General features: G+C 42.8%; 2 protein-coding genes across 2 annotated transcripts; one reads left to right on the forward strand and one right to left on the reverse strand.

The window, feature by feature from the left end:
* The first annotated feature begins 19,890 nt into the window (after window positions 1-19,890).
* LOC120054135 (neuron navigator 2-like) lies at window positions 19,891-112,814 on the forward strand. The gene is made up of 30 exons (XM_039001548.1): window positions 19,891-20,909; window positions 21,196-21,314; window positions 28,376-28,484; window positions 32,177-32,557; window positions 41,495-41,620; window positions 61,405-61,534; window positions 74,671-74,971; window positions 75,349-76,018; window positions 76,965-77,405; window positions 78,461-78,621; window positions 80,009-80,182; window positions 85,413-85,465; window positions 85,869-85,892; window positions 86,060-86,134; window positions 90,791-90,874; window positions 90,983-91,106; window positions 91,255-91,412; window positions 92,648-92,823; window positions 99,077-99,230; window positions 99,466-99,616; window positions 99,767-99,864; window positions 99,989-100,084; window positions 100,236-100,404; window positions 100,598-100,833; window positions 107,459-107,613; window positions 107,781-107,852; window positions 108,095-108,291; window positions 108,537-108,655; window positions 110,405-110,608; window positions 110,898-112,814. Exons 1-30 carry the CDS (start codon window positions 19,894-19,896, stop codon window positions 111,030-111,032), a joined length of 6,108 nt encoding a protein of 2,035 aa, XP_038857476.1. The 5' UTR covers window positions 19,891-19,893; the 3' UTR covers window positions 111,033-112,814.
* An 862-nt stretch (window positions 112,815-113,676) lies between these two features.
* On the reverse strand, window positions 113,677-117,196 carry LOC120053517 (homeobox protein DBX1-B-like). The gene is made up of 4 exons (XM_039000650.1): window positions 116,830-117,196; window positions 116,548-116,652; window positions 114,153-114,355; window positions 113,677-113,985 (listed from the first exon to the last, which is right to left on the reverse strand). Exons 1-4 carry the CDS (start codon window positions 117,194-117,196, stop codon window positions 113,677-113,679), a joined length of 984 nt encoding a protein of 327 aa, XP_038856578.1.
* Between the last annotated feature and the right edge of the window lie 26,983 nt (window positions 117,197-144,179).

The following is a 144,179-nucleotide window of genomic DNA, read 5'->3' on the forward strand; positions in this document are numbered from 1 at the left end:
CAGCAAACTTCCTGACAGGAAGTGGAAAATCTGAAATCGATGCACTCTTCTAGGGGCTGCCTATTAAAGTCCTTGTTATTTATTAGTTTAGATGCACTTCATACGTCTTCCACTAGATGTCGACAAGCAGTGAGAGAAGAAATTGAGTGTGTAACTTGATCTGGACTCGAATCATAGCTCTTGGCATGACGTGTCACCAGTTTCCTGTTTTCTGGAGAGCGAGAGCAGGGACCTGGATTTGCCTTCTGATAAGCTGCCGTTATGGACGACTAATATCTCCGGCTTTGATTTTATTTGATACATGTGACAATATCATCGTAAAGTATGTTTTTTCAATATAGTTTAATCAGATTATTGAAATTTTTTCGGGAGTTTTGCCGTGTTCCGTTCTCTTCCGTTTGTTGACATGGAGAGATTCGCGCCACTTGGCAAGTGTGCTTGCTAAATCGAGAGGGAAAAAGGCCGTTCTAAATCCAAACAACGATTGTTCCCGACAAAGGACCCCTTGTACAACATTCTGATGAAAGATCAGCAAAAGTAGGACCCATTTTATGATGCTATTTCATATATCTGTCGAACATGTTGTGCTAGTCGTTTGCGCCCAGCTTTTGGGTACTCTCTCGCTATAACTAAGCTGGATGTCGTAATGAAGTTATTTTTAGAATTCTAACACGGCGATTGCATTAAGAACTAGTGTATCTATCATTTCCTATACAACATGTATTTTTTAGTTATGTTTATGAATAGTCATTTGGTCAGAATATGTGTGTCAGAAAAAGTGTCAGAAAAATATCCGGACGTTGTGGGAAAAAGATGCTACCTTAGCACAATGTATAACCACTGATTTCAGCTCTAAATATGCAAATTTTTGAACAAAACATAAGTGTATGTATAACCTGATGTTATAGGACTGTCATCTGATGAAGCTTATCAAGGTTAGTCAAAAATTATATATCTTTTGCTGGTTTGTCACGATCGCTAACTTTTACTACTGGGGAATGGCTTGTGTTTCTGGCTATTGTGGTAAGCTAATATAACGCTATATTGTGTTTTCGCTGTAAAACACTTAAGAAATCGGAAATATTGGCTGGAATCACAAGATGCCTGTCTTTCATTTGCTGTACACCATGTATTTTTCAGAAATGTTTTATGATGAGTATTTAGGTATTTGACGTTGGTGTCTGTAATTATTATGGCTGCTTTCGGTGCAATTTCTGATTGTAGCTGCAATGTAAACTATGATTTATACCTGAAATATGCACATTTTTCGAACAAAACATAGATTTATTGAATAACATGTTATAAAACTGTCATCTGATGAAGTTGTTTGTTGGTTAGTTTGGTTGGTTCTTGGTTAGTTAGGTTGGCTTTGTGCATGCTACCTGTGCTGTGAAAAATGTCTGTCCTTTTTTGTATTTGGTGGTGAGCTAACATAAATATACGTGCTGTTTTCGCTGTAAAACATTTTAAAAATCGGACATGTTGGCTGGATTCACAAGATGTGTACCTTTCATTTGCTGTATTGGACTTGTTAATGTGTGAAAGTTAAATATTTCTAAAAAATATATTTTGAATTTCGCGCTCTGCCTTTTCAGTGGAATGTGGGAGGAGTTCCGCTAGCGGAACGCCAGAGTCAGACAGGTTAATGAGGAAATGGTAAAGACGGTAGCCTACGTTTACTGCTGGTGATACTTCTGATACTTGGTGAGGAATTCATAAACATTGACAAACAATTCACGCCGTGAAAACAATGAAGGTGTGCCTTAGTGGAGAAAGACGTGCCTAGCGCGTCTTCGCCGCACAGTATTAAAAAATAAAATAAAAGACCTCTCCATGACCCTATCAGAGAAGTCACAACACAGCGGGGTCACCGTGCCACCCGGGTGATCAGTGAGGTGGACGTTTTAGTCGGCACGAACACAAACACATACACAGAATGGGGATCAGGCTCATCAACACTGTAGAAACAGGCACACGTAGACCTCTGAAGCACATAGATTTCTATTCATTTCTATAATACACGTGAACTATTCAATCAATTCCGCAGGTGTGTAGGATAGAAACAAAGGCAAACTAGCTAGCTCTGTACAGAAAACAGATGACAGTGAATGAGAGTGGAGGGTTGGTTGACTGCGACCGACTCTTTTCACGCCACCTCGATGCAAAGTGATTGTCGTGGCAGGTTAGGACGGCGTTTTTGCTAACCCTAACCTTAACCTCAGACTCCTAACCTGCTATGTTATTCATCCTCACCTGCTGCGTAAGTTCTCCTAACCTGCGATGAAAAGGTCATTTTGATTATCAAAGTGGTGTGAAAAGAGTGTTTCTGGGTAACCAGATTGTCCAGTGGATTATCGATTAGCCTGTGGTTTCTCCAGATTGTATGACCTTTGATTTGCTTTCACAGGCAAGGGGGATAGACGGTCCTTTGAGAGGAGAATGAAAAACTTTAGCCTATGGATGGTTTGTTTTGAAACACAGAGTTAGAGAGAGTTCTGTTTGACTTAGACCCATAGGGATTACAGGGTTCAATCCACCGGCTGGAGGAACTGCTGGCTGCAGCACTATTTGAAACCTCACAAAGCTTCTGCCGGGGCTGGCTCTGAATAATAACACATCCCCCAGTCTGTCTGCTGACTGAAAGTTTACATGACACTGAGAATCAACCGTACAGAATTACAAAGAACATAAGAAAGCACTTGATAACGTCATATTCATCGCTATGCACAACCAAATTGTTCTGGCACTGTGGAGTTTACAGTTGAGTTCAAAGCTGTGGGGAGCATAATATAAAACCCAGGGAGAGGGCATCAGAACTGGAGCCCCTCCCCTCCTGCAGAGATCAGCAGAACCCAGAAACCCTACTCTCCTTTTATACAGCAACACTGGGCCAATTAGAATCGGGCTCCTCTCCCACTTCACAGTATCAGTGTAGAGAGTGTAGAGAGTGTAGAGAGTGTAGAGAGTGTAGAGAGTGTAGAGAGAGAGAGAGAGAGAGAGAGAGAGAGAGAGAGAGAGAGAGAGAGAGAGAGAGAGAGAGAGAGAGAGAGAGAGAGAGAGAGAGAGAGAGAGAGAGAGAGAGAGAGAGAGAGAGAGAGAGAGAGAGAGAGAGAGAGAGAGAGAGAGAGAGAGAGAGAGAGAGAGAGAGAGAGAGAGAGAGAGACTACTTGACAAGCTGAGGAAGGAGGAGGAGGATACTACTGTACGTCCCTCCAGGCTGCCACCCAACGGTGTTTAGTCATTAGAGTCTCTAAGACACTTCTGCTGCCTGCCTGGACAAACAGAGCTCTGATCTTTCCGAGCGTCGCATCCAGAGCCGTTTCCAAAGGTTTACTTTTGGACTGTCTGTGTGTGTGTGAGTTTGTGTGTACCACAAAGATCCTCCTGCTGTACATGTCTATATGTAGGCTGAGCTACCCCAGCTGTGGAGCTTCTGTGTGAGAGTACGGCTGCTTTTGGCCAACCTTCTTAGAAAGCAGCGGAGCGAGAGAGATGGAGAGTCACAGAGTGCTTGTATGTGTGTGAGTGTGCGGAGAGGTTTCTGAGACGAGTGGAAGATGCCGGGCATTCTGGTCGCCTCTAAGATGAAGTCAGGACTACCCAAACCGGTGCACAGCGCCCTGCCCATCCCTCAGAAACAGAACCCTGCCAGGTCCAGGACCTCCAGCCCTCACAGGGCCAGCCACCTCAGACACAGCCCCCTGAAAGCCCTTCACCGGCAGGGAGAGGGCCAGGGAAAGGTGGAGACGACCCCCACCCCCAACAGAAGCCTCTCCACCACAGAGACTGAAGACCGAGAGGACCCTCAGGTCAGAGCACTGTTCTTCTCAATCTCATATATGTTACGTACTGAAAAGACTAAAGGACAAAACCTGGAGTGAACTGGGATAAAATATAGGCTCTCTGCACCTGTTCGGCATGCGTAGTTGGACAGCGAACACTATCGGCGTTTGCCGCTGCTGTGTGTATAGGAGAGATGCAGGCTAATGTGTCTAGGGCACGTAATGATGAATGGCGTGTGTGTGTGGTAAGTAATGTAAACATATGTCACAGGTTAAAGCATTAGTCGCATGTTGTTTAAGGCAGTGAAGAGGAGGAGTTAATACTCTATTCAGTGGTGCACATAGAGAACAACGACTCCTCCCTTGTCTTCACTATGTGGAGTTTGTATTGTATTTAACTAGGCAAGTCAGTTTAGAATAAATTCTTATTTACATTGACTGCCGAACCCGGCCGACGCTGGGCCAATTGCGCGCCGCCCAAACTGGACTCCCAATCCCGAGCCAGATATGATACAGCCTGGATTCGAACCAGGGACTGTAGTGGGAACTCTTGCACTGAGATGCAGTGCCTGACACTGCTGCGCCACTCAGGAGCCCCATGAAAGGAAGTGTTTGTTTGAAATCTTCTGTATTGTAAGCATTCATTTCAATAGATATCTAATTCTCTTCGACATACCTTAGTTACTTTCTCACAGGGACATTTGAAAAGACTAAGGTTTGCAGTGAGAACAGAATACAACAGCAGGGTTTGGCCTCATGGCAGTTGTTGGTGTGAGAATTGTACCCCCTTATGTTGGCCTGTGTGGCAGGCAGATGGGCTTTATGAGCTCTACACACCTGGTCTGGCTGATGTCTGCATATGCCTTTATATTCATATATTTGCAGAACTGTACAAAGATTATAGTTCAACTGAAAGTGACTATAGATTATAGTCCAGGAGTGCCGGTCTTGTGTCTATATTGCTGGCCTGGCCATGTATAGCCTATATGTAGCCTATGTGAATTTGGCCTATCCTGTAGCCTACTGTCCCAGGCAGGCAGCAGGAGCTGATGTTCTGCTTCATGTGGTGCGGAGGATGAAAGATTACTGCATAGCCTATCATTACGCAGTGAGAGTGAACAGCGGTCAGGGGGGTTTCTCCAGCGCTCTATTTGGAGTGGCAGTACTGTGCTGTGGCTCAGTGTGCTCCACACTGCAGCCCGGCTACAGAGTTCATGGAGCTGGGGGGGCCAGGGGGCCCACTGGAGAGGAAACGGGAACACACAAGCATAGAATAATATTGTCGTATTTCATATTTCCTTTTTATTTTGTTGGCGTACCCTAATGGGGGACATATGGTGAAAGATTAGAAAGAAAATACCTCTTTCTGGGATTGGTACATTATGGAATCATGAAGAGTTAGCCAGTGTGGTACAGACGTCAATTCAACGTTGGTTCCACGTCATTGATTCAACCAGTGTGTGCCCAGTGGGATTGGGGTGTGTTTGTTTTACATAATGTGAACGTTTGGAGAAGCGACTACCAGATCTCCGTCTTGAGATCCCCGATATTTTGTGAATGGAAGCACAATATGTTCACAATGAACACTGTATGCTCAGTGAACCAGACAAGATGAGTGATTCCTTGATACAGTCTCAGCGCGTTAGTGAAGAAGATCACAGTGAATCTTACTGCTCTCTCTCTACCAAATGAGAATATACACAGCTTCTCTTCCATCTAAAACGTGATTTATCAGCTACATTGATACAGTACATGACAATAGTGAAGAGAGCTGGTAGTTATTTGCTACTCGGCAACACCTGCTGCTGGCGGCATGAGTTTCATGAGATTAGCAGGCCTACTGTGCGTGGGGGGGGGGTAGGGTTTCTGCAACATCTCGTTTGGTCCTACCAGGAAGAGAGAATCCCTTTAAGACACCACCACAGCCTTCTTCTGCAGTAAACACACATCCAGCTGGCCTGCACTGACTTCCAGCCGAACACCACCACAGGCAGGGTTCCATTCCACCAGGATGGTTACGTGTTTATTTATGTGAGGATTACATGAACACCACCAATGGTCTGAAGTGGTGCGTAATGCATAAGGTTTGGTTGGGTGGAGTAGTGCTCGGTTGCTCTCTGCAATACTACAAGCAAAAAAAGCAGGATCAAATGCAGCCTAATTCTGAATGAGTTATTTGTGTGTGAGTGCGTGTGCATGCATTCGTGTGTGTGTGTGTGTGTAGGACATTAATAATGAAATACAGTGGCTTTGAGGGAGGAAGAGGAGGAGGGGGGAACAGTAACATGATGTGTTAGAATAGATTACCTCTGGTCCACTGACACACATGGGATGCACTGGCCACACACACACACACACACACACTGCCCCCTAGTGTTGGCTTTTCCCACCTGGACAGGACAGGATATAGACGAGGGAGCTGGTGGACCATAGTTTAGACAGGTTTATTTTATTTTAATTGGCATAAATAGAGAGACAGTTTGTAACAGTTAAAAAAACTAAAACGCTACATGCAGGAGGGGAAAAGCACAAAAGGGCTTGTCGAGTAGCCTCCACCTAATGACCATAAATCACACACATTCAGCAGAGTGGACAAACAAACAAACCATCAAAAACTAGACGCAAAAGAGATCAAATAAAATAAAATCTAAACAGAAAGTCAAGCCACTGGGGATGTAGAACTGTGATGGACAGTAGGTGCCTATTTTTTTAAACAATGACGGTGTTAGACATGACTAATGCTTACTAATGGACACCCCGGCTGGATGGTGGACAAACATATATGATATATGACTGTAGTTCACTGGCTTTCTGTCAGACCTACTAGCGTATGTCCAGGTATGGCTTCAAACAGTGTCCAGTTCTGGTCTATGTCCACTCTGTCTTTAGAAACCATCATTTTGAAAAGCAAGTGAAAGCGGTGCTCGCCTCATTCAATCTTATATCAAGAATATTCTCACTGTCTGTCGCACTTTGTGGTTGGTGTTTCTTGGCTCACACAGCGTCCGTATGCTGTGAGATGTAAGAAAGAGGATCTACACCATAGCGATAGATGGAGGACTCTAGTGCCCAAAAGCTAGTTTCAGTATGGGCAGCGCCATTGAGGACTTTCAGCATTCTGAAGTAGTTCACTGGGTGGGACTTCCTGTGGGTTAAGAAAGATCATATAATTCCATCCAGGTCATCGGGAGGGATCAGTCAATGAATTATACTCGCGAGCAAACATTTCGTAACTGCAGGTGGCAGTAAATCGCCCACCTTGGCTTTATACCTGTTCAAACAACACACTCCCAGTGGCAGTATTCGCCTTTTCAGTTTGTTTGCCAACTCATGGAAGTAGTAGATTAATAAAATGTACTACTCACAGACACCATAATGGGACAGATACAATGATGTATTCTAAGTCTATGATCTACACACCCCTTCTCTGTCTGGTTGGAGAGGTAACTTAAGCCCTGAGCCTTTTGTTTTCAGTGGTAGCTAGCTATGGGATATAAATGGCTGTTCAAATCAAATTGTATTAGTCACATGCGCCGCATACAACAGGTGTAGACCTTACAGTGAAATGCTTACTTACGAGCCCCCAACCAACAATGCAGTTTACAAAAATACGGACAAGAATAAGAGATAAAAGTAACAAGTAATTAAAGAGCAGCAGTAAAACCACAATAGCGAGACTATATATAGGTGGGTACCGGTACAGAGTCAATGTGCGGAGGCATCGGTTAGTTGAGGTAGTATGTACATGTAGTTTGAGTTATTGAAGTGACTATGCATAGATGACAACAACAGAGAGTAGCAGCAGTGTAAAGAAGGGGGGTGGAGCAATGCAAATAGTCAGGGTAGCCATTTGATTAGATGTTCAGGAGTCTTATGGCTTGGGGGTAGAAGCTGTTTAGAAGCCTCTTGGACCTAGACTTGGCACTCCGGTACCGCTTGCCGTGCCGTAGCAGAGAGAACAGTCTATGGCTAGGGTGGCTGGAGTCTTTGACAATTTTTAGCACCTTCCTCAGACACCGCCTGGTATAGAGGTCCTGGATGGCAGGAAGCTTGGCCCCAGCGATAAACTGGGCCGTTCACACTACCTTTAGTGCCTTGCGGTCAGAGGCCGAGCAGTTGAAATACCAGGCAGTGATGCAATCGGTCAGGATGCCCTCGATGGTGCAGCTGTATAACCTTTTGAGGATATGAGGACCCATGCCAAATCTTTTCAGTCTGCTGAGGGGGAATAGGTTTTGTCGGGCCCTCTTCATGACTGTCTTGGTGTGCTTAGACCATGTTAGTTTGTTGGTGATGTGGACACCAAGGAACTTGAAGCTCTCAACCTGCTCCACTGCAGCCCCATCGCTGAGAATGGGGGCATGGTCGGCCCTCTTTTTCCTGTAGTCCACAATCATCTCCTTTGTCTTGATCACGTTGAGGGAGAGGTTGTTGTCCTGGCACCACACGGCCAGGTCTCTGACCTCCTCCCTATAGGCTGTCTCGTCGTTGTTAGTGATCAGGCCTACCACTGTTGTGTCATCTGCAAATTGAATGATGGTGTTGGAGTCGAGCCTGGCCATGCAGTCATGAGTGAACAGGGAGTACAGGAGGGGACTGAGAACGCGCCCCTGAGGGGCCCCTGTGTTGAGGAGCAGCGTGGCGGATGTGTTGTTCCCTACCCTTACCACCTGGGGGTGGCCCGTCAGGAAGTCCAGGATCCAGTTGCAGAGGGAGATGTTTAGTCCCAGGGTCCGTAGCTTAGTGATGAGCTTTGAGGGCACTATGGTGTTGAACGCTGAGCTGTAGTCAATGAATAGCATTCTCACTTAGGTGTTCCTTTTGTGCAGGTGGGAAAGGGCAGTGTGGAGTGCAATATAAATTGCGTCATCTGTGGATCTGTTGGGGCGGTATGCAAAATGGAGTGTGTCTAAGGTTTCTGGGATAATGGTGTTGATGTGAGCCATGACCAGCCTTTCAAAGCACTTCATGGCTACAGACGTGAGTGCTATGGGTCGGTAGTCATTTAGGCAGGTTACCTTAATGTTCTTGGGCACAGGCACTATTGTGGTCTGCTTAAAACATATTGGTATTACAGACTCGGACAGGGAGAGGTTGAAAATGTCAGTGAAGACACTTGCCAGTTGGTCCGCGCATGCTCGCAGTACACGTTCTGGTAATCCGTCTGGCCCTGCGGCCTTGTGAATGTTGACCTGTTTAAAGGTCTTACTCACATCGGCTGCGGAGAGCGTGATCAGACAGTCTTTCGGAACAGCTGGTGCTCTCATGCATGTTTCAGTGTTATTTGCCTCGAAGCGAGCATAGAAGTAGTTTAGCTCGTCTGCTAGGCTCGTGTCACTGGGCAGCTCTCGGATGTGCTTCCCTTTGTGGTCTGTAATGGTTTGCGAGCCCTGCCACATCCGACGAGCGTTAGAGCCGGTGTAGTATGATTCGATCTTAGTCCTGTATTGACGCTTTGCCTGTTTGATAGTTCATTGGAGGGTATAGCGGGATTTCTTATAAGCTTCCGGTTTTGTTCCATAGTGAAAGTCATAGCTTTATCTATAGGAGACAGCCTGAGGTTTTAGTGTCAAACTCAACACTCTTTTTTTTCATGCAATTCCACCAGAAACAGATGAGCGAAACACCATAGCAGAAACAGAATAGCAAGCTGTGTTGTCCTCTTAGCCTTTTGTAATGTCTTTATAGTACCTTGAAAGGTGTACATTTCTTAAAACCATCTTTCTCTGCCAGGCTACTTTCTGTTGTACACATTAAGCACTCTACCTACCCTAGATCACCTGTTCAGTTTTGTCATTCAAACCCACAGATTTTCTGGTCTGGTGCCTCCCTCTTACCCCCTGGTAACTCCTCTTAACCCCATGGTGAAGTACTTATCCCCCTGGTTCTCATAGAGTGTATACTCTGGGTGGATCTGTATTATCTAGCTACAGTATAAGCATAATAATCTCATAAACAGTTTGGGGCAAAAAGTGTAGACTATTTTCCGTCAGATCAGACAGACTTAAAAAATGACTGAGATGTTAAAATGCAGCAGCAGTAAACATCCAATTATGAGCAAAGCTCCTCAGATTACAGACACCACACACCGGGGCTCTCAGCCAGTGAGTTTCTGTCTTAATACGTGATGTCACACTTCCTACTCTTTGAAAGACATGATTTCTCACTCCCAGAGCAGAACTTACATTGTGCTCAGTGGCCTGATTTCTGGAGGAATGTGAGTATCAAAGCCTTGAAAAGCGAGTGTGTTCTGAAAGGGGGTTGAAAGGTGTTATCCACAGGCTATTGCTTTGCCTGTATTAACCAGTAATGGTCTGGTATTAAGTGAATTGATTGTATTTCTAATATGTCAATTGTGTTTCTATGTGTTTTGTTGTTGGGCAGATTTACACAGACTGGGCCAACCATTACCTGGTGAAGTCGGGCCGTAAGCGACTGATAAAGGACTTGCAGCAGGATGTTACAGATGGAGTGCTATTGGCTGAAATCATACAGGTTGTCGGTAAGGACTTGCCTGGCATTCTATTGGTAACTTTGAATTTATCAGCAGATCAATTGGAATGCTTCCACGTAATCACTATGCGTTTCGTATTGGCTTTCCATTGCAATGCAATGACAAGAACAAACTTTTTGCATGCTTATCATATTATATCGCCTAATATTAGTGTGATGTGATGAGTATGATATGTCACAGTGCTTCTCTCTTCTCTGGTCTCCAACTCAGTGGCCTCTTGCCTCTCTCTTCTCTGGCCTTCTTCAGTGGCCTCTACGGTCTTTATTGTGGAGAGGTTAGGTGGGATCTTTAGGCCAGGAGGGTCTTTAAAATCAGTCTTTCCTGCTCTGAAATTCAGCAATTTGAGATTCCAACTCTGCTTTTAGCCTCCAAGGGTGGATGAGAGGTTGAGCAGCCAAGCCTGTCATTATTTCCTGTGTGTCTGCACTGTACATTCTATTTAAGTGGGGTGAATAGAGGCAGTGTGGTTAGCGGAGGCTAAATGAGGATCATAGCGGTGGTATTTGACTGAGGATGGCATCAGGTGCAAAACCCGGCTCCCTTCCCACGGTTAGCGTAAGTTATTACTGCTTTTGGATAGATACCGTACAGGCGTCTTCAATTGACTTGTCGTTGCGCAGGGAAAGTCCCAAGAAGGATGTGTTACTTCATCGTTCAATATCCTCTTTCTTTTCTTGCTCTCTCTCTCTTTTCATCCATTATTTTCTAGCGAATGAGAAGATAGAAGACATCAATGGCTACCCGAAGAGCCGGACTCAGATGGTGAGTGTTGTGTTTATTCTGTAACATAAGGGAACCAATCCTCCGGCCCCTAAAACAGTGATAACAGGGAGGCGTAAGCATAACAGTACTTCATAGTACGGATAATGAGTTATCGCATGTGTGATTATTGTGCGAACACAACCGGATTGATCCGTCCCAAATCTGAAATCCTGACGCTGAGTGAAGACCCTTGGTGGCATGTGCTTCTTTCCTCACTGTTTCCTGTAAGAGAACGGCCTTTCTAGTGATGCCCTACTAACACGTTAGGGAGGCTGTGGGGAGGCATTAAATAGACTGGTGTCCCGCTGACACCCCAAACAACCTCCCTTGCCTATTTTGGGATTGAACCAGTCTTGTCTGTGCCCACATAGTTATCCATGGATCCATGGGTTAAACATCCGTTCACTTCGTTATTGTTGTTATCGCGCTCGACATACTCTAGTAGCCTCTATTTTGGTTGTACGATAATCCAAGATAATTAGTTTAAAGGCCCAGTGCAGTCAAAAACCTGATTCTCCTGTGTTTTATATATATTTCTACACTTTGAAGTTAAAATAATACTGTGAAATTGTGAACGTTTTGATAATGCCCTTTTAGTGTAAGAGTTGTTTGAAAAGACAGGCTGAAATTTCGGTGGGATGGAGATTTAGCCTGCCGGGAGACATCACAAGGTGGTAAATGAGTTAATAGACCAATAAGAAAGAGACCAAACATCTCTTCCAATAAAAGCTCGTTTTCAGATTTCCCGCCCTTACTCAGACCAGGCAGACCTAGCAAAATCTTGCTTGAGTAATTGCTCTTTGCTTAAAAGCTACTTTTGTTTATTTTTTGACCATTTGAATTAAAAACTATGATAGTAAGGTACTTAATTGTTACCCAGAAATGACTTGATGTTCAGATAAAAACTGCTGTATTGGACCTTCAATATTATTAGATATCTCCCTTGCTTTCAATTTTGCAGCTCATTCTCTTTCTCTGACCTTATTTCACTCCTACAAGCTTGGACCACCTCCCTCAGTCTAATATATCTCGCTCTCCTCTCACGCTAGCTGACTCACCCTGGCTCACCCACCAGCACCAGCTCCCCTACACATTAAATGACAGATTCCATTGTTATACAAAAAAAATTCTCTTGTGGCGGGCCAGAAATTGGGAAAATATTATTAAAATAAGGAGTAGCTCTATGAATGGAAGTCTTTCAGTAATCTGCGCTCCCTCAAAGTGAACTTCCTGGAGTTTAGTGTAATGGTTGGGAACACATTTAGATTTCCATCAGAAACACGTTGCTTTAGTTGTTGGGAAACTTCCCTGCTCTTACTAATGGGGGATTGTGAATTGCATGAAAAGATCTGTGGTAAAGTCTGAATTAAGAGAGGTTAATCATTTCATTGTGGCCTGTATGCTAGTCTAGTTCTACTCCTTTACTACTATGTTTGAACTGCCTGAAGGATGATTTCTGCTTGTGGATTATACAGAATTATTTTACCTTGCATCATTAGTGGTTGGTTATAATCCACAGAGGACCATATGGTTCTCGATTTGACTGAGGTTTTCCTACATCGCAGACAAACATTAAGCCTAATATTACCTTATGGGGGAAATATTTGTGTCACGTTCGTCGTATGGAGGAAGAGAGAAGGACCAAGGCGCAGCGTGATACGAATACATTCTTCTATTTATTTAACACGAAACGAAGAACACTTAAACAAACTAATCAAAACAACAAAACGAACGTGAAGCTATATATATAAAGGGCAGACACAAGCAACCAATACATAGACAATAACCCACGAAATCCCTAAAGAATATGGCTGCCTAAATATGGTTCCCAATCAGAGACAATGATAAACAGCTGCCTCTAATTGAGAACCAATCTAGGCAACCATAGACATACAAACACCTAGACTAGAAAACACCCCATAAACATACAAAACCCCTAGACTAGACAAAACACATAAATCCCCCATGTCACACCCTGACCTAACCAAAATAATAAAGAAAACAAAGATAACTAAGGCCAGGGCGTGACAATTTGTTAATTGATGACTCTGCTTTATCTGTACTGACAAAGTACCATGCCCTCCTCTCTCCTCTCCCCTCTCCCCCAGATTGAGAACATCAATACCTGCCTAGGATTCCTGGCAGCTAAAGGGGTGAACATCCAGGGACTCTGTGCAGAAGGTACGTCAAACTGCCGCTATCTACCAGACACTCTCCCTCATATCGACTTCTCATCTAGAGCATCTAATGAATAACTCCACGTTAGATCCGACTGTGAAGAGGAAATGATACCAAAGATACCAACCTCTCTGTCTCTCCTCCTATTGCAGAGATCCTTAATGGGAACCTGAAGACCATCCTGGGCCTGTTCTTCAGCTTGTCCCGCTACAAGCAGCAGCAGCAGAAGGTCTTGAAGCAGCAGGCCTCTCATCACCCAGAGCACAGCAACCAGCCTGGACATACTCCCCATGGGTCACCAGCCCCCGCTCAGACCCACACACCTCATACCCACAGCTCCACTGCACCAGCACACAAAGCAGCATCAGATATGCTGTCTAGGTAACAGTACCTTGTAACAACCCAACCTCCAGCTTCCACACATGGCAAGAGATCCATGGTTTGGAGAAGCTCAGATATAGTATGTGAGGTTATTTATGAGTGATCCCCAGTCATTCCCCATCAAATGTGACGTTGATTCCTCATGTTTCCTCATGACACTGGTTCCTCAGGGTTGTTTATGTCATCCATTCGAATTGCGTGTAGTCTCGTCCTCTGCGGTTTCCATGTTCAAGTCTCTGTGATCCTCTTGATCTCACCCAATCGGTTTTCAGATCTCTGTCTACTCTTAACATTGGTTCTTACCCGTCTCTCTCTTTCTCCTCCATGCAGTCTGTCATCCAAGGCTTCTTCCACTCAGAGTAAAGGGCTAAAGCTCTCTGTGGCTCAGAGGAAGTCTTCTAGGTCAGCTGTCATCTATCTCACTCCCATCGACACTGCATGCCGCAATCCACTCACACTGGAGATACACCACGTATTGTGTTTGAGAAGCTGCCCCCTCCCCATTCTCCCACCTCATTTCAGGTTGTCTTGTAGTATGTCAGACTAGTTTTGGTGTATTAACACTTGCTTCCTGGTAGGTTTGCTGTGTGCATGGTTTCAGTAGACAGGAAGTGCTTTTCAACTTGTCCTTAAGAAATTAAGGAAAAAGTATTCTGTTTTACTGTGTGTGAGTGTGTGAGTAGGTGCAGTAGATTTTGTTGAGGAGATGCCCAGCACGAGGTTATGCAATAGCACCACCTAATGGAATAACTGTGCAACCACATGCATCTTTCTTGAGCTCTTGTCCACAGATCGTCTGTTCAAGTACTCACGAAATGCTGAATGCACTCCTTAAAGGGAGTTATTTAGACTGATTTGAGGAATATTATTTAATCCTCTTTAGGAGATGATCATTTATGGTTTTCAAAATTACGCCCCGTTAAGATGAGTTTTCATACTGTTTTAATTGAACCTGCAACTGTGGCCCACAGACTGCCAGCTCCCACCATGCGGGTCTCAGCTCCAGGCAGTGAGGGGAAGCCCCGCGCGGCCTCCAACGGCAACCGTCGCAGCCAGAGCTTCAACCACTACGACAAGCCCAAGCCCTCCAGCAGCGACAGGGGTGAGTTACAGTGCATGAGGATGTAGGTCTGTGCTTTTAGAGGGAAACCACTTTGGGGACACCCACCCGTTTTAGAAATCAATATGTGGTCGTCCAGGGCAACAACAACAGAAAAATATCTAAACACAACTGGATTGGGAGCAATCTTGTCTATCGTACAGTCATTAGTTGTGTGCTGTTAGCTGGTTGTAGCTAGAGTCGTGCTGCGCGTTAAAGTCTTCTTCCTTAGAAGAATGGTGTGGGAAACAGCTGTCTGCTGGGAGAGAACCATTTATCCACTACCGTGTGACTGAACTGTCAACAGTCACAACATTAGAGGTACATTAACAGACTGGACCACAGGGAGGTGAGAAGGCATGGTTTCCCAGAGCCGGAACACACACACACACACACACACACACACACACACACACACACACACACACACACACACACACACACACACACACACACACACACACACACACACATAAATAGCAAACCACATAGACAGTTATCCTGAACACACACACACACACACACACACATAAATAGCAAACCAGATAGACAGTTATCCTAAACACACACACAGACAGACACATCGATAGATGACCTATGTAAACGTGGTTTCTGTCTTTACATTTCCTCTGCTGTTAGAGGAGCAGGTAATGATTTAACAACACGGGTGCCACTCAAGCTGACCCTGCGGCGTACAGGCTCCTCTGTGGATCGTTCGAGGTAAAACGTTACACGAAGTTAAAGATATGAATTATTTAGGTGTCTTTTTACATTCGGTCTTAGGTTTAGGGTTTAGGTTTTATTTGTAATGCTTCACAGATAACCTTTAAGCCGTTGCCATTTCTGTTAGTGAAGTCAAGAGCTACTTCCGCAGTCAGACACCTATCATTTCAGCTGGCTTGCTACCTCTTATCCGCTATTTGAGTATTGCAAAGTGCAACATTTGACATAACAAATGTGTTACTTCCTCTCCTTTCTGAAGCCTATATTTACTGTTGATTCCTGCCTGTGTGTTGGATTACAGTGTGGCGGACATGACATCACACCATGGCTTTACAATCGTAGTGGTGTAAATAAATCTGTATGAAAAGATGGCCTTGTTTGACGTAAAATTATACACCTCATAATGTATACTCACTGTAAGACCAAGTCCTAGATTGACAGATTGAGTCCTCGGTGGTATGAAGCCAGTCAGGCGGTACTCGCCAGGTACTGTGATGTATGTTAGTGAGAGCAGAGCCGAGCAGAGCAGCGTGACAGTGGGAGTTAGCTCTGGCTGGGCCGGGGCCTGGATAACCCAGTCTACGGTCTACTGAAGCCAGCCTGTGGTAAACTGCTGCTGCTGTGTTGATGAGGCATTCACTGTGCATTGATTGAGCCCTAATTAGTGTACTTGTGGTAAGGAGAGGGAGGGATGGAGGGAACGACAGAGAGGGAGCGAGAGCGACAGGGAGGGTGGGACAGCGAGTGAACGAGAGACCAACCGATAGGAAAGGGTAGAGAGGGGAAAAGATAGGCAGTGAGGGAGAGAGTGGGACAGGGAGTCTCGTTATAGTGAGACTGGCGAAGAGAAATAGAGATATGGCAGAGAGAGAGAGAGAGAGAGAGAGCCTTGTTAAGTGTAGATCTCTGGTAGAAAGGACATAGTGAGAGTTACGGAAATCAGAAATGGTTAGTGTTCACTTCTTGGGAGAGGATAGAAGCATGATTGGAACTATACAATGACCACTGTCATTCCTGACCTGTCAATCAAGGATCATCTGAGAGGGTGAGTGGGGGGGGTAAATAGATTTGTTTTGTTGCCAAATTTAGACTGGGGGATATAGGATTATGCTTGTGAAACAGTAAACGCTAGAGCTTGGCTGTAGGTTGTTTATGTGTCTGTCTGTCCTTATGCTTTACAAAATGTGTATTGTACTGGAGTCAATAGGAGATTTGATGAAGTAAAGTTACTGTCGTTCCTCTCTGCTAGAACAGGATGATTAGCCCAGATGGTGTTCTATTTGTGTTTATTCATGTGAAGGAACTTTCACTTTGTACATCGTTTAGCAGACACTCTTATCCAGAGCGACTTAGAGTGGTGAGTGCATCCATTTTCATACAAGTGCCCCATGGGAATCGAACCCACAACTCTGGCGTTGCAAGCGCCACGATCTACCAACTACCGTGTCTAAAGAACCAGAGCATACTGTCTAACTCACTTAAACACAGATGCATTTCTTTAGGCAGTGAACGGAGACATGAAGACTACAATGAATTCGCCATATTTTTTGTAAACAAAAAAATCTTGTTCACCTCAATTCTGTCATACTATATGATGTGAAAGATCCAATGTGTTTCTAGTTACACCAGGTAGAACAGAACACTTGTATGTAGCCGCGAGTGACTGAGGTGAAATGAAATTCTCATGATCGTTAAAGGGTTCCACATAAACAGAATTACTGTCTAGTAATTGAGAATGTTAACAGTTTCCCGCTGCGCTTGACCGTTAGACCCTGGAGCAGCTGCCGGGCTGGGAATGCTGTAAGCACACCGTTACACGGCACAGGGAAGTACAGGGAAGTATACAGTATGGAGCGTCTGAAGCTACTGAGTATATAGTGTAACTAACGGGGTGTTGAGTGCTTTTGGCCAAGTGTCTCTGGTGATTTGACCTGTAAACCAGAGCACTAGTGGTGGACACAGAGAGGCCAGGACACCTGCTGGGTATCCCAGCGATATGTCAGGATCAAGAGTAAGTGTCAGTGGATGAGGCGGATCACATTTGTTGGGGAAGAATAAACCCTGTTCGGGGTGGGTAAAATGTTTGGTGTTGAGTTGTACATTTTGTTGGAGACTGGTGCGCAACACTGCTGATAAATGCTGTACTTGAAACACGCTACACTCTAGCCAGGGTTGTGGATATATACAGATATGTGGTGAATTATTGCAGAGCTTAACAAGTGAGCCTGATAACATATCACGTCATTGATGCCTCTGAGGTCTAAAAACAACATACACTGAGTGTACAAAACATTAAGAACACCTTGCTAATATTGAGTTGCATTCCCCTTTTTGCCCTCATAACAGCCTCAATTTGTCGGGGCATGGACTCTACAAGGTGTCGAAAGCGTTCCACAGGGTTGCTGGCCCATGTTGACTCCAACGCTTCCCACAGTTGTGTCAGGTTGGATGGATGTCCTTTGGGTGGTGGACCATTCTTGATACACAAAGGAAACTGTTGAGCATGAAAAAACCAAGCAGCATTGCAGTTCTTGACACAAACCGGTGTGCCTGGCAGCTACTGTCATACCCCTTTCAAAGGCACTTAAATCGTTTGTCATTCACCCTCTGAATGGCACACATGCACAATCCATGTCTCAATTGTCTCAAGACTTAAAAATCCTTCTTTATCCTTTCTCCTCCTTTTCATCTACACTGATTGAAGTGGATTTAACATCAATAAGGGACATCCATAAGGGATCACCATTTTCACCTGGTCAGTCTATGTCATGGAAAGAACAGCTGTTCTTAATGTTTTGTACACTCAGTGTTTAAACTAAGTGAATTATGCATGTGTGCGATTTACTGCATGTATGTGTTACAAAGCTCAACATTGTTAGAGCGTTATTTGTGAGCTGAGGTGTGTGCGTGTGCGTGTGTGTGCGTGTGCGTGTGTGTGTGACAGTTGTATATGGTCACTGGTGTTCAGTGTTGAGTCGGCAAGAACAGACAGGCTTTCATGATTGACTCTCTCTCCCAGGGACTCTGCATAGCGTGCACTCTAAACTGTACACAACCCGCCGCTGATGTTTGGGTTTGAAATTTAAACGTCTGCTAGCTGTGGCAGTACATTTTTGTTTACCTCCCCTCAGGCATGGTAAAAGACAGGTATGTGGCTGGGTTTACTCTGAAAGTGTGCTTACTGAGAGTGGATTCACTTCTGAAACGAGTTTCGCTGCTTGTTGTTGTTGCCCATGTAGACTACTGGACTTAGAGGTAGGTCAGATATGCTTAAATCATGTTAATAACAATAGATTTTCCTGCTAATTGATAATTAAATAGCTGCATGTTAAAGATTGCTGGGGTACTCTAAATTATACTGAGAAATATGTATTTTTTTGATCAGAACTGTTTGCAATTAATAATTCGAATTTTGGAGTGTATTTCATGACTCTTATACCAAATTGTAGATAGAGTATGTGTTTACTCAGCATGTAATTCACAGAGTAATAATTTTTGTATTGCATTAGATCAGTATTGTGTGAAGCCCAGTGTAGCCATGGAGACCAGTGGGAGTGAGTGAGTGAGTGAGTGAGTGAGTGAGTGAGTGAGTGAGTGAGTGAGTGAGTGAGTGAGTGAGTGAGTGAGTGAGTGAGTGAGTGAGTGAGTGAGTGAGTGAGTGAGTGAGTGAGTGAGTGAGTGAGTGAGTGAGTGAGTGAGTGAGTGAGTGAGTGAGTGAGTGAGTGAGTGAGTGAGTGAGTGAGTGGCTGGCTGGCTGGCTGGCTGGCTGGCTGGCTGACTGGCTGGCTGACTGACTGACTGACTGACTGACTGACTGACTGACTGACTGACTGACTGACTGACTGACTGACTGACTGACTGACTGACTGACTGACATCCCAGGGGAGAACGACTGCCGCCTCTCATTGAAGCCACAGAGGTTCAAGGCCGACCTTGGTACTGCATGCAGGCAGAAAACAGGATCCCCCATTATAGTGAATGGAAACATTACAATCTTGGTGGTCAATGTTTAGAAGACAATCATGGTACCAAATAATTGCTTCTAATACATCAGATCTATGTCCTTGAACCATCTTTTTTTTATTGCACACAGAAGAAGATAATTGTTGTTTCTAATGGCAGCTTGCAGTACTCCAGTCAGCCTTCAACTGGAGTTACTCAATGAGAGGGGGCAGCGCTGAGCTAGCCTGCAATGTCACTTCCTGGAGTAGCTCAAACAGCGCATGTTATGTCTCCATGAGACGCCATCTTAACCGACTTCATTTGGCTTCAATGCGCTACTGAGTCTTCACATTGGAATGAATGGTGTCACGTGATCGATGGATTTGCCAGGGATGGTTCATCCTTTATCCCAACTATAACTATTCAATGAGAGATCTCGATCTACAGCAGGCACTCTGTTCTCCCTCATCTCTCCCTACCTCTGTTTGTGTATCTCCACAGAGAGAAGCTCCATGGCCTCTCCCATCATGACTGAGCATGGTCTGTCTCCAGGGCCCGTCAACGGTTGCTCTTCTTCCTCCATCCCCCAGCCCAATGCAGGCAACAGCAGCAAGCCCTGGAGGAGTAAGTCCCTGAACGTCAAGCACAGCGCCACCTCCTCCATGCTGTCCGTCAAGCAGGACCCTCCCACCAGGCAGCCCGTGGCCCCGCCCCTAGAGGTCCCCCCTAAAGTCATTGCCCAGAAGTCCATGCTGGAGAAACTCAAGCTTTTCAACACCAAAGGAACCTCCAAGGCAGCTGGAGTCCTGACTGACAGTCCGACGGGGAAGGAGACGGAGGCGAAGGAGGTGCGCCCCACCGGCGTGGATCCCCTGGAAGAGGCGGATGGGAACTCCCGGCCCCCCAGCGCCATGGCAACCAGCCCCAAACTGGCCCTGAAGGGGATTGCCCAGCGCACTTTCAGCCGGGCCCTCACCCCCAGGAAGAGCTCTCTGAAGACTGGGGAGGAGAAAGACAAGGCCAGGCTCAAGAAGAGAGACAAGGCCCAGGAGGAAGGCTCCAAGTGGGGGTCAGTCACAGAGCAGGAGGTACCCAGGGACAACACCAGGCAGGAGGTAGAAGGTTCAGACGCAGCGGAGCCCAAGAGGAATGCCAAGATCACTAGCTTCATCCCAAAAGGAGGCAAGGCTGGCAGTGGCACAAAGGAGAGCTCAGCCTCAGCAGCACACAGTGGAATACCAAAGCCAGGTTCCAAGGCAGGGAAGACCTCTTCTGGTCGAGATGGAGAGAGGCCCCGCACTTTGAGGGCCTGTGGGGGAGGTGGTCTCTCGGTGCACAAGGGCCAGCTGGACAACAGAAGCTCCTGCTCCAGCCTCGCTGCCTCTGAAGGGAGGTCTCACTATCACCACACCAACGGAGTGCCCCCAGTCGCTACCACAGCCAGCAACACCATCAGTGTTCAGCTACCTCATCCTCAACAGCAATACAACCACCCCAACACTGCTACTGTTGCACCATTCATGTACAGGTACTATGCCCACTTTGATGTACAGAATTTGAGCTTTCATAGTTTGATAGTAGGAATATACCACAATGTCAAACATTTTATACATACCACATATCAAATCTTTTTACTGATTGTTGAGGATCTGTATAAGCTTAAATTATAGTCAATGACTAATTGGAGAGGACTGAACTACATATACTCACTGGCAACTGTTTACTCCTGATGGAGCGCAGAGGTAGAGAGGTAGACTGAGAGAGGGCTCTGTGACATCTCTCATTGTCTTTGTTGTTGCTGTCATGTCCTATAGGTCTCAGCCAGATGTGACCGGAACAGACATGATGATGGAGGCAGCAGGGTCACTGGAGTGTCACAGAGAGACTGCAGCCTACAGCAAATCAGCACACAACTCCCTGGAGGACCTCACAGGTAAGACTGGCTCACTATGATGTACAGTGTATGTGTAGCAGTTCACTGGTTAAATCTCACAGCTTTCCAAGCATACTAGACATCATTTGTGATTGCTAAGTAGTTATTCAAGTGATTCTCCCCACACTGTACATGCAGATTGAAACAGGGCATTTACATACTGTGCTTCGTGACTTCAATTTCCGTATCGGTTTTTCTTTGGCCTTTTACTGGAACAGCATTTCACTGTTCCGGTAAAAGACAGTAGTTAAGAAGATGAGAGTATTGTGAACGGCAAAAATCGAAATTCAAATCAAAATAACATTTTATTTGCTGAATACAATTGTGAAATGCTTACTTACGAGCCCTTAAACCTCTTAAGGATCTGCCCCTTTTTTCAATTTTCACCTAAAATGACATACCCAAATCTAACTCCCTGTATGCATATTCTTGGTACCATTTGAAAGGAAACACTTTGAAGTTTGTGGAAATGTGAAAGAAATGTAGGAGAATATAACACAATAGATCTGGTAAAAAATAATACAAAGAAAAAAACAACTGTTCTTTTGTATTTTTTTCTTTGAAATGCGAGAGAAAGGCCATAATGTATTATTCCAGCCCAGCTGCAATTTAGATTTCGGCCACTAGATGGCAGCAGTGTGTGTGCAAAGTTTTAGACTGAAAATGTTGTATCAAGACTGCCCAAATGTGCCTAATTTGCTTATTAATAACTTTTCATGTTCAAAACTGCACTCTCCTCAAACAATAGCATGGTATTCTTTCACTGTAATAGCTACTGTAAATAGGACAGTGCAGTTAGATTAACAAGAATTTAAGCTTTCTGCCAATATCAGATATGTCTATGTCCTGGGAAATGTTCTTGTTACTTACAACCTCATGCTTAATCACATTAGCCTACGTTAGCTCAACCGTCCCGTGGAAGAGACACCGATCCCGAATAAGTTTTTAACGAACAATGCAATTTTAAGAAAATAAAAAAAGTAACACAATAAAAAAACAATAACGAGGCTATCCTATATTCAAGGGGTACCAGTACCGAGTCAATGTGTGGGAGTACAGGTTAGTCGAGGTAATTGAGGTAATAGGTACATGTAGGTAGGGGGTAAAGTGTGTGTGTGTGGGGGGGGGGGGGGGGGGGTCAATGCAAATAGTCCGGGTAGCCATTTGGTTAATTGTTCAGCAGGCTTATGGCTTGGGGGTAGAAGCTGTTAAGGAGCCTTTTGGACCTAGACTTTGCGCTCTGGTACAGATTGCTGTGCGGTAGCAGAGAGAACAGTCTATAACTTGGGTGGCTCGAGTCTTTGATCATTTTTTGGGCCTTCCTCTGACACCGTCTAGTATAGAGGCCCTGGATGGCAGGAAGCTTGGGCCCAGTGATGAACTGAGCCGTTCGCACTACCCTCTGTAGTACCTTACGGTCGGAGGCCGAGCAGTTGCCATACCAGGCGGTGATGCAACCGGTCAGGATGCTCTCGATGGTGCAGCTGTAAAACCTTTTGAGTATCTGGGGATCCATGCCAAATCTTTTCAGTCTCCTAAAGGGGAATAGGCGTTGTCGTGCCATTTTTGCGACTGTCTTGGTGTGTTTGGACCATGAAAGTTTGTTGGTGATGTGGACACCAATGAACTTGAAACTCTCGACCTGCTCCACTACAGCACCGTCGATGAGATTGGGTGCGTATTCAGCCCTCCTTTTCCTGTAGTCCACGAACAGCTCCTTTGTCTTGATCACGTTGAGGGAAAGGTTGTTGTCCTGGCACCACATGGTCAGGTCTCTGACCTCCTCCCTATAGGCTGTTTCGTTGTTGTCGGTGATCAGGCCTACCACTGTTGCCTCATCGGCAAACTTAATTATGGTGTTGGAGTCGTGCTTGGCCACGCAGTCGTGGGTTAACAAGGAATACAGGAGGGGACTAAGCACGCCCCTCTGAGGGGCCCTCGTGTTGCGGAACAGCGTGGCAGATGTGTTGTTACCTACCCTTACCACCTGGGGGGCGGCCCTTCAGGAAGTCGAGGATCCAGTTGCAGAGGGAGGTGTTTAGTCCCAGGGTCCTTGGCTTAGTGATGAGCTTTGAGGGCACTATGGTGTTGAACGCTGAGCTGTAGTCAATGAACAGCATTCTCACATAGGTGTTCCTTTTGTCCAGGTGGGAAAGGGCAGCGTGGAGGGCAATTGTGATTGCGTCATCCGTGAATCTTTTGGAGCGGTATGCGTATTGTTGTGGGTCTAGTGTTTCCGAGATGATGGTGTTGATGTGAGCCATGACCAGCTTTGCAAAGCACTTCATGGCTAAAGACGTGAGTGCTATGGGTCGGTAGTCATTTAGGCAGGTTACCTTCGCTTCCTTGGGCACAGGGACTATGGTGGTCTGCTTGAATCATGTAGGTATTACAGACTCGGTCAGGGAGAGGTTGAAAATGTCAGTGAAGACCAGTGGCGGTCAGTGCCGTTTATGATGAGGGAGGACCATTTTTTTTTCATGAGCATGGCCTTATTTCTATTACAGCATGTTGGATGACTGTCATTCATATTCCATTCACCCAGCTCAATGTAACATAGATAGGTTTAGGCTACGACATGATACTTGCATTTTCCTTATACCCATCATGCTACAACCTAGCCTGTGAATGAAAGTTTACAACGTAGGTGCACACAGGTCGAGAGAAAATGTTGAGATGACAATAGTTAGTCCAGCAGTTACAAACGAGAGTTTCTATTGGACAAATTCAGGTATTTTTATCTCCGTTTCAATTGTTTCCGTTTAAGAAATGTTTTTCAACAGGATCGGCGGAATGAATTCACCCCTGATCATGCATAAACACAGTTCACTTTCATAGCAGCCACGTTGTATTCCTTCTCGCCTCTATGCACTCTCCTCCTCTCACCTTTACCCTTCGTTTGTGGACTTCAATGAACAACACATCAGCTGTATGTGACCAGGCAAAAAAAACTTTCCAAGCCAAACCATGTCATAACCGCTACACACAGCCTACATCGTTGTTCCCATATTAGCTAAAGTAACATAGCTAATAGAACAAATGCGTTAGTAAACCCGCTACAATCATGCAGTAACGTTACAGTGTATATCAGTAAGAAGTTATACCAGCAGGCCCTGGTGGCAAAAAATGAAAAAAGCTAAAAGCTTACCTTGACTTGGAAGAGTTCTAATGTTGTGTTGGATAGTCATAGCCAACTAGCTAACATTGCATCCCTCTGTTTGAGCCGGGTGTTTGAGTAACTAAACTAGCCAGCTGCATTTGTTGTCATAATTACTGTGGGGGTCCATGAAAGGGGGTGAGAACCAAGAGCAACCTAGGTTTTGTATTGAAGTCAATGTACCAAGAGGAGGACGTAAGCTAGCCTCAACAGAGTGCTGTTGAGGCTGCTGTAGACCTTCATTGCAAAACAGTGTGTTTTAATCAGTTATTTGGTGACATGTGAATATATTTAGTATAGTTCTATCTAAAAAGGATAACTTTTCAATGTTTTACCATTTTTATGAAATTCACTGAGGAGGATGGTCCTCCCCTTCCTCCTCTGAGGAGCCTCCACTGGTGAAGACACTTTTTACTTGGTCCAAGCATGCTCTGAGTACACATCCTGGTAATCCATCTGGCTCTGCGTCCTTGTGAGTGTTGACCTGTTTAAAGGTCTTACTCACATCGGCTACGGAGAGCGTGATCACACAGTTGTCCGGAACAGCTGATGCTCTCATGCATCCTTCAGTGTTGCTTGCCGAGCATAAAAGGCATTTAGCCTGTCTGGTAGGCTCACGTCACGGGCAGCTCGCGGCTGGGTTCCTCTTTGTAGTCCGTAATATTTTTCAAGCCCTGCCACATCCGACAAGCTTCAGAGCCGGTGTAGTAGGATTCAATCTTAGTCCTGTATTGATGCTTTGCCTGTTTGATGGTTTGTCTGAGGGCATAGCAGGATTTCTTATAAGCGTCCGGATTAGTGTCCCGCTCCTTGAAAGTGGCAGCTCTAGCGTTTCGCTCAGTTCATATGTTGCCTGTAATCCATGGCTTCTTGTTGGGGTATGTATGTACGGTCACTGTGGGGACGACATCATCGATGCACTTATTGATGAAGCCGGTGACTGAGGTGGTGTACTCCTCAATGCCATCGGAGGATTCCCAGAACATATTTCAGTCTGTGCTAGCAAAACAGTTCTGTAGCTTAGCATCCGCGTCATCTGACCACTTCAGTATAGAGTGAGTCACTAGTACTTCCTGCTTTAGTTTTGCTTGTAAGCAGGAATCAGGATAGAATTATGGTCAGATTTTCCAAATGGAGAGCTTTGTATACGTCTCTGTTTGTGGAATAATGGTGGTCCTGAGTATTTTGTGACATCCTGGTAGAAATCAGGTAAAACAGATTTAAGTTTTCCTGCATTAAAGGATTTTCTTGTTTGCTTATGGCCTTATACAGCTCAATGAGTGCAATCTTAGTGCCAGCATCGATTTCTGGTGATAAATAGACAGCTAACTCTCATTAGCATCAAAGGATCCTGTCCATGGAAACCATTTTTTCAGCCTCGTATTGTTCCCAGGCACAAATGAGGGTCTCTCTTCCCAGCTATACATGTCAGTACTCTATAGCGAGGACTGAATCAAAATGCCACCATGGAGGGCAAAAGCCTCAGTTCCCTGTGGATTCCTTTTAGCCTCTTCGTGATGGATCAGAGATATTGCCTCAAAGTTCACAATGATTTGGCAGGCCCACACAAAGTCTGTCTGAATGCAATTAACAGCACTGTGGAAAAAACGTTCTTGGAAACTCTTAGTTTCTCAGCCAGGATGTAAGTGAGTTTATGTTGGTTGGTACTGTTCATTTGGAGAGCTGCTCTGCTGCCACACAGGAAACAGAAAAATATTGAGATGGAAAAATAAAGAAAAGTGAAACACTGGATTCGTATTGAGCTTTGTATGAATTGCAAGACTTGTTGAGAGAGTGTGGAGAGAGAGGCTTGTTTTGACCCTGGAGTTGACTGGTGAAGTGATGGAGTTTTGTCCTGAGGCAGCCCCAGCCCGGAATCTGTGTCTCTGTGTCTAACATGGCAGCCAGGAGGGAGAGAAAAGGCCAGGGGCTGAATGGGACAGAAAAAGCTCATCTGCATGTTAAAGGCTGTGGATGTCATGGAGTTGCCAAGGCTCCTTACCACACACAAGTAGTGTGTGTGTGTGTGTGTGTGTGTGTGTGTGTGTGTGTGTGTGTGTGTGTGTGTGTGTGTGTGTGTGTGTGTGTGTGTGTGTGTGTGTGTGTGTGTGTGTGTGTGTGTGTGTGTGTGTGTGTGTGTGTGCGTGCGTGTGTGTGCGCGTGTGTGTGTGTGCGTTGTGGATGGCTGGAGAGGCCTTTCTCCAGAAAAACCAGTCGCCACAGGAGGAGTGGGCAACGCTGGAGCAGTTGTCTCAGCGACATCATTCTCTTTCTGTCAATTCGAGGCTGAAGGATTTTCAAGAAAACAAGCGTTTACTTACGTTCTGTTCCGATCCGAATCCTAACGTGTCATGGAGAGGATGTGTCAATACCGGACAGGACTTGTGTCAGAGACTTGGAGCACCTAGTAAGGACTACATGGAGAGAGAAGAAATGCTTCCTCACGGAAACAAGGAGGGTGTTGGTAAGAATGGCAGCAGCAATGACTCCTCACCCAGCAGAGCCAGTGGCAGAGAGGTAGGACACAGCAGAGACCGAACCAGGACCAGGCTGTCCCTGGGCAGTGTTACCCTGGGGGGCTCCAGCCAGCACAGCCACCCCGCCTGTCACATCCCCATCCCCACCAGACCAACCCCAGACAAAACTAGACAACCAGCCATTGAGCTAAACACCTCTGCGGAGACTCGGGAGAGTCCAGGAAGAGAGGGCGCCGAGAGCTGTGACCCTGTGACCCTGAGGCAGACAGCCAGGACGTCAGAGTTCAGAACCAAGCATGTGACCTGGGAGGAGAACTATGTGTCCAGTCGGAGGCAGAGCCGGTTGTACCAGGTGCACCTGCAGCAGACCTGTGTCTGGGACGGCATCGCTCAACTCAACGAGGAGATCCTCCTCACCATGCTGGAGATATATGAGAAACACGAGAGTAAGTGCTTGTGTATGTGTGCATGCGTGTGCCCCCCGCTGCCCTCTGCATGTGGTCTTCAGGGCTGCTTTCCTTTACCGTCCCAGACCTCTCGGACTTAGACGCGGCTTTTTTCATTCGCAGAGCAAAGTTTGTTCATGCTCTCAAAGCATTCAGAGCATGTGACCGTTATTCTGCCGGCAGAACATTCCGTCAGCCCTCACCGTTATGTTTCTCAGTGAAGCTGGCGTGAAACGGGACTTCGTCAAGGGAGGTCAGCTTTAAAACGGGAGAAAAGTTACACAATCCCTCCATCAAAGGGCTGCCTGTAAGGAGTTAGTGGTGTTGTAAAGGGCAGGTTTAGCCCTGTGAATGGCCTCGTTTGTGCTCCCTTCAAGCCCCCCCTGGAATGCCTTGACTGGTAGTGCTGCTCAGCTCTCCAGTCCACGTTTCCATGTCACGGCAGCGTGTGTATGTGTGTGTGTGGGGGGGGCTTCCCCCCCTGCCTCCCCCCTCATGATAGGCAAATACATTTCAATCTGCCCAGCAACACCCTCCACTCACCTACTGCTCATGTTTATTTGGAAAAAGGGTGAATGGGTGAATTAGTTGGCCAAGCTTTTCTTCCCAGCAACTGTTTTGACTGATCGTAAGAACTTTTTCAACGTTTTCTTTCCTCAAAAGCACAGAGAATTCATATGGCGTTTTTGTTGTTGTTGTATGTATATTTTTTCTGGTTTGGGATTTGATTGGCCCTGAAGGAGCTACAGGACGGTATGCAATTTTTAGGACCCTCTTGTTGTGAATGGTCTGTTTCAAGTGTTAATGGATACCTTTGAAGGAAAGATGCAAATTTCTGAGGATTTCTGAGGATGTCCTGAATTTCTGAGGATGTCCTGAATTTCTGAGGATGTCCTGACAAGCCTGTGCCATGTGTGTTGTTTGACGTAGCAGCTGTTTCAGGTAGGCTGTCTCTAACAGACCCACCCCCTCTACTTCTAGGTGAAGACCCTGAGGCCAGGCGCTTGCGGACGGTGAAGAACATTGCCGATCTGAGGCAGAACCTGGAAGAGACCATGTCCAGCCTGAGGGGAACACAGATCAGCCACAGGTAGATCACTGACCTTGCTTCAGCACCATCTGTGCGTGTCACTCATTACTCACCCATTTTATGCGAGTGCGTGTGTGTGTCATTTTTGATGCTCTTATGGATTGAGAGGTTTATTTGAGTGGTTTGGCGTCGCACTTCCCAAACATGATTGCATACTTACTTTGCAAAGTGCTCTCCACAGAGCATTTAATGTTAGGGTCTTCACAAGCTCAGTAATGCATCAGCGATCTATTACCGAGGGCAGAAGAACAGCAGGGTGAAACAAAAACATGACATTCATTTTGATTGATGTGGGAAGGAAGCGTTCAAAATGAGGACCATTATGTGCTGCATGTGAACCATTTGGATTCCATCTTGTCTACATGACAGAGTCTGCCTTAGGGTCTAAAGGCTTTAGCCTGATTGGCAGTTGGACTGGTAGAGCAGATGTTGATCTGGAGGCATCCTCTTTTGTCTCTGGTCTGATGAATCTGATGTGTTGCCCAGTCGCCTCGTCCTGAGCCCAGCCGTGAAATCGGCTCAGAGGGGTTGACTGGACCCCCGTGGTCAGCCAGCACTGGGTTAAAAGCTGCTTTTGTCTCCCAAGTTGATAAAAGGGGAGAATATACATGAAAGCACTCCTGGTGGGCTGATTTACAATGCCAAAAGCATTTCTACACTCTTTAGCATCATATGGGAGGGAAAAGTTCAGTTCAACTAGTAGGATTGTTCAGCCAGGACAAACAGTTTCATAGTATATACATTTGAATGGGGTTTTGATGGGGTTTTGATTGACATGCTCTCTGAACGGCATGTAAATGCAGCTTTTCATGTTGAAGTGGCTCATCTCATGTCTCTCTCGCTCTCTCTCTCTCTCTCTCCACCCCTTACATTTATTGTTTCGTATATTGAACATATTTTATTTTTGCCATTTTGACCAGTCTGATCTTTAGTTTGTCAGAGAGTGAGAGAGGTAACTCCCCAGCTGAAAAAAACAGCATAGACCAGCATTGGTTGGTCCAGCATAGGTGCTGGTGACTAGCCTCATCTGACTAGCCTCAGTGTTTTCGTTGTGTTTTTGTGGTGCCTTTGTTGTGTTTTCGTGGTGACCAGCCTTCGCAGTGTTTTTGCTGCTGAGCAACCTTCGCTGTGTTTTGGACACTTATGCTGGTCACAAGCAAAACCAGCATCAAGTCACATCATTCTGGCTTGCAAAGTGACGTTTAATTCCTATTGGAATCAAGCCAGAGTGGGGATATCCAACAATTTCAAATTTTCTTCACCCATAATATGTTTGCAGAATGACTGCCAGGGTTAGAAAGTATGATAAATGAGACAACCCAAACCATCTAAACTGGAACAACCATTTCAGTATCCGGTGCAATAAGTCGAACTAATAGTTTAGAAACATAAAAAAAAACATGTTATTAATCTTTGCTTACTATAAGATTAATTAATCAATGTACATGCAAAAATACAACAAACAAAAAAGATATTGAAACAAACAATTCTAAAAATCAACTGCAATAGAGAATGCTGGGAAATATGATAATGATGGGCATAGTCAGACCAGCTTGATCAGCTAGACCATGCTGGACCAGCATAGACCAGCATAGACCAGCATGGACCAGCTTTGTAACCAGCATACCACCATCACCAGCATAAGCTTGTATGTGTCCAAAACACAGTGAAGGCTGGTCATGAGTGTCCAAACTAGAGGAAGACCGATTATGATTTTTCAACGCCGATGCCGATACCGATTATTGGAGGACCAAAAAAAGCTGATACCGATTAATTTATATTATACCGATTTTTATATATATTTTTATATATATATTTGTAATAAACGACAATTGCAACAATACTGAATGAACAATGAACCCTTTTATTTTAACTTAATATAATACATAAATAAAATCTATTTAGTCTCAAATAAATAATGAAACATGTTCAATTTGGTTTAAATAATGCAAAAAACGAAGAAAGTAAAAGTGCAATATGTGCCATGTTGTAAAGGGTCGATGTGCAGCAGGTGGGACGGAGTCAGGCGCAGGACACAGAGGATGAGTAATAACGGACTTTTACTCAAGACGACAACAAAATAAATTCCACGCAAGGAAAACAATCCAGCTCACAAAATAGTAGCGACAGCTAAACACAGAACAAACACGCACAAAACCATGTGGGAACCAGAGGGTTAAATAGGGAATAAATCATAATGTAATGGAAACCAGGTGTGTACAATAAAGACAAAACAAATGGAAAATGAAACGTAGATCGGTGGCGGTTAGAAAACCGGTGACGTCGACCTCCGAACGCCCCCAGAACAAGGAGAGGCACCAACTTCGGCGGAAGTCGTGACACATGTAAAAAAGCTAACGTTTAAGTTCCTTGCTCAGAACATGAGAACATATGAAAGCTGGTGGTTCAATATTCCCAGTTCTTCAATATTCCCAGTTAAGACGTTTTAGGTTGTAGTTATAGGAATTATGATGCGTCGACTATTTATCTCTATACCATTTGTATTTCATATACCTTTAACTATTGGATGTTCTTATAGGCACTATAGTATTGCCAGTCTAATCTTGGGAGTTGATAGGCTTGAAGTCATAAACAGTGCTGTGTGTCAAGCATTGCTAAGAGCTGCTTGCAAACGCAGTAAAGTGCTGTTTGAATGAATGCTTACAAGCCTGCTGCTGCCTCCCACCGCTCAGTCAGACTGCTCTATCAAATATCAAATCATAGACTTAATTATAATAAACACACAGAAATACGAGCCTTTGGTCATTAATATAGTCAAATCCGGAAACTATCATTTTGAAAACAAAACGTTTATTTTTCTGTGAAATACGGAACCATTACGTATTTTGTCGAACAGATGGCAACCCTAAGTCTAAATATTGCTGTTACATTGCACAACCTTCAATATTATGTCATAATTATGTAAAATTCTGGCAAATTAATTACGGCCTTTGTTAGGAAGAAACACATTTCGCAATGAGCCAGGTGGCCCAAACTGCTGCATATATAAGTGACACATTTCCCTAGTTAATATTGTCTGCTAACATGCATTTATTTTAACTAAATATGCAGGTTTAAAAAAAATATACTTCTGTGTATTGATTTTAAGAAAGGCATTGATGTTTATGGTTAGGGACATTTGTGCAACGAATGTGCTTTTTTCACGAATGTGCTTTTGTTAAATCATCACCCGTTTGGCGAAGTTAAAGTAGGCTGTGATTCGATGATAAATTAACAGGCACCTCATTGATTATATGCAACGCAGGACAAGCTAGTTAACCTAGTAATATCATCAACCATTAATGATTAATCGGTCGACCTCTAGTTCAAACCCCAGGGAAGGCTGGTCACCAGTGTCCAAAACACAGCGAAGGCTGGTCACCAACAAAACCAGCTAGACAATGCTGGTTAGACCAGCTTGACCAGCTAGACGATGCTGGTCAGACCAGCTTGACCAGCATATTGAAATATATGCTGGGCTATGCTGTTGGTTTCAGCAGGCTCCTGTCCTGACCCACTCACCCCCTGAACAAACCTTTGATTTATTTGAGTGACAGCCCGTTGCCCTGGACAGGGACTTGTTCATGTCTGGCTCCTGACTCACTACAGCCTCTCGCAGCAGGGGTCTGTCTAATTTTGAATCTGGATCTTACCTCCCCCTCCACCATCCTCGCCTCCTTCTCTCTCCCCAGTACCCTGGAGACCACCTTTGACGGCAGCGTCACCACAGAGGTCAGCGGGAGAGGCATGCTCAACCTGTCCCCCCGCCCCAACCCAACGCTGCCCTGGCGACTGGGCCCCTCCAGCCCCCGTCTGCAGGCGGGCGATGCCCCCTCAGTGGGGAATGGGTATGAGGTGGCAACACGGGGCAGTGCCAGTCGCATGGTGAGCCCCGAGAGCGGGCTCTACCTCCGCGGCAGGCAGACACCAGGCCAGGAGAGGAACAGTGTGTGTGAGCTGGACCCGCCAGATAAGATGGAGGAGCTGGAGGGCATCGCCATGGAGACCACGGGGTACATGAGCGACGGTGACGTGCTGGGGAAGAATCTCCGCATGGACAAAGTCTCCAGTGGGTGAGTGCACACGACATCTGTACTTTTGTGTATTCAACTGACGAAAGCAACCTGGGGAAGAGCAATAACCCTGCTATGAATGGACCACCTCTGTGTTCTGCTTTCTTGCCACTAGATGGTAGTGTTTCTGTCTTCTGTCCTTGTGAGTGTGACTGTCCTCTCTGCTAATGTCTCTTAGTTGTCAGTGGTAGCTCAGAGAGAACCCCTGAGTCTGTGGCAGACGACAGATGAGAGATCACTTGAGACATCTTTCGTTTGGAAGATAGCTTGGTAACATGCTGTCTCTTTTGGAAAGCTCTCAAGGGGAAGAGGGTTATGATTTCAAAAAAGAATCTGCCCTTTGTGCGCTAGAGAGAAAGCAGCTCATGGGAAATATTCTTCTTAGCCTTGAGATGACGTGAGAAAGTGAGAGCTCTTATTCATATGCAACATGCACTCCTAGAGAAAGAATGCTGGTCCAACTTCGATTTGAATCCTCTCCTTTACTGGGCCTCAGAGGTACTGTGGTAACAATCTCACACAGTCAACCAGAGGTCTCCACAAAGAGGTAAGTCATGTGACACAGAGCCAAATGCAGGTCAGGATATGTCTGCAGATGATGTGATGACATATTATGCTGTGTGTTTCGTCTCAGTGGAATTGGACCAAATAAGCTGTTTACTTTACCATCATCTCCTTGTCAGGTTGAAACAGGCACAAGATGCTGGAGAACTTGGATGTTGTTCACCACAATCATCCTTATTATCTGATTTTCCTCTAGGACCCGGAGGCAATGGAGAATGTCAGTGGTGACATGGTCCTTGTTCTGCTCTGAAAAGGCTTTATACAAGTTCATTATGAAAGTCTTGGTGATGTGACAGCACTTTGTCAAAGGATAGAACGACCTATCAAAGGGTGCGAGTTCCCATACAAAAAAAATAAAAAATAATTCCATATATTTAACGTCACGTAAAATGTATTTAAAAATACATGTACAGTAGATATATTTGCATCTTTGCTCAAATGCATGTAATCGCTGACAATATTCCAGAAATGCATGTAATCCCTGACAATATTCCAGAAATGCATGTAATCCCTGACAATATTCCAGAAATGCATGTAATCCCTGACAATATTCCAGAAATGCATGGCTATGATGTCTGGTCCACAGGGTGGCCAAAGTGGTTCCTAATTCAGCTTCTTAAATTACTCTTTGGAAGTGATATAATTTGAATTGTGACATAATTTTAACATTCTGTCATAAATAGCACATGTTCAACTTCATAAAAAAACGAATTTCCCATCTCATGAGGTAAAAAAAAGACTATAGTAAGTGCCTCTCTCCAGGTGGCTGGTTAGCGGTGTTATGGTGCATTCGTAACCAAGTGGGAAGTGGGAACATCTGGTAAAAATCAACTTGAACGGCCCTCCAACTGGTAATGACTAGTTAAATCAGCCATGAATCCCCATGTGACAGGGGGAATATAAGCGTGTTGTGTGCAACAGGGAAGGGCAATTGAATGCAAGATTCACAATTTTTTTAAATTATTCACACATTTCTAGCCTGTCTAACTATGGTTAACAGGGTTAACGTGTTATGCTTAGTTTTCACCCCAAAACACCAGAAAATTGCCAAAAAGAGTACTTGCACTAGTAAGTCTTTATTCATATTGAAAATCAGATTTATTGAGCTCTCCATGTGGTGTATATTAAAGGGCAATATATATTTGGCTTTTAAAATTCTATATTGGGACGCAAAAAAAAGTACTCATTTCGTGGAACGACCCAGTACACGTTAAGTTCTGCCCGTTGGACGTTAGTTGCACTTCTCTCATCAAGTTCATTTGTTTATTTGTCATATGCACATGAAAGACATGGAGTCACTACATGACCGATAATGTATTATGTTTGTAGTCATTTTTGTAGTAATTTAAATGCATAAAAATGCATGTTATTACTTTTGGTATGCTTTTGGAATGTGTCTAGTGCAATAAAAACGCATTTTGACTAGGGTTGGGCGGTATGCAGATTTTCATATCATCATACCGTCCTTCTCTCACGGTATTACTGGCTTAGTACACAAGGGGGCGCCAAAAACGCAAAAAAGCCCATTGGGCATCTATTACCAGAATGCGAACAAAATTAGCACAAGTAATAGTGAATTTCCATGGAGGCTGCTACCTAAATATGCTAACTAGCACAAATGAAAATAAACAAATTGTAAAGACAGGCAATCCAACTCATAAAGTAATACATATATAGGTAAGAGCAAATGTTATTTTTGGTGAGTTTGGATAGTTACAAGCGAATGTGAACAAGAGACATTGTGCAAATTAACAAAGTTTTGACTTTGGGGGGGGGGGGGGGGGGGGGAGCAGCCGGCCCTGAACAGAGAGGAGGAAAAACGCAAGGAAATCAAGCTGCAGTGGCAGCTGTAGATAACTCATGCAAAGGGCTTTGACTTCTCAAACACGGCAGAAAGCTAACACACTATGATGCTCCGTGGTCTCATTAATTCAGCCACTTACTTAGATAACTAGCAAGTTAAACCTAGGGGTTGTCCTAACGCAGAATTCTTCATTTTTAACGCAGGAAAAAAAGATAAAACACCATTCTAAAATGCTTCTTATTGTAATTTCTGCTCAGCATCAAACTAATGTTGTGCTTCAGTTGCTCTTTTCCACTCGGATGAGAATTCACAAATGGGCTTTCTATCAAAAGACAGCGCTCTGACTGATGTGTAGCTACCTTTCTCCTGTACTTTTCTCGGTGTAGCCAGACTACTTTTCTCCGGTAAAATGCAAGATTAAATTTAAGCAAAACATGAGGAAATGTAGCTGGTTACATTCCTTCTTTGATAAACATTAGAAATATGTTTTTTTGCAAAAAAAACACCTTGCTTTTTCATTGTAAATGTATTTACTTGTGGGGCTGCCAGCCAAATAGTGTTGCACTTCTGTTGTCATCTGATTACAATGAAGCTATTTCCTGCCGAATGTGTTGCACTAATGTATTTTCTGTGAAGGAAAACTATAGTTGCACGTCTCTTATCACTCTATTGAAGCAAAAAAAACACTGTTGACTTTCAATATAAACCCAGACCCCTGTCAATAAACAGCTGGACTCATCTGCTCCTGCTTTCTCCCATTGTGCAATTTACAAACAAACACGTGACTGGCTCAACTGTTCTGGGGAACTACAGTATGGTAAGCTTCATAATGTAAAATAATGTGACAGATGAAATGAAGAATGCGATCTGCTTTATCTCCAAACATATTGCACAAGTTGACTGCAGGTATTTACTTAAAAAGTAGCTACAAATATAAAAATGTGTTGAAAAACTTCAAAATAATTGTTTCAATGGTACTGAGGGTTTTGAAAAACCAGCCCGAGGCTATTTCCAAATACCCTGGTATACGGTATATACGGTTCACAGCCCAAGCCAAATTTTGACAAAATATATTGTAGCAGGTGTAGCTTATTAGAAGACTTGGAGGCATGGTGTGTTGGGGGCGTGGCTTTGTCGTAGTGCTTTTTGGCCTCCCCATGTGACGGATTGTCATGCCAGTTAATGTGTTATGTTGTGTTCTCTGGTTGAAGGTTAAGTTTGTACACTGCCTGTTCTGCAGGAGCAATGAGACTGACATAAGTGCATGTGATACTGAAGAGGCACCTGAAGGTTCATTTTTAATACAGTCAACAGCTAGTGATGGGAACCTGAGGCTTTCCAAAGGCTTTCACTATAGTGTGCTGAAAAACAGTTCATTACTCTGAGCTTCTTAATCTGTTCACAATGCACATTAGTGACATCTGCTGGTCAGCATTAAATAGCAGCGTTTAATGATCGGATACAAGTCTTTTTTTCTCCACTGTTTTCATCAAAGCGCTGTGGTGCAGCGATAAGTCGTTGGCTTTAGTAGCCTGTAATCAGTTGGAATACACACTGAGTTCATATCATGCTTCCCGTTTTTGCCTTCAAGTTTACCATTTTTCAGAAACTGCATCTATGGCATTATTTAGGATGCTTAAGACAGAAGTTTATACTATACTAAATAAAACAAATTATTTAAACAACAGCGCAGAAACTGTGGTTTCACTTTCTTTCTTTTTTATCGAAATAGTGCGCCTTTAAACAGGATTTGACCTCATACCCTCAGGTCCTTGAATGTTCCATAGTTCCCTACTCTACCTGCTAAGATACCAGTCAGGTGACTCTTTTTGTACAAAATCCTAAATATATTTGTAAGTACGGTCAGTGGTGGAAAAAGTACCCAGTTGTCCTACAGTACTTGAGTAAAAGTAAAGATACTTTAATAGAAAATGACTCAAGTAAAAGTGAAAGTCACCCAGTATACTACTACTTGAGTAAAAGTCTTTAGCTTTAAATATACTTAAGTATCAAAAGTAAATGTAATTGCAAAAATATACTTAAGTAAAAGTATAAATCATTTCACATTCCATATATTAAGCAAACCAGACGGCACAATTATAAATGTTTACTTTTTTTACGTATTACCAGGGGCACACTCCAACACTCAGAAGTAATTTACAAACGAAGCATTTGTGTTTAGTGAGTCCGCCAGATCAGATGCAGTAGGGATGACAGGGGTGTTATTTTGATAAGAGTCTGAATTGGACCATTTTCCTGTCCTGCTAAGGATTCAAAATGTAACGAGTACTTTTGGGTGTCAGGAAAAATGTATGGAGTAAAAAGTACATTATTTTCTTTAGGAATGTAGTGGAGTAAAAGTAAAAGTTGTCAAAAATATAAATAGTAAAGTACAGATATCCCAAAAACTACTCAAGTAGTATTTAAAATAATTTGGACTTAAGAGTCAGTGGGATCTCGCATTTTGCAACACAAACGGTTTGAAAAAGCATGTGAAAATATATTCTAAAATACATTCTTTAATATATTTCAGAATGTATTTTTAAATACACTAAATACATTTTCTGATCCATTTAACATATATTGTGATATACTTTTGACCTATATTTATATATACATTTTAAATGAATGCTGTTATATATTTTGGAATGTATTTAAAATGTATAAATAAATACAATATTTTGCCAATTTTAAATCTATTTAAAAATGTCTTTTGTATTTTTTTTCTGGTTAGGTGAACACATGGGCCTAATACTAACGTGACCTGTAAACTCTACTGGGTTTCACTCTGTTTTGAACCCAGGCCTGACGTGGTCGAGAGTTCAGTGACTTAGTACAAATGAGTGACCTGCTGCAGGCTAACTGTCTCTGCTCAAACCATCCGGTGTTGTTCAGTAACCAGAGTTAATGGATGACCCACTGCAAGCAAGCAGCTCTAAAACCTAAACACTGGCAGATATTCAAGTTATTGATTTTATGCCCTTTGAAGAGGTAGGGACCAACATTAGACCACTTCTATAAACTTGCGCTTTGGCCAGGTGGGTTGTGGGTACCATATACCACTGACCTGCTTGGAAATATATTGCTGTGTACTTGGTTTGCTTGCATTGTATTACTTTTTTTTCTGTCTTAATAACAAAGTGAGCCAGTCAATGAGTCATCTGCTGTGGCGCGTCTCATTGCAAAAGGCGTTTAATTAAAAATCATAACTTATCTTTTGTTTCCCCATGTAGGTGCTGTTTTTTGTTTACAGGAAGGCATAAGGCATACACTCCACTCCCTCCTTTGACAAAGGTTAGGGCTTTTTACCTGTCTGGCTGGTTAGTCAACAACTGGTCTGACTCAGCTTTAATAGCTGCCTACAGTATAGCTCCAGTCACATCAGTCACTGTCAACCTCGAAACACTCAAAAGAGTTCATCCTAGGAAATGTGGCTGCTATTTAGGTCTTTTGCTTATCAGAGGAAATTCTGGCCTTTTGTTCATGCTTGTGCTGCCGGGGCTTGCATGTAATTGGTACTTCCTGATCTTTGAGATGAAAGGTGATATTTAATTTAGGTTGGTGTCTTTCTCTTTCATCACTCACTATGAAGTGTTATTACCTAAAGCCCATAATCAGGTTGGCTTAAACAGTAACTTTTTAGAGAGTAAGGATGCCTTCTATACAGTATGTCTTTTTGTACAAATGATTTTGAGAAGTAATCAAATCATAGTCTCTCTGTTTGCTCAGTTTGAGGGTAATTTCCTGATTCCTAAAATTCTAAAAGTTTGCCTAATTTCAGTTTATTTGACAAAAAAAGCAGTCATTGTGTAGAGAATAATTGTACCATCTACACCGCTTTTAAATATATTTTCCATAACCAAAAATATTGTATTTTCAGCTGTTTGAAGCTGGTGTATAAAACCGAAAGTAAAAGGAAACTTAGGAATGGGCAGCATAGAAATAGCACACATAGAACATATCTACTGCTTCTTAGACTTGCTTTCAATAAGAATGACAGATCTATAACTCACATTTCTATGTGAATTTGGTTGGGTCGCCCAAAAAGTTACCTATTGCAGCCTTAACGAATCATATCCCTCCTCCAGTTAATGGGGGAAGATGCTCAGAGGAAAATCATTCTAATCAGCTACTCCCTGACTCACAGCCCATACCCCCAAGACATTTACCCCGGCCCCTCCTCTTACCCCTACCCCTTCCGCAAACAACACCCCCTCCCCTCCTGTGCTGGGGCTCTCCTGTCCTGTACTGCCATGTCCTTCCCCTCTTCCTCTCACTCTGCCTCCGCCTGAAACACTGAGCTTGTAGCTCCCTGGTCCTTCATCTGCTCCTTTTGTTACCAATGACCCCATCATTCCTCCTGAAGAGCTCCTCCATCTGAACAGACTTGACAGGGATGAGAGTGGTAGAGAGAGAGAGAGAGAGAGAGAGAGAGAGAGAGAGAGAGAGAGAGAGAGAGAGAGAGAGAGAGAGAGAGAGAGAGAGGAGAGAGAGAGAGAGAGAGAGAGAGAGAGAGAGAGAGAGAGAGAGAGAGAGAGAGAGAGAGAGAGAGAGAGAGAGAGAGAGAGAGAGAGAGAGAGAGGCAGTTGTGTTAAGGAGAGAGAGTGACAGAGAAAGAGAAAGATAAAGAAAGAGAGGATAGTAGTAAAGGAGAACTGGCTGGGTGACTCGGATGACTTTGTGTTGGACCAGCCTTAGTTAACCATTCAGTAGTGAAATCTCTCCTCTGACCAACCTGCAGGATTGGCATTTTCTAGAAGCTCAATATTGACAGGTATGTTTCCAATCTCCTCAAATTTTTTAAAAAGCAGAAGAAAAAAAAGTTTTATTAAGTTTTAAAAAAGCCTAAACTGACTGAAGCACTTAGTTAAATGTCTAGCAGGTTTTCATGCACTACATATAGCATTTTAATATGTGTCATTCTTTGTCTTTGGGGTTCTAGTACCTTCAGTTTAGGGTCAGGCACCTTTTGCCGAGGTGGGTGTGCTAACCCAAATAATGACTCCCAAAATGTGTGAACAAAACGAGGACAAACCCCAAGTTAATCAGTAGTCACATTAAAATGTTGCTTTCATTATGACTCAAATTCACCTTTTCAACAATGATTTGGAAGCTGTCATGTCTGTACACACTAAAGCCATTAATAAACATGGTTATAAATGGCTCTGGGACACACAACATGACAATGGTAACATAAACTTCCTCACTTTTTGTTTCGATAACCAAGCCCTTAGGTTGGGTGTTGGTCAGCTCTCCTAACAGTTAGAGATAGAAAATGCTTTGCAGTAACAAACCCATAAATATTTTTACGAAAGTAGTACTACAGGCTTGGGAAGCAATTGTATGTGTTTAATGAGTGGTAGTTTAAACAGAGGCAGTTTCCCATGATTTCCTGTCACACTCCAAGACAAGCTGAGACTCCCTGTGTCACCTGGATTAGCGTGCAACCGTGCCTGGGATTATGTGAAGTTGCAGGGATGACAGTAAAGCTGTGTTTTTCAATGGGACTGCCTCAATGAATTTATCTAAACCTAAGCTGGTAAGCCTATGGCGTTGCTCTGGGCTAAAGGCATGACAATGGCCCTCTAAATGAGTAACTGGAAATGGGTAATTATGGAGGGTTAGTTGGTGTTGACTGAGAGCAAATGTGAATGTTTATCTAGCTGCGGCGGGTTAATCGTCTCGTATGCCCTCCGCATACAATACCGAGATGACTTTGGGCACGTTCTTTTGTTTTATATGTTGTCATTTCATCCGTCATGTCAAACCCCCACCTCTCCAACTGCAGCGATGGTGTGATCGTTCTGAATGCCCGTGCCGTATTCTGTAGCCGCGTTGACAGGAGATATCGTTGTTCTTCTTTTTTAGCGGTATTATTGGCACTGACATCACACACATACTATGCAGAATAACAGTGTTAGTATTACCAGATGATACGAACCAAATATGCGTCTCCAATTGAGCTGTCTCCAGTGCATTTTCGGGATGACATACGTCATGGTTGTTCTGTGTAGGGGTCTTCAGGTCAGACACAGTATAAACGTATATAACAGGATTGTAGTGTGTTTGAGGCTGTAATCCTGTCAGTGAAGAGGATCAGAACAGCCTGTCATGTAACACAGCAGAGACAGAGATGTGACATATACAGGGACAGAGACAGGGACCGAGACAGAGACCGGGACAGAGACAGGGACAGAGACAGAGAAAGATACCGGGACAGAGACAGGGACAGAGACAGGGACCGAGACAGAGACAGGGACCGAGACAGAGACCCGGGACAGAGACAGGGACAGAGTGGCACTGAGACAAGGACAAAGACTGAAACAGGGACAAAAACAGGGACCAAGACATATACAGGGACAGAGACTGAAACAGGGACATAGATATACACTGAGACAAGGACAGAGACAGGGACTGTGGCAGAGACAAGGACAGGGACAAATACAGAGACCAAGACTGACAGGGACTGAGACAGGGACTGAGACAAGGATAGAGACCAGGACAGACACCGATATTGAGACAGGTACAGAGACTGTGACTGACAGGCCTGTTGTGTTGTCTGTCTGCAGCTACATGACGGACGGCGGGCTGAGCCGGTACACCCACTGCCTCAACCGCCTGCCAGATGGCATGGCCGCCGTCCGAGAGACGCTCCATCGCAACACATTCAAGGGCCAAGGGGACGCCACTGACAGGTAGGTCAGCACCACCCATTCCGCTGTCCCCTCACCCCACCTGCAGTGTCTGGGTCAGGTGAGGCTTCTGTACAGTCACACGTTCCTATCGAGGAACCATGTACCAGACAGAGGTTTACTGTAAGTTTGGCCCGTTTTGGATTGGTTTGTGGATTAGGTCCCTGCTTCTGCCAAAGAATCCAGTAGAATGTTGAGTCATCCAATAGGATCAGTCTAGAAGCAACAGAGCTGCCATTGTTGGGAGGCTGACTGAGTCTGAGTGGAAACAGACTGCATTTTCCTCAGTGCTACAGGCTATGGATGGGTAATGGATGGGTTTGGAGTAGACAGTAGACACTCACAGCCCCCCCCCCCCCCATTGTCTTCAGCCAACCAACTCCTTTTTGGAGGTAATTGGTATTTTGGTATTTTATTAGGATCCCCATTAGCTGTTGTGAAAGCAGCAGCCACTCTTCCTGGGGTCCACACAAAACATGAAACATAATACAGAATGACATAACACAGAACATCATTCGACAAGAAGAGCTCAAGGACAGAACTACATACATTTGAAAATGGCACACGTAGCCTACACAACAGTGCATACACACAAAATATCAAGGTCAGATAGGGGAGAGGCGTTGTGCCGTGAGGTTTTTCATTATCTTTAAAAAACAAACCAAAAAAACTGTTCATTTGAGCAATATGAGAAGGGAGTTCTCTAATGACTCTATACGACGCTGAACTCTTTCTTGATTCCTCTCCCATGTGTCTGTGTTACAGATCTAGACAACATTGCAGGCTCATCTCTTTCCTGATTCCCTTGCGGTGCTTACAACCTAATGAATGGAGGTTAGAGAGGTACACAAAGACGATCCAGCTGTGTTCCTCCGCACAAACTGCCCTGTGTGCTTTCTGCCCAAACCGACAGGGGTGTCCTGATTTATTGATGAAGGTGTCTACAGTTGTGAACAAAGGTTTACACCAGAAAGCACACTACTATCTTAAATAGACATCACAGATGGTATGGACACACTGTCAACACTTGTTAACAGTAGCGTTTTGGCCTTTGTTGAGAGATCAAGAATTCCGTCGGGGTTAATTAATTAAGGTGGTTCCACGTATTAACAACATTAGCATCAAGCACAGACCCGATGCCAGCCCACCTCCCACAGAGTTAGAGCTAATGGGATACATTAGAGGGGTTCTAGTGGTTGTAACAATGGACCACCTACAGGAGAGCAGCTGAGCTCACGTACTGGCAGGACTAGCAACCATAACAACAAAAACAGTATCGATAGCATTGATAATTGCACGGACTTCTGTAATGCACGTTCGCAAAAAAAGGACTATTTTATTGCCGTACCTATGCCGTCTTTGGTGTACCTGTGAAGTAACTGTACATGTAGCCTAGACGCCTGAGGGTGCAGATTTATTACTCGTATATCCATCCTGCAGAATGTTAGATAGTCCCACCCACCCCACTGTGTCCAACCTGTCTGGACACAGCCCTCTTTACTCCAGGCATGGAAACTCAGTCCCCCTTCCTCTCTGGTTCATCCCCTGTTACCCTGGGCTCCTCCAGTGGAAAGTGCACAGGCCACGACTCGACACAGACACACTGAGCTTCTGCTTCCAACTGGAGACATAGAGGACCAGCAGACTCTGGCAACATGGCAAACCAGTTGTTTTGTCATAAAAAAATACATGTTAAAAAAAAACCGTTTTGTTTACCTCTGTTTCATCTGCTTTTTAATATACATCTTTAGAATTGTAAAAATTGCCTGGCATGGTGAGGTGAAGATTGAGACAAAACGAACAAGAGAGCATAACGCCTTAATGAAAACCTACTTTTGCGTCTTTTTGACCAACGGTTTAAATTAGGTGACGGAGAGGAAGTGTGCGGTAAAATCAGACTTGTGTTGTGGCTGACAGGACGGTGTAAGCTGTGTCCTAACCATGCATGTGTAAATGTATGCATGTGTATTCAGGAGGCTCAGAGCCAGGGGGGGGGGGGTGGTCTGGTGGACAGGACTCTGAAAAAGCAGTCCGCTGCCTCGAGGCAGTCTGAGGTAGACAGAACAGTGTAACCTGGCACCCTGCCTGATTACTTGTCCCCCAGACGTTGCGGTTGCTCGGCCTTATTGTCTTTGAGATGCTGACGGCGGTTCTAAAAAGCCGCTGTGTCTCTCGGACTCTGATCGGTGCGCCACTCTGTAATCTCAGCCTAAAGGGGCTTTTGGAAAGCGGTATTTCTGGAGGGAGGACTGTGTTGTTTTGGACAGAGATGTATCGGATGTTTGGTTTGATGTCTATACCTGGCCCATTCTTATAGTTCACACAGTAGTACTTATAGAGTACTTATATTCACCAAAAGCTCTTTCCCACCAGTCTGTTTGAGCATTTGCACTGCATTTAGCTCGCCCGCCCACGCATTTCAAGTGAGAATACATCCCCTCAAAGCTACACCTACAGTACACCGCAAGGGGGGAGGTCCTGGGATAAAATGCATTAGTATTCAGATGATGATCAGAGAGGCATACACACACACACAGACACACACACGCAATGACACATGCACATACACACACACACACACGCACTGACACATGCACACACACACACACACACACACACACATAGAGGAGTGGGGTACCAGTAATGTATGTGTGAGTAGCAGAGTGCGCTGGAGGGGGCTTGAATCTGGTGGAGAGAAAAAAAGAGAGAGGGGAGGATCTTCCGTGTCTCATTGCTCTAGCCCCAGGACTCTCGACTGTACACACACACACACACACACACCTCAGCCAGAGAGAGAACTAGCAGGGAGGGGCTCCACCCCAGTCTGTCGGGGAGCACAATGCTGATAGCTTAGAATCCTCCGGTTTTGTCTGTCTGGGCTGAGGGCTGATAGTGATCAGTGATAGCCCTGTGCTGTCTGGGTGGCTGGCAGAGGGCTGTCGTTGTGACCGTGCTGTCTGTCTGCTGGGCTGTTTACCTGTTGAGTGCAGCTCCTTGGTGTGCAGACTGGGCTCCGGCTCTGCTCTGTTATGCATGCAGTGGGAATGAGAGGCTGTCTGCAACGCAAAGGGACAAACTGGATACAGAGAACAATATAACAAAGTGGAGAATGTAAGCTGCGGAGTAAGTGTTTTTTTGTCTGTTTGTTAATGTGAATTGGCATGTGTTTTGTTTTAAATGTGATGTGGAGGAATGAGAACGTTCTCAGGGTCGGTGTGATCGGACGCGATGTCAGTCGGTCTGTTTGCTATTGAAGACTTCCTATCTCGTGTAATGTGATGAACGGTGAGCCATTCATTATGATCTCCGAGTGGCCCACTGGCTCTCTAACCCAATCACAAGCTAGAAGCCCAGCTGTGAAAACCAGAGGATCAGCCCACTACACAACAGATAAGTGAGCAGTGTCGTTGGGCTCTAACGGTACACGCAGAAAGTATGAGAACTTACGGAGAGAATGCTCATTGGAGAGAATGAGCATTCTTTATGTCCATGTGATTTGCGCGCTGGGAAGAAGTGAAGAACCTTCCTTGGTTCTCTAGGGAAGACACTATACCGCTGGAACACGGAGAACTGCTACGAAAGGTTGACGACCTCATATGGAGTTCACGTCAGTAGCTTCTGAGCAGATGCCACTTGTTGACACAGTTCAAGGCAGCCTATGTGATTTAGCTTAGGACACTGTATGATATTGGCTGAAATCTAGGCAAACACTACATGAACACAAACACCATATTGTTTTATTGTCTAGGAGTTAAACCAGAGAGATAGAGGAGTCCAGAGTGGTGTGAAAGTGATTTAGCGATGTGTTGCTGGCTGTGTTACATGCCCGTCCCCAGGAGCTGTGTCTGGTCTGGTGAGTCTTGGCTATGAGGGGGCTTAGCTAATACAGCAATGGGGTCCTTTCTGCAAACACAACGTCTGGCCGAGAGGAAGAGCGACGGGACAACGTATTATCTGTTCATCTGGTTAAGAAAGCCACCACTTCGCAGAGCAAGATCAACACAACTGATGCTTTGAACGTCGGCGATCAAAATGCTTTTTCGCTGACGGCTGAATGGATGGATGCCGATATATTTTCAAATGATTGGACTGTTGTTGAGAATCAGTTGGAAAGCCAAGCCTATACGGCAAAAAAAAAATGAATGAAATAGCTTTTTTTTGTTACATCTCAGCTCTTGACCACAAAACGTCATGTGGATAGGAAGAGAGGCCTCTTCAAACTCCTCGCCACGCTGATGTGAAACTACATTGTGTTTGGCCCTTCAATCAGAGTGTCTGAAATAGAGGTGTTTCACACCCTAAATTGTGGTAATTGAGTGCTCCAGACAATAGTCTTAATTATGCTTGAGAGGAATAACACCCTGCAGCCGATTGGCATGCAAATGAGCCGGGGAGAAAAGGAAGCAAGGAAGGAAGGGGTAAATCGTACTCTGTCACCTGGAGGGATGGATGATGGACGTGGATTTAATGTGGAAGTGAATGAAGTGCTCTGTCATTTCCCTGCGTTTTTCTCTGCAGAAGCAATAGAATGTTCAACACACAGAGAGCGATAACAAAAGAACACTCAATGCTAATGTGACTCTATCAGCGTTTGTTATTGTGGCATATCGTGTTGTGGATTTGAGCTGCATTTTGAGCTTTGATTGTGTGTGTGTGTGTTTGTGTTTGTATCTGTGTGTGCTCGCCCACACGTGTTTGTTCTGAAATGCAGTGTGCATGTATGTGTGCTTGAGTAACTTTGCTTGTGGTGTGTGTGTGTGTAGAGCACTACTCCGCCCTGTGACCTGCTATTCCACAGTCCGTCTCCAGCTCCCACCGTCTCAGCAGAGTAACACTGGAACAATGAGAGGGAACTTGGCTTGGGTTCACATCAGAGATGTGAAATCACAGCCGGACCAGGCCAGAGGAGCACATAACACATGATCACTCTGGGTCAAATGTTTTGCTGGTAGCAGCTAGCTGCCAATAGCTTGCGAAGAAACTGGACTACTTAAGGTACTGCACATGCTCAGAAAAGAAACAATTCTAATTATATTTAGGTCAGCTTGTCAACAATGTCTTTTTTCTTCATTTCTTTTTCATTCAGAACCGAATTTATTCAGAAGTGGAATATTTTTTTTTCAGGACAGCTGGAACTACAGAATACAGTGGAAATTGTGTCATTTCTCTGCTGCTTGATTACTCCACTCATTTGAGAGACAGACACTCGCGTGTCAGAAAGAGAGAGCGAGAGAAAGAGGGGGAGAGAGAGAGAGAGAGAGACTGAGTCCGTCGAGAGATTTGTTGTTCTGCTGAATTCCTGGCAGTCCCCCGGCTTTGAGGCAGCCATGCCATTACACACGACTGGCTTCAGAGGTTTGGGCTGCTAGCCTGCTAGCCTGGAATGTGCCAATCAAACTCCCTCTATACACTGAATCTGAAGCTAAATGTATAGCTGTCCCGTTTTATGATGCACTGTTAGAAAAAAAGGGTTATTAAAGGGTTATTTGGCTGTCCCCATAGGAGAACCCTTTTTGGTTCCAGGTATAACCCTTTTTGGTTCCAGGTAGAACCATTTTGGGTTTCATGTAGAACCCGCTGTGGAAAGAGTTCTACTGGAACCTAAAACTGTTCTACTTGGAACCAAAAGGGTTCTACCGGGGACCAAAAAGGGTTCTTCAAAGGGTTCTCCTATGGGCACAGACAAAGAACCGTTTTACTTTCTAGATGACAACTTTTTTCTAAGTGTGTGTAAAAAAAAAAAAACGCATATAAATGTAATACTACGTTTTATATTTTATGCCTGTTTGCTTTTAACAGCATTCTGGTTTGACATCAAGTGTGGTTCTGCTATATGTGTGTTGTTGGTTTCTGCTTATGAAGCGAATTTAAAATATGGGTCAGTCAGCTTGTTAGAGTTTGTTAACAGTCCTGGGCGACCACCTTACTTTCAGTCATTCTAAAGATCTTTATGAAATGCATGTCACTTGAATATCACTGGAAAGTGGAGAGATATTGGCATGACCAGGGGGCTGGTTTGCCTTTCTTGCTTAATGTTGATGTTTTCCTCTGAGTTAGTGAGTCAGCCATTTTTAAACTTGATCCCTGACCCGGGGACGTGACCCTGAACAATCCTTTTTAGGGAAAGCAGGGAAAGAAAATGAGCCTCATTGGAATGTACAATTTAGATTGGCTTAGGAAAACCCACCAACGTGTCCTCCTGGGCTTGTTGTCTTTACAAATACTCCCCAAGCATACGCACCATCCACCTGGCAAAATAAAAGCATTTGGTTTGGACAAATGTGGGTTTAAAGCGCTTCTTAGGTTAGCTGCTCTGAGATCATGTTAAAAGCTTATTATTGTTTGAACATCTCAGAGGTAAAGCTGTTCTGAGATCTGTTTTGAGATCTGAGGCTTACCTACCTATGTTTGAAGGACCTCACGGGTTCTGTTCTGTTTTATCAGCTCTGACTTGGCTGTCTGGATGGTGACTCAGAAGCTGAAGTGGTGTTTGAAGTACTTCCCAGGTTAACTCTGCTCCCAGATCAGATTACTCCCCTCTGTGGCAGTTCTGAGGGTGCGTGTGTGTTTGTGTGTGTGAGGCCGCTCCCCCCCCCCCCCAGAGTGTGTGTGTGTGGCTGCCTGTCTCGCTGCAGGGGGAGAGATCAGTCAGTAAGTCAGTCAGTGTGCTGTAGCGGAGGACTGAGTAGGACGGGGGAAGTGTAGTCAATCCAACTTCAGCTGCTTCCCTCAGCGAGCTCCTAGTAGCTCCTACTGCAGCCAGGGGATATCACCGTGGGCTGCTACTGCTGCTGGCTCTCTCAGGTATGGACAGACAGACAGGCAAGGAATTCTGCAGGACCACAGCCATGTGGGTCTGAGTTGGCTTTTGCTCACTATCATTGTCTTGTTTGTGTGAGAGTAGAATAGATCATCTTTATTTGTGGTGTTGTGGAGCTACACAATTGTGTGTTGGAGTTTAAAACGGGTACTTTTCTTATACATTTTTACAGGTGTGTTTGTTATTAATGGATTCTTTTTAGATGTAGTGAATATGTGACAAAACCTTTACAGGAGCTCCTGAAATGGCAGCTAAATGTAATTTATCCTTGAATGTAGTGCATCGCTTAATGTCAGGGCACGTGTTCCTATTCATGCATGCAAATTGTCCTTAAACAGTGTTGCTCCTTTTGGGCGATATGTTTTATTAATGTGAGCGGTTCATTGCTGAGTGCTGAAGGCCTACAGACAATGGTTACAGAGAGCTTCCCTCTGGGCACAAACTGGTTGAATCGACGTTGTTTTATCGTAATTTGTCAACGTATTGTGACGTAGAATCTATGTGGAAAATACATTGGATTTGCAAAAAGTCATTCACTGTTGTTTTGAGGGTGAAATTTCAGCAACAGAAATATGTCATAATGCTAACCACTTTTCAACATAGACAAACCTTGTATAAAATATGTTGAATTTGTACCTTTGAATCAACGTCAGATCTTCGATGTTATATCCACTATCAGAAAAAAACAATAGGCTGGGCAGCACCTCCTACTGAAGAGTTGATCTATCTACGCTATCCATTTGGTCTCCCATCCAGGGTTTTAACGTAGCCCAGCATTGATATTTGTCAATGACTACTACCAATGTGCTGTCGTGAGAATTACTATTGAGAGATCTCTTAATAACTAAATAGATTCACTGTTGTTATTGAAGTCATTCCAAAGAGAAGTTTTAACAGAGCAAGTTAAATGTAACCAAATGTAAGTCAAACACTTAGTGTACAAAACATTAAGAACACCTTCCTAATATTGAGTTTCCCCCCATTTTGCCCTCAAAACAGCCTTAATTCGACTATGCAAGATGACAAAAGTGTTCCACAGGGATGCTGACCCATGTTGGCTCCAATGCTTCCCACAGTTGTGTCAAGTTGGCTGGATGTCCTTGGGTGGTGGAACGTTATTGATACACACGGGAAACTGTTGATTATGAACAACCCAGCAGGGTTGCAGTTCTTGACACAAACTGGTGCGCCTGGTACCTACTACCAATGTTCCCTCTATTTCTTTTGGTACTGAGCAAATTTCTGGTCTGCCGAGCACAAACTTTAACGTTGTGAAAATTCTGTGCAACTTCCAGCGCGTGTTTACTGTGAACACTGAGGCTGAACCCGCTTTGAGTTACAGTTTCAGACGGTGGTCAAGTAGGCTACCGTATTTAAGTGATAATAACCGAGAAGCCGTTGTTTGGAGGATATATTGGCACGGGCGCTGTTAGGCCAGAGACGAAGTCGAGGGCCGGCAAATCGTGCCAATATATCCTCCAAACACCGCCTTCGATGGCATTATTACTGTTGTACAACGAGTTACCAACATATATAAATAATGATTTACATATTTTCGTTCAAATATTTATTATTATGACATTATTCATACTATTTAATCCTTCCACAAGATATAGTCCCGACACAAATCTAGGGTTGCTACCCAAGCCGGCTGGTCGTTCGATCTATCGGTTCGGTTGCCAGAGAGGACACCCAGTCGTTCAGTCATTTTGTTCGGTATCTATGGACGCAAGCCAGTCGTTTGTTCGAAATGTTCCATTGGCTGGCAACGTTCTTATCCCTTGCTTGCTAGTGTAACACTCTCACCAGGCTCGAATTTGACACCCGCGATAATACCTTACTTAGAATATCTCTACAGCATGGGATGTTAGGTGAGAAGTAAACTCACTAATGTGATGACAACTAGAGTATTAACTTCAGATAGAACAGACATAAGGTTCAAGGTCTATATTATCACATTTTCAATGTGCCACATCAAAAGAAATGAAAGGAATCAACCCCAACGGTTTGTCACAACCCATGCCCAAATTACTTGCAAGCTTGCTTAAACCTGTTGGCACGCGTTGGAGCTCAAAATAAATGAGGACACACATAAAGTCCCGAAGCACCCCACCTCACTACTCGTAGATATTCCCTCAGCGAAGTATGGCAGTTCCGTGCAGGTTTCCTCACAAGATCCACAGCAAGCACAGCTATCAATGCAGACAGTACTCCTTAGCAGCAACAGATATTCCATGGAAACATGAACTCGTTAATCTTCCACAAGCAATTCTCTCCAGAGAATTGTTGTTTGTTGCAAGAAACCACTTTACAAAATAAAATGCATTAATATTCCCATACCATTATTAAAGGGAATCAGACAAATTATGCTACCCTCTGCCTATTGGCTACTTAGCTTATTCAAGACCGTCTCAAAATACAACACTGCCCCTTTTAGACAAAAAAAAGCTCTTTACCTGACTTGCTTTTCAAAGGTGTCTAGAAATGTACATGGTTTGTGCCCTTGTAGTAAGCAATCACTCCCCCCTTACTGACTACAAATGATCTATAACTGGGCTAATAACTGACTAACTTTTATCTCAAAACAAGCGCATCAACTCATGACCACTCATACTGTAAACACAGTCTAGTTCAAAGTGAATGACACAGTTCCAAATATGGCAATGGTCTATTTGCATACAGGCCTACTGCAGCTCTGATTGGTTATACACACCGGTATGTGTAGAGTACTGGCTGAGTCCTGCTTGTCAACAACAGAATCCTACTCCGATGCCTTCTGCCTACAACAAAATCTCATGCATAGTTAATTTTGTTTCGTTGTGTTGCATTGAAACTGGCTAATATTGCGTTGATTCGATCACAATTCCCACAGTAAAGGGAAACATTGATAGTGTTAACTAAGGGGGAAAACTCTCAAATGTAATCTCGTGCTTCTCTGTGTGGGTTGATATTTCTTCTGTGCAGCAGAAGGCCTTAGACAATACATATAGGCCTTAGACAATACATATAGGCTTAGGTTTTCAAGCTTTAGTTGATGTCAAATGTAATCTTCAAGTTAATAATGAATATGTTGAATTCTCCATTTCAACCAAAAATCTAAGTTAAAGAATAGAACTAAATCAAATCCAACTTTATTTAAAGTGCATATGATCTGATTTAGTCCTATTCTTTAACTTAGATTTTTGGTTGAGAGGGAGACGTGAATCAAACATATCAATAATTATTTGTAGACAAACTGGAATTAAAGTCAGACTAAGTGAGTGGCACAAAATATACATCTCCTTCAAATGTTGATATTTGGTTGCAATGACAACCATACACAATTTAATATAATTTTTGCAATACAGTAAATAGCCTATTAACTTGTCGAAATAGTTAACAAATGATATGTTGGATAGTCGCCAACTAAACCAAAAATAAATGTTAAAGAATATGATTAAGCCAGGGGTTCAGAGGAAACTATCGAAGCATTAGATACGTCTCCTTTAAATGTTGATATTTGGTTGTGTTGTCAACCTAACACAATTCAATATGACTTTTGTAATACAGTAAATAACCTAAAGTTAAGGCTATCCAACCTGGTCTCAGAGCATTTCGTATGATTCTTTACGTAAATCCGAGACACTCCATTTATTATGATACGTTATGTTTCGTATGGTATATATTCATTTGTGCATGTCCATCATCCATTTCTTAGGATATGTTACGAATTACAATTCACATGATATGTTACGAATTTGCAAAAAGTACACTATGTTACGAATTCGCGAAACAATTTGTTGTGGCTAACGTTAGCTAGGTGGCTAATGCTAACTTTATCTAGCTGGCTAACATTAGCTAGGGTACGGGTTAGGGTTAAGGTTAGGAGTTAGGTTAAAGGATTAAGGTTAGTGTTAGGGGAAGGGTTAGCTAAAAGGGTTATGGTTAGGAGAAGGGTTAGCTAACATGCTAAAAAGTTGCACAGTAGCTAAAAAGTAGTAAGTAGTTGAAAGGTTGCTGATTAGCTAAAATGCAAAAGTTGTCCGTGATGAGATTCAAACACGCAACCTTTGGGTTGCTAGACGTTTGCGTTATACGCCCACCCATCCACCCACACCGACACACCACCCTCCTTTAGTTCTTGCATTAAGCAACCTTTCATCTTATGTAACCATACCAAATGTTACATATCATACTAATTGGATTTTCCCGGATTTACATCTACTATGTTACGCCTAGTCTATGAAACTAATGTAACAGTTTTAATTCAACATTAAAATGAGTAACTTGTCCATGGCCACATTTTGAGGTGACTGTAACTATAAAAATTGTATTATGCTATCATAGAAAGCCTGCATGTTCAAGATAGCACGCAAAGGTCGCAGGTCTGTGGAGATCTCCACAACATAAATATCTGTGCAGAATCTCGAACGGCATTGATCACTTGCACCATGTACTTTGAATGTAATCTCAACTGCAATCCAGGTCATTTAGTTGTGCTATTAGATGGAGCACAGTGATAACACATTAAGTTGTATAAATACAAAATGTCTGACATTGTATTCCAATTTGAATTTTGTTCTGCTTTTAAATGGTTGAAAGTGCAGTGATAACACATTTACATGACAGCTAAACCAAAAATCAGACATTGTTTTTCTATTGGAATTTGGTTGTGCTTTTAGATGGTTGAATGCATAATGATAATACGTTGGGAATTCAACAAACTTCTGCCTGTCTTTCTGATTGGGTGAATAAAGGTTGAAATTTCATTGATCAACGTCTCAACCGAAAATGACCCACATTTCCACGTTGAAATGACGTGGTGTGCCCAGTGGGTTTGTCTTTGCCTGGTTTGGTTTCTCTCTAATCTGTCTGCTTTAGTGTACTGACGGACTGGCTTTTTGTGTGTGAGCAACCAGCCATTCTAATATACACTCAGAGTAGTAATTTGTTATCAAATGATAGTTATGGTGTTGTTTTTATTCCAAGCAAATATAAAACGGTTATGTGGCACTTTTGTCTGTGTAATGACTTGAGCAGCTTGGAGTTAGGTGTTCATCGCTTGGCAACAGCTTTGAATATATTGCTGAGGGGGTGAGAAGTCTAGTAGAACTAATGGCTTCCCACCCTGACCAAACAGAGTGGACATGCAGGACAGCGTGGCGTGGGGGCCTCTGGATTGAGCTCAGCTCACTTCCCTCCACTGGCCTCTCAGACCAAAGTCACCCAATGTCCTGCCCCAGAGAGTGTCCACTGATCCCCTCACTCCTCTGGGGCCCTGTGTCTCTAATCCTGCATTCGCCACACAGAAACAGGAGGGGTATACAGTGTGTGCTGCCACACCACCCCCAACTCACTCTATAGAGACTCCAGTCTCTAATATCTAAACAGACACAACAATATCAACTCATTTGACCCCCAACTTCCCACCTTAGTCTTTCACATACTTTTCTGGTCATGGAATATATTGGTCATCTTTCTTTACAAGTACACATTTTTGATAAGTGACAATCTCCCAGTCAGGGTGAAACGAGGGGAGGGAGAGGGAGAGGGAGAGGGAGAGAGAGAGAGAGAGAGAGAGAGAGAGAGAGACTTAGAACAATATCCAACCAAAAGCACAGAGACCCAAATAATGGTGAATTACGCCTTCATTACTGTGAGACTTTAAAACTCTATAAACGTACACTCAGAACCAAAAAAGCACAGTACAACAGCAAGCAGCTGACACTAATTGAGGAGTCCATAAACACAAACAACTTCTGGCAAAATTGGAAAAAACTAAAAAAATCTAAACAAGAGGAATTAGCGATACAAAATGGTGACATATGGACAACCCATTTTAAAACACTCTACAACACCGTTCAAATTGACACAAACGCAGAACAACGCCAAATTCATGAGAAGTTGAATGGATTAGAAAAAGCTATAAAGGACAATCAAAATCCACTGGACTCCCCAATTACTGACCAGGAGCTCAATAAGAAACTTCAGGCTCCCAAATTTAAAAAGGCATGCGGACCTGATGGCATCCTAAATGAGATGCTCAAACTCACTAGTGCAAAATTTCAATTGGCTATATTAAAATTGTTTAATTTGATCCTGAGTGTAGGTTATTTCCCTGACATCTGGAATCAAGGACTCATAACCCCAATCTTTAAGAACGGAGACAAATTTGACCCTAACAATTACAGAGGCATTTGTGTGAACAATGCCCTGGGGAAGGTTTTCTGTAGTATTATCAATGTAAGAGTTCTAAACTTCCGTAATAAGCACAATGTCTTGAGTAAAAGCCAAATTGGATTTATACCAAAACATCACACAACTGATCATATTTACACCCTACACAGAGAGAGAGAGAGAGAGAGAGAGAGAGAGAGAGAGAGAGAGAGAGAGAGAGAGAGAGAGAGAGAGAGAGAGAGAGAGAGAGAGAGAGAGAGAGAGAGAGAGAGAGAGAGAGAGAGAGAGAGAGAGAGAGAGAGAGAGAGAGAGAGAGAGAGAGAGAGAGAGAGAGAGAGAGAGAGAGAGAGAGAGAGAGAGAGAGAGAGAGAGAGAGAGAGAGAGACTAATGGTGGCTTAGGGGCGATGTTGATTAGGGGCAAGGTGTACCCTGCCAGCTCCAGTCTCTGCTCATTATTCAGACTGGAGGAAACAGTGACAGCAGCACTGCAGCATCAGGAGCCGGGGAGGGGAGGGCCTAAGCTGTATCTCCCCCAGACCCTGGAGGAGCCACACTATCAGTCAGCCTACATGGGTTGAGAGCTCACTCTACCCCCAGTCAATCTCTGACTCACAGCCTAGAACACCCCCAGGAGACTCCCTCCTCCATTTAACAAATAGTCAGGGTTGATAGCATAGCAAAGGGTGAACCGTAACCTGTCTGAACCTCAGCCCACCAGTCATGATTAGTCCTGTGCTGGGTGGCTAGAAGCAGAATGGGTCCATCTGAAATATGTATTGTTTTGACCACTTCAGCTCTCACAAGTCCATAAAGTATACAGTAGAACTCTCCCAAGCTGAAACGGAGGAAGGGAGACATTCCGAATACTGAGTGACTGTGTCTCTGTGCTGGACCTCTTCCACCTTTGCCACCCCACTCCAGCCCCTGGCCTTGTCTTGCATTTCTCAGCCCTGGCTCAGTGAAAAGATGAATTGTTTTGGTGTAGCTGTGTGTGTGTGTGTGTGTGTGTGTGTGTGTGTGTGTGTGTGTGTGTGTGTGTGTGTGTGTGTGTGTGTGTGTGTGTGTGTGTGTGTGTGTGTGTGTGTGTGTGTGTGTGTGTGTGTGTGTGTGTGTGTGTGTGTGTGCGCGTGCGTGTGTGTGTGTGTACCATTTTATATTCCTCACAGTAAACGTGGTACTATACTGAAATGGTTGGACTTAGTTGCGACAGTGGACTGAGTGTGTGTGTGTGTGCGCGCGCGAAGACCAGTGCAGTGAAACAAGGGCTGGATTGGGCACTGCAGGACACCGGGCAGGCATTTGGCCAGCAGGACACACCTGGTGCTTTACCACTGACACTTACCTCCACACCAGTGGGCCGCCAGTGTTTTATGTTAATGCCAGCTCTAGTGTTATGGTGTTTCCATCAGGAGTGTGACACTAAAGACTTCTGGCGATCAGAATCAACAACCTCGGCATCATTCAAGACTGTTGCTTTGTGAGAAGGTGTTAAAGTTCACAGTTAGACATTGTTATGTAAATGCAAGCTGAAAAGTACCCAGGGCCTTGGCTCCAAGTTAGAGTAGGTCCGCCGGAGCCATGGCCTAGCGAGACACCCGTGCCGGCCCATGTAGATGGAAACAGAAAAGTCTGAGCCTTTTGGGTAAAACATTGTGGTTAATCCTCAATGGAAATGTAGCAACTGTGCCTGGCTTAGGGTTGCAGAGGGAGGGTATATTACTGGAAACGTTCAAAGTTTACCAGTAAACTACCAGAATGTGGGCATCTTTCAAGGATTTGATGTAATCTATCACAAGACATCTAGTGGCCCTTTTGGGTACTTCAGATTATCACAGGCGTCTGTAATTATCTCTGGCCCTCTGTCTGGCCTTATCACATGTAAAATATATGAAATATTTAAATAAGATGATTTTAAAATAAAAAAATAGAATGACAAAGCTGTAAAACATTATCCTAAATACAAACCATCAACTGAGTGAATACCATTGATGTTTAATATGAGGGTTTCAGTACGAACTATCCGTTATTTTTTACACACTTCATTTGACTATGTCAATATGTATTTGTTGTCACTGTTTTGGTGTCAAACTGGTGGCAGTTGGGAAAAAAGTCGATAGTTGGAAGAGTTGCAGAGTTAATTGAAAATATTGCCATTGTTGATTAAGATGCTTTTTTCATTAAATAGGCTATTTTCTCTTGAATCATATGGTCTATCTGTTACAAACTTATGGACAATACTATATATTAATAACAAATAAGTAAGTTATTCAAGTTTAAATGATCAAATATGATAGATTGCCATAGGTTTTGGTTAATTACCAAAATTACTGAAGATTCTGGTAACTTTGGTAAATTACCGGTAGCTTTGCAACCCAAGCCTGGCTTGTGTTAGATTAGAGCCAGACCTCTGCCCACATACCTGCTAGACTGGAACCTGTGGGTGATGTTTAGGACTACTGAGTCAGTTCATCATTCATTATTGTCATCTATGGACTCTGATTTCCCCCTGCTACCATTTTATATTCCTCACAGTAAACGTGGTACTATACTGAAATGGTTGGACTTCGTTGAGACAGTGGACTGAGTAGACCTGTGAATTGAGGGGTCTGTTGCTTCTGGCTGAGGTGTTGATGCTCTCACAGGGAACACTCAGCAGTGTCTGGCTGTGGCTGGCCAAGTTTGTTTTGGTTAGCTCAGCAACAATCACACTGGCATGGGAGACTGAGGACAGACAGACAGGCAGACTTGGAATGAGTGAGTGTCCTGATCCGTGTGAATTTAGAATCATAAAGAGAACCTTCCCACCCAACTCCCTCCACACTTCAACACCTCTGTGAGTACTGTGAAAGGAGTGGTTCTGTCACACAGACAGTGGATGATAAACTCCTCACACATCTACATGCACGCAGACACACACACACACACATACACACATCTTTAAGTCCGTTCACACACAGATAGAGCCTTTGGCCCTGAGAATAGCAACATTTTCAGTCAGACCTCCACTCCTGTAATTAAAGGTATCCTCAGTGTGAACCCACAGGGAAGCCCTGGCGTGGAGCTGTCTGTCATCACACAGAAGGCAGCTTGCATGAGACCCAGACATCCCAACTATTTCTTATCTCCTGGCCTCCACACAAACCTCCTTTAAAACGGTGTCTTGGTTAGGGCCCATCAGGGTTGGTGACAGGCAGGACGTGGTGTGGTGGGAAACTCTCTTACCCAGCAGCCCCCCCCCCCCCCCCCAGGTCCTGGGAGACACTCTGCTGAACGCTAATTAAAACTAGTTAGGAATTTGGAGGGAGACGTTCCTAACGTCACAGGCATGATGGGAATGCTGTCTCTGGCCAACAGACCTGGTAAAAGATGGAGAATAAGAAAGAGGGAGAATAATAGGAGTTTTTTTTTTCTTTCTACCCTGTCTAGTCTTATTAATGTATCTCTGTCTCTCTGCAGCGCGTGTTAAACTCAAGGCCCCGCGGGTGGTTTGAGTATTTGAATCGACGTTGAAATGGCCAAAACCAAATTGAAACCGTGAAGAAATGATAACGGGCCTACGCCTAAAGTCTTTTCACTCTGTCCAGCTTGCCGATGTCGTCGAAGCGAACAGTGACGTGCGGTAAGGTCCGAGGCCGGGTAGACACTTTCTATTGTCTACCACTCACTCCACACGCACACATCCATAAAGCGGACTTGTCGCTACGCTGTTTTTCAGTATGACGCGATCACAAAGATAACCATCAAACATCCACAACCAACCATCAAACAGCAACAGGTAGGCGGCGCAACCTTTAGGCACACATTCACAGGCCCTAATTACGCAACTGCCCTGCACGACCAGGCAACTTTCAGCACCACAGACAGCGACCCAAATGCCAGCGAGTAGGGCTACTTGTAGACAGCGCTACACACACTAAATGCCTAGTAGTCAGTGCTACTGCTTGAGATATATACTAACACAATAGACATGTGTCACGCCCTGGCCATAGAGATGCTTTTATTCTCTATTTTGGTTATGCCAGGGTGTGACTAGGGTGGGCATTCTAGTTTCTTTGTTTCTATGTTTTGTATTTCTATGTTTTGGCCGGGTATGGTTCTCAATCAGGGACAGCTGTCTATCGTTGTCTCTGATTGGGAATCATACTTAGGCAGCCTTTTTTCCTTTGGTGTTTGTGGGTAGTTGTCTTTGTTAGTGGCCTGTATAGCCCTAGTAAGCTTCACGTTCTTTTTTGTTGTTTCTTGTTTTGTTGGCGACATTTAAAATAAAGGAAAATGTACCCTCACCACGCTGCAACTTGGTCCGGTCAATTCCCTGACGACGTTCGTGACAACATGTAACGTAATAATAGTAGTCAGTGCTACTGCTTGAGATACAGTATATACTAACACAATAGACATGTAACGTAATAATAGTAGTCAGTGCTACTGCTTGAGATATATACTAACACAATAGACAATGTGATAATAGTAGAGGGCGCTAAACACTTGATGTCCATCCCTCTTTCCTTCTGGGTAAAGACATCAGTGACTGAACTGTAGAACTCCTCCCTGTTGGCCCTCCGTTTTAAAAGTCTCTCGGTCTCAATTCTCAACGGAGATGATGGCAAGGGATGAGAGTCGCCCTTTATCGGTCCGGTTTCGACTGTATGTCTTTATCCGTTTCAGTGCCGAAAATGACCTCTCAACGGATGCTGTTGTGGCTGGTATAGTGAGCACCAGCTGCAGTAACTCAGTCTGTGTCTGGTCATGCTGGAAGACAAAGCTGAGGAGCTGTCCATGTGATTTGTCCTGTACCATTTGTTAACTGTACAATCCGACAAGATCTTCCTTAAGTCTAACGAAATCGAAGTAATTGGCATAATTTGACAGGCTCTCGTTTGCTGGTGTCGAAATTTGTGACATTGTTTCGATTTTTTTGCAGTCCTCTAAGCCAAGGAAATTAAAGTCACCAAAGAGGTCAAACCTGGCTCTCATCTGAACATTAATATTGTCCAGCATGTAGTAGTATATTCACCCCCTCTCTACTGTTCAGCTGTTTACTACGAGTTTCGCTTTCTGCCAGGCCCAGGTCATTGCATTTCTGCTTGAATCGCTCATAGAAACTATCAAAGTCTTGTCGCTGCCGTTCCAGCGCTTTCATTGTGTCGCTGTTACGGGTACGGCAGAAACCGATATCCATCTTTTTGTTCTGCAGAACACAGAAGAGCGCGCCTGTTTCTTTGAAAATTCCATGGGCCGTGAGCAAAAAGCAAACACGGTGGCGTCTCTAGATGAGTTGCTAACTGTTCATCTTTCTCAGCTAAGTCTTAAGGCGTGTACTAGTTCCACATGGTTGCCCCTGGGCCTGTTTGATGAGCTGGCACTCTCATCGTTGCCACGAAATGCCATCTCCTGTTTAGGTAGCATGTAGCATTAATTAGCTTGGTCTTTCAAAATCTCACGGCTCTCTTTTACCTTTGCATTGTGCATGCTGATGTTCAATCTCCGGTGTTCATTCAATGGCAGATCTAGCGGCGAGCTACTGAATCTCTTCGGAGCTATCTGGCTCTGGATGTGAGACACAGATTTCTCATGATTGTTGAGTGCTGTAGGCTAGTTGTTCAAGTCGCAGTTACCGGCTCTTGTCCACACGCTGTTGCTGGTGGAGAACAGCAGGCAAGGGAAGCGGTAGAGTTGATTGCTAGCAGCGCAGCCACAGAGCCAGTTTTTCCGTTGATAACACTCAGTTTGAAATGATCGTGTTATATTCTGTCCCTTCTTTTGATGTATGTCCTTAAGCTCATTGATAAAAGGATTATTGATCAAATGTGTATTTATTTATTTTACATTAGTTATTTTTTCATTCATTTTCACAGGGTGGGTACCCAGACCGCATGTCGCTAGACAGCCAGGGAGGAGACCAATCTTTTGTACATTTTGATGACAAGGAAATATAATACATTTTAAGTGCCGCCCTCCGAACCTCTGTGATTTTATTTTTATTTATTTAACCTTTATTTAACCAGGAAAAGCCCATTGAGACTCAGAGTCTCTTTTTCAAGGGAGACTGGCCAAGAAGGCAGCAACAATCAATACATTACAGAATTAAAACATACAACAACATGATCCAGCCTTAAAAAAAGCATTTACACTCCTCTGTAACAGTCTTCCATCAATATTTTAAATTCATTCAGTGGCACCAACATATCTAGATGAAGCATGGATTGTAGATTATTCCATGCGTCTGGTGCACACGAAGAGAAGGCAGTCTTGCCTAATACTGTGAATGTCCTGGGGACTTTAGGTAGCAACCACTTAGCCGACCGGGTATGGTCACTGCTGGTGGTGAAGGAGACCAGACTACAGAGGTAAAGAGGGAGTTTACCCAAAAGGGCTTTGTAGATGAACACATACAAATGAATCTTTATGCGCATATAAAGTGAGATCCAACCTACCAATTTGGTTCAATGTGCAATGGTGGGTGAGTGACTTGACATTTGTAAAAAAGGACGCATGATAAACAGAGTCCGGTCTCTATAAGACGGAGGTGGCTGCATGCGTATACAGCAAGTCACCATAATCAATTACAGAGAGAGAAGTGGCCTGAACAAGCTTATTTTTTACGGTGTCAGCATTTTTGGCTTTGAAACATGGTGATGATTGAATGCGGCACGTGGGGGGGAAACTGGTCTGACACCCCTGCTCTACAGTGTCTCTTGCTTTCTCCCTGACATTCGGTCTATCATGTCTTCCCCCTTTCTCGCTACGAACTCCTACCATATAATATTCAAACTCATACTCTTTCTCTCTTCTGTGTTCCTCGCTCCCAAGTTGGGACGACAGCAGCTCGGTGAGCAGTGGGATCAGTGACACCGTCGACACAGATGACATCAACACCAGCTCCTCAATCAGCTCCTATGTCAACACTCCGTCCATCTCCTGCAAGGACCTAGAGGGACAGGTAGGTTCTGCCCCAATCACACTGTAGGAGGTGGCAACCATATTATTAGAATTACTAGAAGGGTGAATGAACATGCTATTTCTAGGATGGTAGCATCTTTGGCTTTGAAACATGTTGATTTTTTATTAAGTTAAAAAACACTTTTTTATTAAACTTGTATTTCCCTTTAAGAGACTATATTGATCACATGATGTCTACAGCCAGGCATTACCATAGTTTATATTCTCATTAGTCTAATGTATGAGCTCTTAGGTTCTCCCATGTAATATACCAGGGACTTACAGGGAATCTAGGTTTATATACTTTGATTCTCTTGGCCCCAATCATTTGAATGGGTATAGTAAGGTGAAAGTAACTGCATACACTAGGCTGCACTTCAACTTTCTCACTGCAGCTATAAGCAGAGGGAAATATACATCTGTGTCTGTTCTGCAGTATGTGCTGATGTGGTTGCTTCAAAGTGTTTATTGAAATCGCAGCCAGGCACACCACCACCCAGGTTCACGGTTCATTTTATCCCGACAATCCCATCAGTAGGTATTTATTCTTAAGTGCACATTTTCACCTTTTAGACCATCGATCTGAGGTGCAGACTTTGTTTGCCATACAGTAAAACTGTCTCAATCTTGGTTCTAGAGACCTATGATGCATTTCCTTTAGGTCATGGTTCTCCAACTGGTGGCCCGCGGCCGAATTTGGCCTGCGGGTGGTTTTATTTGGGCCCCCAAGTTTTATGAGCAAAACAAAACCCGGTAAAAACACAAGGAAACCAGCTCCAAGTTAGTTACATTTTTTAAATCTGGCCTTGAGAATAGCAACATTTTCAGTCAGACCTCCACTCCTGTAATTAAAGGTTTCCTCAGTGTGAACCCACAGGGAGGCCCTGGTGTGGAGCTGTCTGTCATTATACAGAAGGCAGCTTGCATGAGACGCAGACACCCCAACTATTTCTTATCTCCTGGCCTCCACACAAACCTCCTTTAGAACGGTGTCATGGTTAGGGTCCATCAGGGTTCGTGACTGGCAGGACGTGGTGTGGTGGGAAACTCTCTTACCCAGCAGCCCCCCAAGTCCTGGGAGACACGCTGCTGAACACTAATTAAAACTACCCTGAACAAAAATATAAACGCAACATGTAAAGTGTTGGTCCCATGTTTCATGAGCTGAAATAAAATATCCCAGAAATGTTCCATATGCACAAAAAGCTTATTTCTCTAAAATGTTGTGCACAAATTTGTTTACATCCCTGTTAGTAAGCATTTCTCCTTTGCCAAGATAATCCATCCACCTGACAGGTGTGGCATATCAAGAAGCTTGCATTTTATCGATGGCAATTTGAATGCACAGAGATACCGTGACGAGAACCTGAGGCACATTGTCGTAAGGATCTGTACATAATTCCTGGAAGCTGAAAATGTCCCAGTTCTTTCATGGCCTGCATACTCACCAGACATGTCACCCATTGAGCATGTGTGGGATGCTCTGGATCAACGAGTACGACAGCGTGTTCCAGTTCCCGCCAATATCCAGCAACTTTTCACAGCCATTGAAGGGGAGTGGGACAACATTCCACAGGCAAAAATCAACAGCCTGATCAACATTAGGATGTGTCGTGCTGCATGAGGCAAATGGTGGTCACACCAGATACTGACTGGTTTTCTGATCCACGCGCCTACCTTTTTTAAAATATATTTATTTTGTATATATAGGGGTTAGATCAGCTTTAAAATTGCAGATAGATTGTGGCTTCCATCAATGTAATTGTCGCGTTCATTTCCAATCCCCATATATATTTTTTGTGAATATATTTTCCTTTATTATGTCCCCCTAACCCTACCACCCCTCCCCTAATTGGAGTAAACAATTGGACAAAAAAACTTAGGCTTTTACTTCCAGCTTATACATACTATATACATTTCACAGACACAGTATATTTTACAATAGTTATCTTTTGTTTGTTTTTAGTCCCATCCTTCAGCTCCATAAGTTTTGATTTCTATTTGCCATAGATTTTTCAACTGTGCTGTGATGTTTCACAAAAGTTCTAAACCTTTCTATTTTCATAGATTCTACATATTGTAAAATAAAGATAAACATTTTTGCTAAGAGTATTAATATATTATTGATCAATTGACTATGACTTTTTTAATCACCCAGCAGTGCTATTTGCAGAGTTAGCTCCTAGTAACTGTTGCGATTCTTCAGTCATTCCTGAACCTGCGACCAAAAACAAGCTACATATGGACAGTACCAAAACAAATGATCTAATGAGTCTGTCTCTTCACAGCAAAATCTCCAGAGCTGGGATGGTTGTATCCCCCATATATATAATGTTCTATTGGTTGCAAGAATTTTGTATAATAATTTAAATAAAAAAACTCAACCCAGCGTCGTTTTCTGTATCAGTTTATTAACCACGTGCCATGGAATCGCCACATCGAAAATCTCTTCCCAACTATTTTGTAATCTATATGGTACAGCTGTCAAGTTTTTGGTCCTTAAATGAAACTGGCATACTTTTTTATTTATCACAATTTTATTGAACCAATTTTGGTCTTCAATGCAGGGCCAACAGACAAGTTCCTTACTTTATCCCCCTTCCACTTGCCTCTTCCATTTTTGCAGTAATTCTGCAATTAGTTGGTTGCAATTTTGAGTAGAGTAGACATTTCCATATATTTTTGTTAGCTGCATGTGTGACATAACTCCACTAGTCCTATTTGTGAAATAATTTATAGATTATACTGTTTATATAATTTAGTCTACTTGAGTTTAACCATAATATTTGTTCTTTAATTTCTTGTGGATTCAACTGAAATTGCAACCAACTTTCTATGGCTTGTTTTAAAAATAGCTATATTTTGGAGATGATTTCATTTTCAAGTGAGAGTTTGTAATCTGAATAAAGGGAAAAAGGCCATTCTTGAACATGGGGTGAGACATTCTTACTAATCTTCTAGAGAACCAGTTCAAATTTAAGTATAACTGTTGTATGACTGAAGCCTTTAGTGAGAGGTATAATGCTTTAATATTTAATCATTTCTGCCCACCGAATTCATATTCATTATATAAAATAGGCCTGTTTAATTTTGTCTGGCTTGCCGTATCAAATAAAATTGAATATTCTTTTGCTCATATAATTTAAAAAACTGTTCACTGGGTGTAGGCAAGGCCATAAGCAAAAAGGTCAACTGAGATATGACAAAAGAGTTAAGCAAGGGGATTTTTCCACAAATAGACAGGTATTTTCCTTTCCACTGTAGCGAGATCTTATCTATTTTTGCTAATGTTCTGTTAAAAGGTATTGTAGTGAGATCGTTTTTTTATTTCGGGATATGAATACCGAGTATGTCCACTTCACCGTTAGACCATTTCATTGGTAAACTACACGATAATGTAAAAGTTGTATTTTTTTGTGATCCAATACATAACATAGTACATTTATCATCATTTGGTTGTAATCCAGAGAGGTTGGAAAAAGTATCTAGATCTTCTGAGGCTGTGGAGGGATCCAAATTGTGGATTTAAAAGAACATGAATCATCAGCTTACAATGACACCTTTGTTTTTAAGCCCTGGATATCTAAGCCCTTGGATATTATTGTTGGATGTGATTTTTTTTTTTTTTTTTTATTATTATTATTATTATTTTTTTTTTCTTTTTTTTGGGGGGGGGTGGATCAGCTTAATATTGCGGAAAGAATGTTGCTTCCAATGTAATTGTCTGCATCATTTCCAATCCCCCATATTTTTTGGGGTAAATATATATATCCATTCACGTATGCATACATATACACATATATACATACACATACCTACATAGACATACATACTTTTTTAAAGAGTATACCTTTATTATTATTCTCCGCAAACCCTACCACCGATCCCCCAATTGGAGTAAACTGATAAACATTTCTGTTTTTACCTTCAATTTATACATCTTATACACATTTTACAGACACAGTCTACTTTATAATAGTTCTCTCTTGTTTGTTCTTAGTCCTTCCTCTATTTCTGTTGTCCATCCAGTTTGATTTCCACTTGTAACTGTGCTATTTCACAATAGCTCCGCACCTATACACATTTCACAGATCCCGTATGCCCTACATTGTTTATCTTGTTATTAGTCCCACCCTTCAGCTCCACTCAACCTTTCCCATCTATCTTCCAACATCATCCATTTTGGATTTTTATTTGCCATATATTTTTCAACTGTGCTGTGATGCTTCACAAAAGATTTGAATCTTCCTATTCTCATAGCTTCCACGGATTGTAAATTAAAAATAAACATTTTTGCTAAAATAATTATTATATTATTGATTGATTGACTATGGCTTTTCAAATCCCCCAGTATTGCTATCTGTAGCGTTAGTTCTACGCAAATGTTGCAATTCTTCAACCATTCCTGGACCTGTGACCAAAAACGAGCTACATGCGGACAATACCAAAATAAATGGTCTAATGACTCTGCCTCCTCACAGCAGAATCTACAGAGCTGGGAAGATTGTATCCCCCATATATATAACATTCTATTAGTTGCAAGAATTTTGTACAATAATTTAAATTGAAAAATTCGAAGTTTTGAATCCGGCGTTGTTTTGCGTATCAATTCATAAACCATGTGCCATGGAATGGGTACATCGAAAATCTCTTCCCAACTATTTTGCAATTTATATGGCACAGCTGTAAGTTTTTTGGTCCTTAAATGAAATTGGTATATGTTTTTATTTATCACACTTTTCTTTAACCATTTATGTTCTTTAATATAAGGCCGACATACAAGTTCCTTACTTTTATCCCCTTCCACCTGCCTCTTCCATTTTTGTGGTAATGCCGCAATTAATTGGTTGTAATTTTGGGTAGAGCAGACATTTCCATATGTCTGTGTTAGCTGCATGTGTGACATTACTCCACCAGTCCTATTTATGATATCATTCACAAAAATTATACCTTTTTTAAACATTTCTTCGATAAATACAGTTTTTTTATCAATTACTATATTTGAATTTAACCACAAGATTTGTTGTACTATTTGTTCCGTCCTTTCAGGTGGATTAAACTGAAATTGCAACCAACTTTCTAAGGCTTGTTTAAAAAATAAAGATATTTTGGAAATTATTTCCTTTTCAAGCAACCGAAAGTGAGCAGGTGTAATCTGAATAAAGGGAAAAAGGCCCTTCTTGAACATAGGATGAGACATTCGTACCAATCTACTAGAGAACCAGTTTGGATTTAAGTATAACTTTTGTATGACTGATGCCTTTAGTGAGAGGTCTAATGCTTTAATATTTAATAATTTCTGCCCTCCGAATTCATATTCGTTATATAAATAGGCCCTTTTAATTTTATCTGGCTTGCCGTTCCAAATAAAATTGAATATTTTTTGTTCATATAATTTAAAAAGCAGGTCACTAGGTGTAGGCAAAACCATAAGCAAATAGGTAAACTGTGATATGATTAAAGAGTTAATCAGGGTGATTTTCCCACAAATAGACAGGTATTTTCCTTTCCATGGTAGCAAGATCTTATCTATTTTTGCTAACTTTCTATAAAAATTTATTGGAGTGAGATCATTTCTTTCTTTTGGGATTTGTATACCGAGTATGTCCACATCACCGTCAGACCATTTAATTGGTAAACTACATGGCAATGTAAAATGTGTATTTTTTAGTGATCCAATACGTAATATGGTACATTTATCATAATTTGGTTTTAATCCAGAGAGGATAGCAAATGTATCTAGATCCTCTAAGAGGCCGTGGAGAGTTTCTAGTTGTGGTTTTAAAAGAAAACATGAATCATCAGCGTACAATGACACCTTAGTTTTTAGGCCCTGGATTTCTAATCCCTTAATATTAATGTTTGATCTAATTTTAACAGCTAACATTTCGATGGCAATAATAAATAGATATGCCGATAGTGGACAACCTTGTTTTACTCCTCTAGATAGTTTAAAACTTTCTGAGATGTAGCCATTATTTACTATTTTACACCTAGGGTTACTATACATAATTTTTACCCATTTTATAAGAGATTCCCCAAAATTGAAATATTCCAGGCATTTATATATAAATTCCAGTCGTACTTTATCAAAAGCCTTTTCAAAGTCAGCTATGAAAACCAGGCCTGGTTTCCCAGATTTCTCATAGTGTTCTATTGTTTCCAGTACTTGCCTTATATTATCTCCACATTTTTGTCCATGTAAAAAACCTGTCTGATTAAGATGAATAATATGCGACAATAGCTTTTTAATTCTGTGCTCTATGCATTTTACTAGAATTTTTCCATCACAATACTGAAGTGTATTGGGCCTCCAATTTTTAAAATGGACTGGATCTTTATATTTACCACTTGGGTCCTGTGTGCTGTTGAGTTTTGGCCGCATGAGAAAACATTTTTGACTATTCAGCTCTAGATAAGAAATGACTGAGGAGGTGTTTTTGGTGTAACATATTATACACCTACTACTACTGCACAGAACATGCTATTATATTCTGTTCTGTTATGTAAAATCATGATGTGATTTTGTGAGGCAATGATTCAGCTTGGATCTAACTTTACTAAACGAGCACCATTGTGAGAAGTGATAGTCTTTTTATTTGTAATAGCAATACTAATAATACTAATATGTGATGAGTAGGTGTAGGCAGCAGAACTTGATAAGGGTTCATTTAAGCAATTTGAGCACCCTTTAAAATGTGGTGCTGGACGACGCACTTGAACTCGCCCTACTGTCCGAGTGCTAAGCTTACAGAGAAAAACAAGTTGGTCAACTCCCTAACCGGGTTGGTCACATATCGTTTTGGGTCCCACTGCTTAAGAGGGGGACCGTGGAGTTTTATGAACATCAAGGCGGACACGCAGTGAATTTGGATGCTAGACCTCGTTGGTGGGATGATACGGTTCATGCGGTGAATCAGTTTGCCTGCATGCGCAATAGTGTTAGTACTTTTCTGTAAGCTTAACACTCGGACAGTAGGGCGAGCTCAAATGCGTCGTACATGAACCCCAAGTCCGTAACAAACTGTTTTGAGGACAGACGTTTTATCACCCCCCTGGTCGTGTTTTCAGTCTGTGGCTGTTCTTGGATTTGGCCCACTCGAAGAGGTCAACCCTCCCACTGACAGGCCTCTTTACACACATCTGCAGTTCTTCATCATTTGCGCCACCGCCAGAGAGAGAGAGAGAGAAGGTCAACGAATTGGCAAGGGGCACTAGAAAAGTCTGCAGCACCCGGCCTCACCCTACTAGAATCTGAAGTCAAATGTCTACTGTTTGCTGATGATCTGGTGCTTCTGTTACCAACCAGGGAGGGCCTACAGCAGCACCTAGATCTTCTGCACAGATTCTACCAGACCTGGGCCCTGATAGTAAATCTCAGTAAGACCAAATAATGGTGTTCCAAAAAAGGTCCAGTCGATCAGGACCACAAATACAAATTCCATCTAGACTCCCTAGAGCACACAAAAAACTATGCATACCTCGGCCTAAACATCAGCGCCACAGGTAACTTCCACAAAGCTGTGAACGATCTGAGAGACAAGGCAAGAAGGGCATTCTATGCCATCAAAAGGAACATAAAATTCTACATATCAATTAGGATCTGGCTAAAAATACTTGAATCAATTATAGAACCCATTGCCCTTTATGGTTGTGATGTCTGCAGTCTGCTCACCAACCAATAATTCACAAAATGGGACAAACACCAAATTGAGACTCTGCAAAAATATCCTCCGTGTAAAACGTAAAACACCAAATAATGCATGCAGAGCAGAATTAGGCCGATACCCGCTAATTATCAAAATCCAGAAAAGATCCGTTAAATTCTACAACCACCTAAAAGGAAGTGATTCCCAAACCTTCCATAACAAAGCCATCACCTACAGAGAGATGAACCTGGAGAAGAGTCCCCTAAGCAAGCTGGTCCTAGGGCTCTGTTCACAAACACAAACAGACCCCACAGAGCCCCAGGACAGCAACACAATTAGACCCAACCAAATCATGAGAAAACAAAAAGATAATTACTTGACACATTGGAAAGAATTAACAAAAAAACAGACAAACTAGATTTCTATTTGGCCCTAAACAGAGAGTACACAGTGGCAGAATACCTGACCACTGTGACTGACCTAAATTTAAGGAAAGCTTTGACTATGTACAGACTCAGTGAGCATAGCCTTACTATTGAGAAAGGCCGCCGTAGGCAGACCTGGCTCTCAAGATAAGACAGGCTATGTGCACACTGCCCACAAAATGAGGTGGAAACTGAGCTGCACTTCCTAACCTGCCAAATGTATGACCATATTAGAGACACATATTTCCCTCAGATTACACAGATCCACAAAGAATTCGAAAACTAACCCGATTTTGATAAACTCCCATACAGTATCTACTGGGTGAAATACCACAGTGTCCCATCACAGCAGCAAGATTTGTGACCTGCTGCCACAAGAAAAGGAAAACCAGTGAAGAACAAATACCATTGTAAATACAACCCATATTTATGTTTATTTATTTTCCCTTTTGTACTTTAACCATTTGCACATCGTTACAACACTGTATATACACATAATATGACATTTGTAATGTCTTTATTCTTTTGGAACTTCTGTGAGTGTAATGTTTACTGTTCATTTTTATTGTTTATTTCACTTTTGTATATTATCTACTTCACTTGTTTTGGCAATGTTAACATATGTTTCCCATGCTAATAAAGGCCATTGAATTGAATTGAATTGAATTGAATTGAGAGGTCGGGAAGAAAGCACCATTTACCTACCTATAGGCTGCTACAACCTACATATTTATTTAGTTTGTCATTCTATCGTTTTCATGGATTTTTGTAGCAATTAAATAATTTATTTAAAATGTATCAGAATTGATATTCCAGAAATATTTGTTTACTACGCCTCCGGCAGCACTACATCCCTGTTCAACTCGCTAGTGGCTGAAACTATCTCACTGGAGAAAGCATCCGAGTGAGCGAAACAGCGCCCCTCTGTCTCACTGTATGTGAACCATTTATCTGATGCTGTCTGGACAAAAAGAGTACGACATGCCATACTCTTGTTCAGACAGCATCAGATAAATGGGCTACACGTACTGAGACAGAGGGGCTCTTTTTCTCGCACGGATGCTTTATATGAGATTGATGTGTCGTTCTGCCTGTCGGTCAAATCAATTATTCATATTTCAATGTTTTATTTAGGACAGTCAAGGAGGAACGGTAGGGCGTGCCAGACCCCCTAGGGCCCGCCCATAATGCCTTCCCTGATTCGAAGTACATGGTGCAAGTGATCAATGCTATTTGAGATTCTGCAGAGATTATTACAGCTATTGTGAATATCTACACAGACCTGCGATGACCTATGCATGCTATCTTGAACATGCAGACTTTATATAATTATATAAGAATAAATGTATAGTTACAGTAACCTCAAAATGTGGCCATGGATCTGTTACTTATTTTAAGGTTGAATAAATACTGTTACATTAGTTTGTAAGATAGCCTTAACTTTAGGCTATTTACTGTGAAAGTAATATTGAATTGTGTTTGGTTGACAACACAAAAACATCCAAATTTAAAGGAGCTGTATCGACTGCTTGGGTAGTTCCATCTTAGCCACAGGCTTAATCCTATTCTCCAACTTTTATTTATTAAAGAATAGGACTAAATCAAATCAAACTTTAAATGCACTTTAATCAAAGTATGATTTGATTCAGTTCCTATTCTTTAACTTAGATTTTTGGTTGAGATGCAGACGTGAATCCAACATATCAATGATTCATTTGTAGACAACATGTTATTAAAGCCAGACTGTCAGTGGCACAGATTGAACTATCCAAGCAGATGATAGATCTCCTTTAAATGTTGATATTTGGTTGCGTTGACAACCAAACACAATTCAACACCACTAAATATCATCATTACATTTGAAATCAACCAGAGCTTGAAACCCTAGGTCTATTGTATTGTCTATTTTTAGTTGAATTCTGGGTTGAATTGAAACAATAGCTGTTGATGACATTGTAAATATTATACAGGCCTAAATAGCACCATTGACTATATAGGAGTGATAAAGTATGGTCACATTTCATTTGCTCTGTTAAATCTACTGTTTGGAATGACTTCGATAGCAAAAGTGAATCTATTTAGTTTTTAAGTGGAGCGCAATCAACAATCATTCTCACGATAGCACGTTGGCAATACTCAGTGACAAATACTGTATCATAGCATGGCTGGGATTGGTTAAAACCCTGGATGGGAGACCAAAGGGTAGCTGTTGATAGGTCAACTCTCCAGTAGGAGGTACTACCCAGCCTATAGTTTTTTTCTGATATTGGATATAACATTGAAGAATTTATGTTGTATTAAAGGAATATTTTACACAAGATTTGTCTACGTTGACATTTGTTACCATGATGACATAATCCTGTGGTTGAAATTTCACCTTCAAAACAACAGTTGCAGACTTTTTTTTAAATCCAATGTATTTTACACCTAGATTCCACATCACAATATGTTGACAAATTACATTGATTCAACCAGTTTGTGCCCAGTGGGTTATGTCTGTCTACATTGCTTATGTTGAAGTCTGTGTGACAGAAGTCTGTAGCCTTTCCAAGCAGTTCATGTTTTTTCCAAAGTTAACCACATATTGCTCCTATAGAGACAGTCTCTTTTCAATGGAACATCACGAGAACAGCACTGAATGAATTTTCAGTTGGCATGGTTGTGATATTGTGCATTGTAAAAAATAATCCAGTTGTTTTTACGGTAACTTATTGGCAGCCTGTTAGTGACTGTAAAAAAAAAAGGTACAGAATGTTACCATAAATTCCAAAGAAACTTTGGTTTAGCAGTACATTACTGTAAACTTTATTTAAAACATCTGATAAGTGGAGACTGGAGAGTGAGACACTAATATACTGTTAAACCAAAGAATCTTTGGAATATACGGTAACATACTGTACATTTTTTTACAGTAAAGTACAGGTAACTGGCTGCCAGTAAGTTAACGTAAAAACAAAATATATTTTTTTACAGTGTAGAAGACTGCAGCAAGGTTATTTCCAGTCATAAAAAAAACACTGGTAGACGAGAGGAGAGACTGCTGCTTTGGCACCCGTTTAGTTTTCATGTTTTCTACCATTAAGAGTTCCTCTGCATCCTCCCGTGCCAACGAGTGACTTAAACATCAACAGATGATTGAATTCAGGCCCCAAACCAGCTCTTCAAGCCAACAATCAATCACAAAATCTCTCCCATTTTCTCTGTAACTATTGCCTTGTATAGAATTGCTTTGTGTTGCATTTTTCTGCTGCTCTGTAGAATACAGTTTGGATTTATTATTGCAGGTATAGGCCTAGAGATAAGTGTTTCAGATTCATGCTGATAAAGAACAAGGCCATTAAAATTCTTTCCCTGGCAATCCATTTTTATTAGTATTTTCAGTAGCTATTTAAACAATGACGTGTTATAACCGGGACTTAAGTAAGCTTGGTGAGCGCTGGGAAAACACACTATACTGCTCCAACACATTGTTTATTTGTAGGGCCAACGTAATGGTCCTGTTCGCCCGCCTCACTCTCCAGTCTCCACTTTTTTTTTTTTTTCAAGGCGGTAATGTTGATTCGTGAAGCATGAAAGAGCCGTCTTTGCTGATTTCCTGTGGTAATCACTTCAGGTCTTGTCGGGATTTGTAGGCCTCCATTGTAGTCCACTACTTAATTCTTATTTCTCAAATGACTGCCTCGCCTGGTTCACCAACTACTTCTCAGATAGAGTTCAGTGTGTCAAATCGGAGGGCCTGTTGTCCGGACCTCTGGCAGTCTCTACGGGGGTGCCACAGGGTTCAATTCTCGGGCCAACTCTTTTCTCTGTATATATCAATGATGTTGCTCTTGCTGCTGGTGATTGTCTGATACACCTCTACGCAGATGACACCATTCTGTATACATCTGGCCCTCCTTTGAACACTGTGTTAACAAACCTCCAAACAAGCTTCAATGCCATTCAACACTCCTTCCGTGGCCTCCAACTGCTTTAAAATGTTATTAAAACTAAATGCATGCTCTTTAACCGATTGCTGCCCGCACCCGCCCACCCGACTAGAATCACTACGCTGGACGGTTCTGACTTAGAATATGTGGACAACTACAAATACCTAGGTGTATGGTTAGACTGTAAACTCTCCTTCCAGACTCACATTAAGCATCTCCAATCCAAAATTAAATCTAGAATCGGCTTCCTATTTCGTAACAAAGCCTCCTCTGCCAAACATGCTGCCAAACATACCCTCGTAAAACTGACTATCCACCGTTCCTTGACTTCAGCGATGTCATTTACAAAATAGCCTCCAACACTCTACTCAGCAAATTGGATGTAGTTTTGTACTATCCACCACTGCGACCTGTACGCTCTCGTTGGCTGGCCCTCGCTACATATTCGTCGCCAAACCCACTGGTTCCAGGTCATCTATAAGTCTTTGCTAGGTAAATCTCCACCTTATCTCAACTCACTGGTCACCATAGCAACACCCACCCGTAGCACACACTCCAGCAGGTATATCTCACTGGTCATCCCCAAAGCCAACACCTCCTTTGGCCGCCTTCCCTTCCAGTTCTCTGCTGCCAATGACTGGAACGAATTGCAAAAATCACTGAAGCTGGAGACTTACAGTGGGGCAAAAAAGTATTTAGCCACCAATTGTGCAAGTTCTCCCACTTAAAAAGATGAGAGAGGCCTGTAATTTTCATCATAGGTACACTTCAACTATGACAGACAAAATGAGAAAAGAAAATCCAGAAAATCACATTGTAGGATTTTTAATGAATTTATTTGGCGGGGAATACGCATTGCTACTAAAAAAGCACCCTGGTCTTGACTGTTTTTAACGAGTGCTGTTTGTTGATGAGAATGTTAAAGCATTCACAGTAATAGGGGCATGTGGAGTTGTTTAACTGGAATGATAGCATACGGGTGAGCTTATGAGGTGAGATACTATAGTAGATCATTGCTTTTCTTTCTGCTTGCTCTCCTTGTGAGATGATTCACATGTTATTATATAGTATCTACACCACTTGAATAAACAGAAGTAACAGATGTTTTATGTTTGGTTTCCCCCCCAGCTCCAGACGGACGCGGAGAAGCACTCAGCCGTCGAGCAGAACTCTGTGTGGTCCGGCAGCGACGAGATCAAGAGGTCAGACGGGAGCTCGGACAGCGGGTTCAAAATGGAATCGGGCTCCAAGTGGTGCCGCCGCCCCTCAGACATGTCGGACGAGTCGGGCAGGAGCTCCTCGGACCGCAAAACGCCTTCCATGGCCCACACGGGCTCCTGGAGGCGAGGCCTGAGTGCCCAGGTGGGCGTGACCTCGCCCAGGACCAAGGCACCTGTCACGCCAGTCTGCGGCACGCTGAAGACCCATGGGACAGGTACGTTACATACAGAGTAGAGCCATGTTGTCTCTGTCTGCAGTCCCAACAGCCACACTGTCTATGTATTGTGCTCTGTCAGTCTGAACTGCATGGGTTCCTGGAGCATGTGAAAAGGCAGACAGCAGTCAACCACAGAGAGGTTTTATCTGGTGAGATCAGTGCTCAGGTTGCCAGGTGATGAAACCACTCTCCGGAGAACCGTTCTGAAGACTTGGTGATCTCTTACCTTTTTATATTGAAGTGGTAGATAGAGAGGCCTTTGAGTTGAAACATGTTGGAACTCAGCAGGATGTCTGATGCTACTGTATAACTGCACTGCTGAGTGAATGTGCTTGGTCCACGGTTAACAGACTGTGTCATGTCTCCACCCACAGGTAAAACGGACGACACCAAGGTGTCTGAGAAGGGCCAGCATCATCTCTCGCCCCGGGCCAACAGCAGCATGCAGCGCTCCCCATCAGACACGGGCCGCAGCAGTGGAGACGAAGCCAAGAAGCCCCCCTCCACCTCCAGCTCCAGCCGCACCCCCACCACCAACACGTTTGGCTTCAAGAAGCACGCAGGAGGAGGTATGACCATGGTGACAGCCAGCGGAGTCACCATCACCAGTGGCTCTGCCACCCTGGGGAAGATCCCCAAATCAGTGCAGCTTCACGGGGGTCGGGGTCTTGGTCGCCAGGCCAGTGTGGATGATGGCTACCTGCCTGTGAGCTCCCACTCCACCCTGCAGTACCGCAGCCTCCCCCGGCCCAGCAGAGCCTCTGGCGGGGTTCGCAGCGCCAACCGCTCCTCCAGCACCAGCATCGAGTCCAACCTCAGCTCCAGGTCCAACACGCACCACGGCCCCAAAAGCCGCAGCCAAGTCCCCAAGCCCAGCGCCGGTGGCATCCCCCTGCCTGGCTCGGGATCTAACCAGACAGACAAGGAGAAGGGGGTGTCCTCTGAAGCCAATCCCATGGCCCAGGGCTCAGCAACTCTGCCCCCTCAAGGAGCCAGGCAGCCAGGGGGAAAGTACCCAGACATCTCCTCCCCTACTCTGCGCAGGTGAGCCCACCACCTCCATACTACAGTCTACTTAAAGTACACCTACCCCCATATATCAGGGGCTGTCTTACACTAACAGTCGATGAGTCTGATAGTTCCTTCCTCCAGCCCTGAAAGCACTACCACACCATCCTGCTTGTGTTTCAAGGGGTGACGTATTCAGGCACAGTGCAAACAGATTTGAGTTGGGATAATCATCATATCAGCATTATAGTAACATTAAAGAACATTTAGAGAACCCTTATCAGGGTTTCATTATGTTTTTTGCACATGACTTTTTTGCCCATAAAGCAAAAGGCTTGTTTTATCACTAGGCAGCTAGAGGGCCTCTCTTCCCTTGTGGCCTGTGAAATAATGGCCTATCACTGCTCATTAAAAGCAGGGTGACAGAGCCCAGACTGAGGGGCCAGTGTTTTCTCTAGCTCGAACCCAGGAGCTCGAACCCAGGGGCCGCCTGGTGTTGCTTTAACTGATGCTGCTGGTGCTTGGACTTATCTGACTAATCGCCTGATGAGGTAATGAGAAAAGAGAGCAGCTGTTCTCCCTCAGTGGTCTGAGAGTCTCCCTTCTCATTTAACCCTTGTTGATTTAATGTTGTCCAAATGAATATGGTGTCTGTGGCACACGCTTTGCATCCTGCTTTAATTAATATAAATGACCTGTTGATTAAAAGCCACGGTAGAAGATGTATGATAGCTGTTCACACGGACGCCCAAAACGGACCGGTGAATCAGAGAGAGAGAGATGTATTTTTCTTGCGATTATGTGGTTATACCATGAAGTAGGTATTGTGTTCCCGTGGCAACGTTATGATATGTATTTGTTTCACTTCTCTTTGCATTAACCAGCATTTTCATCACAAATTCCTTCAACAATTCTCTACTTAAAACCCATGCACCGCATATAATTCTCCTGTCACTCCTCTCCCCTCTCCCGTGCCGTCCAGACTGTTCGGAGGCAAGCAGGGCAAGCAGCAGGCCCCAGTCACCACCGCAGAGAACATGAAGAACTCCACCGTCATCTCCAACCTCCACGCCAACTCTGGCCAGCAGGGCGGCGCTCTGGACTCCCCCTCGGCCAGTAGCGGGGGCAGTAGCCCTCTGTATGGGGGTGGAGGTCGTCTGGGTGTGGAGGCCCACTCCCTCTCCCCCCTGGCTTCCAGCCCCGGCTCGACCCTGTCCACCCCCTCCCACAGCCTGGCCTGGAGCAGCACCCTGAGCAGGGACACCCTGAGCCCCGGCTACCCCTCCCTTAGCAGCCTTGCCACCAGCAGCGAGTCCATCGACGTGTCCCTGGGCAGCGGTGGCCACGGACACCACGGCCATGGTCACGACACACTGCCAGCCTGCGTCAGGAACAACGGCATCAAAACGGGAATCTCAGAAAGGTAGGAGCAGGGGGGGGTTCCGGAACGGCCAGGTGTGGCTATGTGTTTTAATATCTACTACAAGCTCCCCTCCCTTTTCCTCCCTTTGTATCTCGACCTTTAAACTGTTGTGTGCATGAGGGTTAACAGAAGTGTTTGACTGGCCATATTGATGATAAAGGAGATGATAGGAGACTGACTCCTAGCAGGTGTTGGTGGGATGAAAGCATGGATTCTATCATGACTGATGATCTCTCTGTTTTACCCCTTCTCTTGGTGCTGCTCCTCTCTCTGTTTTGTCTACCCCTACCTCCTAACCCCCTTCTCCCTACCCCCTAGTCTTAGCCCCCTCTCCTCTCCCTCAGCTAGTCCCAAATTCAGCAGAAACACTTTACCCCGGAAACAGGACAGGTAAATGTGTCTATATGGAGCTAGGCTTGCTTGATAGTGAAACAGCTGCCTGTGTGTGGTGTACTGTGTTGTGAAGTGAAGTGACCGTTGGATGTTTTCGCTGCCTGCATCTCTTTCACAGCATGCATAGCGCCATCTGCTGGCTGAACTAGGAAGGGCAGGCCTGTAGTCTGAGGACTAATCTTGAGATGTACATCAAAGCATATAGGACACAGCAGCTGTGATGCTTCTATAGATAAGAGATCAGTTATCTGTCTCTATATGTTCAGAATGACAACACACCTACCTGCACCAACACAGGAATTGGCCCTGTGATTAGATGTATATTACACCAGTTTTCTTTTACTTTAACAATGGCAGAACTCCCAAAATACTTTTCCGTAAATCACCATTTCCATGAGATATTTACTCAGGAAAAAAAATAGATACATTGCGAAAAAACAGGCAATTAAGTATTGTTTTCATGAAGGTACATTGACGTGCGACTTCCACCTGTGATTTGTGATTGTACGAGATGCACGTTATCAGACAGCCTTGACGTTATCCATGTGCCTCCCTGTCCATCAACAACCTAGGTCATTAGACCTGTGCAGCTAGTGACTTGCAACGTTCACCTATAGCTGTGGATGTGAGGTGGCTTTTCAGCATCTCCCATCTCTCTCAAGGTACGGCCACCTGCCCCAGCTGCGTAGTCATGACGACCCCCGGGACTGGCTGCGTTCCCACTCTGCAGGAGGTCTTCAGGAGTCTGCCGGCAGCTCCCCCTTCTCCCCCGCTTCCAGCCTCACCTCGCCCTCCGGAGCCCGCTTCAATTTCTCCCAGCTTGGTAGGTGTAGCCTCAACCCTCTCTACTCATCGCTATGATAATCATTGCAGGAGCAGTGATAGTCATCTCTGCACCCAGAACTAAATATTGTGTGCATGCTGGCTTAATGTTTCGTCTCTTTCAAGAGACTACAGTGATATTTGTGGTGATGTAAGGAAAAGTAGTAGTGATTATATCTATTTTATACAACGGGTTGGTCTAATCCTGAATGCTGATTGGTTGAACCGCATTCCAGCCGGTGTCAATTCTACAAGTTGCCACCGGGCTAAATCTACGATGTTAAAATGCCTATTTACTCTGTTCCATCTGACTGCGCAATCCACTGTCTCTTCAGCCCAGCCAAGCAATTTATAAACATGATCTCCTCTATAAAAATCATCTAGACATTATCTCACATTTCTTTTAGACTAACATTTAGTTTTCAACAGCTGAGATCTGTATAAACCTTGTTGTCTGTCTCTCCAATGTTTGCAACATTGTTTCAATATTCAAATTCGATCTCCAGCTGTCCCATAGTAATGAACGTGTCAGGAGTCGGGATGAGACAGACAGACAGGCTGCGTTTCTCAGCCAGTCTAAAGCATGAATCAGCTGGCATCATTTTTATGGATATATACAAAGAAATGTCAATGAAAAAAGGTAAAACTAAATGAAGTGCAGCTAGTTTGCAGTCTTTCCAGCTTCAGTTTGAAGTGATTGTGATAGCTGTGTTGTTGGCTAGTTCCTCTGAACAACAACAGTGTCCTGATGAGTGAGCACATTTTCTATGCCAAGCGAAAATCGCACCTCATTAGCTCATTGTTATCGATGTATCCAAATAAATGTCACTAGAAAACAGCTTAAACCAATGCGGCTACTTTGCTGTTATTCTTGCTGCACTTTTTGACGAAACTGTAAGTTAGCATTAGTTGGCTAGCTAGCAAGCAAGGGATAAGAACATTGCCACCCAGTATGGCAATGGAACATTTAGAATGAACGAATATATACAGAACAAAAAGACTGAACGACTGGGTCGCCGAGTCTCTAGCAACCGAACCGATAGAACGAATGACCAGCCGGCTTGAGTAGCAACCCTAGATTTGTGTCTGCATGAAATAGTATGAATAAATTCATAAAAATAAAGTTTTTAATGAAAATATGTCAACCATTATTTGAATATGTTGGTAACCCGTTGTACAAAAGTGATAATGCCCTCGAAGCCGGTGTTTGGAGGATATATTTGCACATCTCTGGCATTATCACTGAAATGTTGTATTTCACTCTTACTTTCCACTTTGAGTGAAGAGTAACAGACAGCAAGCAAAGATGTCTGATCAATGCCCTCTGCCCATGTCTGTTTTTTAAGATAACCTTTGACCTGTGTTATGTAACGGATGTGTCCCAGCAGGCAGCCCTACCACAGCTGCACAGATCAACCTGGCCAACCTCCGCAGCGGCCTGGCCAATCAGGAAGGGCCGTATGACCCGTACAGTGAACGCCTGAGGAACTCGTCCATGTCTCTGGAGGAGAAGAGTCGCACCATGAGCAGCTCTGGGTCCTTCAGGGATGGACTAGAGGAGGGTAAGACAGACTGACACACTCTTCTACCTACAGTATCTGCTCTCACACATGGCCTCAGAGAAATACTGGTCAAGTCATTTTTGTTTATTCAAGTTTTTTTAAGAGGGTTGTTTTGACACTCCACATGCATGTGTGAACTATCATTTTACTTCTGAATGGATTATAACTCCCTTAGAAAATCAAGCTTTTGCTTAACTAAGATAATCTTTTGAAAGCTTTCATTCTTTACAGGACGCTAGTGAAAGATTCATATTTTTTGAATCGACATGCTTGTTCCACCAACCACTTAATAAATCACCAGTGAAATCATTCATTACATTTAGTGTGCCAGTGTCATTTGGAACCTGCGTTGATTTTCCACCCATCTACAGTTGAATTGGGAAATAGAAAGAAGCACTTTGTTTCGATTTGCGAAATGTACATAGACTGAGGTTTGATGATTGACTGCACTTCTTTGGCTCTGAATGGCTTGTTGCTCTTGTGGTTTGTGCTTGTCCTGAGGCTCTCATTTTAGCTGATCCCTCTATGGTGCCAGGTTCTTGGCTGGTGTTGTGGCATGCAGGCCAGGGTGAGGAGGAGGAGGAGGAGAAAGGCTGATCAGTATCTCCTCTCCTCCCCCCATCGCAGACAGACATCTGACTCAACACCAGCCTCCTGACAGGAGCACAAGGCCCTGTTTGACGGCACCCCAATGTCTACTTTTCTACTTTAGATCACAGATTATAGAGTAAACATGGGAAAATCCCTGATCCAGTGACAGTATACATATCAATGTTGTAGGTCTCGAGTCCAGTCTCGAGACCACATTTTGAGCGTCTCGGTCTTGTCTCGGAGTCTGATGCATTTGTACTCGGTCTTGACTCGTTCTAGGACAGTGAGGAATTGTAATTTCTTCCCAAGACCACTAAAGAAAAATCCTGATTGGATATTTTTTTCACTTAATTGTTAACCCATTCCAACAAAAACTGAAAAGATTGAATCAGAACATCATTGAAAAGAATAATGTAATTAGAATTATTATTATTAGAATTATTATATAAATCCTTAGCCCTTCTCTGAAGGTGTAGAAGGCCCTCATTGTTCGATTGGGTTCAAGTCCATGCTCTGGCTGGGCCACTCAAAGACATTGAGGCTTGTCATGAAGCCACTCCTGCGTTGTCTTGGCTGTATGTTTAGGGTCATTGTCCTATTGGAAGGTGAACCTTCACCCCAGTCTGAGGTCCTGTGCACTCTGGAGCAGGTTTTCATCAAGGATCTCTTCGTTCATCTTTGCCTCAATCCTGACTAGTCTCCCAGTCCCTGCCGCTGAAAAACACCCCCACAGCATGATGCTGCCAGAACCATGCTTCACCGTAGGGATGGTGCCAGGTTTCCTCCAGATGTGACGCTTGGCATTCAGGCCAAAGAGCTGAATCTTGGTTTCATCAGACCAGAGAATCTTGTTTTTCATGGTCTGGGAGTCTTTAGGTGCCTTTTGGAAAACACCAAGTGGGCTGTCATGTGCCTTTTACTGAGGAGTGGCTTCCTTCTGGCTGCTTTACCATAAAGGCCAGATTGGTGGAGTGCTACAGAGATGGTTGTCCTTCTGGAAGGTTCACCCATCTCCACAGAGGAATTCTGGAGCTCTGTCAGAGTGACCATCAGGTTCTTGTTATGCTGGGTGGCCTGCTCTAGGAAGAGTCTGGGTGGTTCCAAACGTATTCCATTTAAGAATGATGGAGGCCACTGTGTTCTTGGGTACCTTCAATGCTGCAGGAATGATTTGATACCCTTCCCCAGATCTGTGCCTCGACACAATCCTGTCTCGGAGCTCTATGGACAATTCCTTTGACCTCATGGTTTATTTTTTGCTCTGACATGCACTGTCAACTGTGGGACCTTATATAGACAGGTACAGGTATATAAACAGGTTTCCAAATCATGTCCAATCAATTGAATTTACCACAGGTGGACTCCAATCAAGTTGTAGAAACATCTCGTGTAACGTGTATGCTGGGAGTCAGGAAGCAAGTATAGTGAATGCGCGGGAGCCGGGCGAGCCGGCCGAGGCGCGGGAGCCTGGCGGGCCGGCCGAGGCGCGAGAACCTGTAGAGCTAGCTGAGGGATGGAAGCCTAACGAGCCAGCTGAGGCATCCCCGGTTGCTTCGTCAGCGGCACTTGGAGCCGACGTCACCAGTAAAAGAATATATATATAATCCCTGTTGCTGCTTCCCCTTGGGGAGGCATTATTCTAGAACGTGTAAGCTGGGAGTTGGGAAGCAAGTACAGGGAGTGCAAATTTCATAATAAAAATAACCTAGTACAAAACAAGAAACACGAAAAGTGTACAGACAGAAACAGAGTCAATAATGCCTCAGAAAAGAACCAAGGGGAGTGACAGATATAGGGGAGGTAATCAGGAAGGTAATGGAGTCCAGGGGAGTGTCATGAGGTGCAGGTGCGCGTAACAATGGTGGCAGGTGTGCGTAATGATTAGACAACTAGCGACGTCGAGCGCCGAGGAGCGAGAGTAAACGTCAAGGATGATCAATGGAAACAGGATGCACCTGAGCAATTTCGAGTTTCATAGCAAAGGGTCTTTATATTTATGTAAATAACGTATTTCTGTTCTTTATTTGTAATAAATTAGCAAAAATGAATTATGGTGTATTGTGTGTAGATTGCTGAGGATTTCTTTGTAATTTAATCAATTTTAGAATAAGGCTGTAACATAGCAAAATGTGGAAAAAGTCAAGGGGTCTGAATACTTTCCCGAAGGCACTGTATAGGCCTACTGCAATGATATACAGTGTATTAGGTACACCACCCTGTTCACGTAAATGGTTCGCTCCTACAGACAGTGAGTCACGTGGCCGTGGCTTGCTATATAAAGCAGGCAGACAGGCATCGAGGCATTCAGTTACTTTTTGATTGAACGTTAGAAGGGACAAAACGAGTGACCTAAGTGACTTTGAGCCTGGTAAGATCGTCGGTGCCGGGCTCGCAAGTTCCAGTATCTCAGAAACGGATTGCCTCCTGTGCTTTTCACGTACGACAGTGTCTAGGGTTTACCGAGAATGGTGCGACAAACAAAAAACATCCGGTCAGCGGTAGTCCTGTGGGTGAAAGCAGCTCGTTGAGGAGAGGTCAAAGGAGAATGGCAAGAATTGTGCAAGCTAACAGGTGTGCAGGTAAAATAACAGGTAAATAACAGCGCAGTACAACAGTGGTGTGCAGAACGGAATCATGGAATGCAAAACTTGTCTGTCCTTGTCATGGATGAGCTATTGCAGCAGACGACCACACCGGGTTCCACTCCTATCGGCTACAACAAGAAGAAGCGGCTACTGTGGGCAAGCGATCACCAACACTGGACAGTTGAGAATGGAAAAACATTGCCTGGTCCGACGAATCCCGGTTCCTGTTGTGTCCGCAAAGTCAGGATTTGGCGTAAGCAGCATGAGTCCATGGCCCCATCCTGCCTGGTGTCAACTGTACAGGCTGGTGGTGGTGGTGTAATGGTGTAGGGAATGTTTTTCTGGCACATGTTAGGTCCCTTGATACCAATTGAGCAATGTTTCCACGCCCCTGTTCTGTAGGCAAAGAGGGGTGTGACCCGGTACTATATGGGTGTACCTAATAAACTGGCAACTAAGTGTATACCTGGGCTAAATGTCACTATCTGTAACTAGCTGACCCCCGTAACTCTTCATGGGTTTCCTTGAGCTTGTAGTCCTGTAAGACCTGCCCTTGGTTTTGACACCAGTGCCTGGAAATCCATACTGTTATGGAATTATTTTACCCCACCATACATTCACACGCTTCAGTGGACTCTGGGACATTGGAGAACACACTCAGGGCTCTAAATAATTGTACAAAGGCTTGATAAGCAGCTAAGCATTTAGTTAAAGGCCCAGTGCAGGCAAAAACGTGATTTCTCTGTGTTATATATATATATATATATATATATATATATATATATATTATACACACACACACATTTCCACACTATGAGATTGGAGAAATACTAGGAAATTGTGAAAATGATAATGCCCTTTTAGTTTAAGAGCTGTTTGAAAAGACCGCCTGAAATTACAGCCTGTTTTGGCCTGTCTGGTAACATCACCAGGCAGTAAATTATACTGAACAAAAATATAAACGCAACATGCAAAGTGTTGATCCCATGTTTCATGAGCTGAAATAAAAGATCCCAGAAATGGAGTGTTTATGTATGTAAAAAGCCCTTTTATGGAGAAAAACTCATTCTGATTGGCTGGGCCTGGCTCCCCAGTGGGTGGGCCTGGCTGCCAAGTGGGTGGGCCTGGCTCCCCAGTGGCTGGGCCTGGCTCCCCAGTGGGTGGGCCTGGCTGCCAAGTGGGTGGGCCTATGCCTTCACAGTCCCACCCATGGCTGCACCCCTGCCGAGTCATGTGAAATCCATAGATTAAGGCCTAATGAATTCATTTCAATTGACTGATTTCCTTCTGAACTGTAACTCAGTCAAATCTTTGAAGTTGTTGCATGTTGCATTTATATTTTTGTTCAGTATACTTAATAGACCAATAAGAAAGAGTTCCAAACCTCTCTTCCAATAACAGCTAGTTTTCCGTTTTTCCGCACCTACCCAGACCACCCCCAGACAGTTCGAGCAAAATTCTTGCTTGCGAAATTGCTCTTTGCTAAGAAGCTATTTTTGTTTCTTTTTGACTATTTTAATTGAAAACAATCACAGTAAGGTGCTTCATCGTTACCCAGAAATGATTTGATATTGAGATATAAATGGCTGCATTGGCCCTTTAAGTTTGGCACATGCCCCTGCTGTCATTTTAGTCCTGCGATGATGTTGTGGTTCTATTCCATTATGATTAATGAAGAGAGAGACAGCTCACATAGCGAGGCTGTGTTAGTGTAGTAACAGCACTCACTAAAGCGTAATGATGATGTATAGGCTGATGACTGCTGCTAAAGTGTGAATGTGTCATACTGTATGTCTCACCAGGGCGATTTTAAGCTTGGACATGTGATTATGTGAGTGTAGTCAGGCAGTTAGATATCGGGGCGGATGTGTGGATGTCAAACCATATCAGCACAATTAAAGGATAGGCTACAAAGTAAACTAGTTCCAGTAACATAACAGTGCCACGCACGCGCTCACACATACACACGCGGTCATACACACACACACACACACACACCTAGAGCAGCACCTCTGTTTATGCATGTTGCTGAGTTGTTTTTTGTTTCTCTCCAGTCCACGGCTCCTCTCTGTCTCTAGTGTCCAGCACTTCCTCTGCCCACTCCATGGTGAGCGACACTTTGATTCATGTTTGATGCACTGTCCAAACACATAGTACGAATGTTAATATACTCAGGGCTGGTTTCCCAGACAAAGATTAAGCCTAGTCCCGGGCTAAAAAAAAAAGATATTTTAATTGAGGTTCTTCATTGAGCATGCTTTTTAGTTCAGGACTAGGGTTCATCTGTGTCTGGGAAACCAGCCCTCGGTGAGCTATATGGGTGAAAGTGAAGAGGGACCATCTCAATGTGCCTGACTTGACTGCTGAGTTGCATTGCTAATTAACTGCTTGTGTGAATCCTTGTAGCCTTAGGTGGAAACTGAATATGTTCAGATTGTCTGTCTTGCTGTCTTATCCCAGGCATACTGTGACCTGCATTAACCTCTCTTCTCTTCTCCTCTTTTTCATAGCCGGAGGAGAAATCTCAGTCGGAGGTAAGAACAACTTTACTTTCACACAAACAATGTGCCACCATTGATTCCCTTTGGGACTGTAACATCATAACTGTTTATGAGCCAGCAAGTTATTTGGGTACTACATACTCTATATCCTAATATTATGTTTCCTGTAGATAAGCATTATCTTGTTTTTCTGTTCTCAGATTCGTAAGCTGCGGAGAGAATTGGACGCTTCCCAGGAGAAGGTGTCCGGTTTGACCACTCAGCTGAGTGCTAATGTAAGTTTGATGGCAAATGGTTACTATGCTAAGCACTGTGGCATCATGGTTCCGCTGGTACTAACTGTCCGGGTTGGGGTCAGTTCCATTTAAATTTCAGTCAATTCATAAAGTAAACCAAATTCCAATTCCACATTTTCCTCATTGAAAAGCATGGAAGAGAATTGGAATTGGTGTTTCAGTGTACGTTGTGAATTGACTGGAATTGAAATGGAATTGACTCCAACCCTGCTAACTGTATATAATGCCTTGGTTGTGGTCATTGGAATGGATTCGTCCTAGTGTTGCGTGTTACCAGAATTTAAAATACCTACAAGTCAAAGAGTTCCAGCATTGCGCATGGTGTTTTTGTTTACCTTTGCGTGGCGTCCTACAGCACATTGAACATGACACTGGGTAATGGTCTGAGAGGGGAAGCAGGCGTTCAGTCCCATTATCTGCTCTCTGAATGTAAACAAACATGACAGCCCTGCAGCAGAAACAGCATCAGTAACAGCCTAATGAAATGGTACATCCTCGGGCCCGCATCCACACTGGTTATGTGATCTCACAAACAGAGATTTCACAACAAAGCAGGTTAGAGCAGCTGTGGGGGCTTGGGTGGAGTATGAAGGCTGTAGTTCCTTGTAAGAGAACTCGGGTTAGGCTGCTAGAGTATGGCCTGAGCCCCTGGCCTTACCAGCCCTGTAAGACATACCTGCACTAGGACCTGACAGACTGTACAGCCTGATAGTGGAGGAATCAGCCAGCCTGCCACATGCCCCAACACCAGCCCCTCTGTCTGATGGAAACCCTCCAGATCTGTTCCCCGCCTTCTCTTCTGCCTTCTGCCAAGCTATCAGCTCATATTCCGTAGCGGCCGGGCTCTGGGCTGTGATAGGAATCAGAACATGTGTTTACTCATACCTCTGTGTGATGATCAGAACAGAAGCACCTAACTATCAGTCTTCAGCGTCTGTCTGCTACCGGACTCATACTTTATCAAAGGAAGACTGGTCCTTGACTGGACCTGGATCACCCTGAGCTGAGGCGCTTTAGCCATGTCAGCCAAAAGCCCCAGTCCCAGGGCTAGCAGCCCGGTGGTGGTGACATGGTGTCCCCTGAACCACTACCCGTCCCTGGGGAAGGAGGCAACCAGAGAGAAGGCCAGACGCAAGCTGCAGCCCAGGCTGAGACGCAGCCAGAGCTACAGCCCTGCAGGCCACAAGGAGGACAGCAACATACAGCAGGACCTCACTGAGGTGGGATCTGACTGGAACCTCTGGGCTCTCACAGGGCTTCAGCAGCTTTGAGTCTCTGGATGCTTTGTTTTGGGAAGTGAGCTTGTATGTTGGCATGTGGGTATTTGTCTGTTTATTGTGGAGCTAGCAGTATAGCCTACTACTGCTACTACATCCTGGGTATTTGTCTATTTATTGTGGAGCTATCAGTATAGCCTACAACTTCTACTACATCCTGGGTATTTGTCTGTTTATTGTGGAGCAGTATAGCCTACTACTGCTACTACATCCTGGGTATTTGTCTGTTTATTGTGGAGCTAGCAGTATAGCGTACTACTGCTACTACATCCTGGGTATTTGTCTGTTTATTGTGGAGCTATCAGTATTCCGTACTACTGCTACTACATCCTGGGTATTTGTCTGTTTATTGTGGAGCTATCAGTATTCTGTACTACTGCTACTACATCCTGGGTATTTGTCTGTTTATTGTGGAGCTAGCAGTATAGCCTACTACTGCTACTACATCCTGGGTATTTGTCTGTTTATTGTGGAGCTATCAGTATTCCGTACTACTGCTACTACATCCTGGGTATTTGTCTGTTTATTGTGGAGCTAGCAGTATAGCGTACTACTGCTACTACATCCTGGGTATTTGTCTGTTTATTGTGGAGCTAGCAGTATAGCGTACTACTGCTACTACATCCTGGGTATTTGTCTGTTTATTGTGGAGCTATCAGTATAGCCTACTACTGCTACTACATCCTGGGTATTTGTCTGTTTATTGTGGAGCTAGCAGTATAGCGTACTACTGCTACTACATCCTGGGTATTTGTCTGTTTATTGTGGAGCTAGCAGTATAGCGTACTACTGCTACTACATCCTGGGTATTTGTCTGTTTATTGTGGAGCCATCAGTATAGCCTACTACTGCTACTACATCCTGGGTATTTGTCTGTTTATTGTGGAGCTAGCAGTATAGCGTACTACTGCTACTACATCCTGGGTATTTGTCTGTTTATTGTGGAGCTAGCAGTATAGCGTACTACTGCTACTACATCCTGGGTATTTGTCTGTTTATTGTGGAGCTAGCAGTATAGCCTACTACTGCTACTACATCCTGGGTATTTGTCTGTTTATTGTGGAGCTATCAGTATTCTGTACTACTGCTACTACATCCTGGGTATTTGTCTGTTTATTGTGGAGCTATCAGTATTCTGTACTACTGCTACTACATCCTGGGTATTTGTCTGTTTATTGTGGAGCTATCAGTATTCCGTACTACTGCTACTACATCCTGGGTATTTGTCTGTTTATTGTGGAGCTAGCAGTATAGCCTACTACTGCTACTACATCCTGGGTATTTGTCTGTTTATTGTGGAGCTATCAGTATAGCCTACTACTGCTACTACATCCTGGGTATTTGTCTGTTTATTGTGGAGCTATCAGTATTCTGTACTACTGCTACTACATCCTGGGTATTTGTCTATTTATTGTGGAGCTATCAGTATTCCGTACTACTGCTACTACATCCTGGGTATTTGTCTGTTTATTGTGGAGCCATCAGTATAGCCTACTACTGCTACTACATCCTGGGTATTTGTCTGTTTATTGTGGAGCCATCAGTATAGCCTACTACTGCTACTACATCCTGGGTATTTGTCTGTTTATTGTGGAGCCATCAGTATAGCGTACTACTGCTACTACATCCTGGGTATTTGTCTGTTTATTGTGGAGCTAGCAGTATAGCCTACTACTGCTACTACATCCTGGGTATTTGTCTGTTTATTGTGGAGCTATCAGTATTCTGTACTACTGCTACTACATCCTGGGTATTTGTCTGTTTATTGTGGAGCTATCAGTATTCTGTACTACTGCTACTACATCCTGGGTATTTGTCTGTTTATTGTGGAGCTATCAGTATTCCGTACTACTGCTACTACATCCTGGGTATTTGTCTGTTTATTGTGGAGCTATCAGTATTCCGTACTACTGCTACTACATCCTGGGTATTTGTCTGTTTATTGTGGAGCTATCAGTATTCCGTACTACTGCTACTACATCCTGGGTATTTGTCTGTTTATTGTGGAGCTATCAGTATTCCGTACTACTGCTACTACATCCTGGGTATTTGTCTGTTTATTGTGGAGCTAGCAGTATAGCCTACTACTGCTACTACATCCTGGGTATTTGTCTGTTTATTGTGGAGCCATCAGTATTGCGTACTACTGCTACTACAGTACATGGCTGGGTTGTGAGCTGTAACTAGAGGTTGGAGCTCAGTGTGTCTGTCTGTCCTAGATATGTCAGAGGACAAGCGCGTCTCTGTTGCAATACTCTTGATGTTCTGCTTTTGTTTTGCCTGTAAAGCTGTTATCAACTACCAGGAACGTGATGTTTGATTTCATGTTTGATTTCAAAAAATGTGCATGCTTTAGGTTTTCTGTGTAATGTGAATCGATTGCGCTGATTCTTGTCCTTGCAAAGTATATCAACAACAGCAATGCATAAGAGAAAATGTGCTATCTAAAACCCACCACAGCTTTGGAAATCCTAACGCCTACGGTATGGAATAGTTTTAGCATTTATCTTCTAAAACACAAGCCATCCATTGATTTCATGCATTTGAGGTGGTTTCTTTGGATGTATATGATTGCCAAACTGACTGAGCCGGTCTGCAATCTCTTTGTACGCCTTCGTCAAATGTCCAACTGTGACATTGATGAGTAAATCAACGTGCAAGTTGATAACCAGCATGACTTTAAGCAGCATGTTTCTCTCACACCTGTATCTCTACAGAAGATAACAAATACTTGTGATCAGTTGACTCTGCATATGAGAAGAAAACATCCAAAATGTTTTTCGCTTAACCAGAATTCCCTCTTTTTCCTTTCTCTCTGCTCGTCTGTGGCTGTGTGAAGGTAGCAGGTCTCTGGTTTCACGAAGGCAGATGATAGCTAGCTAGAGGGTTTTTTTAGGACTCGTGTTGGCCTCATGTTCATCTCTACCAGGCTACTGAACCATGGAACCCTGCCCAGACAGGTAAATCGGTAGTCGGCAGAGAGCCTGGCCCATTATATCAGCATGGATCCATTTCTAACATGCAGTGACTTCCCCAGCTGTCCCTGTGGAGAAACTCAACTCCTCTCGTTCTTACTCAAAATACTCAATGTGCACCATGACACGGAAGCCATTATCACCTGTGGATGTTTTTCTTTTGGCTCTGTGTATGCATGTCGTGAAAGGTATGTGGGTGTGTTCTTACGAGCGAGACCTTTTCCTAAAACTGCAGTGTGTTGCCCGTTTCACAGCCCTGAGTGGGGCTTGCGAATCAAACAAGTGTGTGTCAGGTGGAGGAGAACAAATGACATTGTCAGCAGGTCAGTTTGCAAACGTATACATGGATAGCTGAATGTGTACTGCTGTGTGCATGTCCGTAGGCTCACCTGGTAGCAGCGTTTGAGCAGAGCTTGGGGAACATGACCATCCGACTCCAGGGCCTTACCACCACGGCTGAGCAGAAAGTAAGGACTGGAGCCGTCAAAATGTCGGTTTCCTCAGAAATATGTCTGTCTTTCCTTGGATGGATTGGGATGCTAACTGTGTTGCTTCATCGCGTTGTTGTATTTTAGGATTCTGAGCTGAACGACCTGAGGAAGACCGTAGAGCACATGAAGAAGCAGAACACAGCAGCCCAGGCAGCCATCGACGGTGTCATCAACCTGCCAGAGCTCACCTGCAAAGGTGATAGGCCAGGTGAGAAGTTACCTCCCACATCAACATGAAACCCAACAAGAACAAATGTCTATTGGCTAGTGAGAAAAAGGGCATCTGACACCGAATCAGAATGAATTAGAATTCTATGCTGGTTCCTGTCTCACCCTCTCTCTTGTGCATCCCACAGCCTCAGACAATGGAAGCCCCCAGTCTCAGCAGGATCTGTGTATCCGCAGACAGCACTCGTCTGACAGTGTGTCTAGCATCACCAGCGCCACCAGCCACTCCAGCGTGGGCAGCAACTTGGAGCTGGACGCCAAGAACAAAAAGACGAGGAAGAACTGGGTAGGTCCTCCACTCTCTGTCTATCTAGCTGGCTGGCTAGTTGTCTGTCTGTCCCTCTATGTCTGTCTGTTTATCAACATGGCTGGCTAGCTGTCTGTCTGTCCCTCTATGTCTGTTTGTTTATCAACATGGCTGGCTAGCTGTCTGTCGCTCTGTGTCTGTTCGTCTGTCTGTCTCTGTCTGCACGTCTAATCTGTCAGATGTTCTTGCCCTTTCCTCCAATCCTTCTGTTTGTGCTCAGCCTTCTTGCGCAGGAGCAAAGGTGAATATGGTTATTGTTGTTAGTGAGCTGCTCTAGAAACTAGATTGTGAGTTGAGAATTGTGAGGTGTTCCCTTATTACACATGGCAAAACCGCAAAGAAACTGCACGCAACTACGAAAAGGTCACCTGTAATCTGTTAGTCAGGAGACATGAGTTTAGGTCAATATACTCATGCATTTTCTGCCTGTAGAAAAGAGGTGTGTACACAGTATGTATGTTGGTTGAATACTGCCTGTACTAACCTATGAAGTCAATTTAAAATGTCTGCGTGTGTGTTCTTTTGTCCTGATATGATGCTGTTGCGTGTGCTGGAGGGAAGGTGAATGATGACTATGTACGCAGACGGTGATGATACTAGTATCAGTGTATTAGTTAGAAGTACAACCGTGGCGTACCTGACTATTTGACCACAAGGGGGCAGATGACTACTGAGTTTAAATATCTAAATCTCCCCTTTAGTGGTTGAGTAGTCGTGTCAATTAGTGAGAAGTTTATAAAAGTGATAACTCTTCCTCCCTAGCCTTGTGTTCATTCCTTGTTTGTAGCTGTGAGGGTATAGTTTGCGTTCAGTCTCTTTAGTGAGCTGCCTTGTGTACAGCCTATTCTATGTCCTTAAGACCTGTACACAAGTTCGTGGATTGTTCCTGTCTTAACAAAACAAATCCACCATACCTCTATTGTGTCTCCAAGCTAAAAGTTGAAATTGTCTATGATCAGCATGCTGTGGTCTTGTCTTTCCCCTCTTGTGCTCTCCTATCGTGTGGAGGTTTATGAGGTAAGATTAACACACTACTTTCCAAAATAGACTTTTATTCCTTGATTAGGTGGAGATAGTGAAAGAGTAGAAGTTTGTAACTGTTTTGTGATTCAAAATGTATTTCTGGCCCCCTTATATGTCTGTGTGCTTTACTATGTAATCAGGTCTCTCTGTTTTCTTCTCTTCTCTGACCCCATCCCCATCCTTGGCTGCAGCTGCGGAGCTCTTTCAAGCAGGCATTTGGGAAGAAGAAGTCGTCCAAGTCTGCGTCCTCCCACTCCGACGCAGAAGAGATTGCCGACTGTTCCCTGCCCTCCTCCCCCAAGCTAACTGCATATAACGGCTCCACCGCCTCAACACCCATGATCCGGAACTCCCACTCCAACTCTCTGTGAGTACCTTCTCCCACTCCAACTCTCTGTGAGTACCTGGGCCCACTCCAACTCTCTGTGAGTACCTTCTCCCACTCCAACTCTCTGTGAGTACCTTCTCCCACTCCAACTCTCTGTGAGTACCTGGGCCCAGGCTATTAGACACTCACCTGTTTCTAAATGGGAGGTGATAGTGGATCATAATGGAGGCTCCCTGTTTTCTATATTAATACAGTCAACTCAGGGGTCTGGAACATCACATGACCATATTAATGATTACTACTGATTCCCATAGTGTCTGATACAGCTATCTCAACAGCTTTATATATTTATATACTTTATATATTCACTACCGTTCAAAAGTTTGGGGTCACTTAGAAATGTCCTTGTTTTCCATGAAAACATACATGAAATGAGTTGCAAAATGAATAGGAAATATAGTCAAGACGTTGACAAGGTTATAAATAATGATTTTTAATTGAAATAATAATTGTGTCCTTCAAACTTTGCTTTCGTCAAAGAATCCTCCATTTGCAGCAATTACAGACTTGCAGACCTTTGGCATTCTAGTTGTCAATTTGTTGAGGTAATCTGAAGAGATTTCACCCCACGCTTCCTGAAGCACTTCCCACAAGTTGGATTGGCTTGATGGGCACTTCTCATGTACCATATGGTCAAGCTGCTCCCACAACAGCTCAATCAGGTTGAGATCCGGTGACTGTGCTGGCCACTCCATTATAGACAGAACATCAGCTGACTGCTTCTTCCCTAAATAGTTCTTGCATAGTTTGGAGCTGTGCTTTGGGTCATTGTCTTGTTGTAGGAGGAAATTGGCTCCAATTAAGTGCCGTCCACAGGGTATGGCATGGCATTGCAAAATGGAGTGATAGCCTTCCTTCTTGAAGATCCCTTTTACCCTGTACAAATCTCCCACTTTAACACCACCAAAAGACCCCCAGACCATCACATTGCCTCCACCATGCTTGACAGATGGCGTCAAGCACTCCTCCAGCATCTTTTAATTTTTTCTGCGCATCACGAATGTTCTTCTTTGTGATCCGAACACCTCAAACTTAGATTCCTATGTCCATAACTCTTTTTTCCAATCTTCCTCTGTCCAGTGTCTGTGTTCTTTTGCCCATCTTAATCTTTTATTTTTATTGGCCAGTCTGAGATATGGCTTTTTCTTTGCAACACTGCCTAGAAGGCCAGCATCCCGGAGTCGCCTCTTCACTGTTGACGTTGAGACTGGTGTTTTGTGTGTACTATTTAATGAAGCTGCCAGTTGAGGACTTGTGAGGCGTCTGTTTCTCAAACTAGACACTCTAATGTACTTGTCCTCTTGCTCAGTTGTGCACCGGGGCTTCCCACTGCTCTTTATATTCTGGTTAGAGCCAGTTTGCTCTGTTCTGTGAAGGGAGTAGTACACAGCATTGTACGAGATCTTCAGTTTCTTGGCAATTTCTCGCATGGAATAGAACAAGAATAGACTGATGAGTTTCAGAAGAAAGTTATTTGTTTCTGGCCATTTTGAGCCAGTAATCGAACCCACAAATGCTGATGCTCCAGATACTCAACTAGTCTAAAGAAGGCCAGTTTTATTGCTTCTTTAATCAGAACGACAGTTTTCAGCTGTGCTGACATAATTGCAAAAGGGTTTTCTAATGATCAATTAGCCTTTTAAAATTATAAACTTGGATTAGCTAAGACATCGTGCCATTGGAACACATGAGTGATGGTTGCTGATAATGGCCATCTACGCCTATGTAGATATTCCATAAAAAATCTGCCGTTTCCAGCTACAATAGTAATTTACAACATTACCAATGCCTGCACTGTATTTCTGATCAATTTTATGTTATTTAAAAAAGTAATTTCTAAGTGACCCCAAACTTTTGAACGGTAGTATATATATACACACACGGTGCATTCGGAAAGTATTCAGATCCCTTGACTTTTTCCACATTTTGTTACATTACAGCCTTATTCTAAAATGGATTAAATAGTTTTTTCCCCTCATCATTCTACACACAATACCCCATAAGGAAAAAGCGAAAACAGGTTTTTAGAAATCTTCGCACATTTATTACAAATAAAAGACAGAAATACCTTATTTACATAGGTATTCAGACCCTTTGCTGTAAGACTTGAAATTGAGCTCAGGTGCATCCTGTTTCCATTGATCATCCTTAATGTTTCTACAACTTGATTGGAGTCCACCTGTGGTAAATTCAATTGATTGGACATGATTTTGAAAAGCACACACCTGTTTATATAAGGTCCCACAGTAGACAGTGCATGTCAGAGCAAAAACCAAGCCATGAGCTCGAAGGAATTGTCCGTAGAGTTCCGAGACAGGATTGTGTCGAGGCACAGATCTGGGGAAGGGTACCAAAAAATGTCTGCAGCATTGAAGGTACTCAAGAACACAGTGGCCTCCATCATTCTTAAATGGAAGAAGTTTGGAACCACCAAGACTTTTCGTAGAGCTGGCCACCCGGCCAAACTGAGCAATTGGGGGAGAAGGGCCTTGGTCAGGGACGTGACCAAGAACCCGATGGTCACTCTGACAGAGCTCCAGAGTTGCTCTGTGGAGATGGGAGAACCTTCCAGAAGGATAACAATCTCTGCAGCACTCCACCAATCAGGCATTTATGGTAGAGTGGCGAGACGGTAGCCACACCTCATTAAAAGACACATGACAGCCCGCAAGGACTCAGACCATGAGAAACAAGATTTTCTGGTCTGATGAAACCAAGATTGAACTCTTTGGCCTAAATGCCAAGCGTCACATCTGGAAGAAACCTGGCACCATCCCTACAGTGAAGCATGGTGGGGGCAGCATCATGCTGTGGGGATGTTTTTCAGCAGCAGGCACTGGGAGACTAGTCAGGATTGAGGGAAAGATGAAAGTACAAAGAGATCCTTGATGAAAGCCTGCTCCAGAGCGCTCAGGATCTCAGACTTGGGCAAAGGTTCACTTTCCAACAGGACAACGGACCTAAGCACACAGCCAGACAACACAGGAGTGGCATCGGGACAAGTCTCTGAATGTCCTTGAGTGGCCCAGCCAGAGCCCGGACTTGAACCTGATCAAACATCTCTGGAGAGACCTGAAAATAGCTGTACAGCGACACTCCCCATACGGAGAAAGTTCTGCACTGTTGCTAATCTCCCTAGGAGTGGCCGTCCTGCAAAGATGACTGCAAGAGCACAGCACAGAATGCTCAATGAGGTTAAGAAGAATCATAGTGTCAGCTAAAGACTTACAGAAATCTCTGGAACATGCTAACATCTCTGTTAACGAGTCTACGAGACGTAAAACACTAAACAAGAATGGTGTTCATGGGAGGACCACGGAAGAAGCCACTGCTTTCCAAAAAAACATTGCTGCATTTCTGAAGTTTACAAAAGTGCACCTGGATGTTCCACAGCGCTACTGGCAAAATATTCTGTGGACATATGAAACTACAGTTGAGTTGTTTGGAAGGAACACACAACACCGTGTGGAGAAACAAAGGCACAGCACACCCACATCAAAACCTCATCCCAACTGTAATGTATTGTGGAGGGAGCATCATGGTTTGGGGCTGCTTTTGCTGCCTCAGGGCCTGGATAGCTTGCTATCACAGAAAAATTACTTCCCAAGTTTATCAAGACATTTTGCAGGAGAATAATAGGCTATATGTCCGCCAATTGAAGCTCAACAGAAGTTGGGTGATGCAACAGGACAACCCAAAACACAGTAGTAAATCAACAACAGAATGGCTTCAACAGAAGAAAATACGCCTTCTGGAGAGTCCTGACCTCAACCCGATTTGAGATGCTGTGGCATGACCTCAAAATAGCAGTTCACACCAGACATCCCAAGAATATTGCTGAACTGAAACAGTTTTGTAAAGAGGAATGGTCCAAAATTCCTCCTGACCGTTGTGCATGTCTGATCCACAAATACAGAAAATGTTTGGTTGAGGTTATTGCTGCCAAAGGAGGGTCAACCAGTTATTAAATCCAAGGGTTCACATACTTTCCCACCCTACACTGTGAATGTTTACACGGTGTGTTCAATAAAGACACGAGTGTGTTATTTCTTTAAGCAGACTATGTTTGTCTATTGTTGTGACCTAGATGCAGATCAGATCAAATGTTATGACAAATCTATGCAGAAATACAGTACCAGTCAAAAGTTTGGACACACCTACTCATTCAAGGAATTTTCTTTATTTATACAATTTTCTACATTGTAGAATAATAGGAAAGACATCAAAACTATGAAATAACACATATGGAATCATGTAGTAACCAAAAAAGTGTTCCACAAATCAAAATATATGAGATTCTTCAAAGTTGCCTTGATGACAGCTTTGCACACACTTGGCATTCTCTCAACCAGCTTCATGAGGTAGTCACCTGAAATGCATTTCAATTAACAGGTGTGCTTTGTTAAAAGTTAATTTGTGGAATTGATTTCCTTCTTTGAGCCAATCAGTTGACTCAAAGAAGGAAATATTTCAAATTTCAAGAACTTTGAAAGTTTCTTCAAGTGCAGTCGCAAAACCAATCAAGCGCTATGATGAAACTGGCTCTCATGAGGACCGCCACAGGAAAGGAAGACCCAGAGTTGCTGTAGAGGAAAATTTGAGTTAACTGCACCTCAGATTGCAGCACAAACAACAAATGCTTCACAGAGTTCAAGTAACATTCACATCTCAACATCAACTGTTCAGAGGAGACTGCGTGAATCAGGCCTTCATGGTCGAATTGCTGCAAAGAAACCACTACTAAAGGACACCAATAAGAAGAAGAGACTTGCTTGGACCAAGAAACACGAACAATGGACATTAGACCTGTAGAAATCTGTCCTTTGGTCTGATGAGTCCACATTTTAGATTTTTGATTCCAACTGCCGTGTCTTTGTGAGACGCAGAGTAGGTAAACGGATGATCTCTTCAGGTGTGGTTCCAACCGTGAAGCGTGGAGGAGAAGGTGTGATGGTGTGGGGGTGCTTTGCTGGTGACACTGTCAGTGATTTATTTAGAATTCAAGGCACACTTAACCAGCACTTAACCAGCATGGCTACCACAGCATTCTACAGCGATATGCCATCCCATCTGGTTTGCGCTTAGTGGGACTATCATTTGTTTTTAACAGGACAATGACCCAAAACACACCTCCAGGCTGTGTAAGGACTATTTGAACAAGAAGGAGAGTGATGGAGTGCTGCATCAGATGACCTGGCCTCCACGATCACCCGACCTCAACCCATTTGAGATGGTTTGGGATGAGTTGGACCACAGAGTGAAGGAAAAGCAGCCAACAAGTGCTCAGCATTTGTGGGAACTCCTTCAAGACTGTTGGAAAAGCATTCCAGGTGAAGCTGGGTGAGAGAATGCCAAGAGTGTACAAAGCTGTCATCAAGGCAAAGGGTGGCTACTTTGAAGAATCTCAAATATAAAATATATTTTGATTTGTTTAACACTTTTTTGGTTACTTCATGATTCTACATGTGTTATTTCATAGTGTTGATGTCTTCACTATTATTCTACAAATAAAGAAAAACCCTTGAATGAGTAGGTGTGTCCAAACTTTTGACTGGTACTGTATGTGTGTGTGTATATATATATACACACGGTATATCCCAGTACCCCAAGCTGTGTGTGTGTGTGTTATCATTAGAGACTGCATGGCCTCATTGTTTTAGTCAATAGTTGGATGTTTGTATTGAAGCTGTTCTTCTCTTGTCCGTCTGTTTGTCTGTGTCTCTAGTCCCTTTCTCTCTCCCCTGCCTGTTAGTGGGCGTGGCTGGGGCGGTAGCACTGGGGTGTTGAGGACTGGTTCTCTCGCTCGGTAATAGAGTATGAAAACTGTCTGAATAACCCACAGTCACTTTATGAGCAATTCTGATGATGGCTAATCCTAACAAATGTCCTTGATGCACCAAATTATTATTTAACCAATTAATATCAACTCGATCACTCATGCCATGTTGTGCTATTGAAACTGGAATTCTGAGCCAATCACACACATCCTTCACAGGACTTTGATCTTGTCCTGTTTACAATTGCCTGAACCCCTATCTATCGCACAGTGATTCAGTGCCTCTGGATTAACTTGGAATAAGCGACAATCATTTTTTGCAGTGACAAACCAATAATTTGTACAGCATGTTACTGAGAATGAGAATTGTGCTCCATGAGGTTTCTCGGGGATGTGCTCTTGAGGACTAGCATTCTGTTTAACCCTGAACTGACCAGACATCTGTCTCGTCTGCAGGATCTCAGAGTGCACAGACAGCGAGGCGGAGACGGTGATGGCGCTCCGCAGCGAGCTCCGAGACAAGGACATGAAGCTGACTGACATACGCCTGGAGGCCCTCAGCTCCGCCCACCAGCTGGACCAGCTCAGGGAGTCCATGAACCGCATGCAGGTGAGGGTGACTGAAACATGACCACATATGACCATTGATATGACATGACGAAGGCCTGGAGGTTTCCCTGACCTTGTGACCTGGCATTTTCCTGGTCAAGGTTTGCATGGTCAGGGGAAAACTCCTCACCCTAGAAATGACCACGCAAACATTGGCCATCATAAAGCATGTCAAATACAAAGTGGTACGATGCAGTGAGTTATGTTTGACCTGATGTGTTCTAATCTGTCCTCAGGGTGAGATAGAGAGGCTGAAGACAGAGAACGACTGTATGAAGATGGAGAGTCAGGGCAGCTGCAGCAGAGCAGCCTCACAAGCCTCAGTGGCCTCACCCTCAGCGGGCCAGTCACAGCATAGCCTCGCTCTAACAGAGTCCACCAGCCTCGGTAAGAGAGTGTGAGTGAGCGAGCGTACGTGCATGCGTGTGTGTGCGCCTGTGTTAGTCTTTGTGCGCGAGCATGTGCATTCACCTGTCCGTGTGTGTGTGTTTGTAGTCCTGTCTGCTGTAGCTAATATCTATGTCCCTGTCTCTGTAGACATGTTGTTGGAGGACAACGGGGACGGTAGCTCACGGAAAGAAGGACGACACGTCAAGGTGGTCGTAACTCTAGATGAGGATGCCAAGTGGAAAGAGGTACGAAACTTCTTACACTTCCAACCCCCCAGAAATTACAATGGCTAACAAAAAAATGTATGCCTTTCACCTTATTTGTCCTTAATATCAGATCTTATGATAAGTTCGTCCTCATATTTTATAGGAGCGTAGACCTCGTCAGTTCCTGATTGGGTGCATTGGTGTCAGTGGGAAAACCAAATGGGATGTGCTGGATGGGGTGGTCAGACGTCTCTTTAAGGTAAATCAACAGACACTAAAAACTCAGCCTGGTAGAGGAGTGAATAGAGTGACACTTGTATCTGACATGTGATTGGTTTGTGGTCCTTTGTCGGATGTATGATTGGTCCATTGTCCTGTATCTGATGTTTGATTGGTCTCTGGTCCTGCAGGAGTACATTATCCACGTGGACCCAGTGAGCCAGCTGGGTCTAAACTCAGACAGTGTCCTGGGCTATAGCATCGGGGACATCCATCGCACACGTGGGACTGACACCCCTGAACTCCTGCCCTGTGGATACCTCGTTGGAGACAGTGACACCATCTCTGTCTCTCTCAAAGGTATGGGCAAGAATGGACCTCTCGGAAGTTTGGAAAATTAGAACTATACCTTTATCACTCGCGTTGTTTTTGCTAGCAGTCAATATTTAAATAAATTTGAACCCTGTAATTAAAAGCTGTCTGGATCAGTCAATAACAACACCAGTGAACCTATCCTTTAATGTATGTGTCCTCTGCTGCCCCCTGCCTGCAGGTGTGTGTGAGCACAGCCAAGACGACTTGGTGTTTGAGACGCTGATCCCCAAACCCCTGCTGCAGCGCTACGTGTCCCAGCTCCATGAGCACCGTAGGATCATCCTGTCTGGCCCCAGTGGCACCGGGAAGAGTTTCCTGGCCAGCCGATTGGCCGAACACATAGTGCTGAGGGAAGGGAGAGAGGTCACCGACGGGACCATTGCCACGTTCAACGTAGACCACAAGTCCAGCAAGGTCTGTCAAACACTATCATGATTAATAAGTTGAATGTAGGAAATAACCTTTACCAAGGCATGCTTTCTGTATGATAGTGGAGGTGCCAAAATGTAACTGATATGGAAGTATATGAGAGAGGAGATTCACAAATGGAAATGCTTATTCCCTTTATATTGCAAATTGGAACTGTTGGAGGATACAGTAATTGGAAAAGAGTGTTGCCAGGTGACATATGACGTAGATAGATCAACGTAGATCAACGATCAGGGTAGCGAGGTTCGCCATCTCTGGTATTTACTTTTTTTGCTTCTGTAGTAATACTCTACTTCTTACTAAGATGTCTAACGTTTACAAACCCAGCAGGTTTGGCCTGCTCCAGTTGTAATAGGTTTATACATTGTGCGTGGCTTTTAAACTGTATTTTTGTTTACAACATTTACTAACATAGGTACACATATAAACCATGGTATAGAAGGATGTACAGTGGCTTGCGAAAGTATTCACCCCCTTTGGCATTTTTCCTATTTTTTGCCTTACAACCTGGAATTAAAATGGGTTTGTTGGGGGGGTTGTATCATTTGATTTACACAACATGCGTACCACTTTGAAGATGAAAAACATTTATTGTGAAACAAACAAGAAATAAGACAAAAAAAACAGAACTTGAGCGTACATAACTATTCACCCTCCCCAAAGTCAATACTTTGTAGAGCCACCTTTTGCAGCAATTACAGCTGCAAGTCTCTTAGGGTATGTCTCTATAAGCTTGGCACATCTAGCCACTGGGATTTTTGCCCATTCTTCAAGGCAAAACTGCTCCAGCTCCTTCAAGTTGGATGGGTTCCGCTGGTGTACAGCAATCTTTAAGTCATAACACAGATTCTTAATTGGATTGAGGTCTGGGCTTTGACTAGGCCATTCCAAGACATTTACATGTTTCCCCTTAAACCACTCGAGTATTGCTTTAGCAGTATGCTTAGGGTCATTGTCCTGTTGGAAGGTGAACATCCGTCCCAGTCGCAAATCTCTGGAAGACTGAAACAGGTTTCCCTCAAGAATTTCCCTGTATTTAGAGCCATCCATCATTCCTTCAATTCTTACCAGTTTCCCAGTCCCTGCCGATGAAAACCATCCCCACAGCATGATGCTGCCACCACCATGCTTCATCGTGGGGATGGTGTTCTCTGGGTGATGAGAAGTGTTGAGTTTGCACCAGACATAGCGTTTTCCTTGATGGCCAAAAAGCTCAATTTTAGTCTCATCTGACCAGAGTACCTTCTTCCATATGTTTGGGGAGTCTCCCACATACATTTCGGCAAACAACAAACATGTTTGCTTATTTTTTTCTTTAAGCAATGGCTTTTTTTCTGGCAACTCTTCTGTAATGCTCTGTGGAGTGTAGGTCTTATGGACAGATACTCCAATCTCCGCTGTGGAGCTTTGCAGCTCCTTCAGGATTATCTTTGATCTCTTTGTTGCCTCTCTGATTAATGCCCCCCTTGCCTGGTCTGTGAGTTTTGGTGGGTGGCCCTCTCTTGGCAGGTTTGTTGTGGTGCCATATTCTTTAAATTTTTTAATAATGGATTTAATGGTGCTCCGTGGGATGTTCAAAATTTCAGATATTTTTTTTATAACCCAACCCTGATCTGTACTTCTACACAACTTTGTCCCTGACCTGTTTGGAGAGATCCTTGGTCTTCATATTGTCACTTGCTTGGTGGTGCCCCTTGCTTAGTGGTGTTGCAGAATCTGGGGCCTTTCAGAACAGGTGTATATATATACTGAGATCATGTGACAGATCATGTGACACTTAGATTGCACGCAGGTGGACTTTATTTAACTAATTATGTGACTTATGAAGGTAATTGGTTGCACCAGATCTTACTTAGGGGCTTCATTTCAAAGAGTGTGAATACATATGCATGCACCACTTTTCATTTATTTATTTTTTATTTTTATGTTTTTCACTTCACCAATTTGAACTATTTGTCCATTACATGAAATCCAAATAACAATCAATTTAAATGACAGGTTGTAATGAAACAAAATAGGAAAAACGCCAAGGGGGATGAATACCTTTGCAAGTACCCTTGTTCTCTTGGGACATCATCTGCAGGCAGGGTTTCACAGCTCTCTGTCTGAGGACAGAAAACATCAAAGAAACAGGTTTCATTATATACTCAAATTAGACGGCACTGAATATTATGTTGCTACATGTATATCTCTGTCCTAAGTTTTCCTCTCTAGGGACTGGTACTAGAGAGTATTTTCATAATGTCCTCCCACGAAGGTACTTGCCCTATCCAGAGTAGTCTACTCTCTCCCTTCTCTGACAGCTGGAGCTGCTAACGTTAATCTGTTCACCTTCCATGGCTGTTAGCTACCTAGCTACATATGTGTTTTGAGTTTTCAATGATACATACATCAAGATAGCTAGCTAATATGAAGTTATTTTTTTATTTAACTAGCCAAGTCAAATAAGATTTTTATTTTATTTACAATGACGGCCTACCCTGGCGACGCTGGGCTAATTGTGCACCACCCTATGGGACTCCCAATCACAGCCAGATGTGATTGAACCAGGTATTGCAGTGATGCTTCTTGCACTGAGATTCAGTGTCTTAGACCACTGTGCCACTCGGGAGTTAGCTTGCTGTTGATATTGATTTTCACTTAGCTAGTTATACCTTATGTAAAGTTGGCTAGCTAGCTAGGTACCACGTTTCAGGTAAGATCCAGATGCAGACAGTGTCGAAGTAACAAAAGTGTATTACTAAAACAGGGGCAGGCAAAATGACAGGTCAGAGGCAGGCAGAGGTCAGTAATCCAGAACGGGTGCAAAAGGTACAGAACGGCAGGCAGGCTCAGGGTCAGAGCAGGCAGGAGTCAATAATCCAGTGTGGTGTTGCAAGGTACAGAATGGCAGGCAGGCTCAGGGTCGGGGCAGGCAGAAATGTCAAAACCGGGAAAAACTTAAACAGAGACTAGAACAGACAGGAGCAAGGGGGAAAACACTGGTAGGTTTCACGAAACAAAATGAACTGTCAACAGACAATCAGAGAACACAGGTATAAATACGCTGGGGATAATAGGGAAGATGGGCGAGACCTGGAGAGAGGTGGAGACAAGCACAAAGACAGGTGAAACAGATCAGGGTGTGACACTAGATAACATTACATTAGATGCTCATTTGGGTTTAGCCAGCACACTAACATGAAGTTAATGTAGCAAGCTAGCTAGCTAATAATATATTGTTTTTGATCATTTTCTAAATGTATTTATTAACTTGTAAATATAAATATGTTCTCCCACTACCTCCATTTTCTGGGTCCTAAGAAAAACTAAATAATGGGAAATCTTCCCGATATTTTTGGTGGTAGCAAAATGCAGCCAGCTAGTGATGGGATGATTAATACTGGAGCTCTGATGCCATTTTCAAAGCATACTGATTCGACACAACATATCAATGCTTGTATCAAAGCAAAGATTATGGATTTCCTGACAAGATACATGTCTCTCCACCCTAACAACGGGAGTCGTTGTCTGCAAAGCTGCACTGTGGGCTGTTTAGCTCCCGCCTGTCCTTCCTTTGGATTGGTGGATACATATATATTGTAATCCCATCAACCGTCTGTATTCAATAGAGAGAGATGCTATGCTATTAGCCTCATGTCATGAATATGTAGAGACAACTCCGATATTTTCTCACAGTTGCCGGGATGTCAGGTGTCCAACTTATGTCGGTACTCGTAACAACTTCAGCATTACGAAACTTCTATTCCATCAAATAAACCTCATGTAGCAAATAGGCTATACATTTTTTTTACCTGCTGGAGGGAGACAGATTTTCCGCCGAGTTGTGCCTCTCTCTTCCTCTTCCTCTCTGATCAAAGTAACAATACCACGTGATAATGACGTTCAAAGCTTTGGACGTTACACTATCATCTGACAGGTGTTGGAACTCGTAACTGAGTGCACCAACCTCTGCTGAAAGGTTTTTGTTTTTATAACTAGATATTTCACCTTCTTAGCCAACCTGGTCTCAAATTCGTGACACTCCATTTAGTATGATATGTTACGTTTGGAATGGTTAAATAAGACAGATGGTTACTTAAGTCAAAAACGAAAGAAGGGTGGTTGGTTGGGGTGAATGAGTGGGCGTTGTTCCAAAGGTCGCGAGTTTGAATCTCATCACAGACAGCTTTAGCATTTTATCTACATAGCAACTTACTACTTATTAGCTACTTTAAAACTACTTACCATGTTAGCTAACCCTTCCCCATCCCTAACCTTAACCCTCTAACCTAATGCCTAAACTTAACCCTAACCCCTAGCTTAGCTAACATTAGTGAACTAGCTAATGCTAGCCACCTAGCTAGAATCTGTAATATATCATACATTTAGCAAAATCATAACATATTGTACGTTTTGCAAATTCGTAAACATATTGTACGTTCTGCAAATGTGTAACATATAATACTAATTGTAATTCGTAACATATACAGGTGGGTGAGGGACATCCAAAAATGAATACATACCATATGAAACGTAACATATCATGCTCAATGATGTGTCTCTGAATTACGTACAGAATAATGTGAAATGCTCTGAGGTCAGGTTGCAACAGCAGGTGGAAAGATAGCTCAGGGCCTAGAGCCATATGTCAGAGGACTCTATCCTGAAATCATAGCACACTTTTATAGAATCTTGACAGGACCGATTTACATGTTTTTTATTTCTTAAACAGTGATTGTAAATGAAACCGCTCTAGTATTATGGAACCAAAGTTTTTTGTTAATATGTAAAAGTGAGTTGAAAAAGTTTAATTCAAACCCAAGGCAAAGTCGACAAGTAGTTAACGTGTGATAAATTACTTTGTTTGATCCCTCAGTCAGTGGATCCTGCTGTGGCTTCCAAATGGACCTCTGCTGGACACTACTTACAGTCTTAGTCTAGATATTATTCTCCATTTCTTACCGAACAGGTGGATCTGCCCATAGAGCAGCGAGTGAGTCTCTTGCCTTGTGGAAGCTCAGGATCAAATCCCTGTACAGATTACACATATTTTTGTTTAAAAAAAATTGAAACACTGGCAACATTGTATTTCTAACTTTTAAATGGTGAGTTTCAATAAACATAGGCTGTTCAGTTTTTTTATTTAACATCTTAAATCACGCAATGGAGCCAACGTCTTTTGTAAATGTTTTGTTTGTAACAAAAAATTGAGGTTGCTTGTTTCAAAGTAACATTACCATGTGATCAATGACGTCCGAAGCTTCGTTTGATCACATGCTTTTTCGAACCGCATGTTGCAAAATGTGAGGTCCCACTGATTTCACCGTGGTGCCGGTGCTTTTTTGATGCAAAGTTGCGTTCAAACACTGACCTCTACTGGACACTTTATTTACACATATAGTTCCATTTCTTCCAGTTTATAGCACCTGAACGGTAGCTCAGCAGGTAGGGACAGGGATTTGGGATCAGACACCAGCATAGGCACAAAATCTAATTCTTGCTATGGTTGAATTTAAAAAAAAAAACAATCAAACCACACTCTTCCTATTGTTGTTTATTAGTTTAGCATATCATAATCTTTTGTCTTCAGCATCCTAAATAATGAACCTGGAAGAAAAAAGGGAAACCTGGATGTGGTATTCCTATCCATTGAGCCATGACGTTTTGATGGGTGCAATGGGAAAACAAGTCTATGTAAACATCAAACATGCTTATATGTTACTAAGAACACTGTGATAAAAGCTCAGAGTAATGAATCATTTATTTGGCACAATTTGGGAAATGGGTGCAATTGCGGCCAACATTTCGGGGCGTTCCTGCCTGTTGGCATTCCTGCATCTGCAGGAACTCCTCTTTATACTTCTATTGGTACATTTTTTTGTTAGGACTGGCGGAAGGCGGGGGCGCTCCGGTAAGGTAGATGGCTGTAATACACAATAACGTTGGATGACAGCAGCCGATCAACCCCACAGAAGAAGGGGCGGGAGCGACAACGGTAGCTAGTTAGCCGTACACCGGTAGACAGTGTCCTTTGCCCCTGCCTGTCGGGCAATGTTTTCCAGCAGTTCTGTTAATAGACGGCGAGGACAGCTGTTCGGCAGGCGGGAGAAAAGGACGCTGTGTGCTAGCTTAGCCAGCTAGTCCTAAGGAGGACTTTGGTACACAGCAGGCGGTAGCCGGGGGCAACACTGTGTGCTATCTAACTAGTAAGCGCTCATGCAGGAACCAATGGGATGCTCGAGGGGAGACGTTCTTGCAGATGCAGGAATGCCCACATGCAGGAACGCCCCAAATTGCGGGCTGCAGTTGCACACTATTGGAATTTCATGAAAGCCCCAAAGGGTTCACAAAGCCTCGGTGTCTCATCACTACAGCCAGCCATGTGGAAGATTGGAGGACACACAGGGCACCAAAGTTCCAGCAGACTGACTCTGGTCTTCCAACATGGAGCCTGGTGTGGTTGCTCAGTGATTTGTGACGCAACTGCAACCCCTCTATAGATTCAATTCTTGTTATGTCATTAGTAATGTACTGTGGTATTTTAGAGGCTGTATGGGGAATCATTTTGTGGTTAATGTGGAAATTATTAACTGTACTGTCTTTGTAAACTCTTCTCTCTGGTGTCCAGGAGCTGCGTCAGTACCTGTCTAACCTGGCTGACCATTGCAACAGTACGAGTCATGGGGTGGACATGCCCCTGGTGGTAATACTGGACAACCTGCACAACGTCAGCTCTCTAGGAGAGGTCTTCAATGGCCTGCTCAGCTGCAAGCACCACCAATGGTCAGTACACACACACACACACACACACACACGCAGAGACTCACACACGCAGAGACACACAGACACACACACAGGCTCACATACGGGCATACGCACAGGTGCACGCACTCACACAGTGTTTATTTGCTTGCTCTTAATCTGAAATGTATTGCCTTGTTTGTTCACAGTCCTTATATCATTGGAACAATGAACCAGGCTACATCATCCACTCCCAACCTGCAGCTTCATCATAACTTCAGGTACATCATATCTATAATGTTGTATGTGTTACTGTCTTTTTTTCAGTTCCAAGATAATGTTATTTGATGTCATCTCTATTCTGAAATGTGAAAAGTAATTGCTGTGTCATGTAGCCGCCACAAGAGGGCAGTATTTAAACATTGATATGTCCTCTGCCTAACCCTCGTTTGAGGAGGTCTGTTTGAACAGTAACTGATCACCCTCTCTGCTGTTGTCTGTTTCCTGTGTGTGTCCTCTCTAGGTGGGTGCTGTGTGCCAACCACACTGAGCCAGTGAAGGGCTTCCTGGGTCGGTTCCTGAGGAGGAGGCTGATGGAGACGGAGATCAGCAGCCGACAGCGCAACGCTGAGCTGGTGAGGATCATCGAGTGGATCCCTACTGTCTGGCATCACCTCAACCGCTTCCTGGAGTCCCACAGCTCCTCGGACGTCACCATCGGTAAGATTCACAGGAAATCACATTCATCTTCTTCTTTTCTCCTTTTGTTATTACATTATCTGGTCATATTTTTTTTACATTATGATTTAAGAAATAGATGAATAGACTGTACTTGAATGAATACGTACTTTTCAATTGTATATTTGAGATTTGTCAATAAAGAAAATATATAAGGGACAAGATTGAAGGTTCTATGGAATGAAAGGGATGTTTTGTTGACGTTTGTCTGTCTCTCTTCCTCCCAGGGCCTCGCCTCTTCCTGTCTTGTCCCATGGATGTGGAGGGATCCAGAGTGTGGTTCACAGATCTGTGGAACTATTCCATCATTCCCTACATGCTGGAGGCTGTCCGAGAGGGGCTGCAGGTAAAATGACATAACGCTTGAAATGTGGCATCAATTTACATTTGTAGTAGCGCTAGCCCTTTTAATAATGGTTTGTAAACTAGCGTACGGACACAGAGAGATACTACATAGAGTATACATAGAGTACGTACAGTGCCTTCAGAAAGTTTTCACACCCCTTGACTTTTTCCACATTTAGTTTTGTTACAGCCTGAATTTAAAATGGATTAAATGTAGATGTTTGTGTCACTGGTCTACACACAATACCCCATTATGTTTTTCAAAATGCTTACAAATTAATTAAAAATTAAAAGCTGAAATGTTATCTGTAAGGTCCCTCAGTTGAGCAGTGAATTTCAAACACAGATTCAACCACGAAAACCAGGGAGGTTTTCCAATCCTTCACAAAGAAGGGCACCTATTGGTAGATTAAAAAAATTTAAAAGAAGACATTGAATATCCCTTTGAGCATGATGAAGTTATTAATGACACTTTGGATGGTGTATCAATACACCCAGGCACTACAAAGATACAGGCGTCCTTCCTAACTCAGTTGCCGGAGAGGAAGGAAACCGCTCAGGGATTTCACCATGAGGCCAATGGTGACTTTAAAACAGTTACAGAGTTTAATGGCTGTGATGGGAGAAAACTGAGGATGGATCAACAACACTGTATTTACTCCACAATACTAACCTAAATGACAGTGAAAAGAAGGAAACCTGTACACTAAAGTAATACTGCAAAAAAAATTCCAAAGGAATTAACTTATTTTCCTGAATACAGGCGTAAAGTTTTTTTTTCTTCATTTTTATACTTTTACCCCCTTTTTCTCCCCAATTTCGTAATATCCAATTGGTCGTTACATTGGTTGTAATCTAGAAGAAAAAGAAACGCACACCTATTTGGCGAGGTGCTGGCTAGCGGAGTGGAAAACTTGAAAATAAAGGAGAGCCGCACAACTCTAGGAGCTCAGATGCAAAAATACCCTGATGAAGACAGCTTGGCTGTCGAAACGTTGGACATTACATTTTTGCATCTGAACTCCTAGAGTGTGCGGCTCTCCTTTATTTTCAAGTTACATTGGTTGTCCCATCACTGCAACTCCCCTACAGACTCGGGAGGAAATTCCCTACAAATCCTAGAGGAAAGCCTGTTTCAGTCTACTTTCCACCAGACAATGGGAGATGAATTCAACTTTCAACAGGACAATAACCTAAAACACAAGGCCAAACTGGAGTTGCTTACCAAGAAGACAGTGAATGTTCCTGAGTGGCCGAGTTACAGTTTTGACTTAAATCTGCTTGACAATCTATGGCATGACCTGAAAATGGTTGTCTAGCAATGATCAACAACCAATTTGACAGAGTTTGAAGAATATAGAAAATAATAATGGGCAAATGTTGCATAATCCAGGTGTGGAAAGCTTTTAGAGACTTACCCAGAAAGACTCACAGCTGTAATCACTGCCAAAGGTGATTCTAACATGTATTGACAGGGGGTTGAATACTTATCAAATCAAGATATATTACTATTTTATTTAACATTTTTTACAAATGTTCGGATTTTTCTTCCACTTTGACATTAGAGTATTTTGTGTAGATTGCTGTCAAAAACTGACAATGAAATCCATTTTAATCCCACTTTGTAACACAACAAAAAGTCAAGGGGTGTGAATACTTTCTGAAGGCACTGTTTATAATAAGCTGACACACACTTACTGTTTTTAATGAAAATCACTTAGCAGTTGTTATGAGTCTGTCGGTCTTCCAGATGTATGGGAGGAGAGCTCCGTGGGAGGATCCAGCACGGTGGGTGATGGAGAGCTACCCCTGGGCAGCCAGCCCCCTGCAGCACGAATGGCCCCAGCTGCTGCAGCTCCGGCCAGAGGACGTAGGCTTCGATGGATACTCCATCTCCAAAGATGGCTGTCCCAGAAAACAGCTTCCCCAGGGATGCACAGACGGAGATCCCCTGGTACGTTGATATAAGGCTTACACCTCCTGTTAACTTTTCTGACAATCTTTAACCCAAATATTGGTTGGATTTGGAAATAATCAAGAAAGTATGTTTGGTATGGCATTACACAATAATCCTGTATGTGATGATGGTCTGTATGGACAAAGGTTTGACTTGATATTTGTATCCAAGAACATACTCTTTAAAAACACCTTATTGAAAGACTATCTATGGCTTTATGTTCCGCATGAGTGTCTGTATGTAGGCAACAACCTATCTGACCTCTGATCTCTATAAATCTCCACAGATGAACATGCTGATGAGGTTAAAGGAGGCAGCCCACTGCTCCGGCAGCACTCAGAGTTACGACAGCGACTCCAACAGCAACCAGGATCCCCATGAAGACAACATGCTGGATTCACCACTGGAGTACACACTATGAGTCTCCCTCTGTCGGCTAGTACTCACTCTGGGAAACATCCTAAAGGAACATACCTTTTGCGTTAATCATCCATTGATATGAGGTTCAATGTTCGGTTATGTATTTCAAGTTAGAATTTGACCTCTGCGATTTCATGTCTTTAGGCAGTCAGAGCATCTTATCTACCAGTTGTAACTCACTATTTACACTGTGTACTGATACATAATAGAATAAATAGATTTACTGGGTGGAGGTAACCCGAGATGAAAAACCCAGTCGAAGTTCAATAACCTGAATAATTTCAACTCAGTATTTCTACTGTTTTCAGTGTTTATTAGGAGTCTGTTTACAGTCCCAGACAAAGACACTCAGCCATATAAATGAATGACGTAGTTTATGAGGCATCAAACCAGTTGCCTTGACTGTGACCTAACCTAGGCTATAGCTATGTGGTCCAAACTGAGTAGCAAAAACTGTACATACATTCACTCAGCTTCACAGAGCTTGACCTGTGTGCATTTTCTTAGTGAAGAGACATCTTTTTGGTGCTTAACTTTCAAATGATGCCTTGCTACCTTTATAACAACGGTGGTCACATGCATTGACAATGCCTTTGATATACTTGATTTCTATAGAGGCGGTGCAGAGTTTAGGGGCTGCTAACATGCTCATACTTTGATGAAAATGACTCCACATCGTTTATGTGCAGCTAGCTGGTAGCGAAAAGGTCTAGGCTTTTGTTATGGATATCTTGAAATCAGTGATACTTTTAGGATTTTTGGTGCTCTCCTGAGGAAGATGAGAACTTTACACCTCATGAGCGTTTCAAACAGTATCCCAAAAGCCCTAGTTTGTCTTTTGTTCAGCTCTAGACAGAGCTCCATCCCTGCATGAAATGTTCCAACACAGTGTTTCCCTATATAGAGGCACATTGGACATATAGACCCACATCTGAAAGGTCTCTGGCTAGAAAAGGATCAGAGCGACTGCATGGCTTTGAGACGGAGGCGGGCATGTCTAGTCGCTCACTCTGAAGAATTAGCACCGGTTCCATTTGCGTCCAGTGTTAATGGGATCCTCTGTGTTGCTGTATTGGAGTGACTAGGCTTTATTCCCTCATAAGATGGAGTATTCTTAGAGCAGCTTACTCTACTAAGAGGTACCACTTTGGTTGCTCCCCCTCACAATGTCCCCATTATCTGTCAGTGTTGTTGCTATTCATCCCATGAGTGTTCTTAGTAACAAATTCTTTGCAACATTCATTTGGAACTTTCGACTGAAACCAAAACAGTTTACTTCTATTTTTAAGTATTGTCAAGATTTGTATTGCAGGTACATTGATCTGTGAATATTTTTGCAAGGTTTGAATTTTCACTAGCATATCTTACTGGACTGTAAAGGGTGGTGCAAGCACAAATCAAAATGGTTGTTTGTCTTTTCTTGGTCCCACACAGTTAGGATGTTGGAATGATGTGAAAGGTATGCTATTGAATCTAGTGGTTGATAATTGTTGAATTCTTTGATATGTGAATTTTGTTTATGCACATTTTTATTTTGTAATGTGAAGATGTACACATTTGATCTGAATGCCACGTTTTCAAAACATTTTCTATACATCTTTTACTGAACTACAGAGTAATGTGTGTAGGCCTACAGTTAGGTTTCCTCCATAGGTTGTTCCTTTCTCTATAAGAGTGAAAAACTATGAGACTGTGAGAATAAATCTGGTCCCAATACTGTACTTTCCATCTTTCATATTTTTTTATTCATAGAGAAATCAATAAACCAGTGTTTATTTATTAAGTTGTTTTAAAATGGTAAAAGTTTTATTTGACCTCACGTGGTTTTAAATATTGTTCAGCAATGTTCAGTGTGTTGAACTCATTTCAAGTGTCTCAACTCAGTAGCATTGTTGGAAATAACACAATGGCCTGTTATTATTTAGGCTACTTATGTGACTGACGTCCTGGTGTATAGCCCTATACTGGGGCGGCAGGTAGCCTAGTGGTTAGAGCGTTGGACTAGTAACTGTCATTTCTAAGGCAATAGAAGACACTGCCCTCTCTCATACTGACCACTGTCTTTCTTATGAGAAGAAAAGCAAAAAAAGCAGTGACAAACCTTATCAATCATTGTTTACTTGTTATAGTGGGAATATAATGAAACTATTTAAGTGTTATTCTGTTTGTTGTACCATTGTCAAGAAAGCAGCAGTTGTTCTTTACATTTTAGTTTTATTTGAAAAAATACTCTCAAAGTACAACATTTAAACAAAGCATACAAATAATATATTTATTTTTAAGTTATAGATTTAACATCTACATAGATTAAAAGCAATGCATCTGATATACGCATTTAAGTCAGGTATAATCCTCTTGGTATAAAAATGGCCCTTACAAAATATGGTACAAATAGCAAAAGCTGCAAGAATACATCTAATTTACTAAGTGAATCCCTTAATAAGTACTAAAATATCTACCACAACCAATATGGCCCCTACATTTACGTATAGGCTAGGTGAATTGGTAATATCACAGACAAATAATATGCTCAAATCAAAGGATGCGTGGATCTAATTTGGGTAATAATGTCTATATACAATATACGCAACAATTACATGTGATCAAACAACTTTATACAAACATAATGTATGTATTATTTATAATTAAGACACTGTAATCTCTTCCTCCTCTGATTCTGAGAAGTCGGAGTGCTTGCTGGAGTTGCAAGGCGAAGAGAGGTGCGACTCCACACTGTTCAAAAGTTCGCGCTCTGATGGAGAGCGGCAGAAGGCCGCGCGCGGGCTGAACGCGTCTACCTCCTCCTCGCAAGACTTCTTCCCGACGTCACTGAGGTCCGGGTGGGGGTTCATCTTAGTTGGAAGGGTTTGCTCCCGGCAACCTCCGGACGACAACAACTCCCTCTCTTTGCAATTGCGCCATTTCATTCTTCTGTTTTGGAACCATATTTTCACCTTGAAAGATATATTTAATATTATAATGCTATCTAATCATGGTTTATTCTAATAACAATATTATAACATGCCAGTAATCAAACTAACATAAAAGGAATGTTTTACATTGATGGGGGTCTATTGGTCTTATTCACTTAGGCTACTGGTTGTTTTTGTATTTTTTTTACCTGTGAGTCTTTAAGCCCAAGTTTTGCAGCCAGCTTCTTTCTGTCTGGTTTGCTGATGTATTTCTGTTTCTGAAACATTTTCTCCAGGGCTTTGCGCTGGACATCAGAGAACACTGCCCGTCGTAGCATCCCCCTCCTGGGCTTTCCTCTTGCAGCCAGCGGCCATGAAAATGTACCGGGGATAGGAATCACTGAAGAGGATGCTAAAAGTAAAGAAAAAAACATACCATTAGCTTTGCGTCGTGTCATTCCAGGAAATGCACAAATAGGCTAACAAAGTAGTCTTGCTTAACAAAGTAGCCTAGCCTTCTTTTTTTCAGGAAGTGGGTGGGGGGGGGATAAACGTGCATAAAAGCGAATTCTTTCGTAGTCTAAAGCAAAGTCTCTCGAAGTCTATAAATGTTGACGGGTTTTTTGTTCTTAAGTTCTTAAATGCAGTCCGTCTGAATGAATTGGCACGAAGCAGCTAATTAGCACATTGCTTGGTCCCTTATAGCATTGGTATGGTAAAAAGGCAGAGTATCCCATTCGAAAGCTCCAATGAAAGATAGAGGGGCTGATGAAGCGTGAACGGTAATTGTGTAGTAATGAACTAACTGAAAAAGGCTTAGGACAGGACACTAAAGCCATACATTACTGCCACAAAAGAGATTTATACTTTCAAACTAAACACAACCGTATGCCTAGATCATCTGGCCCCGGTTTCCCAATAGCGATTCTAATGGCTTACCCTCTAATAAAGCACTGGCCTAAATCACATATTTGGCACATAATTGCGCACATGTTGTTACACATCATGAAATATATTGAGGCAGATATTTACATAGCCTAGGATACAGTAGCCTACAATTAGCTAAATATAACTAAATAGATTGATCACGATATTGATTTCGAAAGTCAACGATTGAAATAAATAGGCCTATGTAGCCTACTGTTTTATATTTGAATGCAGTCCCCTCTGTTTTCAATTTAAGTCTATTTTTATCCTACGCGTGTTTGTAACAATTGCAAAGACATTGGCTAGTTTGTATTTATAGGCAACTTCGTTCTGGAGTTATCGGTGGTCACAGAGAGACAGATACTGTAGGGCCTACACATCTTGATATGTTTAGTGGAAATCCTCTGTGTATGAAGTGACGCGGAAGGGCAAAAAGCATCTAAAGACGCTCTTAGCTGTTCTACGTGGTCTGAGGCAGTCGGTAAATAACGAGCGTTTTCAATTGCAACTTTAGTAGGCCTTTTGGGAAACAGCTCAGATATTTAGAGCTCTATTCAATCTGTATCGCTGAAGCGTTACTAATTGCGCCATATAGGCTACATTTAAAAGTAATTTCCTATTGAGCCGACATATGCAGCTTTTACCGTGAATGCTGTCTCAGCCAACACGGGAACTTTGCCTTTAAATTTCAATCACGCTGTAACTCTGAACTTCTGTGATACGGATTGAATAGAGCCCTTAGCGATGCTCCTACAAACATTCTAACGATGAACTTAAGCCTTTAAAATGCTTTTAGGAAATTGGGTCCAGGAGAATAGCCTACTGATGGCTGGGCCTTATTTTTGTCCCATCATTTTCATTAAATGAACACAAAAAGCTATTCATAAGGCTGAAGTTGTTTTATTGCTCTCAAAAGAAGCCGTCTTAACCCAGATCTGTACCTTATAGCGTAGCCATTTTAGGTTCTTCTTATCACTATCTTTATTGTTGGCTATTCAAAAGCCAAAGGATGTGTGAATTCACTATAGCTCTGTGGGAAATAATACACTTATTCTTAATCTTGAAATATTTAACACCTAGCATTGTAGCATTAGCTAGCCTGTCATTATATTTTAATTACATTACTCCAGGATCCTGTGCCATTTATTGTTTGCTAACTTTAGATTTCTCACAACAGCACTATGCATAAACATGCATGACACTCTATGTGGTCTTGTGAGAATATTGAAATAGTGAATAGCCTCTAATGGGGAATTAGTCCATGACTGGTAAATGCCTATCAACAGCATGTTTAAGTCAAGTGTGGCTTCCCGGAGGGAGCTGACCAATTGGTCATGGTGCTGAAAGCTTTGTGAGTTATCAGTAGCTAAGTTCACTGGCTCGGTGGGAAAAAGAAGCAATGAAGAGACGCCAGCAGCTTCCTTGTGAGAGGGGATCCGCCTCAAATTTAGACCATGACAATTGCGGCTAATTTGTAGATTAGGGGGACTGATGCAAAATGTCAGCACTGCTAAATAGGGCTTCAAATTGGCGAGACTGATTCCACGACGTTCTACGGCTCCCAACCTCTGAACTAATGATTGTATTCTCCTTAGGTTCAACTAATAAAGGCAGATTGTTGTTAGGTTCAACAACATCAGCTGAATACATGGGCATGACAGGGTTAAGTGGATTTACCTGGAAAATATGATGCTCTGATGAAGGGATGAAACGAACAGTCAAAATATGGCAGAGGGAAGGCTTTTGCGTGCATGGCATGATGCATTAAACGTGGAGACGACGCTGTGATTCAAAATGAAAGAAACATTTACATTAATTGACTGTCGTTTCGTTAAATCACACAGACAAAATATACATAATATCCATGCATTTGCATAAATTCAAAGCAGCTCGCCTGTTTGTAGGCTGAATTCACTCTGACAATTTTCACATTAGCCTATACTTTCGCAATAATCTTACCGTTTCTCGTTGATGGTGCTAGGATGGCATTAACTCCAAACTTCAGATAGTTAGGGTCGTGGTTGATGGAGAGTGCGGTCTGAGTAGAACCCGTTCTTGTCTGTGCTAAAGTGGAGATGACAGCTTGGTGAGTGTGATGACTGCAGGTCAGCGTGGTGGCTCCTGATGCCAGGGGAGACACGCTGGGTGAGGGAATCGTCCGGTGGAAGTAGCTCACTGGCCGACTGATCCGCAACAGGTCCTCCACCAAAAAGCTAGAGTGGGCGGGGAAAGCTGAATACAAGGACTGGGGCAGAGAGAGAGCCGCCGGCGGTCGAAGTAGACTTGGGCATATAGCGGGAGGCACAAGTGCACTAGGGAACATCATTGCTCAGTTTGGATGGGTAAAGTAAAAGTAACTGTAAAGAGCCCTTTCTCACTGAAGGAGTTTCCCTCGCCTATAGGATCCAAGTGGAAAGACTCACAGTTCTCTTCTGGCCCTTCCCTTTAGAAGAAGGGTTTTATAGTGGACCTTTACCAAAGCCCTTTCGAAACTGACAGCCTAACAATGAAGTTCAACAAAGTTCTCGACGTGAATTTCTTTCAGGGGAAATTCAGTGCCTCCTGATTGGTCCGAATAAACAATTTATGATTGGATTAGACTTCATAAGCAAAGACTAGACAATGTCCTTTAACAAAGAAAGTGTAGTCATCCGTTTTACATATACTTACCACTCTGGTATAACTTTCACTGTGATAATGGTGGCAGCACACACAAACTAATAAAAAAGGTTATTTTTAAAGGACTCCAAACAACGTTAGTCTGTGAATAGGGGGTTTATAAAAAATGATCTATTCAATTAATTTGAGAACCTAACTGCATAATGTCGTTAGTTTCGTACTTGTTAGAGGAACGATGATAATATCGTGATTCCCTCATTTCTATTAGGATACGTTGCAATGTGAGACAATTTGCCTGACCACAAAAGTTGATTGTAAAATGCCATAATTGTAAATATTAAACGCATTCACTTGTATTCAAAATATTGTTGTAGTTAGGCTATTGTTTTATTATTAGGGTATTATTGTTATTATTATGTATGATGATAATGATTTGATGATGATCATAATTATTATTGTTTTTGTGATGATTATTATCAGCCTACTGTATTTTCATTTTTTGTATGACCTTTTTCTCTCGTTAAAATTTTTTTTGTAGCATATTCAGTAGGATATTATGAGTACAATAGGCTTTGTCATCTGTACCAATCAGTTTTTCTCATTGAAAATCAGACAGGTTTCATATCCGAGCATTTTAACTGGTGTGTTAAAAACTGGTGATCTGAGCGATCACGTTTGATGTCGCTGCTCCCGCTGAAAATAATGTGCAGCTCTGGCCTTGGCGCTCTTATGTCTTATCAATGAAGTAACTGTCAAACTCAACAACAACAAAAATATTCTTACCCTGACACAAATCTTTCTGGAAAATCGTTTTCAGCTTGATTTCAATGGGCGTTTAGAGAATCATTCTTTAATGAAAGTGCATTTGTGCTGTAAGGCACCATTAGATGAAGCGGTTTTGAATTTAATGACTGAATTTATTCAAAATAACTGTTGTGTGCCAGTGGCAATTTGGCAATTTGTGTCCTATTTCTTGGAAGACCAAAACACAGAACAAAAAAAGTAGCATTGAGCCTACTGAGCCTAATTAGATGCTTATTATCTTTTAACAGTCATTATAAGCTTTATATGGGACGAGAATGAACCCTATGATTTATCTATAAAAAAGGAAAAGAAATGACATAGGGCCTTTTTTATTAAAAAATTCATGATAGTTAGGGTAGTAGGCGGTAACTAGCCCCCTGGGGTAACTGCCCCCCCCCCCCCCTGTAGTTCACATAAAGAACACAAGATGTCACCAAATTATTTTCTCAACACTTTCCCTGTCTGTGACTGTCCTTGCTGGGGGAAAAATCCTTTGTGGTAAATTGATCAAATAAATTGACATTTTGAAAAAGTTGTAGATATATTCCAGTGAAGTTAGGTCTATATACAAGTAGGAAGGCCTTAAGATAAATAATCCACTTGTTTAGAGAGAAAAAATTTGATAATTTTTTTGTAAAGTAGTAATAAGTTGGATGAGTGTGTTGGGGGCATGACTAGCCCTAGCCCAGTTAATGCTAGTTTATGCTAACTTGCTAGCTAGCAACTTCACTAGCAATGAATGCTAGCTAGTTAGCATAAGCTGCTAGGAGTACTAGCTACCAACCTTACTACGAGATCATCTGAGGTAAAATACATTAAAAAAGATAACATAACTTTCATTTCAGTTGTAAATGTTTCAATTGGTGACTGATAGCTTTAAAGTTAATGCAACTTTATAACCTTTTAGCTATTTTACACAGCATTTTATGTCATATAGCTAGGTAGCTATCTACATTTTTAAGAGAGAGCTTGTTTTTAGCCACAGGTGGAGACTGGATTAGGTGTGAACAGTGCAGGAGGTGCACTCATGAGTTGTGCTCCAATGTGAGTGGGAATAGCTTTATTTGGGGGGCTCCTGAGTGGTGCAGCGGTCTAAGGGATTGCAATGCTGGAGGCATCACCACAGACCGTGGTTCAAGTCCAGGCTGTATCACAACCGGACGTGATTGGGAGTCCCATAGAGCGGTGCACAATTGGCCCAGCTTCGTACGGGTTAGGGTTTGGCCGGGGTAGGCCGTCATTATAAATAAGAATTTGTTCTTAACTGACTTGTCTAGTTAAATAAAGGTTAAATAAAAGTAAAAAATGTGTGACCTACAGGTACAAATTAGAATCGTGCAATAGCAGAGCATAAGAGAGTTGCCACATCAATGTTACACTGAGTTAATTAGTAAAGTTAATGTTATTAAATGTTATATTCCAATGTTATTTAATTGTATTATTTATATTCCATTCCAATGTATTATTTTTTTATTAATTAAAAACAACTGTTGAAAACCTTTTGCTCCCGAATGTAATTTTAAAGACTGCTAGGATTTAAAATCTTGCATTATTCAAATCATATTTAGTGCAATTGTACATAATGGATTGTATGGAAAAGGATCAACAAAGAAAGAACAAATAAAATGAATGTGCAGGTGAGATAGAAAGAGGGACTTTACATCGAATCTCCTCATAGTGCAGATATTAATGGTGACATGTGCAACACCACCCCCCCCCCCCCCCCATATTTGATTTAAATCGTTAAAATAAGACAACTAGACTTAGCTTTTAAGTATCACTTACTAACAAAGCTCTAAATAAAACGTATTAAATGGATTTTAACACACTTGTATGAAACCCTATGCCATAATCTTCTACCGGGGTAACTGGTAGTATTAAAAAACGCCCCTTTTCTAAAAACAACATTTCATGACATAACTAAAAAAGTGTAAACTGTAGCCATTTATTTCCCTTTATAGTTTATGCACCTAAGCATGACCTTCATCCACATACCAATTTTTTTCCAAATGTTTTTTTTTTGTGTCAGCAATTAGACATTGTTCTTAAGGGGGACTAGTTACCCCCTGGTACCCTATGTATAGGCCTAGTCATAAATCACCAATAAACCGGGTAGGCTATAATATGACAGCTATACATAGTTCACACTGCTGTCATTCAATTAATGTCAGATCATATTTTTAATAGTTAAAAGTTTAGAAACAAGTTGAAACAAATAGATGAAGGGCGTGATTTCTTTCCGTTATTTTTTTTATTTTTTATGTCAAGCTCCAGAAGTTTTTCTTGCACGGTATACTGCGGGTAGAAAGGGAGACATTGTATAGGGGGCTAGTTCAGACGCATGCTGGGCCACACGTGTGTTCATTTCATTGTAGTATGTCAAAGCAAAAACGTTTCAGGATAGCTTGCAGGAGGAAAATGATAAACGCTCATTGATGAAATAGATTATAAAACAGGGGGGAAAGTTAACTAAATAGTTTATTTGAGGAAGAATCTACTTCGAAGTTATTTTCTGTGTGATCCGACAGGAGAGGTGAATCCTGAGGCCTGTTGGCTAAGACCTGCAACTAATGGTGTTTGACTGCTGCTCTCTCGGGTTTGTTCTCCTAAATCCTAACCATTCATTTTCAAGTGGTTACCTTACACATTTCTTTCTGAAGAGTCAGCTGTTCTGCTTTGAATGCGAGGGGAAGAGAAAGCCCGTGTGTGTCCTAAGTGATGGCGCAGAAGGTAAATCTCCATGAAATGATGCTCTATAGGCGCTTCCCAGGAAGATAGATGCATGCACTGTAAAAACAACAACAAAACACACCAACAAATCTAGTTGTTTCAACTAATTATTATTAAGTAACTGGTTCCACCGCCTTTGTTTTTGTTCACTAAACTTTTCTCTCAGTGTTACCTGAAGTAATAAAATAAAAAATTAATGTAACACATGACCAACCAACATGATAAAATGTACTCAAAAGTGAAATCAATTTCAAATGATGCGTTTGCTCAATTTTTCTCATATGTTCATGCAACTAAGAAAAGGCTGTGGAACAGGCTTTTGCCATACAATGGTTTCAACTTACATATTCGACACATGTGATTACATTGTTCATTAATACAGTAATGATTATTCAACATGTCTTCACCTGGGATTTGATCTCACAACCTCTTGGTTCATGGCATTCCGATCTTCGTGCTATACACCCCACGTCTGTGTAGATTATCAGTTAATCTATTATCTCATCATTGATTTGATGTATTTGTTTATAGTTGTACAGGTGTCTAATGGTGGAACATATTTCTCTGTTTTAATGTTACTCCTTCACTATGATAAATAAAATAGTTATTCTTGAGTGTACTTTTAACAGAGCTGATATTTACTTTGAAGTGCACCAATACAGGTGAAATCAGTTCTTGACACAGACATTGTGGGGTAACAGGAAGTTTGGAATACTGTTGGAAAGGGGGATACCTAGACAGTTGCACTCAACTGAAATGCGTCTTCCGCATTAACTCAACCCCTCTGAATCATGGAGGGCTGCCTTAATCGATGTCTCACGTCATTGGCGCCTGGGGAGCAGTTGTTGGGGGTAACTGCTTTGCTGAAGGGCAGACTTTTCCACCTTGCCGGCTCGGGAATCCAAGCCAGCAACCTTTCGTTACTTGCCCAATGCTCTTAACCCCTATGGCTACCTACCGCTCCATGAGGTTGTGAGTTCAAATCCCAGGTGAGGACATGTTTAATAGGCTACTAATTACTGTAAAAATAAACATGCACAATGGAGTAAACTTGTGTCAAATATGTTAGTTGAAAACGTTGTATATTAAAAGCAGTGTGTGTAACTAGTTCCTCTGCCCTTTTTTTAATGTAAAATGCCAAAATAATAATTTCTAGTTGAAAGAACATACGAGACAAATTGAGCAAACACATCATTTTAAATTGACTGATTTTTTGCCTACGTTTTCTAATGTTGAAGCTAAGTTTGGGCCAACAACATTTTTTACATTTAGGTAACACTAACCAAAAAGTTGAGTAAACAAAAAAAGGCTAGGAAACCAGTTACTTAATAATAGTTGAAATAACTAGATTTTGTTTACAGTGTGGTAGCCTACTTCCATAACTAACAACAACATGAATTGTAATGATTTTTAAATATATTTGACAAATGATCTCACACTGGTAGGCTGGCTACCCACTATCCCTCTGATCCAGTCGTCTTGCATGTTACGCAAGCAGGGTCGATTTAGTTAATTTGGACTATTTTATCCTATTTTCAGGTTAATACGCGTTTTATGCAAAAGAGCCATGACAATAATAACATAGTCAGAAACACTTCCACATTAACATAGATAAAGCCTACTCTTATCTTTTCAGACCATTGAATAATGTATTTATCAGGGCAAAGACAAACTGTAGCCAAACCTATATTAAGACACCTTAACACAGCACCCACCTTCACAGAAGACAAAAAAACATCACTGGTATGTTCAAAGCATTTTATTCTTTCACGATCCCTCGAAAATCCCCCTATTGTACAAATCAAGCAGATGGTTTGCAGGAAATATAGCTTAGCCCCAGTGACCGAAACTAATTTCTACTAGCTTTCCAAGCCAGCACGATTGTTTTCTCTTTACCAAATATAGATACAACAGCTGGTCAGTCGCTGAATTAATCAATTTTAAACATTTAAACCCATTTTTAAGATATTATATCCACATAAGGTGCACTCACCACCCACCCTCCTTGTCCCTAGACACAAGATGTGACTGTATTAAAATTAAAATGATCCAGTCGTTAATACTGCTTCATAATTATTTGAACCGTTTAACCTACTAGAATAACTGTTTTAAATTCAGGTTAATTAAGTAAATGATTTAACGTTTTGAAAATATATATATTGCCTTCTTGCAAGCTCTTTATTTGTTTAACCGAATATATTCGACTCTTTCCTTGACTTTCACTCTGCCAGTCTATTCAATATATTTAAGAGTAGCCAATTTAGTGAGCAGATGCCCATCATTTGCATTTAGACAAATTCTATTATTTTCCTTTAATCAAATAAATACCCTCCTTAGGGTTTTTGATCATGATTGCAAATTATGACAACATTCAGGGAAATGTAAAAAATAATATACTACCAAATCTGTTAAAAAGTCACGTGGGCTATTATTGGTTATATTATTAGAAGATAATCATCAAGTTTAAATTGTGTTTTTGAATGGTATTTATTTTACACGCTGCTTTGCTTTGGTCTTAACACCTTCGCTAAGCCGCCTGCTTACGCAGGCTCTCCCTCTTCAAGTCTGGCTCAGCATCTGTTTCTGACTAGGATCCGGCCACTGCGGAACATTGAAGGGATTAGGACTGGCCTAAAATACAGAGAAGCTCTGACCAGCATTACATCGATATTAACTTTGCATTAAACATAACCCCCGTTTTCAAACGGAGAGAGGCACAAGTCCAACGGACAAAGCGTTTCAGTGTGTGTTGCTCTCAATGCACCTGTTCCCCAATTTCATTGGTAGCCAATCTGTCTATGAAGGCTTTCCTTCGAACCTCTACCAATGTCAATTAGTCCATCCTATATCTGGTCATATATTCATAGTTATGTTTTGCTTAGTTAACTATATATATTGTTTTTGTCGTCTTATCCAGAGTGACTTACAATAGTGAGAGCATACATTTTCTTACTGGTCCCCATGGGAATCAAACCCACAACCATGGCGTTGCAAGCACCATGCTCTACCAACTGAGACACATGGGTTTCGTCATAACACTTGATGGTTTTAGCGACTGCACTTGAAGAAACTTTCAAAGTTCTTGACATTTTCCGCATTGACTGACCTTCATGTCTTAAAGTAATGATGGACTGTTGTCTCTGTTTGCTTACTCGAACTTTTACCAAATAGGGCTATCTTCTGTATAGCCCCCCTACCTTGTCACAACATAACTGATTGGCTCAAACGCATTAAGAAGGAAGGACATTCCACAAATTAACTTTTAATAACAAGGCACACCTGTTAATGGAAATGCATTCCAGGTGACTACCTCATGAAGCTGGTTGAGAGAATGCCAAGAGTGTGCAAAGATGTCATCAAGGCAAAGGGTGGCTACTTTGAAGAATCTCAAATGTAAAATATATTTTGATTTGTTTAACACTTTTTTGGTTACTACATTGATTCCATATGTGTTATTTCATAGTTTCGATGTCAGCAATATTATTCTACAATGTAGAAAATAGTAAAAATAAAGAAAAATCCTTGAATGAGTAGGTGTCCAAACTTTTGACTGGTACTGTATATGGGAAACATTTGCCTCAATATGGTCTTTGTACCCTCCCTTAGCTCAACTAACCATTTCAATTCAAAACTTGGTTATTTTCTCTCATTAAGATAGATGGCTAAAAACATTGGACTTTTTGAAACCCTCATAGAATGCTCATTAATCTTAAATCAGTCATGGGAGATCAGGGGACATATTTAATTAAAATCCTAATCTCTTTGGTCCTCATAACGTTACACTGCCTAGCTGGATCTTTGGGGATCCCTCTGCACCTGGCAGGTTGTTTAGAAAAGTCTTGTAAATGCCTCTGGTTGAAATGTGCTCCACGAAAAACCAAAGCGCTGCCACAAAGCCTAAGATACAGGTAACTGCCAAATAATGGAAACACTTGAGTAAATGAGGGATACAAAGTATATTGAAAGCAGGTGCTTTCACACATGTGTTGTTCCTGACATAATTAACCAATTAACATCCCCTCATGCTTAGGGTCATGTATAAAAATGCAGGGCAGGCCATTATTTTTGCTACCATGGCTATGCCCCCATAGGATGACAATGTCCCCATCCAAGATTAGTCACTGAATGGTTTGATGAGCATGAAAACATTCTAAGCCATATGCCATGGCCGTCTGTCACCAGATCTCAACCCAATTGAACACCTATGGGAGATTCTGGAGAGGTGCCTGAGACAGCGTTTTCCACCACCATCAACAAAACACCAAATGATGGAATTTATTATTGAAGAATGGTCTTGCATCCCTCCAGTAGAGTTCCAGACACTTGTAGAATGCATGCCACGGTGCATTGAAGCTGTTCTGGTTTGTGGTGCCCAACACCCTTGAAGACAATTTATGTTAGTGTTTCCTTTATTTTGGCAGTTACCTGTAGTTAGACAAGCTAGCTACCTTGATTGATACCCTGAAATGGCTGCTTCGTAGCTAGTTATTAGGTTGGGAGATCTGGGCTATAAGCCAACTTCATTAACTTACTAGGTGGCTAGTAGTATTACACAGAAACAACAATATTATTATTATTATTATTTATTATATATTTTTAAACAGGACAAATCTGAGGGGGCACGTGCCCCTGTGCCCCCTATGGGCATGGCGTCTCTGATAATGGGAACACATTGGGAAAACCTACTCAATAAGATGGCACACCAAAAGAGCCCTGAGTCTTTGAAGGGGAGAGTATTTTTTAAACCTGAGTACTAGTATGTGCTGACGGGGCTGCAGTGGGAATTTGGGCACGTCGACACAATCTTTAGCTTTGTTTTAGGCCGGAGCTTGGAGAGCTGAGGAAAGCACCTTGTCAAAAGGGCTCTTTTGAGTTTCTCTGATGGGTTGAGCATAGGGGCTCTGCAGCGGCAGCGAGGGCGCTTGTGTACCAAGGAGGAGCTGGGGTTGTTCTCTGGCAACTTGAATGGGGGGACGCTAGCGCCTGTTGGCTGGATGGTATTGATGTGGTTTAGCCGAGTAATCGGATTCAAAGTGAGCCATGGTATATATGTCAGTTCGCATTTCGTCAAGTGCATAATATGCGTGACCGCGGCGTGGGGATTCTGTATTGAGACTTCGTCTTGCAATTCAGTTATAGAAAGCCAAAGACTCATTTAATTCAAATATAATTCGCATTTAACCGTTTACCGACTGATATATTTGCATAACAGCAAAGGCCCTTTGCCTTTTCTGTGTGTGAGTATGTCTTTTTCTGAAGGGTTCCATGGCCTAGACCCTGTAAGTGTAAAGTGTAATTGGAAGTGTATACTATTCATGTACTTTAGGAGGAGCAGGGTTTCTCACAGGGATAATCAAAAGGCAGAGGGAAAATTCCAGACAATGACATTTCACTTTTCCCACTAAAGGAGCAATAATGTCAGGCTAAGACACTGTAATACGCCTGAAGTGCTGTGAATCTCACGTGATATCATTTCACCAACAATTGTTTGTTGTTGTTTTTATTGTTGTTTATACAGCTTTTTTTTTTTTTTTTTTTTTTTTTTAAAGGTTGGAGGCCTGCTTTTCTAAATATGATCATTTTTAATGGAGTTCATTGTTTGTTATTATACAAATGGACCAAGGAAATATGATCAGTCCTTAATCCACTTGTATAAAAACAAAAAGGGAACTGCAACCAGAAGTTTCCATAGCCACAATTTCACCCAATATCTCGCGATAACTGTCATTCATTCAAAGACCTGGTTAGCACATGCATGTTAAGCTGGGGGGGGGGGGGGGGGGGGAACTAAAGAAGAAAAGAAAAAATATCCAATAGAAATGTGAAAACACAATTTAATTTAGTAAGGTTTGTTTGGTTTTGCACTCCCCACGAATAGCAACAGGTCCCACTGACATTAAACAACATATGGTCTCAGGAATGAAGCTTTCAGTTCTGGTTCTGGAGCACAGTGCTGTTTGACTCGTCTGTTTTATTTTCAGAAACAGAGTAGGCCTATCGAAAGGCTGGGTTTACCTAAAGTCCCTGTGTCCATACATGTGAACATTATATAAAAAAAAATATATACGTTTAAACTTTTTCTCTGTCTCAAAATGTGCATCAGCCAATTGAAATCGTCAACTTAGTTGCACGTGATAAAACGCTACATGCTAGCTGTTCCCACCACATAACCTGGCAAATTTAGCTCTATATGCTATTATATGCTAACCTGACCAGCTGGACATGATTATTTCCAGTAACAAATTCTGCATCAGCCAATTACAGATGTTGATGTAGGTGGACGTGATTGAACACTTTTTCATGAAAACGTCCTTAACAGAGAAGTCAAATGGCATGATCTGATAGTCAAACGAACAAAAACGTGTGCAAAATATAAACTTGGAAAAAAGCTCACAGTGTAGCGAGCCTGGCTCATGGTAATTTTCACAGTTTGTGGTAAATTTGAATCCCAGGTGAGATATAGTTTTTTCCTTTGAAATGTGTAATTATATTTATTGTGTTAGTGTGGTGCGAAGGGAAGTGCTGCCAAAACCTTGAAAATGAATATTAAGATGAACAACATTTTACATGCATTATTATAATCATCCACTTCATGACATATGCATTATTTGAATCAAGCATCGAGGACTAGCAGTGAACAGTGTTTTGCTTAACAAAACATCTTCACACAAGGGGGGCGCATAGCAACAGTTAATGTGCCCTGCAGATTTCAAGTCAACCATTTTAGCGATGCGTGCCACCTGGAAGAGATTGCAATAGTGGTACATGATAGCTATTTGAATCCAGAAGCGCTTAATCCTTTTTTATGTACAGTAAATTTACACAGAGTGCAAATTACGAGGGAGACATGAGCTCCTCTTAAGGAAACAAAAGTCAAACTTTAGTGGGGGGGGGGGTCTCTGAATATTGATAATTTGACCAAGACGCGCGCGCCGACAGCAAGAGCATCAATCTCACCGGAGAAAGCATCCAAGCGAGCGAAACAGTGGCCCTCTTTTTGGCCAGACAGCATCAGATACATGGGCTACACACAGAAACAGAGGGGCGCTGTTTCGCTCGCTCAAATGCTTTCTCCGGTGAGATTGACGCTCTTGCTGGAGGCGCACGTTTCAGTCAAATTATCAATATTTAGAGAGGAGCTCATGTCTCCCCTGTAATTTGCACTCTGTGTAAGTGTATCGTACATCAAAACAAAAACAAAAAAAACATGAAGAGCCACTTGCGAATTGAAGGACAATTATGAAACAAGAATTAATTCGTTTTTGTTCTTTTTTTATTGTTCCCATTTTTGGGAGGCATGGCTTCCCTTGGCATCTGTGAATACACACCGTTATAGTAGGTTTAATGACAGTCGCCGTGTGTCACTTATGGTTTTTGTAACAGATGTCTCTTTCCATTCAGCAAATGGAGTGGATGAATGTGCGCTGCCGCAGGTTGCCTACTTTTTGAAGTGATTTGTTTGACAACCAGATGAATTTCATTCACAATTTTTACAGTTAAATGACATGTATCTATTATTAGGCCCATAAAATAAATGTGTGCACGTGCACCCAATAGAGACTCCCCTGAATGTCACGGTATAATTCGCACTCTGAACTTGTAAGAACCTAATTTCAAATGTTTGCATAAAAGCACATGGACGTGTGTGATAAGCAAAAAACGCAATATTTGATCATATATGAGAAAACGTGCCTATTTAACTTTGTCTAACGTGCCTCCAGAGTTGTCTAATGTTAGTAGTTAGTAGCCTAGTCAAGGATGCGTCATGCAACATTGACACACAACAATTGTGACAGACCAAGAGGAAGAAAGTAAACCTTGATTTTGGAGGTTTAAAATATATATATCTCTCATGGCCAAGTTGACCTATTTTTTTTGAAATGCCATTGGTTGTAGGATACAAAGTCTAAAATCTTTGATTGGCTAATGCAGAATTTGTTAGCGTAGGGCTAAGTGTGTGAACAGCTATCATCAACTACCTCAACGATTTTCATTGGCTGGTGCGCATTTTGAGATGGAGAGACATATTAAACCTAAAGTATGGAAGCCCTCTCTTTTTCCCTGTGGCAATTTGAACCCACATATCCCAAATCAGATCAATAAAGAGTGATATTGACACTATATTGTCCTCTGCCAAAATGATTCTCCTTCTGTGTCCATCACAAGAAAAACCCTTTGAACCTGCCCCCTCCCTCTCACGGAGTAATCCAGGGCCCAGACTTTGATTTTGGCCCCCCACCCCTCCTTCCTTTTTCACAAGCCCAAAAATGTACAGCAACTAAAAGGAAAGACAGAAAAAAATGGTGTTAATATCAGCATGTCAGACGCAAGATTAATCCTAATCTCCTTTTCTGTGTGGCAGGTCGCGGGGGTTGAAAGGCATGGGGGAGCAGCGGACGGGGACTGGCAGCCCTGGATCTCTTCCTCCAACGGGATAATGCTGCCAGCCGCTGTGCCTGCTGGCTGTGTGGACTCCACATGGCCGTGGGGAGCCCCTTCCCTACTACTCTGGGCTTTCACAGTACACTTCCTGAAGAGGTGGGTGATATTGGCGCCCCGTCCTCACCCCCATATGGAGAACCTCTGATCCCAAGCTGCTTGTGCTGGTATCCTTGTTCTCTGAATCAAAGGTATAATAACTTTTGATGTGGTTGCCCCACTGAATATCATTGTTGTCACGGCACCATGCTAGGGCAGGATCTGTTGATCCATACAAAGTGAATGAGATGAGGCATCATTTTCAGCATATGCTGTTCCTTTCTGTCCAACTTTCTATGATACTCTAGTCATTCATTGAAATCACGGGAAACCTTCCTGACTGCGGCTTTAAAGATATTTGAAGTTGTCTTTTTTCCACCTGTTACAACACTCTTTTCCAAGACAGAAAATATTTTACAAACAGAGTAAAAAACAACTTTTATAGGATTATTCCATGCTTTGTTGATAGCCCAAATATGAATCTGGCTCTATCCATTCTTTATATCATCATAAAATAGTGGTAAATTTACCATGCTGGTCAAATGTTCTGAATAACCTCTATGATATAGAGCTCGCCAGCTTGTAGTCCTAAAAAACGGAAATTAGTTACCTCTGGTTCGTTCAACCATTCCTATGGGGGAATTGAATGGGGCTTTGTGATAAATGCCGAAAATAAGGTCTGAGGATAACACAGGCTTAGGAGATCTTATAAAGTTTGGTCTATGAGATAATATCAGTCAGTTAACATGACCTTTATGAACTATGAAGCTTTATGTGCTTGTTGTGATTACACAAATGCTTCAAAATTCATAGAACAAAACGTATATGATCTCCTAAGTCTGTGTTTACCACAGACCTTATTTTCAACGTTCATCACAAAACTCTCCAAAAACCCCACTCATTTCTCCATAGGCGTTTGGCCTCCTTTAATACCTACAAAAAGACTCCATTACTTTTGCTCTCTATTGTGCATTCATCTGATAGATAATGACAATAGCATTAAGAGTAATTGACAGAAGTAGAATACATACAATTCAAACAATGTGCAATGAGTACGGTTTCAAACTCTGAGAAATCCTGGCCTTTCGATGAAAGGTTGGAGAGCTGCTATAGATTATACAAACAGTGGCCAGGGAGAGCACAATGCATGAGAAGGTGGAGGTATAAAGAGAATAAAGGAATCGGCCCCAAAAGGGACTTCTTTTGGCGTGGGACTTCATGAAGTGACCAGCCCCTGAAACCTCCAGTGGTTCTCCTGTCCACTGATGGTCAAGACTGCGAACAGAAAGGTCCCAAACATTTCTGCAGGACCTTTTGAACTCTGGGATGCCCTCTAAAGAGGGGCTTTCAGGGTCCTCTGTATTCAGTTCTCTGACAGACAGACACAGAGCAGGGTGCCTAAAATAGTGCCTGGAGAAACCTGAAAAGGCAAGCCCTCTGCAATAGCCTAAGCCACCCACACCAAACACACTCAGCTATGAGTAAAACATCATTTTGTCTTTTGCTCATATGTATTGTATCTGTGTGAGTAAAAATGAATGGGGATAAAGTGAAATAGAGTAATATGCCACTGTGTCTCTATACACTGAGGCCTGCATTCCAAGAAGCTAGCAAGCTCTGTAAAAATCCCCACAAGGTGAATTTATAGTCACTTTCTGTCAGAGTGAGTGAAACAGAGGCCTCTGAATCTGAGCTTTGTACAAAACCCATCCAAGAGTGAAGAGGCTGGACTGAGTACTTGGCCTGCCCAGCTGCCTTGAAGTGAATGGGTTTTCTTTCGGAGGCCATTGAATGCTCTCTGTCTCTCTGAATACAATGTAGGTGTTACTGCTCAGAGAGAAAATAACAAAAATAGTCACAAGAGCTGAGGTTTGTTCTTGAGGGGTGTTTTTTCATTCTTACTCAGTCATGAAATCATTCCTCCTTCAGATGCGGAGGGGTCCCCTTTACAAAGGGCCTGGGGGTCCCAATGGCCCTCCAGACATTTTTATGGGACCTTTTCTCAACTTGATACTACATTTGATTCTGAATAAAACATGAATACTTCTGTGTATTTTTAAACAGGAGCCACGCTCTGCATGCTGACCTTCAATGGACTGAAGTCATTTTCTGAAAGAGGGAGAAAAGGTGAGGAATTTTAGGACACTACTTGCTTCCTCATATGCACCTTTTTCCTTGTCCATATCCAGGAAACATTGCCTTTTAAAGTGAATCACTTTTGGACCAAAAAAACAAGCCTCTTTTTTTCCCCCTTTGCCTTATAATTCTCTCGGAGTGTGACAAAGGGGAGTCTTTCAGCAGTCTATAACCCTCGCTGGGTCAGAGAGAAATCTAAAGACTATTACGAGCAGAGAGAACACAAAGGGTTGGTGGGGGAAGCTGTTAAAAAGGAAGTCCCCATTCTTAGCAAGCTGAATGTGATGCAGAGATCGAAAGTTTCATTTTAGATTTTGCTGTATTCATGGAAGCATGGCTGTGAATGGAACCCATAAAGGGCCACAGTGGCTCCTTGGACTTTTATTCTCTGCCACATCTCAAGACACAGTTAGCTTAGCACTTCACACAGGGTGCAGCAGAAGAAATATGGGACTTGGCTATAGGATGATTTGCTTTCCTCGATCTGTGTGTGTGTGTGTGTGTGTGTGTGTGTGTGTGTGTGTGTGTGTGTGTGTGTGTGTGTGTGTGTGTGTGTGTGTGTGTGTGTGTGTGTGTGTTTTCATTAACAGGGTTTATCAGATGGCCTGCCTTAAAGGGGTTGTTGCAGAGAGGCCAAGAAGTTGCTTTCCACTTCCTTTCCCACCCCAGAGGTGCATTGATTCTGAATGAAAGGCTTGTTTGCACTCTGCTGTGTCACCGTTAAACTCTCTCATGTGAAAACACATTCAATATAAAGGCAGAAAAACACTTGCCACTTATAGAGTTTTTTTTAAATTAAATATACTTTTTTTTAAACAAAAGGACGATCTTGAAGAAGTATGAAATCGGTTCTTGGAATCCCACAGAATTGACAACAAGCAAGATGACAAATGCTACAAAACAGAACAGAGAATTCAGTATTCAAACTGGTAATATACAAATAGGGTCAAGGCTAATACAATTCCCTTCACAATGTGAGTGGATAAATACATGCTTTTTCATTTCATTTTCACTTTGAAAACGTTATCACGTCCACCACAACATCATTCACCAGATTATAGTCACACGCTCAGCATGCTCTGCTTTCATTCAGGTTCCTGCACCACCTTTGTTTAATAATTTCACAAGGACTAAAGTCACACACACCCACACATACAAAGAGAAAGAAAGGCGATACGGAGGATATTCTCAAGCGGCGCTCATTCATCCCATATCGCCGCTCCTTTGAAAAGGGCTGGGGGAAATGAAAGCGTGCACTAAGCTATTCACCTCCCATTTGAAGGTCTTCGTTTGGTGAAATGTGCCGTATCTGTAACACTCGAGGAGGTCCAAAAGATTTCCCTCAGAGAAAGAGTGGGTGCTCATTTCAGTCAATGTCCTGGCGGTTCTGGTGTGTGCCCCCTCTTTGTGCCGGCCCAGCAGGAGGCCTGTTGTCCTGCCACATTCACGTGCCGATCCCAGTCATCCCACACACGGGGCCCTTCACCTGTTAGAAAGCCACCACCACACTGCAGACACAGCCAATCGCCTTTCGTTTCGCACCCGCTCTGCCTCTTTCAAGGAACAGACTGTAATTTCATCAATTTCTCATGCCTATAATTGCCATGAATACTTTACATTTCCATGTCTAAACATCAACAAAAAAGGGATTTCATGGCCCCGACTTCAGCCAGGCAGATCAACACTGGCAGGGAGAAGAAAGAAAACATAAAATCCAGAGTCTCTGTTACAGTCTGGATACAAATGTGGTTATTTTTTATGGCATGGAGAAGGTCAAATGACGAAGTAGAGTTTGATTTGAGCTGCAGGATTTAGCAGGCTGAAAAGCCTAAAATTCTATTGTCTATCTCATCACAGATGACCACAGTTGAGTAAAAGGAAAATACACGTTTTATAAATCTGGAGAACATATTTTGCGATGGTATATTTTCTGAAGAGATTCAAGGGACGAAAGACAAGTACACCTGTAAATAGCACCGCAGGTATTATGCTTTCTCACTCCAAAATGAAGTTAGAATGGTGGACTAAAGTGTGAGATAAAATAAAAACACTGTGGTATTTGTGGTCAGTTGCCTGTTGCAGTGGACAGAGGTTTGGGATGGAGGAGATTTTTCTGATCAGCTCAAAGGTAATTACTTTTACACCATGAAAGCTGCCTGCCTTTGTCCCCTGCTTTATACGAGGGAACATATTTAGGCATTAAGGGCCCAGTGTCTGGATGCAGGAAAGCCATTCCAAAATTTGTAGAAGGCTCAAGAGACAGACGGCATTACACTCTCCAAATGCTACGCTTTTGCATTTGAATGTGTCAACGATCCCTTAGAGAGGGCTGCACCACTAACATCTTTAATCCCTAAAATATTGTGAACCCCAATGAATGCCTCCCATCTAAGCATATGTGTAATTATTTTGTAATGCTCCCCAAAATGTGATTTATATCGTTTGCTCAGTGAATCCCCCCCTCCACATCTCCTTTGTGGTCCAAATAATTGTTTCTTTTTTTGGGGGGGGGGGGGGGGGGGGGGCTTTGAAAAAAAAAGGAGAACAACAAAAAAAAAGGGCTGTGAGCAAAGCCTCATATGAACCGACAATTTACATACTGACATATTCTCTCATCTTTCCACCACCCGAAAGAAAAGAGGGCCTGATTTGTTTGAAGGGGCACGTTGCGGTCATGAAAAGAAAAGTTAAAATGAGGACGAATTCGAAAAGCATAGTCTCAAAGAAAACGAATCCTCTGCCTTGGAATAATAGAGTGAGCGCCAAGTCATGTATAAGTAATCAGAAAGTGCCGACTCCAAGGCTTCTGCATCGTTCTCTTTGTGCCACTCCACAGTGGAATGGGGAAAGGATTCAGGGAACTAGAGCCTTTAATTTTGGATGGATTGAATCACATTATTTGTTTATTAACTGGAATAAAGAAGACATCCGTCCTCCTTAAAATGGTAACCGCATGAAATATCTACAGTATTTAGAAAGCGTGTTATTTGTTTATCAAGTGAGTATAGCTCTACTTCCTCTAACCATATTCCACTTTGATCCTCGAAAAACAAGTCTAAGGTGCTTTGGAATATGGAGTTGTGTGTGTGATCCACATAATAAAGTTTCTAAAGTTACAGTTTTCTGTATCCCACATAAAATTAACATAACTGTCTTGACTTATTCCCATCTACTGTGCATCATATTTATCTGAACTGACTGACTGGACCAAGTTCTATGAGAAGTTATGTAGCAATTAGTTCATTTTAAAAGGACAATATAGTGTAGCTCCATCCAGGCTGGGCAGGGTGAAAGCCAATGAGTGTCAGTTATCCATTAAGTTATTCACCCTCACTTTGGGGCTTTTCTCTAGGCCCACTAAACCCTTATATATACATTGGTTTGCGACAATAAGTCTCTGTTAATTAGCATCAAGTGTTGCCATGCCGAGGATTTGAAGAAGCCACATTCAACTCCCTCTCGCTTTCTAATTTTGGAAATAATGAGAGGGGATGACATAGGCAGAGGAGTCTTAGTTTTAGTTTGAGCCCTCTCTCTGTCATTGTATCTAATGGGACTTTCTATTGGCGGTAGAAAACAAGGGGGCCTTCAAGTGGGATTGAACCATTCCTCCTGCTTCTCTGGGCCTGGAAGAAAGGAGCAGGGAGAGGTGGAGGGCGCTGGTAATTCTGGGCTTTAATTAAGACACTTCACTTCTTCTATGGAGCTTTTCACTCCCCTATAGTTCAGCTCCCGAGTGTGTTGAAATCAGTAAAAGAGCCGAAGGATAGGGTATTTTGAGAGAAAAACAGGGATTAATTAATGGCCAACTTTACGTTAAAGGCCATGTGCTTGCCGTTTTTGTGGGACTTCACAGGGACATCTGGTGTGCAATGTTTTGTGTTTCAGCTCAGAGAGATTCATCTCTTGCTGACTACACTCAGAAAAAAAGGTTCTTCGGGCTGTCCCCAGAGGGGAACTCTTTGAAGAACCCCTTTTGGTTCCAGGTAGAACCCTTTTGACAGCCGCATAATATTTTTGGAACCCTTTTTTCTTAGTGTGTTTAGTACAATAAACAAATACATACAGTAAACAGAAACAGACATTAAAAAAAGCCTGCGTTTTAGGTACAAACTCTCTTATCTGGTCAACTGTTGATGCAAATTGAGATTTAACTGAACTAAGTTATAGTACCCCAGAAGTTTTCTCCAAGGTAACATCCCTGTAATGATTGATACAGACTTGGAAGAGTTTCAGTGTTGGATAGCCATATCCAGCTAGCTAACATAGCATCCTTCTCTGTTTGAGCCGGGTGTTTGAGTAGGCTAAACTAACTAGCTGCATTTGATGCTAGCTAAGTTCTGACACTTTGTAGAGGTTGAAAGAACACTTGAATGTACCCTGGATACCCCATAACACCACCACAATGCTTGAGTGAGGTTGATATGGTAGAAATTGTGTATTTATACTGAACAAATGGCATTTAGGGATTGCAAATATGTAATAGCACTGGAATTATCTAATTTACAGACATATGCCACTTTGGAGAGGTTTAGGGACACTTGGAAACGTCCCGTGACCACACCTGACACCACTTACTAAAATATCTGCCCATTTCTAGTTGTTAGGTCTATCAATCCCATTTTTTTCTGATATTGTTCACATCTTGTGGAAGCCATCTGATGTGTTTCCAGCTTTGGGAATCAATAATTGACTTATAGATTGTCAATGAAAGATTACTTTCAAAATACATATTTTGCGTGTGCTTGATCTTGTGTATTCTGAACTATGTAACTCCTATCTTTTGATCAATTCCTCATAATCTCTCAGATATCTTCTTTCCAAATATGGGTATGTCTATTTAGGTGGGAATCTACATTATGCCATTACATTTAAGACGTTAAAAATATAAAACGTAGAAGTGTTTGAAAAAGTATAAAAAGTATCAAATACAGAAGCACTGTATCGCCACTCAAACTTTTTCCTTCCTAATTTACATCTATGCTCCTAGAACCCTTCTCTATGTGCAGCAACCCATTTCTATGTGTTCGCTCTTAAGGAAGACGGAGGGAATTTACTCTAGGTGTGATCAACACGTGATCATTCCGGAGATGTTCAGATTTCAGGGTTGGGTACCCAGGTGTGTGTGCCACGTGTGTTGTGTGTGTCAGTCACCAGATCTGAGACCAACTGAACACTTATGGGGGATTCTGGAGAGGTGCCTGAGACAGCATTTTCCACCACCATCAACAAAACACCAAATTAAAGGAATTTCCTGTGGAAGAATGGTGACGCATTCCTCCAATACACACACGAGTTTCAGACCACTTGTAGAATCTATGCTAAGGCACCAAGGCGCATTGAAGCTGTTCTGGAGACTTGTGGTGGCCCAACACCACATTAAGACACTATGGTGTTGGTGTTTCCTTTATTTTGGCAGTTACCTGTATTTCACCGCATTCTCCTACCAGCATAAGTGTGAAGGAAGTTCGGTATGCTCGAGAATGAACAGAGGGCGGCCGAGTGTCTCCTTATAATGAGGGGAGGGGCTCACCTCATTCGCCACTCTACCTGTCTGTATCCTACAGACGTGTGTGATAGATTCTTTTAAGCTTCTGAGATTCTGGTGAATCCCACATGTGAGATCTCACTTGTAATATCAGAGAACCTGGGTTACGCAAGTAACCTTGAGTTTTTTCCCCCTCATCTAGCTTTGTTGTCAGCTTTCTCGGGTTCCCTTAAGTTCAATGGACACATGGGGTCAAGGCCAATAACAAAGGTTATGAACATCTTCTCTTTCTCATGTTTCTTTGAGAAATACTCTAATCGCCCATGTTGCTGCTGAATGAGTCAGCTGTAATAATGCAGATTAAAGCAGTAGCTTCAAAGTCCCCTGGATGCCCTCTTATCTGTTGAGCTTGGCCTCAGCTCGTCAGCTCAGGGATTCGATCCAGCTGGCCCAACTCTCTAACCACTAGGCTACCTGCATAGCAGGTATTAATAGTAGTGTTTATAATGGTGCCTTCTAAGCATAGCAGGTATTGATATGGAGTGCCCATGTTACCTCATCAGCAAAGCAGGTATTTATATGGTAGTGTTAATGTTACCTCATCAGGATAGCGTCATGTCTCTCCTCGTCTTTACCATTAGCAAGCGTAGGGAATGTCATTCACCTATTAACTTCAGCCAATGAGCATGGCACACTAAGGCAATTCCACCACGCTTGCTGATTAACCTATGGGATCACTCGTGTAATAATCACTTCCCTTTCTGTCAACCAATGGGCATACATCTAGGGGAGTACTTATGTTAACTCTCTCACTTGATGTTTTGTAGCGACAGTCTTCCAACAACCTTCTACCTCCCCACCACCACCAACATAAAAACCTGAAGGCCCGTCATCGGAACACCATTCTCAAAGTGGGGGGGTTTCGATGCCAGCGACCTGTCATCAACATCTGGCTCGGATGAGCATTCCTCAGAGACTCAGAGACGAGGCCTACCGCAAACTATTCAATAAAATTCCATATTGTGTTCCATCTGTTGTCGTTCAGTTAAGCCTGAACTCGACTGAAGTGAGGTTCTTAGTGAGGCTCACTGTCCTCTTCATTTCTCTCCATCTGAAACACTAGTCTATACGTACTGGAGAGAACGAGAGGAGACTGGACGGATGCCTATCAAGAGACACCCGGTCCAAATGATGGACAGATTAGCAAGAACAGATGGAAGGGTCACAGTCGAACAACTCTACACGGAACACATAAATACATTGTTGAAGTGGAGTTCATTGTCCCTGACAGACACTGTCAATCAAAGTGGGTGCTCCTCGCTCCACTGCTATCACTAGCAGGTCCTTCTTTAACCCACCCCATGGCCCAGTGAAAAAGAGCATTGTTAATGTGCTGAAATCTTCCTGGTGGCTATCAGCACTCTTCTTTGTGACTTTTAACTCTCCAAGGGAGCCAACAGGCTGCATGAGGGAGGTCACACTAAGAATGTGCGACTATGTCATAGGTCTTAGAGTCTGTGCAGCTAAGTCAAGACTGAAAGGGGATCAAGCTCATGCTGCATTTAATACACTGCCCCATGTTGGGACGCTAACAATGCTGCCATCTCCCCCAGTGATCTCATCTGAGACGATTCTAGGGCTGCTGGTTCCTGCTGTAGGGTCAACCCCCTTGGTCATTTTTCTCTTTACCAAAGCGTCTGTTTTATTAGTGACATACATACATACATACATACATACATACATACATACATACATACATACATACATACATACATACATACATACATACATACATACATACATACATACATAATAGGCGGTGTCAGAGGAAAGCCCATAAAATTGTCAGAGACTCCAGTCACCCAAGTTATAGACTGTTTTCTCTGCTACCACACGGCAAGCAGTACCAGAGCGCCAAGTCTAAGACCAAAAGGCTCCTCAACAGCTTCTACTCTTCTAGGGAAGAGAACCTGGGATGGTATACCATAGCAAGGAAGAGAACCTGGGATAATCTACCATAGCAAGGAAGAGAACCTGGGATGGTATACCATAGGAGGGAAGAGAACCTGGGATGGTATACCATAGGAGGGAAGAGAACCTGGGATGGTATACCATAGGAGGGAAGAGAACCTGGGATAATCTACCATAGCAAGGAAGAGAACCTGGGATGGTATACCATAGGAGGGAAGAGAACCTGGGATGGTATACTATAGGAGGGAAGAGAACCTGGGATGGTATACTATAGGAGGGAAGAGAACCTGGGATGGTATACCATAGGAGGAAAGAGAACCTGGGATGGTATACCATAGGAGGGAAGAGAACCTGGGATGGTATACTATAGGAGGGGAAAGAACCTGGGATGGTATACCATAGGAGGGAAAAGAATCTGGGATAATATACCATAGGAGGGAAAAGAACCTGGGATGGTATACCATAGGAGGGGAAAGAACCTGGGATGGTATACCATAGGAGGGAAAAGAACCTGGGATGGTATACCATAGGAGGGAAAAGAACCTGGGATGGTATACCATAGGAGGGGAAAGAACCTGGGATGGTATACCATAGGAGGGAAGAGAACCTGGGATGGTATACCATAGGAGGGGAAAGAACCTGGGATGGTATACCATAGGAGGGAAAAGAACCTGGGATAATATACCATAAGAGGGAAGAGAACCTGGGATGGTATACCATAGGAGGGAAGAGAACCTGGGATGGTATACCATAGGAGGGAAAAGAACCTGGGATGGTATACCATAGGAGGGAAGAGAACCTGGGATGGTATACCATAGGAGGGAAAAGAACCTGGGATGGTATACCATAGGAGGGGAAAGAACCTGGGATGGTATACCATAGGAGGGAAGAGAACCTGGGATGGTATACCATAGGAGGGAAAAGAACCTGGGATGGTATACCATAGGAGGGAAAAGAACCTGGGATGGTATACCATAGGAGGGAAGAGAACCTGGGATGGTATACCATAGGAGGGAAAAGAACCTGGGATGGTATACCATAGGAGGGAAAAGAACCTGGGATGGTATACCATAGGAGGGAAAAGAACCTGGGATGGTATAGTATAAGGAGGGAAAAGAACCTGGGATGGTATACCATAGGAGGGAAGAGAACCTGGGATGGTATAGTATAAGGAGGGGAAAGAACCTGGGATGGTATACCATAGGAGGGGAAAGAACCTGGGATGGTATACCATAGGAGGGAAAAGAACCTGGGATGGTATACCATAGGAGGGAAGAGAACCTGGGATGGTATACCATAGGAGGGAAGAGAACCTGGGATGGTATACTATAAGGAGGGGAAAGAACCTGGGATGGTATACCATAGGAGGGAAAAGAACCTGGGATGGTATACCATAGGAGGGAAGAGAACCTGGGATGGTATACCATAGGAGGGAAGAGAACCTGGGATGGTATACCATAGGAGGGAAAAGAACCTGGGATGGTATACCATAGGAGGGAAGAGAACCTGGGATGGTATACTATAGGAGGGGAAAGAACCTGGGATGGTATACTATAGGAGGGGAAAGAACCTGGGATGGTATACTATAGGAGGGGAAAGAACCTGGGATGGTATACCATAGGAGGGGAAAGAACCTGGGATGGTATACCATAGGAGGGAAAAGAACCTGGGATGGTATACCATAGGAGGGAAGAGAACCTGGGATGGTATACCATAGGAGGGAAAATAAGAGCTCGTCTTTACTGGCTGAGCGCTGGATCAGAGGCACTCTCTTTTTGTGTGTGTGCAGAGAGGGGTGGAGCCGACGGGCTTTGATTCCAAACAGGCTCTCTTTCAGAGACATCCCCGGGCCTGGCTGGGAGATGCTCACATCCCCGGAAAATTCGGGAGGAGAAAAAGTTTATGGAAGCGAGTAGGAGTTTATTCACCAGCGTCTGAGGCCTTTCAGGGCCCTGGGAGTGAGTGTCTATAAGGGGGCAATCAACCATGGGCTGGGAATTATCTCTGTTGCTCTCCTACCTGTGACGGCCCCCTCAAGTCTCACTCAATGAAAGGAAGAACAATGGGCGAGGGGGGACAAACAGTCCAGAGGAGTCTATCATTCTGTATGGTGTTATCTTAGGAACTGAATAAAACTGAAGTTCCCCCTTTCTGCCTCATAGTCAGCACTATTTTCAGGAGCCAGTGGTACTCTTCAGGTCCCTTTCAGAACCTCTCAACAGGTTCACGAGGGCAAGAAGTGCAGTATATTAAAAAAAGGATAATAACTTCACTTGACTGGAGCGAACAACAGTGTGAACTGAGCAGCCAAGCTTGCAAAAACAAAGCCTTTGAGAAACTTTACGCCTTTGCGGCTGACTCGAACAGAAAATTATATTTATCACAAGGGACATATGTGGTGTTACTCTTATTTAATAAATAAACGGATTCATTAAATATAATGAAATATATTTTAAACATGTATATTTGAAATACTCCCTCCCAAAATATTTACCCACATTTAAGTATATTTTTATTATAACATACTGAGTGAAAAAATAAGTTGATTTTTCAAAAGGTGATGAAACCCAAAGAAAATCTAAATCTTTGATGTAATAAAATAAAGTTTATTAAGATTTGTGTCTAAGAGATATATTTCTTTGTCGCCCATGGTGCCGAGTCGTAAAGTGGTGCTTCCTGGCCACCAGTGCTCTACCTCACAGACACACTGGCCCCTGCCTGTGGGAAAGGGGAAACCATGACTTATCTGAACATATGGTTTCCCAATTCAAGTCAAAGTGTCTGAGCCCTGTTGCATCTGGTGCCATTTCAGTTTGTTAAAAATGCCACACAGGGCTGTGACGAAAGGAGTAGAGGCAGAGGAAAATACAGTTATTACACACCCATGGGCTCATTTTTTCAGCTCATTAGCCACTGGCCTCCGTGACCAATTAGGTTTTGTCACCATTGCCGGGTCATTATGCTCTCATTTCTTGAGTAGTTATTCAGCCGTCACTTGAGGGGAAACAAAAGGGGGAAGGAATACCGCATTGAGAAAGGCATAAAAAGGCTGGCATCAATGAAAATTAATAGAAACTCGGAAAAGGGCTTTTTAAAAGTAATGAGTGATAATTTTGTGTCAAAGGGGACAAAGGGTCTTTCCAGGGTTATAAAGATGCTAACTGTGTGAGGATGCTGGGTCTTGTGACTGTCAATGTGGTAGGGAACATACGTCTTTTGACCTTTGCACTTTTGAGTCACTTTAAAATAAGAAATGATTCAATCATTTTCTGGGAATCTTACTTAAGACGAAGACAGGACCTCAGACTTTCATTATGTAGCGACCACCAACGAAATGTCTCCAAAGCCAATATGTTAGTGTTTTTTTTAACCTCCATCAGAGTGGCTTCTGCTTAAAGCAAGTAGCAAGATTGTTAAGATTGTTAAATGTATTGCCTCCACTGTGCAGGTCAGTGGCTGGCCAGTATTCTTCAATGGGGGCCATGGGGAGAGGGAAACACTGATGTCAATCACAGAGCGGTCTGGCACAAAGGGACATAATTGGCGTGGGTCCACCTCATCCCTCCATCTCGCTGAGCTGACGACCCCCAGGGGCCTTCGTGCACGGCTCTGGAACCCTCCCCTCCTCAAGCTGACCACAGACCATTTATCATGGCCCTGGGCAGCATGGGAGCCCCCGCACACACACATTCCTCTCAGGGCCTGCCATGTGAGCACCACACACTCACACAGACCGTGGCAGACACACCATGTAACAACACATTTAAATAGGCACACCATGAAAATGGCTGGGTCAATACGATGACTAATGAAATAGTATTACACAGATAATGGTTTAGCACCGAACAGAACTTCATGCACTGCGAGCAATTCTTTGTGGAGGCAAAAGGAACCCTTGTGGTTGTATAAAGTGTGTAAGGTATGAAAAAGTACTGGTGGTGACATACTACTCAGATGTAGCTATAAGGAGGCCACTAGGGCCGAGATTCATTCTGATCACTGGTAAATTCACGTTTTAGCATGCTTGACATCGAAGGGTAATTTCCGATTGAGCCGACATATGCAGCGTTTACCGTGAATGCGGTCTCCGCGAAGGCGGGGACATTGCCTTTAAAAAGGTGCATAGCCAACAAAGTGCGAACAGATGGAATCCCAGCCTATGATTCTTTTAAATAGATATTCACCAAAAAAAAACAATTTAACACCATTTTCCACTTTTTGGGTACTCGGTGTACCCATATTTTGTTTTGTCATTACTACCATAGTAGGGCTCTCAAACTCCTAACAAACACTACAACCCAAGTTAGAAGTTTATGTCTATGAGTACTTAAGTAAGCAAAATATGTACCTGAAACTGTCTGCGTGGATAGACTACAGATACAGTAACTGGAAAACCGTGGTTCTCCTAAATCTCTATTTGATTTTGTAATATTTTGGGACATGCTCCATCACAAAGTAAAATCTGGACTGAAAAGGGTCACATTTTCTCAACAAGGAACCAGATCCTTCAACTAATCTGACTAAATCTGCACTTTGAGGCGGATTGGTCCCTAATCTCAATATAACATGAGTGAGACCACAAATGAACCGTACTTCTTTGCCTCCTGTTTGTGTTTCTTTACCCACTGAACATCTAACAGGGAGGTAATCATTGTTTTATTGTTTCCGTGTAATTGCTTAGTTATGACATTTCTCAGGAGATAAATCCCTTATTGACTTTCTCATGTTCTTCCTTTGACTGGATCCTTGTATTTCGTGTATTTCGATTTTGATTATTTCTGAATTTTCGATTTTTCATGCAGATGCACATCTTCTGATCTCAGTTGAATATTGTGAACTTGTGGGAATGTGCATGTTCCATGTATTGTTTAGCTGGCTTATGAAGTATAGAATCATCCAGGAAGTTATTTCCTCAAACCTTATAATATTGCTATGCTAGCTGTCGACTGTATCAACTGAATGTAAACAACGCATTTTTGAATTTCAGAACTGCTTTGCAACAGCGCCAGCTACATACGTTGAGCGAGTGAATGGACAGCCAGCCACTAGCATTAAAGCTAGCACAAGACTAATTCCCCATGTC

Source organism: Salvelinus namaycush, chromosome 9 (genome assembly GCF_016432855.1).
Source record: "Salvelinus namaycush isolate Seneca chromosome 9, SaNama_1.0, whole genome shotgun sequence".
Lineage (NCBI taxonomy): Eukaryota > Metazoa > Chordata > Actinopteri > Salmoniformes > Salmonidae > Salvelinus > Salvelinus namaycush.

Excerpts from the sequence above, each read along its gene's own strand:
- LOC120054135 (XM_039001548.1), top strand. The coding sequence starts at position 19,894 with ATGGCCTCTCCCATCATGACTGAGCATGGTCTGTCTCCAGGGCCCGTC. Across the intron at positions 74,972-75,348 it reads GCTGAAGACCCATGGGACAG|GTAAAACGGACGACACCAAG; the intron begins GTACGTTACATA and ends CTCCACCCACAG. Across the intron at positions 78,622-80,008 it reads CTTCAATTTCTCCCAGCTTG|GCAGCCCTACCACAGCTGCA; the intron begins GTAGGTGTAGCC and ends GTGTCCCAGCAG.
- LOC120053517 (XM_039000650.1), bottom strand. The coding sequence starts at position 117,196 with ATGATGTTCCCTAGTGCACTTGTGCCTCCCGCTATATGCCCAAGTCTA. Across the intron at positions 114,356-116,547 it reads CAGAGCATCATATTTTCCAG|CATCCTCTTCAGTGATTCCT; the intron begins GTAAATCCACTT and ends CTTTACTTTTAG. Across the intron at positions 113,986-114,152 it reads TTGGGCTTAAAGACTCACAG|GTGAAAATATGGTTCCAAAA; the intron begins GTAAAAAAAATA and ends ATATCTTTCAAG.